General features: G+C 34.3%; 1 protein-coding gene across 2 annotated transcripts; it reads left to right on the top strand.

The window, feature by feature from the left end:
• Positions 1-52,379: 52,379 nt before the first annotated feature.
• On the top strand, positions 52,380-107,036 carry LOC149085157 (coiled-coil domain-containing protein 186-like). Of its 2 annotated transcripts, XM_089233002.1 has the most exons (17): positions 52,394-53,650; positions 60,162-60,333; positions 73,262-73,474; positions 77,886-78,005; positions 78,183-78,386; positions 80,073-80,159; positions 82,680-82,822; positions 84,325-84,505; positions 87,833-87,907; positions 89,062-89,146; positions 92,146-92,225; positions 93,834-94,055; positions 95,191-95,363; positions 96,770-96,839; positions 103,718-103,741; positions 105,076-105,225; positions 106,802-107,036. In XM_089233002.1, exons 1-17 carry the CDS (start codon positions 52,857-52,859, stop codon positions 106,895-106,897), a joined length of 2,889 nt encoding a protein of 962 aa, XP_089089128.1. In that variant the 5' UTR covers positions 52,394-52,856; the 3' UTR covers positions 106,898-107,036. The 2 variants fall into 2 exon arrangements, with proteins under 2 accessions (XP_089089129.1, XP_089089128.1); XM_089233003.1 differs by lacking the exon at positions 103,718-103,741 and having other exon boundaries at positions 52,380-53,650.
• The last annotated feature ends 2,883 nt before the right edge of the window (positions 107,037-109,919 follow it).

Here is a 109,919-nt window from a genome sequence, read left to right on the forward strand (position 1 = left end):
AAGGAAAGAAAATCAAAGAAAAGCAAAAGTCTGGCTTCTTGTAGAATTTTATAAACTAAATTTAGACTCATACAAAAATTAAGATTTTTTTTCCTTCAACTTCGAATTAGCCAAAAAAATTCTAAAAAAAAAAGTTCGAATTAAACAAGAAATTTTAACATTAAATTAAATAGAAAAATCAAGGGGGTTCGTAAAAGTTCGAATTATCCAAAATTCGAATTAACAAAGAGTTCTACGCTCTTCTAAAGTCATTCTTCCGCGTTTCTGATGATTAGTTTATCATGGACTGGTGCATGCCGCCGTAAGACCATAAATACAGAGGGATATTGACTTGGTTTAGGTAGAACTCCTTAATACACGTATATGAAGTAGTATATGAAGGCGTCTTAGGTTTAGGGAGTGCAGAGAAGATACACGCGTGCTCTTGTTGGTACAGGAGGCTTGAGCTATGAAGAAAGACGATTTCTCGAATATGATTGCATTGGAAGAATACATGCGTCGGGGGATATGATCGAAGTGTTTGAAATTTTCAACTGGACCGATAGGATGTCCCATGAGATATTGATACACCGTCAATCAACTGCTTCTACAAGGGGCACAATTATCGTTTAATAAGAGACAACTCCATGTTTTGAAGTCGCAGGGAGTTTTTCTCTAACAGGGTTGTGAATAGATGGAATAGCTTACCTCAGGGAATTGTGAATTCTAGCACAATTGACACGTTTAAAAAGAAGTACGATAAACATATTTAGATAAATCTAGAAGCTATACATACTTAGAATAAGACAATCATAACCTTTTTTTATGGGCATCTTTCTTCAGTCATCTCATCGGACAATTTACCCGTTGTGGCCTTTGTGTTCGCATTTGTATTTGTACTGTATATTATTACCAAAAACTTTCAGTATAAATCTTTTTAAAAAACACTCCAATGCGTGTTCGGGATCAGATTTACTAAAATGTATCTCTCAATGTGTGTGTATATAGAGCAGAAATGGCGCAGTCAGAAACAGAGGCATCGGAAGTGTTTTAGACCTGTGGATGCTCGCCTTCAGCTTCAACCCTTCATCTACCACATTATGAAAAATGAAATTGTTATCATGTAAATTTTTTGTAGGTCATTTTAGTTCTAATTAAAGTTTTTAAAAACCAAAAATTTTTGTGGTACACCACTAATTAATCAACCTGTTATTTTAAAGTACCACTAGCACTATACGATGCAATAAAAATAGAAAATACAAATTCAAGTAATGCAGTAAACATTTTTACAGGAGTGAAACATCTAGCTGATCTTTATTAATTAACATATTAAAAAAAATTAATCCCACACTTGCGTGCTGTCATCTGGTATAATCGTGAAGCAGTTATAAAGCCTTCGTTCTTCAAAATATCAACACCCAACAACGTATGTAAGGGATGTTACGGGTGAAAAAGAAAGTTGTACTTCAAAGTACACCGTCTATAGTCAAAAGGTTAGGTAGGAAATTTTGATTTCCGAATTAATACTAGGGATGATTTGTTGGCACCGATGTCGATGCCATTGGTCAGATGAGTAATTAACGAAAAAATCGGAGATGCACCGCGCGTGGTTCTGAAATCAGCTGCAAACATTAATAAAGATATTTTGATAATGACAACGTGAAGATTGAACCTTCTCCCAATCATGGCACCGTCGCAAGAAAAGTGCCATTAAAACATACGTGGACCAAATTTTCCCACCCATTAAAAATGTTTGGCTAAAAAAAACTATTCTGAACTGAACTCTCCTGAAAGTGTCCAAAAAATTCTCCGGGAAAGACAGTACTTTCAATACAACTAATCTCTTAAAATACAAAAAAAACGTAATAAATTGCCCCGTGGAGATAGAAACATGATCGAGAGGTGGTCTCCGGTATAATTAGTTTATTAGTTTGCATGATATAGCATGAGCACGATATAATAAACCTGATTAATGCTAATGGTTTTCTTATTGGAAAAAAATCGCGTCCATACGTCTCAGTAATAGGCATGCGTAATGTAAGTTACATTTTCTCTCGTTCTATATAGAAAATACAATTATTTTCTTATTTTCTGAACTTGAAGGTAAATATTTGATCATTACCTTTGTTTCTTCAGTATGTCAACAATAAAAAAAAAATTAAAAGTGAATCTCTTCGTTAAAAACGAAACGTCTTGCCAATGCTCGTTGTAATGAATTCAAAGTGAACGAAAGTTTTATCGACTGAAAAGTAAACAAGAGTAACACTCAACTCATATTAGACAATTCGTCATGTCATGCATCTAAAAGTGCAATTCCAATACCAGAATCTTTAAATGAGTTTCGTCAAAAGTGCGTGTAGTGTGAGAATACTAAGACTCACTTCCTTCCTTTCTTCGAAGTGCGAAATAAGCTTCCGCAAAAGCTTCTTTTCCCCAGCTTATTCACCAAGAATACCAGAAAAATCGTTGAACAACCCCCTTTCAAACAGAAACCCTCAGCTGTTTGCTTGTTTTTACTATCTTACTTGTTTTTATTTTTATGAAAGCCTAAGACACATTGAAGCAACTTGCTGGGCAATGCATGTCAGTACTCAGACTACATTGAATCGGCCCCTTTTCGCTTTAGATTCTTTTTGTGCGCTTCCGCCGATGCTTTATCTTCGGAGAACACAGAAACAGGAATCCAATGATAAATACGTCTGTCAGCTGAAAATCGCAGCCTCCAATTCGAGTTATCGAAAGTTCAAGTAGTTTACGTACCCGAGCTGATTTTTAAATACAACGAGAAAGACTATTCCATTTTTTTTTCTTTCATATAGCGTGTTTGTTCCACTCGTTCCTTACTGTAATACAGCGTTTCTCAACCTATGGTTCGATGGCATAAGTGGTCCACGGGCAGATTTGATAATTTAATTTGAACTGGATGAAAAATTAATTGAATTGTTGTAATTGATGTTATTGTTATTATCCATACTGGTTCAAATAAAAATTATACTTTTATACTTAGGTTCACCATACTTCATCAAGGAAAATTGCGATCCTAAATACGGGAATTAAATTGAAAAAAAATATAATTCAATTCGAAATAAATTTGCTAACTACCGCAAAAATGGCTGAAGGGAGGGGGGAATAGAGAGCTGCTACAAATCGCACTGAACAAAAATGTGATGAAAAAACATTCAAATCACCCGATGAGCACATTTCATTGAGGAAAAATACGGGAAACTGGGATCTTAAGAAATACGGGACGTCGCCAGTTGTCATCAAAAACGTTGCCATAAGTCGGCAAAATTCACCATTGTAGTTGAGGATTTTGCCTCAATGAAAAACTCAGGAAAAAATTTCAACTCGACGAATATGTAAGATGAATATTTGTATTTATAACCATAATCATCATTATAAGTTATGAAAACTCTTTTTTTTTTATTTACGATTTTAGTAAATATCACCGATTCAAATGAGCATTTGAATTTGTAATCGATAGTGCTGGACAAATGTATAAAACAATTCAGAAAAAATTAAAAATAGAGGAATGTCCCGTAATACGGGACCTGTAATACTGGTCCGTTGAATTCCAACAGACATTTCACTGGTCCTTGAGTTCAGAAAGGTCGGGAAACGCCTACTGTAATAAAATACAAAATCATGAACGCGTTTTACTACCTGGCTGCGTTTGATGTAATTTTACGTCGTCCCTCTGCTGAGTTTATAGACGAGTTGTGTTGATAAGGTAATCTTACGCAACTTTTTATGTAAAAGAAATTATATATACCTCAGTATTTTTATTTGACAGAAAACAAATTTTCGAGAAAAAATTGAATAAAAACACTTATCTTGAGGTATAGATGGATAACTGTGTGTATACGATGCGGAGATGACATCTAACATCTGTCGCTCTCTACATTTATCTTAACTCTCACCTTATCTCGTTTAAGGTTTGTTCTGTTTCTTAAATTGGATCAATGATTTCATTTTGGTGATCTTCTGCTGTAGAAATACGTTTCACCGATTGAGAGAAAAAAAAATAAAACAACTAAGGGATTAAATTTTCTTCTATTTTCTGTTTTACTGTGTTAGACTGAAGTCTAGTTCTGACTTTTTAATCCTTTATCTACCACATTTTGAAAAAAATTAAATAATTATCCTGTAAAATTTGTAGGTCATTTTAGTTCTAATTAAAAGCTAAAAGTTAAAAAAAAATTGAAAAATTATGTAGTTCACAATAATTCACCTGGTAGTTGAAAGTTTCTTCAGCATTATACGCTTACAATAAAAACAACAACAATAACAAATAACAATTCAAATATGTTGAATAATATTAGTCATTATTCATTAGTCATGAATATTTATTTATTTTACCACAAAGAGAAGAAAACCGTAATTGTCTTTATACATTTATTAGGGAACGGAACATTTTTTAAAAGCAGTGTTTGACTTTATAACATTTTTATATAGAGGCATTATACAGGGCGAAAAATCTAACTGAATTTTGTTAATTAACATATTTAAAAACACCAGTTGTCCCACACTTGTGCTGTCATCTGGTTAATCACAAAATAGTTATACTTTAAAATACCAACACCCAACCAAGAACGTATGTAAGGGATGTTACGGAGGGTTAAAATGAAAGTGGTACTTTATATCATTGGCCATTTTGTCTGTTGTGTCCTTCGTATTTGTATTTAGTAGTATCATCAGTAGTAAAGGTTAAACTTTTCGACATGGAAGCTTGCTGAAAAATCACCGTGGAATCAAAAAAATTCAGTACTGATTTTTAAGGAACGAGTGTTCTGGTCCCACAATTCAGAATAGTAACTCTGCTACTCTTATCTCTGAATTTCAAATTCAATTCGTCACATTAACAAAACGTATGTTATACAAAACAAAGAAAGTCCATTTAAGGGATCTTTGCTGATCCATACTGATGGACATAATCATTGTTAGAGTTAAATTTCAAAACACGAATACAATAAAAGAAAAAGTGTATAAAACATAGTAATGATGAGAGAGACAAACTAATAATGATAATTAAAAAAAATAACTAACGAGCAAAAAAAAAACCGCACGATAAATAAATCATCAATAAATATGACAGATACATAATACTAGCATAATCACAGATACATAATACAAGCATAATCACAGATACATAATACAAGCATAATCACAGATACATAATACAAGCATAATCACAGATACATAATACAAGCATAATCACAGATACATAATACAAGCATAATCACAGATACATAATACAAGCATAATCACAGATACATAATACAAGCATAATCACAGATACATAATACAAGCATAATCACAGATACATAATACAAGCATAATCACAGATACATAATACAAGCATAATCACAGATACATAATACAAGCATAATCACAGATACAAAATACTGATTTATTCAGAAATTAACTGATATAATGAATATGTACATGTAAAAAATATTAAATTGATTTAATCGAGATTAATGTACCTTTACATATTCAAATAAATGAAATATATAATAAATAAAATAAATAGTTAGATTATACAAATATAAGTAATGGTAGCAAAGAAATGTGAGATTATTTAGAAATTTTTGAATGATCGGGTAGTATTTTTTTTTTTTGTAAGCTCAATTCAGATGGGAAGAAAAATTATTGAAAATAGCTTTCAATGTCATTTATGGAGAGCAAATATTGTTTGAGATGTTTTTTAAATAATGAAGTGCAGTCAAGAACGTCCGATGTCAAATTGTTGTAAAATTTTGGAATGAGAAACGTGAAAAGATTTCTCTTTACTGTTTTATGAATAAGTGGTATAAATAATGTATTTCTGAATCTGCTCGATATTCTTAAAGTATTGAAAGGTAGGTCGAGTTGTGATTTTCATTTAGAAGGATTATGGATATCTGTGAAAATATAGATAACGAAACATTTAATACTTATTATGAGTGGAGTTTTAAAATATTATCTTTCTTAAATTTTTCTTTCGGTTATTTTGGAACAGTTTCAACAATCTTCATCCATTAAATTATTCATATGTGATACTCATCATGGGAACCTACTAATGAGAGACACCTCTATTTAACGCATATAGGTCCGCGGGTGTTTCTTATTATCACGGTTTATTTACTTTACTTAATCTGCAGATTATGATCCCTGATGATGATGATGATGATGATGATGGTCAGCCAGTTGTTAAAACCTTCGTACTTAATGTTTGTAATGATACATTTACTTTACTTAATAATTTTCAGATAATGTGATTGTAGTGATTAGGACTGTATGTGGCATTGCACATGTTAGTATGCAGTTAGTATACTATACGGCAGGTTCATAGAACTATTTATTACATGCAGTTATTTATTCAAAGAGAAAGGAGAAAAAATATTGAAAATAACATCTGCCAAAAGCAAATGAAACGAAGAAATAATCGACCGAGGTGATAATTGAATGTCATAAAGGGATTATTGATCTGAAAATGTAGGGCTGAGTTACACGTTATTTATTTGACTAAAATTCATTACAAATTCGACAGATTTTTCCTTTATTTGCGAATGATAATTTAATTAATAATACAGTAGTCTGTTTTTCATTCGAACTCACATACAGGAATTCATCAAACTCATTCATTTATTACCATAAACAGCTCAATGTAGTATTAGAGGAAAATTACGATTTCATAATGATGTAACTTATTCAATTTTTATCCCATCGAGATGGTTTTAGGTAGAATATTTCAACTCTCCTGCTTTTAATAGTATTTGATTATCAAAGTTTAACTTTTTAGTAATTTTGAAGTCTTTCCTAACGTGGTTTTAAAATGAAACCAAAATATATTTTTTTCATAGACTTCGGAAATTTTATAGTTATTGAGAAAACCTTTTTCAAATTTATTCTGAAAGTTATCCCTGAAATTCGTTCGATGCTGTTAGCCTATAAGCAAACAAAGATATTTCTCTTGTTATTCAATAACAAACTTGCGAAATACTGAATTGGCATTCAAAGCATAAGCGCAAGCGAGCAAGCACTAAATGCAAATAATCTCGTAGGGACACGTACATTTACGAGTTCAGTTTTATCAGCAACATAGGGAAAGCGTGGATTGTAGTAAATATAAAATCTTGCTCGGCGTTTGTTATCTCATACAATGAGACTCGTTTAAAATGGCAACTATGTCGCCAAAAAAGACTATAAAAAAAAAAGATGAACGACTATGAAAACAAACGTGTTTTTTTCGAAAGAATAACCATGTAATTCTAACTCTTACAAAATTACCAGGCACATAAAAAATCGCATGAAACTGGGACATCAAACCAAAATCATAAATATAAATAATATATCTAGTCCCTAATAATATCTATTTCTAATAATAAAAATATACGTAACAAAAAAATATGAATGGAAATAAAGCGGTGATAAAGAGATATAGAGAGTTAATCTCTTATCTCATTTTTTCTAGATCATTCTCTAGATCTACGCACATCTATAAAGACAATTGAGGCATTACAACTAGTATACTCTCGTACACAAAAAATCGGGATAAAATATCAACTATATTTTATGAAATATCTTTTCTTCGCAACAAATATACAGGATGCATAGGAAAGTCCCTTTATCCTGGAATAACTCGCGAACCGTTGATTCTAGAAGCAATCTTTCAACTAGAAAAAGCATCCAAATAACATATAGACCTCAGATACGTCATTCATATTGCAAGGGGTTGTATATTTATTAAAATGAAAAAGTTGACTTTTAATTTGTTCACCATGTTCTAAAAACCTAATTAGAGAAAGTTGTTGCCCTGTCTCTCATGAAAACAACAAAAAAATTCCATGTTTTTAAGTGCATTATTCTCTGATACATTTGAATTCGAAAATCGCTGAAAATAAGAGAAAGAAAGCATATGAAGCGTAGAATGAGCTTGAGCTTAGTTTACGTTGGTTTTTTTTCCGAATTCAAATATATAAGCCAATATTGCACTTAACACATGAAATGTTTTTGTTGTACTCAGGAGAGACAGGTCAACAACTTTCTAATTGGGTTTTTTAAAATAGGGTGATCAAATAAAAAAAATTAGTTTCTTTATTTTGAAAACTACAACCTCTTGCAATAGGAATGGCGTATCTGAAGTTTACATGTCATTTGGATACTTTTTCCAATTGGATATATGCTTCTAAGATCAACGGTTCACGAGTTATTCCAGGATAAAGGGTTATGCACCCTATATCAATGCATCCTATGCACCCTATATCGATATTATGCAAAAAAGATGGCATATTCATTTCTAGAGTCAAATATATCTGAGATACTTCTTCAAAAAGAAAATAAAAATGGGAGAAAAAACTAGAGAAAATTGTCATAAGAACAACGACAATGATGATTTCTCCGATTTTTTTTACGTGTAGTACAAACGGATCAACATAATCTTCAAGCTATCTACTAGTGTAACGCTTTCCTTCAGCGAGTCTTAACGATGTCATAATACGTGACTGGAAGAGGATAAAACCGTTAATTCAAAAGGAAAAGAGAAATGCGCCTCAAACTTGTGAAGACAGGAAAAGGATTCAGCGAAAAAGAACTACCCTTTAGCACGTAACCCATGGCTTTACTCATATTTCCTCTATCTCCGCTCAAAATTTGTTCTATGGCGAGCTTAGTTCTTCAATTTGTAGCGAAAAAAGAGAACATTTTTCTTTTCTTATAAATACAACTTTCTATTAGTCAGAAGGGGGTTTACAATAATTCTTTTATGAGACTGTTTTAGTGATACTATTATTTCCGGCAATGATAAAACTTTTGAAGTAGATTTTTTTTTCCGGCTTGAAACGTTCCATTTGTCTCAGTTGATGTTCAAACTTTTCTTATTGTCAGACACGATTCTTTTTTCTTCACGGTTTTTTTTTTTTATTCTCTTCGAGAATGTCGAAATTGTAACACGGAATAGAGAACTTTGTGACATGCCTAGAAGACATGGAGAAGCATATGTTTCAAATATAATAACTCCTAAAGCAATGTTTCACATTTTCTAAAAAAAAAAAAAATCAATGTGATATCTTAGAGACAATTATTTCTCCCTATAGATGTTAAGATTTGATCCAACCAATTAATTTCCGCTTTATGACCGTAGGATCGAAGTGTCTAATCTCTTAATGGCTGATATTTCTGACAGAGTGGCAATGCTGTGGATCCATTTCGCATAGCGTAAGCCGTATTGCCTTAGATATTACAGTTCGTGCCGTTCGTGAGCGTGTTATCTTTCAAGCTAGAAACCGCTTCTTGCCGGAGTGGATAGTTTATGTGTGATTAATTAAGTCGACGATTTCGTAAATCACGGTCATCCTTCAGATTCATCAGTTGTATCTTAACGAGCTGACAGAATGAAGTTGTCTTTTATCATAGGGCTTATTGGCATCAAATACAGCGTATTCAATTTCTGAATAACGAAGTTTCGTTAAGGCCTGCCTTCAAGTCATGAATTTCGTCGAAATTTTCGAATTTTATTTATATTTGTTCATTTGAAAGTGCAGTTATTTTAGAATCTAAAACGGTTTTAGTTTTATCTCTACGATAAATAGAAGTGAAGTTATTGCCAATTAAATAAAATGAATAATGATCTTAATCTAATGATGAAATATTTTTATGCGTTAATTTTACATATAAAATTGACAATATGAGTTTTTTTTGCCAAAATATTCATGAACTAACATTTTTTTAAAGTTTTATACCATATACAAACCAAAACCACATGCGTTTTATCCAAAATGACTTTTTAAAAAAGTACCCCGAAAGCAGGTGGTCGCCTTAAATTATATTACATCAAATGACATTATTAAATTTCTTTAGAAAATATTCGTTTTTGCGAAAAACGGACCATTGAATTTTCAATTATTGTAGTGATTTTTTTAAAGGGATGCACTTGACTTCTACTTTTTCAGCATCACAATAACCAAATTCTCTAAACTTCAATTCCCATAAAAAAATACCATAGTTCAAAACTAAAGTTTACCAAAATATAGGTTTATTAACCTACTCTTCGGCATTACCGAAATATCTCGGCTCCTTAAAAGCATGTTGTCCAAACGGCAATGAAAACCCAAAAGTTTTGTTTTTTTCCCGTTTCTCCATCAAATATGTTTTCCATCCTCCCTCAGATCAGCAGCCAGCTCTTGTTCACATTTTGATAACAGAAGGAAAGAAATAGTGTTTGAAATATTCCGTTTTTGCCTTTCCTTTGGGTTAGTACAGGAAATGAGCATAGCCAGCACCTCCTAGAGATAGAAGGCCTCCACAAGCTGCTCGTGATGTCAGCAAGTAGCCCATTTTCCCTCAGAATATTCAGGGAGAAAAATTCCGCTGCTCTCCTGCCAGTATCATCGTTGTGCGGAAAAGAAATGATCGGGCTCAGAATTGGCGATTTCTATGCCCCACATCCAATGCTGTATTTGTGAGCCAACCAGGAAGATTCTACGCAAAATAAGAAACCAAATAGGATGCTGTGTTTCAAAATGTGACAAACTTGCTAGGTAGTCTTAATGACGTTACAGATGAACTTGGCAACCCGTGGGGCACAGTACAATAATAGAAAAAAAGTTAGATTATATTTCTTTCTGGGGTTTATTGTTCTCGGAGTTGGAAGTTGGGGGCACTGTCAACAGCAAAAAATCGGAATAAAGTATCTTTTCTTTCACAAAAGATGTGGCATTTCACAGAGGGACATAATGATTTCCACCGTGCCACTTATAACGCGGATCAGTCAAATTTATAAAAACTTGGAAACAATTAAGCTCAATAAAGGTGTGCCGCGTCAAATAAACGATACATAAATAATAACCATTTTTAAGTTTTAAGATATCGATTTCAACATATTTTGAGTTCAAATATGAATGTAGTGATACCTCGACTTACGAATGAATTTTTCGGCTAATGAAGATTTCTTTAACCGTTTTTCTGCCTTGGCTAACGAATACGGATTCGGTTAACGATCATTTTAGTTAATATGGATGCATGCGTTGACGTAAATCAGCCATGTCGTGAGATAAATTTTCGTGCCAATCAGAGTCACTCCAGCTGAATATAAATTTATTTCCCCCTCGGAATCTCTTTCCAAATACACCTCTTTTTCTCTTTCAGAAAGTATTTCATATGAAATGAATGATTAAATTTGAGAATGATTAAAATTGAAGAGAAAATGCATTCAAAAAAGAAAAAAACCTTATACGTGAATGGTATAAGTGCATACAGTAAGACTCTTGATACCACTTCACCACACACACACCAACTTCGTCCACATCGCTGTATACTGCAATTTACAGCCGTTAACGAGTTGGGTTGGAAATGAAGGTGCCATCTATCGGTGGTCGCCTCAAGCTCGTTAGGAAAAATATCTTGTTATCGATATTCTTCTCGCGATTTGAATGTAAGACCTGTCGGCAATCTTCACGGTGGTAGACGCCACGCCACTCAGGCGCGACTGTGGATGCCAAACTGAACGGTATAAACATTCTGGAAATTTTATTTTTCCATCTGCATGTCCGTGAAAGAAAAATGAACTTATTTAGATATATCTACACACCACCACACACACATACACACCTCACACATTTTTTTTTGCCACAATGGCTCACGAACCTGACTGCATAGCGTACATAATGTAAAATAAAAAGATGTGTGTTCAGTTTTTCATCTTCTTTCTTTCCAGTTCTTCATTCAATTACGAAGTAGTTTCTCTCAGCCTCTTTGGTCAGCATCTGTGTTTTTTATAGTGCTTCTTAGTGTTTTATGAAACTTATTTTCAAATTTTGAGCAGTTTCTGGACCGCATTAAACGATTTTCTATAGAAACCTATGGGAAATCACGTTTCGGCTAACGAATGTGATTCCAGAACGAATTTTTTTTGTTTGTTAGCTGAGGTATCACTGTATAATGCTAGAAAGATTGATGACCGCTCACGCCCAGAGCTGTTGTGCAAGACAAGTGACTTTCTTCACCTCTTAGGAAGCTGGGGATGCTAGAAGGAGGTGAATTGTACAATTTTTTCGGAAGCATAAACAAATGGAATGACCTGTTACGGAAAATAAAAGAACTCAATAAGGTGTCAAGACGATCTCAACCCCACGTATATCCTGTATTTGTGGTCCATAATCGTTACATCTTGAGTATAGTCACTTAGTTGGGTGTCATCCAAAGTGTTTTGATGAACTACAGCCGTGTTTATGAGTTAATACCAAATGTTTCTGTTGACTCAGAGCCAGCTGTATTTCATCGTTGGTGTACAATGGATACTTCTATTTTTGACAGGTTTCCGTGAAATAGTTAGTTCCACAAGTCAGCATATCCACTTGACTTCTCTATTCAAGTGGATTTTTGTTTGAAAGCCCGTCAAAAGGATTTACTTGCATATAAATATTTTTACACATGTAACACAAATCATTTACTTCGAACCCGTTTTTTTTCTACTCTTTACAGTTAAGTCTATATAAAATGCGAGATTTCTTCGGTGATTCAAATAATGTATGTTGACTGCCTGCCTCTTTGATATGTTCTCGCTCCAATATTGCAGCCATAAAAAAAATTCTCAATATTATTTTTCTTCTAATTGTGGATTATATTATCTTTCTTGATATTCTTTTGTGGCCTCCTCTAAACAGTTAATACAAGGTGAGTATTAACCCAAAAGAAATACGCACTTAAAAGAAAAATCACAAATATATGAAGTGAATATATATTTTATATTGGAAATCCATATTTTTTATGGGCATCTTCTTTCAGCCACCTCGTAGGGCATTTTTCCTGTTGTGGCCTTCGCATTTCTATTTGTATATAAATTTCACATGAGTCTGTCACATATATCTTTACATTTTTTGGAAAAAAAATATAAATAGTAAAAACCCTTATTCACACACCCGTGAGACATCAATGCAATAATCCAGTTTTCACCAGGTACATTGGAGAGTCTCCTCATCAACATTCGCCAAAGCTGCTGTGGTCCTATGCTTCAGGGTGGGCACAAAAGAAATGAATATACGAAGTGACATTTCAATGAGCTGGGGTAAATCGAGAAGCTATCCATTCTTAGAATAAGACAACCATAAGTATTCTTTATGGGCATTGTATAATATTTTATCATGTGTATATATTGTTTGTAATTTGTGTTAATTGCATTTTTAATTGGGTTGCTGTATTTTTGAAACATATGACAACCATATTTTTATGGGCATCTTTTTATCAGCCACCTCGTTGGGCATTTTGCCTGTTGTGGCGTTGTATTTGTATTTGTATTTGTATTTGAAGATAGTGCCAACTTCATTTTCTTTAAAGATAGTGCTCGTTGTTAGTGACATACAGAAGCTTGGGAGTATGTGGATTAAAATCGCCAAGTTAGCCACCAAATAGTCTTTACCCCTGTGACTTTCTCTACAAAGATAAAGCGTGGACTCTGTGATATGGAGTGACGAGTATTGATAAAAATATACTACAATTTTCTTGGCGAAAAGTGGAGGATTATCGCATTGATATCTGACGTGTGACTAAAAATACATTCGCAAATTAATGTAAGTATTTGTCATATATCAATAGTATTATCCGAACAATTTTGAGAGTGATTTCACTCCTCTCTAAAATTTTTGAGGTAAAAAAGGAGTGCTTTTATCACTGAAATTTGAAAAAGTATTTTCACTCCTCAACAAAATTCGGAGGAGTATATAAGCAGTATGCTCATGCATAGAAATCCCAATCCATTCAGCTCAAAAATATATTGCAATATTCGCTGAGATATTTGGATGAATTCAAAATCACTGCGAATGAGAAAAATAAACAGCATATATTAAGGGATAACCTTGATAGAAAAGAGTGAAAACTCAATAGATTCTTCAAAGGTGCAGTCGACTAAAACTTTTCTGAATTCTGAGATGCCCCCTTAACTTTCGATAATCAATATCTCGACAATGGAATTGCTTTGGTGAGTTCAATAGAGATAGGGCAACAACTTTACAATTGGAAGTTAGAGAGCAGGGAGAATCGTATGGAAAATAAAATCACGGATCTCGCAGGGCTGGACAAATCTATTGACCGACGTGCCTGGGCATGCAAAAGTTTTGACTGGGCGTGTTTCAACCACATGTCATTTGCTTCGGGCATGTATTATTTTAAGTTAGGCATGTCATTTTTTTTTACATTTGCCCTAGCCCTGGTATCTCGGTACATAAATTGCCCCTAGTAAAAAAAATGACATACTTTATTTGAAATGAGAAAGTTATTTGAATACTTTTCCTCTGAATGAAAGCATGCTTCTATAACCAACGTTTCACTGGTTATCTGAGCTTAAACGCATTTCCGTTTTCACCATGTGTATAAAGGGTGATTCCATAACTTCCCCGTCTTCATTTTACTGGTGAACCGTTGATCCTAGAGGCTTCAAATTAGAAAAGGAATACAAATAACGCGTAGACCTCAGATACGTCATTCATGTTTCAAGGGGAAATGAAACTTTATAGTTTTTAACATGAGGAAATATAACTTCACATACGGGACACCCTGTCTTAAAAAACTCAATTAGAAAGTTGTTGCTCTGTCTTCCCTGAAGTGAACAAAACAATTCCTCGTTTCTTAGTGCAATATTCGTTGAGATATTTGGATTCAAAGATCAGAAAAAATGCGAGAATAGCATAAACTAACGGACAATGCTTCTTCCTTCATTTATGCTGTTCTTTCAAAAGTTTTCTCCAATGTTTAAAATATTATATCTTAACGAATATTGCACTTGGAAACGTATAATGTTTTTTGTTGGCATCAGAAGCGACAGGACAACAACTTTCTAATTGGATTTTTTTTTTATAAAAAGTTAACTTTTTTACTTTAATAATCATACAACCCCCTTGCAACATAAACGACGTATCTGAGGTATACTTTATTTTGATACTTTTTCTAATTGAAAGTATGCCTCTCTAGGATCAACGATTCGGCAGTAAAAGGCAGCAAGGGGAATTATGGAATCACCCTGTATACAGCGAATGGCAATTATCGATGTGAATTACTTCAATTCAAATTTCTAGATGAAATGAGACACACACACAGAAATGAAAAAAAACTTTCATACCTAACATGCCACCCAATAAGCGCATAACACCAAACATATTACGTAAAATGGAACTCTCATTACTTGTTAGCACCATTAGGTAAAGAGAAGGCCAAGAATGTCCATAAAGCTAATGCCTGGTATTTGCAAGACTATCCTTTCTTACACGTTCCTAAATCACGACTCTAAATGTCTTACAAAGAGTGCACCTTAATCTAATGTCAAAACAGCTGAAACAAGGACGAAAACGAAACCTTGAGTACAGATATTTAATGAAAGGTTTGCAGTGTGCTATACTCGTCGACAGTTTAAGTAAAGCGATTGTTCTATATGTTCCATTTACCGCTTGAGAGCTGACCGTTATATCCATTTCCATTCATCCTGTCATCTTTGGAGGTGAGGAGGGATTCATTGTGATCTCGTCCGTGATAAATAATAATGGTCAACGCCTCCAGAGACCTATCTTGTCAGACGCGGAGCAACAGTAACAAACTGAAAGCATCACGGAAATCGCGAAGCGAGCATGTATTTTCCCCGAAAGGATATACTTTACCTCATTTGCTGTCTTGTTCTATTTTAGAGTACTCTCCCATAATGTATAGTAAGCATTTAATATAGAATAAATGTGATAATCAGAGATCTTCCAATTCGTCTAGTTTAATACAAAAATATACCGTAAAGTGGGGTGGCTTGGGTACAGATTTTGGACATTTTTTGTATCATCTTCCTTATCGATTAACATTTTTTACTGAAAGGTGCACCACTAAAGACAGAGGAGAAGGGAGTTAAGTTGTTCTTCATGTTTTTATGCAAGAGTAATTGTTTTTTACAACTTATTATAATGGAAAAATGAATTTAAAGTTCTACCCAAGTCACCTCCTCAGGTGGGATAACTTATGTGTACTCTGGAGGCGTACTCTATTACCTTGATGTTTTGTCTTTCGAAGCGTGTTATCATCTGATCCTGCTGTATAAAATTAAGAACAAATACAAAGAACTATAATATATAGTCATTCGGGAAATATAGAATACCACTTGAATTTTTTCGATTATTCCAATTTGAAATATGGTAGAAACCTGAGGAAAAAAACTATTTTTCTAACATTTATTTTCTTGTCTTTGCATTGACAAGTGTGCATCGTATATAAAAAGTAAATATTATAACTAAGAGAAAAGCATTTATAAAAAATCGTTTTCGTCAGGTAATATGGAATAACCGGATAATAAAGAATAGTTGGTTCAAAACGAAGAAAACTAATTCGAACTGGTCAAAAACAAGATTTGATGAGTCTATGATAATGAAAAATTAAAATTGCATCGTTTGCTTTTATAGTTGATGATGTGGTGGTGTCACATCAGTGTCACATCATGGAGTCACAAAAGCACATTCATCTTTTATCTTACTAAAAACTTTCCATTTTTTTTGAAGAGATATTATACCCCAACTCAGATAATGCTTATAGTATTCCATATTATCTGACACGCCATCAGTGAAAAATAGCATTCCATCTAACGGAAGAGAATCGCTAACTAAAAATTAGAACAGCACAATAAAAAGCAACACTTGCACTTGTGGTGTACAGGGTGGGCAAAAAGTCCGTAGAAACAAAAAATTCATAAAAACCGGAAAAATATCCGAAATAAAACACGGTTTCCAGAGACAGCAACGCTAGGTAACGGGAATTTTTTTTAACGCAGGAAAAAAAATAACTAAAAAAGCCGATAGGTGCCACTGGTAGAGCGACTTTAGTGGAAATATGCAAATGAGACGGTTATAAGAACTTGTGCTCCTAATCCACAACTACTTCACCGTTGTGAACCGTGTATGTGGACCTGTTGCACTCTGCCATTGCTGGTTTGTGACTCGCCTGCAATGTGGTACCCTGTGTGGTGGTGGAACTTATACTGCTGTAATAAATGGTTTGGAGGCATTCTGTTCATTATTTGTGTATCTTTTCTTTGACTTGTATTAGTCAGTGCCACCTATCGGCTGTTTTTGAGGTTTTTTCCTCTTTTAAAAAAATTCCCGTGACCTATCAATGCTAACCCTGCAAACCGTTTTTTATTTCGGTTACTTTTCCGGTTTTTATGATTTTTTAAAGTTTCTACGGACTTTTTGCCCACCCTGTACATTGTGGTTAGTGTCAAATTTTTATCTCATTTCCAATACTTAATAAACACTCTTAAAAATTAATTTGTCCTAGTAAATTTCTATAGCAGCCGCGATGATGGTGGCAACTAAGCGACATTGATGGCGGGCATTTTGTAGTTAAGGGGCCATACCTGAAGGCAGAAAAAAAATCTGGTATTCACAATATTACCAGAATGTACGGGGTGTTTCAAAAAGAATCACCCGATTTTAAACGTGTATATTACGAAAATTATTAATTATTATATTACATACCTAATTAAAGTTTTTACAAACCAAATTAAAGGTGCTCAATATGTCCACCTTGCGATGCACGGCATATGTCTATACGGTAGTCAAATTCGTCCCAAACTTTTGTGAGCATGTTTGCATCCACTGCGAGTGGATTTTTGTGGACTACATGCAAAACTCTGTTGGATGCACTCCACATTTTTGTACGAGAGTACGGCCATGACATTTCCCTTTACACAGACAACCCGTGTCTCGGAATTGTTTATACCATAGCGTAATGCTCTGAGTGGTAGAAAGTTCAATACCAGGATATTGTCGACAAAAAGCGCGATGAACAGTTATTACGGACTCGCGATACCCCCTTACAATAAGCTAAATGTTTCAATATGCGATATTTTGGCAAATATTCCACTTAGAAACACGAAACTGTATTTGTTTACTCACGAAGGAACGGATAAGAAAATGAAATCTGTATTTTAATACATATATAACTCAGTTTAAAAGTTAAAGATCATCAAAATGTATGCCCTGTGCAAGCTAACATGTATTTTACAATGCAAAAAATTTACGAAATGGTTCCCCGCTTAATACGTTTCATCTCATGGTACCGATGACAATACCTCAAACAGGATAAACTATATTTTCGATTCTCATTACAAAAACAAATGAATTTGAAATTCATAAAAACTAAAATACACCCAACAACCATTTAGAAGAAATCTATTACAAATCTACTTCAAATAATTAAGATTGAATAATCACTATTCATTTAAAAAAGAATCTTCCCCTAATCTAACAAACTTTCATACAAATAAATAAAGTGAAATAGTGAATCAGTTTGTTAGCATTACCACGTATCTGTTTTTACCCTCAAAAGCACCCAAACTGTTTAAAATAATATAAGAAAAAAAATAAATATTCAACGACCAGCATCATATGTATTATTAAATGTAGAAAACTTGAAGATAAATATGTCGTAAAAACCAACTTTGCGTGAAAAGGCCATTTTCTCTACACCAGTTTCGTTTTCTTTTTTAAAGAAAGAGAAACTAGAAACTCTTGAAATACAAAAAACTATAATAAAATCACAAAAAAAACCCATAAAGTTATAAATCGATATTTTCATTCCATGAGGAATCTTTTTATTAAAATATTTATTTTTATTTATTATTATTTTTAAAAAATTTTCTCCCTATTGTTTTCGTATCGAAATATTCTTAGGAATAAAAATTATCTATATATTTTTCTCAAGTAATTCAAAAAAGAAATCGATTCTAACAAATGAGAGGATAAGTAAAATTATCGTTTCATCCTGTTGCAAAACAAGATAAAATTCATAATTTTCGAACAAATAAAAAACCCATACTAAGGATTAATATTTCTTTTTCTTGTTATTACTTGTTCCATACTAGTTGAAAATAAATAAATGTATGTATATGTATACTTTTACACATCTATTTTGTTGCTCAAAAACTGAAGTATCGTATTTCGTTTTTAATATTGTTTCTTTCTTGTTTAGTTGTCCAACATTCTTTTCACTTTCCATTCCACTTGAATCATTTTTTCCCTCTTTCAATTTTTAGAACATGCTTTTTGAAAACAATAAAAATAAACGCATGCTTGGAAATGTATACTATTAAAAGAAATATTATTTCAATATACGTGTTGCATTAGAAATCGGTATTTTATTTTGAAATTTTTATAACAGTTTTCTTTTTATAGCCAATATAAACGCGATGGTCTTTCTTTTCTTTATCTGATCTGAATACCGTCGTTATGTAAAATAATACTTGACGTTTCTTCAACTCTGATATTGTAATTGGCATTGTGTCCAAAAAAAAAATGTTGATTTCTGCCGTTGAAATCGGAAAACCTCAAACAATGGGAAAAAATGTATTTTGTGTGGCTTCACACCGCCTAATTAAATTTTTACCAAAGGATTTATATATGTTTGTATGGTTATAATGATTTTCTTTCCATATTGTTGAAATAATTAACTTGTTGTGTATGTATTTCTCTCTGCATATAATATATTTAAACTGGTAGTTACATACAAACTCGGTTATAATGTCTTTGCTTATCATTTTCTTTTCTTTCAAACCGATCACTACTCTGATCTATCGCCATAGGCAATTTACTACACTTGAGTTGTGCCCGAAGTTGGAGTCCTTAACAGTCTGTGTGTGTATATCTAGTGTTTAGAACAATTTAAAACTCAAAAGAGTGGCCAACTGAGCAGTTTTACAACAATAAGAGGACAGCCAAACAATATTTTGCTGGAACAGATAGAATTCTAGTGTCCCGTAAAAACGGGACATATGGTCTGCTTCTTAAAATTCGTATATTGGCACACGCATTGAGACTATTCTTGATTGTGTCACGGCTTGGAAAAGCTTTTCCCTCCCTGCAATATAAGGATCGTATGGGAGCAATCGGATTTTCGGTGAACGAAAAAATTAAGTCCGAACAGCGTAACATGTTCAGATTTGCTGGTAAATGCTGTTTTTTCCGAACTTTCCCCCGTTTTTTGGAATTCAAATATGTTTGTAAATATTTCAATTAGAAACGGGGGAATGTTTTTTGGCATCAGGAGAGGCTTTCAACTTTCTAATTGGGTTTGAGCAGGGCCGTCTTAAGAGCATCATGGGCCCCCGGGCCAAATGATTTTTCTGAGGCCCTACCAGGCAAATTTTCGAAAATCTCAACTAGATCTGATTTTTGTGAGGCACCTTTTCTCTTGAGGTCCCCGGGCCGTGCTGGGTGGGCCCATGCCTTAAGACGGCACTGGGTTTGAGCACAGGTTGTCCGAATGAAAAAGTTAATGTTCTTATTTTAATAACTAACTATCCCCTCGCAACATGAATGACGTATCTGAGTTCAACACGTTATTTGGATACTTTTTCTAATTGGAAGTATGCCTCTAGGATCAACGGCTCGCCATTAAAATGCCGCGCGTACTTGCTGTTACTCTTATGCACTCTTTTGTATAATATTTAATCAAATGTCATCGGACCGACTTCGAACTTGGATATTGTGCCCCATCTCCACGCATTATTCTGAAATTTTCATCAATCCTGTAATTTTTGGCATTTCATATATTTTTTCTATTATACAGAGAGATCTCGATATAACGATACTCTGCGAATCAAGAAAAAATATCGTTATGGAGACGTAATCGTTACATCGAGAGGTAGCATTATCATCAGACGTCACCAAATTTATGCTCTTGTTGGTGTCTCTTTTGAATTGGTGCGTTGTTTGTACCCCGATAAAACGCATTTGTAAGTATTTGTTCGTAACAAAAAATTCCAATTTTTTGATTAATTGATGAACAGTTTTCTCAGTTCGCTGTTTCACCCAGTAAAGTAGTTTCGCACTGGTGAAGAAATTAAAAACATATTGAGAGGGATTTTTATAGTGAACTATGAAAATATTGTTGTAGCGGTTTTGAAATATCCTCAAAAATATCGTTATAGAGAAATTTGTCGTAGTAAAGGATATCATTGTATCGAGAGAAGTTAGCATTACACTATGGACAATTCCAAACAAGATTTGAAAAAATATCGTTCTAGAGTGGTTTATATATCGAGTACCATTGTATATAGTGAGGTTTTACTGTATTCTCTCTCTGTATTTTTCCATGTGTGTGTGTGTGTGTGTGTGCAAGTTTTCCCACAACTTTTGACCGTTATTCCTTCTTTAGTCCGGAATTTTCAAAAAGCAATTTGAGAATTTTATCAACGATCACGACAACTGGATTTACTAATTAACATCTCTGGTGTGAAATTAATTTTTGATAATAAATCTTTGCTCAGATGGCAAAATGTTATGTCACTTTTTCCAAAAAATTGAGTTGCTCACATTCCGGATTTTCAAATTTCAAATTTTGGAAGGTAGCAAAATATAATCTTTCTCTTTTAGTTTATGAGGAAACAGCGGAGGCAAATTGTAATAAGTCAAAAAGCCACAATATCGCATGTTGGGAAATTATTATTTACAAATTCACAATCGTGAAATTCACAATCTGAGCATAGAAATAGAGTATTCTCCGCTCCTTTCCCCGACTTACGGAAAATCCTGGATACACCCATCACAATTGATATATTTGACTAAATACTCACTTCCTTATAATTTCGTTCCGGGATGGGTATTCTTTGACTTGTATCAAGAACTATACTTCTGTGGCTTGAGTACGAGTCTTGTTATCTTAAGAGTCCACATTAACTTACGTGCATAAAAGAAAGAACGTTGTTTATATACATTGTAACCAGACATTCTTTTCTTGTTGCGTTTATCGAAGTTTTGCGGATCGCATTAAATATAGTTCTAAATTAACAAAATTTATTCATAGTAATATTATCTTTATAATGGCCTATGTATAAAAGTGAAAATAACCACCAATCATCTCGGTGAATTTGATAAATTTTGTTCATATATACCACGAATTAATCATATTATGCAAAATAGTCAGCTTGTTTAGATAAATATGATGAATCGAACTAAATAAATCACATTTACCAAACATTATGTATAACCGTCAGTCTAGGATGGCGAACTTTATAAATATGGAATTTTTTCGAGTATGTGCTTTACGTACGTAAAGAAAGCTAACATTATACAAGACTAATGATGATTTTCACGTTATTATCGTATTCATGTAATTATATTAAATTGAATCAATTTTTGTGTTAAAACAGTTTTGGTGCATGAATTTCAAAACTTGTGAATGAGATTAAATGAAAATAATTGTAATCAGAAAATAATGTATAATTTATCATAATATTTATAATGTCCCTCTTTGTGCATGCCCCTCGATCTGCAAAAATGACATCAGAAGTGGGGACTTTTACTTGTTGGACCTGTTTCTAAGTTTCGCTTTCCTGAAATTCTGAATGGATTTCGCCTATAGGGTTCTATCTTCAATATTGTTTGTATTGATGGGTATATAGTATCAACCCTTCAATTTTTTCTAAACAGTTGTTCATGTAAATTTTCTATCTCAATGTACTAGAGTACTTATACATCACCCTAGATTTAACATACGGTTTTATAATTCCCGCTTTTTGGCCCATTCACTTCCATATATTTTTACATCTGTTATTACATACTTCGCTTTAAAACATACACTGTAGATATAACATACCAAAACACTCTCTTAACGGAGAAATAATTCGGATGCAACATACTGCAGACAAACATCTGGAAAAATGGAGCCGAAAACTGACTTATTTGTGCAACGTGTATTTTTTTTTTTTCACAGAAGCCGGGGAAATTTTCATAAAAACGAAAGATTTATTGTCGAAATAATTACATTATTGGTAAATAATTACATTATCATTGTAATGGTCTGCAGATAAAAAGTGGCACCTGTTAATAACGATTCTAACATTAAAATTATGTTATTTTGAAAAAATGTCTTTCTATGTATATTTCTGTGAAAACAGCATGGAAATCAATCAGCTTTTCGAATTATTGAACGTTTACTTTTTCTGTTACTTTTGAATCACTTGGTAGACGGCAGTGATAAAAGATTGTTGTGGTCGGTGAAAGCAGAAATCCGCACTGTTTTAAGAGCATTAAATTGAAAGACTTAAAAAGCATGTTGATTAACGACAAGTAAAATCCGGGAACTTTAGCTGCTTTGACAACTTTGCACGAAATCACAACTTTGCTGATGAACCACATCAGCATGTATAAACTTAAATAATACCAGTGAAGTCAATTAAATTAAGAAAAAATGTAAGCATAATTTTATCCTGTATGTACTTACCTCCAATAAATTTTTAAAATTTCTCAGGAGATATCAACCAAAAATAATATTCATTCCGTATTAAATTTAATTATGTGCTGCGCAAGCTAATTTGGTCCGGAAAATTCTTAACAGTGCACTTTATGCATATATATAACCGCTATACCTGCGAATTTCAAGATCTCGGTTATAACATACGCTTCTCGAATAACCTAAGGAGTATGCTATAAGTGAACTCGACTGTATTTCACTACATTTAACAGACATTCCACATTGCCAAATTTTCGATCCCATAGGTATCCACTATTGAAAGGTTCTAAAAAAAGTTTGAAATGGGCAAAACCCCAAACGTTGTTTTAGTAATTTACATATTGTGATGTAAACAATGGAGATTTGAAAAAGACAATCAAATAAATACTGAAAAATAAAAAATAGAAGTTGTCGTCTTTCTTTCATATACGATAAGACTGTTGAAATTGGAATTTTAAAAAAAGGAAAAGCAAAGCTTTTAATGACTTCCGCAACATCCACGCACACTTTCTAGAATGGCTTCATAGAATCATCAAAGATGCGAGAAAACAGGACAGAGATTCGAGAAACCATCCGTATACGTTAAGGATTGCTTTTAAAAGTAAGTATCATTAGTTAATATATATCTTTGTTGCCCTTGTTCTTTTTTTAAGATTATCATTCATCTGTCTTATTTTTGTTCTTGAATAATAAGGACACTTTTGTGTGTGATTGGTCTATGCTTTAAAAAAACTTCAATGCGTACGTAAGATTTGTGACTTACATTCATACGCGAATAGGATAACGGTTTCTGAAAATGCGCAGCTTTGCATATCTGCAAAGGGTCCTTTAAACGTCCATTACTGCAGCCAGTTCGAAGATAAAAATTCAGGATCACCTTTTCACATAAGGTGAGGTTATATTCTTTCCATTTTATATTTTGAATTTGCTTTTAGATGGCCCCAATCACCACACATAACTCTGTTTCTTGCAGCGCATGTGTGGTTGTGATTTCGCGAATTTGTTAAAATGTTTTGTGTTTTTTGCATTTCTTTTCTTTTTTTTACTTTGAAGTTCGTGATCTCAATTTTCGTCTTGCTATAGTATGAATCACAAAGCAGCTATAAATTTGGAAAGTAATATTACTCCAATACATTAATTTCGTGTGCGAGAGCACGGTATCCGGTAAAGTACCAAAGGATGTTTAGAGGTGTCGCGAGTTCGATACCCGGTTCGTCCTTGTCAGAAACTTTCCTGACACGGTGGTACAACAGAAACGGCAACATGACCACAGAAAAAATTGCTACCGCAGGGAGTCCCACACCGAGGGTTTAGGGCACCACCCTCTCGGTGAGTATAAAAAAGGCTGCCGTTGGAAATGGGCAATAAATTGTAGGTCCCGGTCTAATTGGCTCTCGTATGCAGAAAATGACCATGAAAATGATGAAATTTTATGTGTGATTTTTTGAGGCTTTGCATGTTTTTAATAAGGCCTTGTAAATAAGCAGTACAATTTGAAATAGATGTTTTTTAATGATTTTTCCGTCTTTCAATACGTGTCCTTAACTATGAAAAAAATTATCAAATCGAATAAGAAGTTGAGCATTTAAAAGTTAAAATACTTACATACATTTGAAGCGTAAAATGTAGTGTTAATCAGATTTAAAATGTAGTTAATACTACATTATTTTATTTGAATGGATAAATAGATGCACAGTTTTGTAACGCATGAAAAAACAAGATTCTTATAAATCCTCTTCGAAATATTTATATCATTACATAAATGAAAATCTCACGGAACCGATAAAGAAATCAACACTATCCACAAACCCTTTATTAGCTCTTGAACTTTGTTGGAATTTTGTGTTTACAATCGAGTGAGAGAGAGAGAGAGAGAAATGTCTTAACACACACACACATAAAGAAATTCCGGATTCTTCTTATCAGCATTTCCTTCTAGGCGCTAGTGTTGCTCACGTCTCATTTATTTTTATTACAATGAATCTTCTTTCCGGAAAGGAACGAGGAACTGTTGATATTTTCCCATTCTCTCCCATTTGGCCGTTTTCCAAATTTCAGCTAAAAATTTAAGTCTAACTTGGGAATCCGCTGTCAAACGGAATTGGTTGGGTTCATCTTCCAGATATTGACTCACTTAAATTCAGTCTGTCCGTTCCGTAACATGAAAGATAATGGCATAACGTTTACATAATTTTCAAATCGTAATTTATAGATTATGTAAACGTTGTATGACAAATATTCCTTGGCAGAAAGTTCGAGTAACGCGTTCAATGACTTCCAAATTATATAGCTATGTTTCTATTTGTATTCAGAATTGAGTAGCCTAATATTTTGTAAGGATATTTTCATTTTTATGTATTCAAATTTATACCTAAAACGAAAGATTTTTCGTACACCGATAATTTTCACTAGGGGGCCGTTCAAGTACTACGTCAGCAGAATTTTAGCCATATTTGACCCCCTCAGCAAAAGTCAGCAAAACTCTGCCCCCCCCCTTGTCAACCAAAATTTCGTCAGCTCTATCCCCTACCTCCTAACGCACATTGGGATCAGAGACGTACGCAAATGACGCAGTAGGGGGTAGGCACAAGCCCCCCAGACGATCAAAAATGTATTTTATATTAATATTTCATGTTAATATGAAATGATATGCATGTATACATTTGATCATTTTTGTCGCACCACGGTCATTTTCTGCACACGAGGGCTAATTAGACCGGGACCTACAATTTATTGCTGATTCCGAACGGCAGGCTTGTTTTTTATACTCGTCGAGAGGTTGGTGCGCTAACCCCTCGATGGGGGACTCCCTGCGGTAGCAATTTTTTGCTGCGGTCAAGTCGCCGTTTTTTTGTTGTACCCCTGTGTCAGGAAAGTTTTCTGACAAGGACGAACCGGGTATCGAACTCGCGACACCTCTAAACATCCTTTGGTACTTTAGGCGAGTATCTTATCGACCGGGCTACCGCGCCCTACATGTATACATGTATATATTATACTAGCTGTTACCCACGGCTTCGCTCGCGTGGATATGACAATCTGAAAATTCTTCCTTATATAAGACCAATTTACGAGTTTAATTTTGAGAAATTATCTTAACTTTCTCTCAAGCAATCCCTTCTTACTGAGCCTCTACATTATAAAATAAAACAACTGACAAAATTCCATACGTATTGCTTTAGAGTTTCTCCGCATAAACTTTGAATTCCTCCCATGATCCCTTTAGGGGGTGAACGTTGAGAAATCCCTTCTTAGTGAGGGATTATAGAATAAAACTACTGACCACATTTCATATTTACAGCTTCATCGGTTTTGGCTCAGCGATGTTGCCTGATGTAACCTTTGAGCCCCTTATGACCCCTTTAGGGGTTGAATTTTTTAAAAATTCGTAAAGCATAAAGCATACCAAAAAATTCAGTTTCATTTATCCCAGCATTTCTTTGTAAACCATATTCGTGGTAATGCCTTTCGGGGCCAAGATGACCAGGCTACTGGCAGAGCTCACTCGGGAACATGCGACACAAAACTGTCCATGAGAGAAAATCTTCTCTCAAGTGGACGCCGGCCATTTTCAGAGATTACCCTTGAGATTTATTAATAGTCATAGCAAAGCACACCTTGAGAGAAAACTGTATTCTCTTGAATTCGAATGGATACTCCGTTGGGATTAATGATGTTCTTGGAATAAAAATTATCTCTCCCGAGCATGCCCAGTGATCACTGTTGCTTCTACGATGTTTTTATGCAGAGCTTTTACTTTTTTTATATATTTTTATAAATTTTACAGATTCCTTTTAATTTCCTGGAGCGGCAGGGGGAGCCCCAAGGGCTCCGTGGAGCACCGGTTGAGAACCGCTGCTCTAAACTATTGTTATGCTGACCGATAATAACAGTGGAATGAAAAAGATAAATTCTTAACTCCCTTCGGGGAAAAAATAAATGAATAAGTAATGTTGAGGAAATTTTCTTGGAAAATTACACATTCACTTTTTATACATCCAAACAACAGTTAGCGTTATAAAGAATTGACGCTAAAACGGGTTTTTTTACATCATCATCCCTATATGGAAGATTTGTTCGCTGAAAATTTGCGTCGATAAGCGGGGTTGGTGGTACAACGAGAGCGCTATAACGGGGTTTGACTGTACTTATACCAGTTACTTAAAACACATAACAGTTTCTTTAATGATTTGGGTTGAACCACTCTTATATCAACTAAGGATAACAAAAATAATAATAATAGTAAATGAACTAAAGTATGATATAACTCAATATTAATGCATATTTATTCCCTGAATATCATCTTTACCACAGCTATTTTTTTTTCTCCTCAAATTCTCGGATTTTTTTTCTTTTTGTTTCTATGTATAATATTTGAGCTCGTTTAATATCATTAAGGATCGTTTATCCGCTAATGATAGCAGATAATAATAATATGGATAATTTTCCTGAGCGAGATCTAGTTTGTCCTATTTCTACATTTTTCTTTTTCATATATTTCTCTTTTTATTTCCTCTATTCAATCAATGGTGAAAAGATTGGTTCCTTACGCTCTAATTTAGGCTCCAATAAATGAACGCGGATTTTAAAGGTTAATTTTATTTCTTGGCTAATATAATGCTGCAAACAAAAATTCTCTTGGCAGAGTTAATGCAAAAATTTAATAATAGTTTTTGATTAGTTAGACGTAGCCAAGTTTTTCCATGCAATAAAAATAATTGTACGCAAACATAATTTTGTCGTCATAGAATTTTATTCTTTTACGCAAATGATCGTGCAATAACACAGGACCTTTCTTTTAAAGCTAAGATACGCGTAATTGATACAAAAATTTCTCATATTGAAATATGTTAATAAGTTTTACCTATTGTATAAAATATTAGTTTCCAAAATATTGTGTGGGCAAGATTAATTAGTGGTAGCACGAAATATTTTGGGGATAACATTACACTGCCATGTTCAAAAAGTTCCGAGACTCATTTTATCACGGAAGAATGAATTCTGTTTATTAGGTGTTTCTTTCGAAGTAATTACCCAGTGCACACACAATTATGCATTTTTGCCATTGTTCATATGAATACAAAAATGCAAATACGAATTGAAAGCTTTTTTTTGCCACATCCTCCAGTGCCTTCGTCGCAGCTCGCTGCACTTCTTCGGAATCTGAAAATCGTTGCTCCTTACGCAATTCCTTTATCCGAGGAAGAAGGGAAAAGTCACATGGGGCAAGATCAGTGGAATAAGCTGTTTGTGGAAGAGTCAGAATGTGATGTTTTGACAGGTAATTTGACATCAGGTGGGACCTGTGGAATCTTTGAACGTCTGAATGATTCGGTAAGACGCAAACGACCAAATTTTTGAAAGACCAAGTCGCGGGTGCTCCATCACGACAATGCTCCTTCTCACAGGTCCCTCCATGTCCCCAACAAGAGTGGGGGTTGGGCTCTAGACCTGGGGCCTGGGGGGGGGGGGAATTATCGTCATTTTTTTGTCTTTCTATAAATTCACTATAAAAGGGTCCTTGAAAAGTCTTTCTTGGGGGCATGTCAAAGATCCTAGTCTAGGGGCCCTGTGCCCGAGTGGCGCAATGGTAAGATGCTCGTTTTCCACTATGAAGGCTACCGTGAAGGTTCACAATTCAAATCCAGGCATAGAACAGTAGAAACAAGTTCTTTACCTATCGAGTCTGGGGCGACCCCCAATAGATGGCGCCTTCATTTCCCCCCTAACTCCACTGGTTAGAAATTGCCGTATGGCAATATATGACCGGAGTTGGTGTGCAGTAAAGTAGCCTAGGGGCCCTGCTCCAGGATGTAGGGATCATGGGTTCCTCCTGGTGTCAGATTAGTTAGATTAGATGTTTTGACAGATAATACAGATAATATTATATAATACGTATTATCTGTCAAAAAAATCATATTCGGTTGCAACGACAAAACTTCTCGGAATATTCGAAATCGTTATAACTGAGTCCGACGGTGTTTCACCTATCGTTTACTAAACATATGGTACTTACAAGCTCGTTAGCTCGTCGCTGCATTTCTTCGGAACCTGAGAATTCCGCCCTTAAGTGAATTCTTTATCCGAGGAAAAAGTCACATGGGGCAAGATCAGGGGAATAAGATGATTGTAGAAGTATCAAAATGTGATTTTTTTTTGACCGATAATATTATATAATACGTATTATCTGTCAAAAAAATCACATTCTGATCATCTAATACATTCTAAATCTAATCACATTCAATCATCTTATTCCCCTGATCTTGCCCCATGTGACTTTTTCCTCGGATAAAGAATTCACTTAAGGAGCGGAATTCTCAGGTTCCGAAAAAATGCAGCGACTTCATCACTAGATTCTCGTAAGCATTTTCTCAAAAACGCAGTGAGTGGTCCACGGAAGATGCAATGGCCTCGCTGCAAAAAGAACGAACAGTGGGCCCTTTCCTACAAAGAAAACTTAGGTGACCTTGCAGAGTTTCCTACAATGAACTCAAAGTCAGGCCAAACTGGAAGAGACGCACTCAGCTTTTCCAAACTGAAAGTCAATGAAGTACAACAAAAGATCACATACACGAAGTTCCAAAACCTGCAGGACCTTCTTCTGTGCCACCAGTACACCATGCCATGACTTCTACAATTCTCAAAGACAAACATGTACTCATGAGCATGTGTCAGAACAAAATACTGAGGATGACGTAGAACTGGATGAACATGAACATGTATATGAATCGGTTTCTGATCAGGAAAGACTCTGAAAGATCTGAAAGACTCTTGCTGTCACATTTCCAATCTGTGTGAAGACGGACTTTTTCATAAAATTGTTATTTAGATTGTATTATGTAATTTACACATTACATTTTTATTATTTACTTTGCACTCTTATTTAATCTGCAAAATAGTTTGGAGGTGTAAGTGCAACATTTCATTATCAAATAGTTATTTTTATTATTATAAAATTTGAAAAATTCTTTAAATCTGCTGTAAACTACTTCACACCAAAACTGAATGTGTAAGCACAAAACCGATATTGCAGAGTTTGCATGTACAATTTTCTCTGTTATCACTCAACTTCAAACAAATTTTTCTCAGAAATAGTTATATGTCATTTACATCACTTGTGCTTTAGACCTCTCAATCATTACCAATCTTGTAATGTTAGCTTTCTTCACATTTATCAACATTTTTAAACATAATCAACATCACTAGATATGGTCTATCATCCTAGATTGAAGTTTGAGTGAAATGTCTGGTATATTTAAGTAATTCATTGGCAATTCATCTTTTTTTTAATACGAGCTGAGAATTATACATAATCACAGGTAAGTGTGATAAATTCGCAAAATTTATCAAACTTACAAAAAAGGTCGATGATTATGCATAAAAACTGTCAATTATGCATAATCACTGGATTTACCAGTTACCGAATCATATACAGAATGGACGCTATTGACTTGTGTGTTTTATTCGCAAGGAATAACGTGTGTAAAAATACGCGTGATTCCTTGTGAAAAACTTTTTTGGAAAGAGTTTTCTGTTTTTTACGATCGGACGGATATTTCGAGAGTTATAACGTTTTGAAGTTTTGTGACGTGTCAGTTTTGTAGCAGTCAGTTACGTGCCAAACACCTAACGCAAGTAAATTGGTTCCCCAGCTGCGGGTTTCTGCTTCTCGAAAATGAACTGAAATATTTAATCCATAAGAAGCAAAGTTCGGTCTTCTTTTTTCACGATTCGCGCTTCTTTCTATTGGTGTAGACTGTAAATGTAATAACCTTGTTTTTGCACGTTACCTTCTCCCACTGTATTCTAAAACTTATCACCCGATTAGTAAAGTGTTAGCCAAATGAGATCTATTTGAAAAATTGTTTAACCAAATAAACTTTTTTTTTTTGCCAGAATATGGTAATTTACTCTCCTTCAATATTAAGTGAAATTTTTTGAGGGAAAGTGCATGGTGTTTACTGCGTGATCGTTTTTTTTTACCCTGTCATTTTAATTACACCACGTGTTGATCAATAAAACAGGGCAATATCGAGCAATATAATTTTCGAGTTATTTTAAAATTATATCGAAACTGTTAAGCATAATAAACTTAAATGAAGAATGTTAAAGATGGTAACTTGACGAATATGACAGGTGGAAACAGTAAAATAATAACAATGATTCAATGAAAAACTTTCAATTACTTTATCAATTGATGTATTCAAAATAATTAGTGCTTTTCTGATTTTTCCTATTGATTATTCATCCAGTTACATTTTCATATCGAATTCTATATGTTACAATGAAGATTTTTCATTTCTTTGTGACTGCAATTGGTTTTTATCGCCCTGAAATTTTGTTTTTTATGAATCCGTGATGTCTTGACAAATTTACTTTCTCTTTTCACAAAAAAACATGGCGACTTCGAAATTTATTTTAGTTTGCATTTTTGCGTTTGTCGTTTTTTCAAAAGAATTCAGGGGCGTATATATAAGTATTTATAAGGAGGCGGTTGCCCGTGTTCCTTTTAGCAAAGACGGATTTCAGGCTCTCGCTGTCCTTGACACTACTAATTTTGCCGCCCCTTTAAGATGCTCTTACATTTCGTTTCTTAATTTTCATTTCCGAACCCCTCACCTTAGCTCTTAATTTTCAAAATGAAAGCCATCTATCTCTTTATTGTTTGTTCTTTTCCGACACAACCCTGCCTCTTTTAAGGTAACGAAAGTAAGTTGCTTTGCATCAGTCCGGGGTTGTGAGCGGTTCTATCTAGCTATCTATTGTTTGTTCTTCTAAATAAGGTGGTTTAATGTTATTTCATACACACACATGAAATGGCGTAAAAATTTTAAACTGTATTTGTCAGACTTCATGACAATTTGTAGCTGTGAGGTTTCATTCAACAAGCTTATTGTGATAATCAAGTTAATTGTGTTGCAGAAATATAACCAAAAGCCGTGATGCAATTTGTGAATCTACGTAAACTTTTAATTGGAAGTGGAAAAAAATCTCAAAATTGTTAGATATACTCTATTCATTTAAACAAGATAAATAAAATGAGCACAGACGGTGGGCAACTTTAAATCAAAAGAAAAATATTTTTGTTTTTGCCCATAACAACCGCGTAAAAATTTGAAAAGTGCAAGGGAAAAAGCTGGTTTGCAAATCTTTAGCTTTACTGATTTCTGTTAATGGTTAATCGCATTTTTATTCGCTTCAAAAATAATGAGTTATACAAAGATTATAGAAGTTATATAGAAGTGAAATGACTCAGTACCTAAAAATCTATAAGAATCAACAGTTATTATATTTATTACAGTTGTGCTATTAGCCATGCAAAAAAGTTAACCGTAACAATCATGACATGTCAAGAGAACTCTGAGTTTCAGACTTTATTCTTCATGAATTTTGTCCATCGCAACATTGCTTTCAGATAGCTCAATATATTAATAGATAATGTTCAAAACTATTTGTTGTTAACTATTTGTATCAACCAGCTGATGGTCACTTAATATGTGCCTTTTCTTTTTATCCTATGTTCGACAATACTTTGTAGACCAGTGTTCTTCAACATTTTTACACCTGCGGACCAGTAAAAATAGTTGAACAGTTTCACGGACCACGGGGGGAGATGGAATAAATAATTCACAAACCTACTGACGGCTAAGACAAATAAAGACCAATACAAAGGCTATTTCATTCATCAAAATCTAAAATTATTTAGTGGCTACGTGAATTTAGTGAAATGTTTTGTGGACCGGTGGTTGAAGACCACTGCTATAGACTTCTTCATGAAACAAATATTTCACCCATATAATATATATATAAATAAATAAATATATATATATATACGTATATATAATCATGCATATAAATCTCACCTCAAGTTAAGAGTAAAATGTCATCTCAATCAAGGAGTATGAGTTCAAATATCAATTTACTCAAAACAACGTAAAATAAAAATTTGCAAATGAACAGATAGCTTATTGCAATCGCAAATAATTGAATCAACCTCGAAGACCAAGTAGATTTAATACATCTCTTCCACTAACTTCTCCTTGAAATCAGTTTGACAGAATCAATGAATACCATGATAAATAAATACCAATCTAATACCATGTAATCAACAACTTTAACGTCTAAATTCTGAGAGTGCCATCATAATTTTAAAATTTATATATTTTTTCAAACTTCAAGGTAATGTGATAAAACACTACTATAGCTACATTCTTATAATCACAATTGATTCTGAGTTGAAGAAGGTAATCGATTCTACTGCTCTTTCATTAATGTTTTAGGTTTCGATTCCTCTTTTGGTAAATAGAGAGAAATAAAATAACTATTAAAAGCATGACTAAAAATTTTTTTGATTGTGTTTTTAATAGTAAAGAAATGCAAATTCTTCAAAGAAAAGATGAGTTTCTAGTGTTTTTGGAAAGTGAAGAAGCAAAATTTTGTCTAGCTCTCAGTGTCCGATTGCGATGGTTGCGCCATCTATTTCTCGTAGCTTCAGAAACTTTTTCTTCATTTTATATTTTCCACACGAAACTGGTAGATGCATATTTATTATTCGTCAGTTTATGTATGTTAACTTTTTTTTAATATAACAAAGCACAAACATAATAAACGTAAAAAACACACACTTTGTGACCTCAAGGAACTTGAGGGTCCTTCGAGTGGATATAGCGTTAGAATTTTTGGTGAATATGTTTCAAACAACAACTTATATAAAGACTAGATACGTCATATTGTATATTTGTTCATGTATTTACGATTTCAGTATATTTCGTATAGTTAAATTACTCATTGTCAATATCATATAGTTACATAATTTAATTACCTATTGTGAATATCAGTACAATACAATATAAGCATTACATATATATTTAGAAACAACACCCATATATATATATATATACGTATCCCCTATATAATTCACATATATATACATTCATTGAACTCTATACAATTTTTCTTTTTTTTGTACTTTTTTATATCTAATTACGATGCATTTTTGTCATAATCGTTTTGAAATCAATATTTTTAACAAATTCAAAAGCTAAATGATTGTTATTTTTATTATTAAATTTATTTTCAGCGTAGAATAAGTTTATTACCTTAGGGGCAATGTAGAAGAAGCTCTTTTTATATACAAATACAAAGTCACAACAGGCAAAATGCCCAACGAGGTGGCTGAGAAAAAGATGCCCATAACAAAAATATGGATGTTATTTATTTCACAAATACAGCAACCCAATTAAAAACACAATCACAAAAATTATAAACAATATATACACATGATAAAAATATTATACAATGCCCATAAAGAATATTATGGTTGTCTTATTCTAAGTATGGATAGCTTCTCGATTTACCCCAACATGCTTATCGTATTTCTTTTTAAACGTTTCAATTGTGTTACAATTTACTACCACTAGTACCGATACTTTATACAGTGTTTAATTATGTTTTAGCAACTTAGTATACTTGATTGTATCTAGTTGTGGTTCTATTATGACTTTTTGTTAAATATTTTTCATTTATCCAAAAAATAGAAACTTTGTCTGGTTTTAATTCACAGAAAATATTTAACACGTTTTTAAAAAAAAAACACCAATATGAATTTTTTTATTTTTACTAGTAACGCGTTTTCATTGCAAAGTCGAAACGCGTAACCATTAAAAAGAAAAAAATCATTTGTCTTAAAACGTGTTAAACATTTTCTCTGTATTTTAAATTTATTTGTGAAAATTTATAATTTGGTATAAGTAGTTTTGTCTTTGGAGATATAGTACGGCATTATATTTTGGTATTATCTATTATAATTTGAAATCTTATTCTGTTATAAATGCTATCTAATTTTCGGATATTGCCGTAATATACTCCTCCCCTGACACTAATTTTGTAATTAATAATTGAATAATTAATGCATAAAATAAATCTTTCAAAATTTTTTCATTAATCAAGTTTTTCATTTTATAAATAATTACTGCATATTTTTTCTGACTTTTTTTATTAAAATATCAAGTAACACCTTCGGTATAATTTATATAAAAAATTCAAAAACATTCGTATTTGCTTTCAGCTTAAGTTTTCTGTATGTTTTTCATTTGTTTTTCGTAGTTGAAATTTCAGTATTTTTTTACATTTGTTTTAAAAAAAATCCTATTTTGGTAGCTACTTCTACTCAAACCTAGAATTAATTCGCAATTCATTGAAAAGCTATGTTCAAAAGAATACGGGACGTTCAAATCATGAAAATAACAAGTAACGATTTGTTTTTTTTTACATAAAAAGTTATGAAATTCGCGCAAAGTATTTTTAAACAAACCGCATATTATACAAAATCCATTGGTTACTTATTTTTCTATTCCGATTTTTATGATGAAGAAATCTTGAAATAATATCTTCATTCCTGGTTTTCGCCGAGTTTGTTTTTCGTCACAAACTGATATTCAAAATGTTCCTTGCGAACTAAATTTCATTCACACACAATTTACTCAAAATTTCATACAAAAATAAAAATAATTTAATAAATAAATTCATACAAAATAAAAAAATATAAATGAATTTCATCGAAATGGGGAACGCAGGGGTTAAATATAATTCATTTCACATTTGCGATTATTTTTCCATACATAGCAAAAACATTTCCATAATAAAATAATAATTCCATTTTGGTGTATTTGATTCAATATACTAAAATGCATCTATTGTGTGTTTATGCTATTTGAAAACACATTAGCTGAAAACATTAAAGAAATATAACCTTCATTTTTTGAACGTCCCTTGTCCCGTTAAACGATAAAAAAAAGCTGAGTGGTTAGTGCACCAATCGCTAGCTGAATCTCAACCTGCGTCCGAGTCCCAGTGAGAGATATGAGACGTAGCCAACCCGAATTAGCTTTTAACTGTAAGTCTTGGTTTAATTAAGACTCGTGTGATTAAAAAGCAACAATAGCATGCTGAAATGATTAACTATGATTTATTGAATAGTAGAATTTTCATACATACGCAACCATGTAAAATTTCTCTTTCATTTTTATTGCATCTTTTTCAAGATCAGATATACCCTTTAAGATGCTCAAAAATTTAGACAAATCTGCTAAAATGAATTCTGACTTTATGTTTGAAACATTTTGCTTATTCACAATTTTTCCAACATTTTAACAAGTAACACCCTTTCTTGATGCACACAAGATTCTTTTTTGATAAATTCCCACTTATATCTTCCTATACAGAGTAATGGAACTTTCTGAAGTTGACAGCACTGATAAAAAAAACAGAATGGCTGCTGTTGATAGCTATGACTCCGGGCTTAACGTTGACACAGAAATTTTTTGTCAAGAGAAAAGTATGTTGTTGTTTTTTTCGTCTATCTTTTAAGGGAAAAACAACAAGAAGCAAAAAACGAAGTTGGATCGCTATGTACGTTGTATCAGTAAGAGCAACTATACATGTATAAGGCATCAAGTACTATTCCCATATCTAAAGGTTTTATTTCTACAGCGAGTCTGAATTACGTTCTTTAGTCTGAATGGTCATTTCACAAGACTCCGGAAGGTAAAAAAAAAGAGGACATTCCACTGCGATATGTGTTGACCAGTATTAAGGATGAAAAATAAGCTCTACACATTTGAGAAGAAAATATTGCAGCGATGAGAATCAGAACTCTTCTGAACTCTGATGGTAAAAACAAGATTTACACAGATCTCTTTCAGACGCTGGAATGAAAAAAGAGAGAACTGAAATACGGAAAAATATATATACTTTTAATATACAGGGTGATTCCATAATTCCCATTGGCGAATTTTACCGGCAAACCACTGATTCTAGAGTCATACTAACAATTAGAAAAGTATCCAAATAGCGTGTAGAATTCAGGTAAGAGATCATTCAAGTATTACGTCAGCATCGATGGGGGCGGGGGTGGTTGTTTCGGGTGACTTTACTGACTTTTGATGACGAGGGGAGGGGATTTTGAATGATGCTTACGTCATCAACCACCCTTTATAAAAATATGAAATATTCTCAATGGCATCTTACTCGTTGTGCCAAAAACGAAAAAACCTTTCGCTAGTGTTTGTGGGCACCTGAACTAATATTTTCCCTATTGATAAGTCCTGTACAGAGCCATTTTAGTGATTTCTAAATGCTCCACGGATCCTTCAAGTGATCTGGAAATGTGCCGCGGGCCGCTTAAGTGCTCTGGAACTTTGCCACGCTTCACTCAAGTGATCCGTAATTATTCCGCGGATCACTCAAGTAATCTGAGAATGTACCGCGGGTAACTTGAGTGATGTAGAACTTCACTGGGGACCGCTCAAGTGCTCTAAAACTGTGCCACATGTCATTCATGGATGTCTAAATGTGCCACGGACCGCTTAAGTATTCTGGAACTGTGTCGCAGGTCACTTAAACGATATGTGAATGTGCCACGGGCTTACTTGAGTGATCTGAAAAAGCGCCATGTGCAATTTAAATGCTCTAGAAATTGCGCCACTGGTCACTTAAGCGATCTGTCAATGTGCTGCTTAGTTCATTTTTACAAAATTACGTTTGAGGTGGCGGGCCACATCGGATAACCCAGAAGGGCCACATCTTGTCCGCGTTTCATGGGTTTAGTATATATGGCTTAGAGCAGGAGTTCTCAAACCTTTTTCCACCCGCAATGCCTCTTTCCCTAATCAACGCTTATTCGCGCCTCCGCAGAGCAGTTTAACAAAGAAACTCTTCGAAAAGTCAGTGTCCTTAGCCCTCAAATAACATTGAAATTAACAGAAATTGATTCAAATAGGATATAAAGGTATTTTATTTTTCCAAAATTTTACTATTATTATTTTTTTAAATATTTTTTCCATGAAAAAAATAAATTTTTGTTCATGTATAGTTTTCTGTTATGCATAAAAAAGAACTTTAAAAGAATCTAAGTAAGAAAGAAACCAAAAAAATAGTTTATGGCCATAATTTTTAAAAACCTAGTATAACTTTTACACAGTTCCCAAATGATCATTCTCTTGTGATTCAGAATTTAAAAAAAAATCGCTTAGATGAAATTTAAAATTTTCTCTCGAGAATAGCACCCAGAATAATTTATTCCTATTTTTAATATTCTGAATACAATAAGTGTGTTTGTACTCTGTTGGGCTTTAAGTAATACCCGCAATTTCTTATCTATTCAACCACTGTTGGTTTTGAGTAATTTTTGTGAAAATTGTGTATCAAAATCAAAATAAAACCGAAAAAATACCATAATTAAAATCCATGCAGTTTCAAAAACGAAATGTTTTATTTATTGACTTTTCAGATATTTTAAATTTACCTATCCTTCAGAAAAATACATTATCCCCATTATTTACTGTTAGCTACTTCAAAATTCTATCTTCATTCGTATTCTGTCGACACATCGTTCTGCAACTCAGAAATCTCAATGTGACATTTTTTTTTTGTTTCTCCAACTCAAAAGTAACGGTTTCGCGTCGAAATTCTCTCGTCACATTTTCGAGACGTCTCCTCAAATTGTTTTTAACAATTTGCTTCGGGTTGTTTTGCCGTCTCGAGATTCTATAGCTATATGCTAAGGCTCTGTGTGATTTCAAATCGTGGCGATTCTTGGTCCATCCGTGGAAATGATGCAACTGAGAACACACGCATACACTTTTCTATTTGTCACAAATGACTTTCTAAAATGATGGAATGTTTTAGATTTAAAGAAATAATTCCTCATATATTTCTAGATGTTACTCGCGGCTTCGCTCGCGTGGATTTGGTAATCTGAAAATTACTTTGTGTAGATTCCCCCCATAAAATATTTGTCCGCCATTTCATGACACTCTTGAATTTTCAGAAATCTCATCTTAGTGGGTATTTTAGTGGATGAATATGAAAGAATTCATCACTTTTAACGATGATTACGCATAGTTCGCAAATGAGTTTGGCATATTTGATAAATATTACTCAATATATATATCACATATGCCAAACTCATTTGCGAAACCGTTAAACATTAATACAGCTATGCATAATCACCGTTAAACATTAATACAGCTATACATAACACCGTTAAACATTAATACAGCTATGCATAACACCGTTAAACATTTATACAGCTATGCATAAACGGCGTAGGACGCCCTAGGTCGCCCAGCAGTAGAGAGGATCGCGTCGTCTGTATGCAAGCTCGAGCAGCACTATGACTAGAACCCCTTTATATATGAAGGCGTCTTAACTATGACTGCACTGACCACCCAATCGCAAATACCGTCTTTGTCCGGGTACCTGGTCTCTCACTAGACAAGTGATTCTCAACCGTTGGAAGAACGCAGCCCGGTTTCATTTACTTTTTTTTAAGTAGAAGGCCTGGTCAAACATACGACTAACGAGAAATGACTGAGGAAAAAAAACGGCCAATCACTCGCGGCCCGGTATGAATGATATCAGGGTCCGGTACCGGGCCACGACCCGATGGTTGAGAAACACTGCACTAGACCATTTCTAGACAGCTGAAGGAAGTTTGTTTATACAGCACACATAAAATTTGTGCCATTGACAGCCTAACATCTCTACCCTCGTTTTCAGTGATGTCTGCATGACAATGCGGAATGCGAGAAATTATTTCGCCGAGTCTTGCCCTCAGGGCTATTGCAACGGCTTACAGAAGGCTTGGCAAACTGAAGAAAACATTGAGAGAAAATCTGAATGGCCAAATTCGAGTCCGGGATAAATCCGCTTAAAAGTTAAGTTAAATTTTTACGTTAAAGAAAGTATCAGCTGGTTTAATGCGATGAAATTTAGAATAAATGAACTCAACGCGAAATTAAGTAAATTTAGTTTCGCGGACGAGATGAAAATGCCATCACAACTTCGATTGTTAGTCGTGTTAATGAAGAAATATATCGCTTGCGAAGAAAGCCTGCATGACAATGCGCGCCCACATACGGCACCTATGTTTGCGTGAAGTTGAAACCTTTCTTCGGCTGGCTTACCCACTAGACCAGTGGTTCTTAACCGGGGGTGTGGGAAAGCATTTTTGGGGTGCAAGGTGAAAAAATAATTACGACATGCTGACTAATTATTCAGAAAAATTGAAATGGTGAAAAAAATTAAAATTTTCAGTTCTTCAAAAATATGAATCATACAAATATTTCTACACCTCATCTCTTGTCTTTCGCTTGCAGAAATATGTCACGCAAAATTCGCGTTGTAAAAGTTTCTTTTTCGATTAGCGATCGCACTTGTTTTCCATTTCGGTTGAGAAAAAATATCATTATTTATCTTAACTATTTCGTGGTTTGTTTTCGCACGAACATTTTGGATATTGCACCCATTTTGTGAGCATGTAAAAATTATAATACGGGTGAATTCCCACATATTTTTCATAAAGATCCCATCAGGTCTGTACATATTTCTCATTAATGTTTCTTTTTGTCTCGAAGAGTGCTTTGGCATCATGATTTTTTTCTTCGCTTGTTTTCATTTGTTCCTCATATTAATTTCCTTCTGTTTATACTTATTTCTGTATATTGCATTTTTGTTCAAATCGTCGATTTTTTGGGTTTTTCTTTTTTTTGTGGGGGGGGGGGAGGAAGGGGTAGACGTGGCTTGTATTCTTTGTATCGAATTATCAATTTGTATGTTCATTTGACGATTTAAGTCTTAACATGTAAATTTGAACTATTATTATTATTATTATTATTTTGCTTTTCTTTTATATTTTCATTACTTTCTTATTGTATATTTGTTATTTTTATGTCCGTGGTGGTTTTTCACCTCTGTAATTGGGCTCAGCCTGTTCAGATGTGCAAATAAATAAATAAATAAACATTGGTACTTCGAATTATTAGCATGTTGTGCTCAGATTTTTGATACTGTCGTGAACATGATTCACCAAAAAAGTAAAAAAATTCAGGCAAGTGTCAAAGAAACATTAATTTATAGTTGTTGTTGCTGAAAAACCTCGTAAAGTGAAGAACTATTGAATGAATCTTTTTTTTCCCAAATTTCAAAAAATGTTAAAAAGTAGTAATTTTCTAGTTTCGTTTTTGAATTAATTTTCAAGAAAAATAAATATATATAAAGCTAAAGTTAATTACTACCCATATCCGAAAAATGACATTAAATAATAAGTAAAATAATTAATGGATAATTAATGTAATTAATGGATAATTAATGTAATTAATGTAATTAATTACAGAAAAACTTGATTTTCTAACAGATAAAAAACGCATTATCCCAAGGGGTGAGGGAAGGTGAGTCTCATTGCACTGGGTGCGGGAAGGAAAAAAGGTCACGACGAATAGGACCACCGGAACCATACTTTATCTATCGCAAAATGCACATATCAAAAGGACCGCGGAAACCATATTCTATCTAATACAAGATTTATATAACAGAACAATGTCGGGAACCATACTGTATCGTGACAAACATCGCAGAAGGACCACAAGAACCATACTCTCTCGCTAGATATACATAACAAAAAACCAAGGGAACCAAAATCTATCGTTCGCGTTCGCAAGATGTAAATATAGCAGAAGGGGGCATGAAGACAGTAATCTATCGGCCGCTGTGGTGGTCGAGTGGTGATAGTGACGGACTCGCATCGCGGGGACTCAAATTCGAGCGTCGCCGCAGTGGTGGTCGGCTGAAGTTGGTTTTCTGTGGTTCCCAACTTCGAGGCACAAATGCAAGTCGATCTCCCTGTTAAAAAATCTCGCCACAGAGACCAACAAGTCTACAAATAGTACAAATATTCAATCATTACGCTTAGCTCACTTCACTTCCGAAACATAGATATGGCAGCAGGCTATGACACAAGATATGCACTCAGACTGTTAGGTACACACTCTTACACTTCTGGCACAACTCACTGGGTAGTAAATTGCCCATAGTGATAGACCTGAGTTGTGCTCGGTTTGAAAGAAAGCAAGTAATCTATCGCGAGACAGTGCGTTTTAATGCATGGGCCCCCGGGCACGTCCGGGGGCCTCAAGAGAAGGGCCTCAGAAAAATAAGAAGTGGTTGAATTTTTCGAGAATTTGCCAGGTAGGGCCTCAGAAAAATCACTTGGCCCGGGGGCCCATGATGATCTTAAGACGGCCCTGCCGCGAGATGTACATTGTAGAAAGACCACGAGAACCAAATCTATGTACATCAAGATGTGCGTAGCAGAAGGTAAACACAACTACACTCTATCTATCACGAGATGTACATAGTAGGACCACAATAACCATACTTGATATCTATCACGAGATGTATATAGCAGAACCACGAGAAGGGCGTGGTAGCCCAGGGCGATGAGATACTCGCCTAAAGTATCAAACGATGTTTAGAGATGTCACGAGTTCCATACCCGATTCGTCCTTGTCAGATATTTTCCTGACATTGGCTGTCCACAGTTACGGTGACAACATGACCACAGAAAAAGATTGCTACAGCAGGGAGTCCCACACCAGGACGTTAGCACACAGATTTCTTCAGTAAGTATAAAAAAAAGGGCAAAATGTCGAACGCTGCCGTTCGAATCAGCAACAAGTTGTGTCCCGGTCTAATTAGCCCTCTTGTGCAGAAGGTAACCGTGGTGCCACAAAAATAATCAAATAATCGAAAAAGGGAACCATATTCTATCTATCACGAGATGTACATAGCAGAGGGATCACGATAACCCTATTCTATCTATAGCGAAATGTACATTTTATCAGAAGAAACACAGCAACAATATTCTATCACGACATTTTTACGCGATTAATTAGTATGCAAAATGAGCGCGTCATGAAAAACCTCGTAAAGTGAGATCACGTAAAGCGGAGGATACCCATAACACAAAAACGGGACATGGGAACAAAATTTCACATAAGTGAAGGACCGGAATCCGTATCAAAATTATGATCGATCTGAAGTGCTTCTCGGTAACTAAAAAGAGGGGTGGTGGTGGAGGAGAGACGTAGAATCCGAATAGATGATGATACTAACTTCGAAAGTAGTTATGGGACGGAGTGTCAATAAAGAGGAGTGTAAGAGAGCTCATGAAATAGTGCAAAACGACTCGAAGTTGTTGATGCCAGACTCGCGCTAACAAAGTGTGTACTAAACTACAAGCCCATCACTTCTAAGCGTTGGATAGTGTCTACCACCTCCGCAGACTCGAACAAAAGTAGTTGCCGCCCAGGAGCTCATACGAACTTAAGTGACTGTGACTTCAAAGCGCAGTGAAAGTGCAAAATAAGAATGAAAGCGGCTGTCCAAGATCTTCAAACCAGAACGAAAGCGCAAACAACAATGTAAGTGGCTGTCCAAGCCCTTCAATCTAGAAAACAATAGTGCAACCAAGATTGTTCCCCTCTTGCTGCAACTCATTGGTTACCGTGGGGCTCTGTTACTTGGCATTTGAACGAAACTTCCATGAATTATTTTTTCCCCATGTAAATATTAATCAACTTATGCTGTTTCTGAGAGCCGCTAAAACCTTTCAGAGTGACCCTCTCACATGTACGAGGTGTTTTACTTTCAGGCCCACTTGACAGTTGAAGTAAACATTTTATCATTTTTGTCGCACCACGGTCATTTTCTGCACACGAGAGATAATTAGACCGCGACCTACAATTTATTACCGATTCCAAACGGCAGCCTTTTTTATACTCACCGAGAGGTTGTCGCGCTAACCCCTCGGTGTGTAACACCCTGCGGTAGCAATTTTTTTCTGTGGTCATGTTGCCGTTTCTGTTGTACCCACCCCTGTGTCAGGAAAGTTTCTGATTAGGAAGAACCGGGTATCGAACTCGCGAAACCTCTAAACACATCCTTTGGTACTTTAGGTGAGTATCCTATCGACATGGGAGGATATTCCTACCATTGAAGTTACATATAGCAAATCGCCAGCTAATTCGAGTTTTCTATTCGCCAGCTAATCGCCAGCTAATAATAGTTTCATCCTTAATGATATTTGAGAGAAATACAAAAATTAAATTATTCGTATACGTATAAATTGCAATACAAATTAGTAAAAATCTGCCCTTTTTTTCAACCAAAATTACTGTCGAAACGTCAGCAGTTGGAACTTACATTTTTTATAACAAGTACCGAGTGGTAAATCTTAAGTTTTTTATATACGTAACTGGTCATTTTAGCACATCAAAAGCAGTAAAAATCGAAAATTTTTATCATCGGTATCTGAATAAAATTTTCTTCTCTCAAATGTTTCGTTATAAATTTATTTCTCAATATTGCAAATTTAATTGTTTTGCATTTTTTGATTGGAAACCGTGTAAAAACTTTTTCACTTTCCGACGCTTTTCGAACACCTTGTATATGTGATAAATCGGTTATTATGCATAATGCGTATTTATATCGGTTAGTATGTACGTTCGCCTACCAAAACGGTCGGTGATTATGCGTAATAACGGCGATTATACATAATCACTAGATTCATCACATTTACCGTAACATATCCGCGGCACCAACGTATAAGTGTTGTCTAAATTAATTCTCCGTGATAAAGTTTTATTGTGAAAAGTGATCCGCGAAGTAAAAAGTTTGGGAACCACTGATTTAATTTAACAATATGTCGTGACATGGCCCGCGACAACTTCTGGTTTCGTGTCTCTATTCTCAGGTATTTTTCTGTATTTTTGCCCGTCTCGTCATTTTGCACAAAAAATATAATTTTTTCAATGAAGCTCACTTCAATCATTTTTATCATTATTTTTTAATTGTGATTAGTGAAAATTCTTCTAATTTTAGAATGATAAATATAAATATTTCAACTCCCAAATTCATCTTGTTCAACAATTTTTTATGGAGTGTAGTTTAATTCAATATGTAGAGTTTAATTTTTTATTTCCTGCTACTGGGCAATTTTCTAGGTGGCATCTGGTAATTTAACCTATTTCCATACAGGCGTTTGACAACAAGGTTGAACGATATATAGCTTAAGTACCAGCGATACACCTCAGAGTTGGGGAAAGATAATTTTAATCGTTAATTTCAATGAAAAATAAAAAGTCAATTGGGCGTCGTTGAAAATACGTGAAATAAAGGGCATTTTTGCATAAAAGTCAGAATGGTCCAAATGAACCCCACTGGTGCCACAGTGGTGGTTTGTTGAAGTTGGTTTTCTGTGGTTCCCATTTTCGAGACACGAATGCGAGAGAGAGCCGATCTTTCCATTAAAAATCTCGCCCCAGTGAGCAAAAAGCCTACAACGGTACACATATTCAGTCATTATACTTCATTCATAGTTCGAAATTTCAATGACAGATGGTAGCACCAAAAAAAAGCATTACGCAGAAACGAACTTCACGTTAGGTTCACAACGCATACACGCACAGCTTCCAGCTGGCAAAGGTCTTCTTCCACCACCTGCTCATATAGCAGGTGGTGGAAGAAGACCTTTGTCATTACTCTATTACTCTTCAGACAGAGCGGCTGGCCATGATCTGGTTAGAAGGAGGAGGAGAGATGGCGAAAATTACGTTAAAATACGGGAATGTCAAAGGAAATACGGTACTTAACCCTTCGACAGTTACGCATATTCAGATAAATCCTTCGAAAATGGGCAGAGCCCATAGACTTAAGATATAAATAGACCGCGCACGCTATTCATAAAACTTGTCGAACGTGAAGAAAAGATGAGCAGTATTGTCGGGGAAAGAACAGGTTCTGCGCTATTACATTTGGCGCGTTTTCGCAGAAGCTAGGATGTTGCTGTAACGAAATTTGACTCAATTCTATCAAGTTCGTAGAAAATCGTATATGTTGTAAAGCCTAATTCATTTATATTTTTAAATATTCTCTTCATTCACTTTGTCGCTTTTAATTTCGAAAATTTATTTATACTAGGGGTAATTAAAACAAAAATATATCTTTCCAGAACATTACAATTACTCTATATACTCATAATTAATGTATAATTAATTATAATGCATCATATTATGTTATGTAATGTAACACATTCACACCCATACCATATTCAGTCATGAAATAATATTCAAACAATAAGAAAAAGTTTCATTTCTAACATTCCTGAAAAACCTTTTATAACCTCATCACACAAAACTGTAAACACTTACATAATATTTCAGGATTAAAATATATTTTACTCAAGCAAATTACAGAATCTCATCATCAATTTCTCTAAATTATAAGAATTAAAATTCCATGTAGAGTATATATGTAATAATTTAAAGTGTGTGTGTGTGTGTGTGTGTGTGTGTGTGTGTGTGTGTGTGTGTGTATATATATATATATATATATATATATATATATATATATATATATATATATATATATATATAATATTTTAGGATATAATATTTATATAATATAATATATATATGTGACATATGTAATCTCTTCGCTCCAAAAGTATGCATATGTTAATCTTAATTTAAGGTATTAAATCGTTTTTAGAATGGTTCTTTTTCAAGATAACATCTGAGGTACACAATATATGACTTCAGGTCTTAGTACAGATATTGACTCAAAAAATCAATTGAATAATTAATTTTCTTGTTTGAAGAGGCAATTTCACATACAACAAACATAAATTAATGAATAAAAAAATTTCTTTTCTGTAATAGTTTTATCTCAGGTGTGAAGAGGGGTAAAAATACTATTATTTTTAGAGGTTGTTATGCACTTTTATGCAAAACTGCAATTGTCTAGAGGGGGGGGGGGGGGAGTTTTCCTCACATTCTATTTAAATAGAATATTTTTCATAAATTTCTCCTTCTGAAAAGCATATCTTCTTCCAAGTTGAGCAAAACTCGAATGAACTCACTAGCTCGCCAAATCTCGCCAAATCTTGCGGAGACGTATATTTCAGTTAAAACTTCATAAAACTCACAATTTCAATCATTTATTGCCAAAAATTCTATTAAAACATTTAATAATGATTCATGACATTTGAATTTTACCAAAACTTGGAACTTTAATTGAATTAAATCCAAAATGGAGTCGTTAAAAACTGAGATTACGTCAGAAATCCATTGAATCATCAATTTAATATTCCAATTTTTAATTTATAAGAAGAGGAATAAGCAAAAAAGTATTCCCTTATGAAAGGATACTGGTCCCCCTTTCCTAAACCGCTCAGAACATCCGAAAGCTGCGCAAGTGTTGGCCATTCTAATCAAAAATAAGACAGCGCGTGTAGATCGTCATACGAGTAGCCATAAGGAAAGCATTGCCAGCGAGATTCCCTGACCAGCCTTTCGACCGGAGTCACGTGACTCCGGATCTTTGCTTCACATTGTAACCCCTCGCGCGCACTCTATAGTATTATTACTCTGTGGCAGAGCCTGTTCAGGAAAGACGATGCTTTCCCCCATTCTCACCAGTAGGTAGCCGGATTTTCGGTAATTGGGGATCCTCCCATCGCAACAATACCTCAACAACATGAATAGACCTATTGTAGGTTAGCCACAATGGCCTCACTGAGTGTTTAAATGTTTATGAAACCTAGGAAATAAATTTTTCCCCGATTTCTTGGAGAAAAATGAGAAATTTTCATTTTCACCAATTTCTTTCTATTTTTTGGATTCATGCAAATAGATCATTACTTTAATTGAAAGATAATCATAAATAATTACTATTACATGAAAATCTCGAGCGTCAACGTTTTTTCATTTACAACAGAGTATTCGATTGAAAATAATGAAAACTTCGAGAATTCCAATAAATTCTATACATTTTCACTTCTGAAAAACGCTCAATGTTTACTAATTTATTTTTTTTAATCAAGTAATGGTAAAAAAAATTAATAAAGAAATCAAAGAACGTAAGTGGAAACTTACGAAGAATTTTAATCATTTTTTTTAAAATTCTTCGACGAAAATTATGTGCGTCTTACTTGAGGCTTCGACGACAATATTTTTCCACGAAAACTTTTCTTTTTTCCTTTCTAGATGTGGCTTATACATCCTTACCGGAATTTACGGGGATTGAATCGAAAGTTTCGTGAATACTCAATATAAAATCAATTTCTATTGTGTGACACACATCGTGGACATTCAATGTTTACTGGATAAATGTCAGTCTATTAATTTATCTGTTGGTATTCAGTATGCGATGATACGAATATTCATATATGTACGCTATATTTAAACTTCCGTAAAATGTTTTGAAAAAAAAATATTAATAATTAACAGTTGATTAGTTACCATACAAATGAAATAATTTTTTCGTGGATAATTTTGTCTTCGACAAAGTTTCGTGAAATGTTTGTCTTATGCTGCCCCAATTATTTTCAATATACAAGTTAGTTTTCATCAACTCTTTATACTAGGTGTCCTGTAAGCAGGACCGGAACTAGACGGGTGGGGGAGTGAACTGCCTGGGCGGCAAAATTTAGGGGGAGGTAGTTTTAGGTGGTAACAAGAGCACCTTTAAAAAAAGTATATCGAATTTTAAAGTTGTGGCGGTGGCAAAATAATGTTGGCTGCGGGCGGCAAAAATTCTAGTTACGGTCCTGTCTGTTAGTACTAGCTCTGCCCTTATCTCGTCAACCGTCCGTCGTAGAGGTATGATTTCAATTTAAAAAACGCTCAGCAGGCGTTCAAAAATTCCCCTGTACCAGTTTTGAGAGTGGAAAATACAGTGTGTAGCAAAATAAAAGAAATTAAATTTTTATACCGTCCTCCGTGCTTTCAATTAGAAAGTTGTTGTCCTGTCTGTCCCGATGCCCAACAAAAAAATTCCATGGTTTCTAAATGCTATATTCACAGAGGTATTCGAATTCGAAAAACGGAGGAGATTTCGGAAAAGAACAGCGTTAAATGCGGGAAAACAGTTTTACACGCTTTTAACTCTGTTCTTCCCCAAATTGCCTCCACTTTTCGAATTTGAATATCTCTGTGAATATAGCACTTGGAAACTTGGAATTTTTTTGTGGATTGTTCGTGTCGCACCAACACGCTTTGATTTTGGTGCCACATTATTTTGTTGAATATATTCTGCAGCAAAGTCATTGATCTACGTTACTATGTTTCCAATAACTGGTTCATAAAAAAAAAAAAGGTTTAACTAGTTGAATGAATTTGAAACGTTGTATAGTGGGACCTATATGCCTGGGTTCCCACTAAAATGGCGTACTCGAGGTGGTGGTGGAATTTTCAATACAACACGACTGCACTAGTCTCTTACACTCTGGAGTTCATCCTAAGATTCGGATGAAACTGATGAAAACGAGCAATCGTTCTCCGAACTTGATATTAACATCTCTCATCGAATTCATCTTCACTCAATAGAGCCAGTATTATTGTACTTATGGGGGGGGGGGTTTGCTTTTACTCGCCTGTCAAATAGTATGAATGTTATACAGAATCATCAAAAACCATTGTGAAACACACATGGCTCAAAAAGTAGAAAAGAAGAGCGAGGAGAAAGGAAATAGGTGGGAAAGTAGGAATGTGTGAGATCACGAGACAAGCATTGTTTGAAACAACCAAATGCTTATTTGTGTTTACCTCTGGTGTTGGCTATAACAAGCCACGATGATAAGAGGCTTATACTAATGGGCGGATACAGATAACTTCACGGGTACCAAATGAGAAATTCTTGTCTTTTTCTTGAAATTCTTCCTCTTCCTAGAATTTAGTTCTGCCTTGTTCAGTTATGATCAGCTCTGGTCAATACAACCAATTTATTTTGAATGAACTGCTTGCTTTCTTCCATGGGCGTCCGCAAAACCTACCTTTGGGGAGGGGGTAAAAAGAGACACTGGTGGGATTGAAAAGAAGGAGTGTTCACAGAGTCTCTTCCAAAAAAATTGAGTTAACTCCCTAATCCAGACTGATCCGTGGTTCCGTCACATTTGTCAAGCTGTTTTTTCTTTCAAACTTAGGCCGTAAGAGTTGAAGAAAAAAAACCAAGTTTTTCTTCGTTTTATTTGAATGCATTAACACCTTATATAGTTCTCTTTGTATAACCTTATAATCTTCGGACATCAGTATAAATACCTTTCCAGCTCAATCGAATTTCCTATTCAGTTGTGACATTATCAGGTTAAAAGAAATTGTAAATAAGATGACAAAAGCTAATGCTATACAATTGATCCTAGCTAATAAGACAGTTAAAAAATTTTCGCCCATGGCACAGGATAAATACGACAGATCACCAATGATCTTTACTGAATAGAAACAGGACGTGAAAGTTTTTGCTTTGTGGGAGCTTTCTTTACTTTTTAGCACGCAGACATATAGTATAAAAACAGTGAGAGAATAAAATAATGCGAGGAAAGAACGAACACAAGTCTTTTACTTTTCATTGAGTGTAGCACTCACTACGAGGAAAAAACAGATCTCTGATAATACAGATTCAAGAATTGATCGGATAATCTGGTATTCAATGCTCTGCCCAAAGTATATGCACCTGTTTCTTGGGCATTGTAAAATATATTGAGCATGAGATTTTTTCTTTGGTGACAATGAAATCCGAAATTTTGACACACCACACGCTTTCCACCTTATTCTTCTTTCTACCATCGCCCAACTTCTATTCGGTGATCAACTTCACAAACGGTCTTTTTTTTCGGAATACCGAACGGCCGTTTCATAAAAGTTTCATCGTACTTTCAAAATGTTATTATTTTGAGAGCGACAGAATTTTCCAATGAACTGCATCGTATATCACAACCCATGTAAGTGGGCATTCTGTGATCCACGCAGTTTCGCTACAAGAGCGCTTTTCTGAACACAATATTGACATTTATCAATCACAGAAATAACAGACAAGACTACGCCAAAGAGATGAATGTGATCATGGGCGTAGGCAGGATTTTCTCAGAGGGAGAGAGGTGCGTTTCACAATTTAATATTTCCTTGGGGGGGGGGGGGGGTTACGTTTTTTCCTGCAAAATAACACTATTATACTGGCTCATCGGGGTGGTTAGACCTTCCCTTTTGCGTTAACTCAGGAATGTGATAAGTTAGGATTGGAAGATTGTGCAGGCTTGGGAAAGTGTCACTTCAAAAACTTCACAGAACTGACTGCAATGTACGACCTAAAGTTCCAGAAGTTTAAAATAATTATGGTAATATTCAAGTTCGATGCTCGCAAAGAACGTGAAAGATGTGTAATGGATACTAAAATTTCTATGTTTTTGGAATACATCAGCAGTGTAATAAACTCGATTTATAGACTGTGAGTTTATTGAGGAAATGATATGCATAGATAATAACGAGAGATTGTAGTTGAAAAAATAAAGAAATGATGAAATTGCGAAATTCCTTACATTTACTCATACAATATTGTTTGTCGAGACCGATACAAAAGAATGTGTTTGATTGTGACAGACTGTGATCAATGATAGTTGAGGGGAGAGAGTTTTTCCATTCGACTATAGATAGTCAGAAGATGAAGAAATAGGATTTAATTTTTGGGGACGGTTTATATTATGTTAGAGATATAGGATGGATGGCTTAGTTACAGTATCATAGTTGACCACGGATAATTTTATATAGCATAGTTTAGCGGAAAATAAGTCAGTTTATGATGAGAGGGTGAAGGAGTGGGGGGGGTCCTTTCTTTACTACGAAAAAAAATTCAGCTCAAGAGGTGTTAGTTTAACGTTCATAGTTATTTTGAAACATAAATTCTGTATCATATCCATTTCTAAACTAATCATCACCCGAAAGTTTCAAAAATAAAAAAAAAATCAAATATAGAAGAAATAACTGAGTGAAAGGGAAAAAAAGCGATACTCTATTTTTGGACTGAAAAAAAAAATACTTCAGACCACAGAAACATCTTCAAGAATTCTCTTTCCCTACAACCCTTTGCACCTCAAGATAGCAATTACAATGCAAGGGATAATAGCATTGTTACCGTGTGCTTTCTGTATTGTGTAGCTGTATAGAGCGTCCTACAATGTCATGATCTCTTCTGAATACTGGAGGAGGAGCTCGTCAACTGCAGGGGCGACAGATTTACACAAAGAAAGTAGGGGAAGGCAACTGATCAGGTCGGCCGGATATATACGGCGCTGCCCAGATTCGCCACAACATTTTTGAGCGGATATATACGGCGCTGCCCATCGAAGGGTTAAGGTCAGTGACATCGACTTTAACTCTCGTTATCTCTGTGACAATGAAACAGTTGGTCATTTTATCTGTCAGTCAATTACCGACATGGAAATGAGCTGTCTATAAAGTCCGTGTAGTTCTAGGGAGTGTTAGTCATCTTGTCTTGTTGGGAATGGCATCAGCAGATTGAAATACAAACAGCTGTGTTTGTGTTTTCGCTACTGTAGTGATTGAAATTGTTTACGTGTGGTTATAAATATGTAGGCAAGGAATACGAGAATCATCTCCTCAGAGTTATGTAGAATCTAAACCATTTGGCCAATGAAACATTTGACCTTTCCAACTGTTTAAAAGATCCATTTCCATTGATTAGCTCTAACTCTATCATATTTATTTGCAAAATTTTTTTCCATAGTCATCTCCTATATCCGCAACTATTACTGACCTCTAGGAGATTTAATATAAATCATTAATGAGCCAAACATGTGAGCACTTAATTGTTTGCCAACATATTACTATAAAAACGTTCTTTTTAAGAAAAAAAAAGTAATTCTCTAAAATCAAACTAATGAATATGGTGTTGATGTCAGTAGATAGTACTTACGTCAGTTTCTTTTCTCTCTAAATAATAATTGTTGATATTTTAAAATGGAAAACGGAGTAGACCAAGAGGATAATGAGGACCGGAATAACCAGATCAATACTAAGTTTTCTGATACAGATAAAAACATACTACTTATTTCCGACAGTGAAATAAAATCTGGAGTCACTGTAGAGGAAGTGAATAGTTCTTGTGAAGATCAAAATCAAAATGAACTTTTTAAAACAAATTCTGATGTGAAAGAGGATCATGAACAACAGCCAGACCATAATTCTATGGAGAGCAATGTAAATCTGTTTGATACAGAGCATCACGAACCATTGCATATTGATAATACAACTACAAAATGTTGTACACAAACACCTGTGACATCTTTTGAGCAAAAATCATGCAATTCAGAGTTTCCAGTAATTTGTGTATCAGAGAACCCTGAAAACTCATATTCTAGTGAGGGATTGGTCTCGCCTAAACATTCTGTAGAAACTGCCACTATATCATCAGACTGTTGTGCATCTTGTGAAAAAGAACCATGTAGGCCGAAAGATTTGTCCACACACATTGAAAAAAACTCTGGAAAGAAAACCAATTGTGAAAAAATCAAATCTGCTTCATTAGTTGTACAAGAACAAGATTGTGTGTCTAGTAATGAGTTTAGTGCAAGCAAAAAATTATCGCAAAATATAGTTGGCATATCTTCCTTGTATGATGATGACAGTGACAGTTCATATGAGTTTGATTCGGAAGTAGAATGTGATAACTCTGAAAATGGTGATGCATCATCTTCTATACAGAATTTGATGTCTATGAGAGGAAACAATTTTAAAAACTTAAGAACCAGCAGGTAGATTTGATTTCACTTGTCTTATTTTTTGTTTAATACCTTATATACTTATTTTTGTTGAAACAGCAGTGACAAAGTAATGAAGACAATAAAATTAGTAGAACTCTAGTTTATTCATCAAATAATAATAGACGGTGGTTTTTAAAAACACATCAAAATTAACTATATAATCATAGGAAAGCATGGCCAGAAGTGTGACTGATTCTGATATTTAATATGTTATAACCATGGCCCATATGTTGATGACATTTGCATTTTTCAATACGTTTTCACTTTCAAGGAATTTTTTCAGGTTTTAAGACATTTTTTTGGCATTTTTAGGATATTTTTTTCAATGAAAAATGCGCTGAAAATTTTTTTAACAAAAAAAAAAATATTACTTTCATCTCTTAACTTGTATCTTCCTTTATAGATGCCAAACTAAGTTTAGAATAAATTCCAGGTAAATTTAGTATACAGTATAGGCCTAGTAAATATTCCAAGACCTGGCCACTCCCTTAATCAAACAATAAATAAAACTGAGAATTCAAGAAATTATGATCCTATGCAAGATGTTGAGAGAAAGGAATTATCATTATATAAAAGAGAACTGGTATAATACTTACATGTAATACAGAGCGAATTCTAAAACCTGCAAATTCACGTTTAATGATTTTCATCTGTAAGAATGCTGCATATACAGTAAAATTTTGTAAGCTTTATGTTGCCTTGGGAATACTGAAGAACTGATGATGAGCATAAGATCAATATATATATATATATTCAGCATTCTGGTTTCCACCATTCAGTTCTTGTAGAAAAGTATGGAGCTTATTGATGCTATTGATAAAGTCAGTGTGCTAAAAGTGGGGTAGGCCAATTCGCTATCATGAAATTTGAAAAAATGAAGGGGCCAAAACATTAAATGCAATAAATTGCAAGCAAGTCCACAACTAATAGAGGGTGGGGAGGGAGTCTAGTGTCCCACACACCTGATCACAAAGGGCGCTGAGTTTATTGTTTTTCTATTCAAAATTACGGGGGGGGGGGCGCCAAAATAGACTCTGACCCTGGTAAATTTTTGTTGTTTATAGATTCAGTTTATTCTTTATCTCCAACTACTAGCCTATTTAAAATGCCGTTGTGGTGGTCGAGTGGTCATCGTAAGGACCCGGGTTCAAACCCCACCGTCGCCACAGTGGTGGTTAGCTGAAGTTGGTTTTCTGTGGTTCCCATTTTTGAAGCACAAATGTGAGCCGATCTCCTTGTTAAAAAGTCTCACTGCAGGTAGCATCAGGCCTACAACAGTATACTATTTAATCATTACACTTCATGCATAGGTTAGAAAAATTTATGGCAGATTGCAGCACTGCTCATAACAAACATTACACAGGAGCAAACTTCACGGAAGGTTCACTACACATTCACATATTCCAACATGTACCAATTCGTTAGAAGTTCCGCAGAGGAATATGGACGAGGTTCATGTCTGGTTTAGTAGTAGTAGCCTATTTAAATTCAATTTTATTCAAGTTGAAAGTAAATCTTCACTCTAATATAATTAACTGATATACATTTAAATATCCATATTTCATTTTTTCAGTCATTAATTGAACTGAGTTATTAAAGCAGTATCATGTTACTACTTTTTAAGAATTAATGGGAAAAATTAGACTGGCTGTAACGAATAGCGGCCAGGCTGGTTTAAACCGGTTTCTATCATGGCTAAAACTGATACCTGCTTTCATGTGATGTACATGATCATGCTCTTTTTTGTATAAATGTGGTTCAGTTTAGCTTTATCACTTCAGTTTATTCTTTATCCCCCCCAAAGGTTTACATGAATTTTTGAACTCCCTTGTATGGTTCATTCCCCAAAAAAGTGCACAGACTGTTTCCAAGACTTTGTAATTCTTTTTACAAAATTTCAGAGCACTCTGGTAGTAATTTTAATTTTTTTCTAGTACTTCATTTAATTCTTGGTCATATGAAATTTCTTAATTTGTTTCAGATGGTATCTAATTTTTTTCAAAAATCATTTTTTGTAGCAAAACCTCAAAATTTGGCTGTCCCAGCTTCAAAAAAGTGTTAAACAAAGAGGCTTGGTACAAATCTCTCTCTGGAATTTTTTTCAAAAAACTTGGAATCACATTTTATATATGTGCCATAGATGAATAAAACTGACAATAAAATTTTGAAAAAAAAATTTTTTTTTTTCTTATGAAAAACTATTTTTTTTTTGTTTTTGTCCCGAAATTTTTCCCATTTCAAAATGTCCACTCTGTTACGGTCATTTGGGAAATATATTCTTATACCAGATTAAATCTGATAACACTTTTGAGCTCATTGAAAGGTTTACTGTTAATGCTCGATCAACATTTTTGTATTTGACTTTTGCAAAATGACTTAATATTCATGTTATGTCGTTAGTACCAGATTTTTTTTTTCCATCTATATCAACATCAAGTGATAGTGCATCCACAAATATAAAAAAGTTTTAATCAATCATTCAAATTTATAATGAAAAAATAATAATTTAGGCTAATTTGTCTACTCTGTTACGTCTTCCAAAAACTCAAGCAAAAGAACAAAAACTATGATTTAAAGTAAATTTTTCTTAATTAAAAAGTTTTGAAGGTTTAAATTGAATTTAATAAGTTATCTCTTCAATTTAAACCCTTTACTACATTCTCCATCATGTTATTTTTTCATTAAATACAAAAGTAAAGTAGTACAGATTGTTAAAATCACTGCCAGGCACAGATCCAGGGAGATGAGTCATAAGGGGCATTTTAGTATGAGTAAAGGTCGTTATATGAAAATACATTCTGTATTTTATGGGACAGAACCATTATCTTCCTATATTATTTTTGTTTACAGGCTCTACTCCTGTCTCCCCATATCATTCCGGATCACTAATGTGAGAGGCATAAATGCAAGTCCAGTGGTCACTTTGACCAGATTTTAATAATTTTACCAGACCAAAATTAAAACTATGAGGTTGTTGGTGTGTTTTTAGAATTTGATCATGGGGTGGACATATTTCAAAGGTTATAAGAGGAGTTTCTGGGTCACCTATCACATTTTGTATATTATTTTTTTAGAAAATAAAAGTGTGTTTGCATGGCCTATTTAGAATATTTGAGATATCTTTCTGTCACCTAAACATTTCTGTGCACTCTGTTACAATGATCTCCACTCTGTTACGATGGTGTCCACTCCATTACGGGAAGCATTTTTGCAGTTCACAGGCAAAAAAGTTTAAGAACACTTCAAACTAAGATATTAAATTATTAATAATCAAACCATATTGTCTGTCAGAAATAAAAAGTTTTGATTTTAAGTAGCTAAATATATGTAAAAAATAAACGTTTTCATGTGCTATTTGAAAAAAATGAAAAACCATCAATGTACCAGAAAAAAAAAGTAAAAAAAAATTTTAAACTTTTTTTAAGGGGTGTGGGGTGCAAGAGCAAGAGGGGACACCCATGACCACTCTCTCCCTCTAGTGGGCGGAGCTCAAAGAGAGCGGAAGATGGGAGCTTTCTGTGCAGGGCATCCCATCCCGCTCCATGGGCCAGGGCTGGCCCCTGTCACCAGAGGCAAACTATAAAAGGGACATGCAGTCCCTCAGTCGCCAACAGCGAACTATAAAGAGGGCTACTGTGAGCCCCTGGGTCAGCTAAGTTGGTCCATCTTCAACAACAAGATTATGAATGCAGAATATTCACTAGTCTGACTTTTGAAGACAAAAATATTTTTATTAACTTATGATTATATTCATTTAGAAATGTCCTCTCCACTTGTCAATACAAGATTCAGTGAAAGACTGGTAGATACTGTCCCCGTGGGGGCAGTGATGAATTTTTCTTCCTTGTAATCTTCCTCTCAACACATATATATGCTCCAAGGGAAATATTCTATCTACTTCCATAGCTTAGGTGGTAGAGCACTTGTCCGGCAAGCGAGAGACCGGGGTTCGAGTCCCTGTGGGGGCAGTGATGAATTTTCTTCCTTGTAATCTTCATCTTCACAAATAACCAGTCTTTCAATGAATCTTGTATTAACTTATGTGATTATGTTACTCAAAATAAATTTTCTAAAGCCTGATACACTTAAAATTTTTTACTGTTATTCAAAATTAATGTAGGCCTATTTGTTTGTTAAAATTTTTATAAAAGGCATTTTAAAAAGAATCATCCAATTTTAAAAAACATAACTATTCAATTTTAAATCAGTTTTAATCCGTTTTGATTGAATAATGTATAGGTAGAAAGAGGGAAATCTTGAGTGCTAACGCTCTTCCTTCAGCCGCCACTTCAGTGTTTGTCAAGATGGCGACTGCACAACAGAAATCGTTTTGTGTTCTAAGCTTTGTGAAGTGTGAGTGTGCAACTGTTCATCATGCTTTTCGTCGACAATACCCTGGTGTTGAACTTCCTACCGCTCAAAGCATTAGGCGATGGTATAAACAATTACAAGACATGGGTTGTCTGTGTAAAGGGAAATCCCCTGGCCGTTCCTGCATGTCAGACAAAAGTGTAGAGCGCATCCAACAGAGTTTCGCACATAGTTCACAAAAATGTACTCGCAGTGGATGCAAACATGCTCGCAAAAGTTTGGGACAAATTTGACTACTTTATAGACATATGGAGTGCATTCAAAGGTGGACATATTGAGCACCTTTAATTTGGTTTGTAAAAAACTTTATGATTAGCCATGTAATATAAAATTAATCTTAAGTGTCTATGTTCAATATTTTTTGTAATATACGCATTTCAAATCGGGTGATTCTTTTTGAAATTCCCTGTATATTATTATATAACAATTTTGGCATGGTGTAAAATTACAATTCTAATTTTGATTGCTCAAGTTTTGCAATCGACTACATAAAAGATATGTTGTATATCAGAGATTGACAAATCGGAAAAATATTTAGGTGCCATCCAAATTTCTTGGGAGCCAAGCATGCTCAAAAACCAAAAAACATGCTCCTAAATAAAAAAAAATTTGACTCTTTCAGAACTTTAAAACTTTTTCCCATGTTAAATGATGTAATGTAATGAAATCAGAAAATTTTGTGTCGTCCTTAGACCAGGGCTTAATAAATCTCAAGTGCCAGGTCGCTATGGTGACTAGGAAATCTGTACTGACCACTAAAATTTTCTATGTGTTATTATTAGAGTCCAAGGATAACTCAAATTTATTGGAATTTATGTCAGCATGTATAACAATGTAAAAAAAAAAGGTTTCAATATATCGTGAAAAAGCAAGAAAAGGGGTTTTGGATGTTTTTTTGTTAGGACAAAATGCCTGGCTTCTAAAAAATTTAACTGGTACCTAAATTTTTTTTCTGATTTGTCAAGCTCTACCTGTTACTCCAATTTAGCAATCACATATATAGAAAATTTTAGGTTTAAATACCAATTTTCAGTCGCCATGGTCCCTGGGATTTGTCAAGTGCTGTTGTATGTGTTACTGCCAAAGCCGGGCCCCTATCCGAAATTCAAGCTTTCACTGGCCCTATTTATCTATCCTTATATATCCCTGTATATCTATCCCTATGATTCAGAGTCATCGCCATGATGGCCTATTTTTTGGTGATAATTATGATGATTTATATAATTAGCCATAGCTAACCATAATGATCATAAAAATCTGAATATTGATATCTTAGTGATCTCTATGTAGGGATCAACCAAAGCCTAAGCTGAAGATCGGAATTCAGACATTGGCAGGACACAAAAAAAAGCACTATAATCTCGAACTCGCCCCTGCCTATACCAGTGCATATATCTGCTCAAAGTCAATTTCATGTAGGCATTAAGTCATTTTTATACTTTAAGCTGGAGTTCACAATGATTTCACCAAACTCAAATCAAACACAATGATGCTTTTAGCTGCTTCAACACTACCTACTTTACAGCACACCAACTTCAGTCTTATATCGCCATATGGCAATTTCCAACCAATGGAGGTGGGTGGGAAATGAAGGCTCCATCCATCTGTGGTCACCTCAGGCTCGGTAGGTAAATAACTTGCTTCTGACGTTCATTGACCAGATTCAAACCCTTAGCCCTTGATGGTAACCTTCATAGTGCAAGACGAGCATCTTACCACTGCACCACTCGGTTCTCTTCAACACTTCCTGGTACTACTTTACTTTAATTCAATTAGTAGTGGTTTGTCAGAATTTCAGAGAGCTGCAATTGTCATAGGTGCGTTATTGTTGATCAAAATTTTCTATGTCACATCTTTTTTATGATCTAGTTTTTACCATGGTGCATAGCAGTGGTTCTCAAAGTGTGTATCACAGCTCCTGGGGGCATCGCCAACCTATGTCAGGGGTGTTGCGGTGAGCTATAGATATCAATGTGTGCCTGTTCAGTGGTTTAAAATGGTTGTTTTTTAGTATTACAGTAAGCCACAGATAAATGTTGACTGACACAAGGGAGCCCCAGGGGGCATACATTTTAGAACTACTGGTATGTAAGATTTATTATGAAAATGAAAACTTAAATATGTTTTGCAGGTCCAAAGCAGCTGTTGAATACTATGAAGTTCAGTTACAATTTCTTGAAAACTGTAATAAAAAATTATTAAAAGAATTGGAAGAGCTAAAGCAAGGCTTATTATCTCAGGAAACTATGCATAGAAAAAATGAGAGCCAGCTTCAGGCAGAGTATGAAACTAAATTGGAAAAGGTATCTATTTCTATATGAAAAATAACTTTTTTATTTCATATTAAATTTATTAAAGAATTTGAATACTTATGTTTGAAATATGTGTCACAAAAACAAAATTATCACAGCACGACACAACACTATTCTGACAACTACATCTATAGAATCTGATAGTCAAATCCAAAGTCAAATGTTCTGTAGAAAAAACTGGTATACACCCAAATTTGTTAATTGTGTCCCTTGGGAGTAAAATAGTAACTCTGAAAATGGTAGAAATAAAACTGGCTATGCATTTAAATTGTATTTTACAGAAATTCTTCAGGTGAAGAACAAATTCAACAAAGAAGCTTTGAACAAATTAATTGAATTATGATTAATGATTTAATGGATCTGCAGGTGCAAGAGAAAAGGACTGTGATTGGTAAGTTCTACCACAATAATTTGTGGTAATGTCACATGGTACTTTCATCTCAAACATTCTTCATACAGTAAACGTCGCTTATTATAATTACAGATAATGTTATCATTTGGATATTGCTATCTCTAGGGCTAATAAGTTATTTTTATGGCCTAAAAATCCTAACCCTAGTTATCACTTTTGCTAAGTACGGAATGTCATAACATCATGACATGAGAATGAGAAAAAAATAATTTATAGTTATCAGGACTTTAGTTTATGTTATCAATTTATTTTTGCTGAAAGATTTTTCTTTTTACATATTTTCATGCTAATGTTGAATCAGATAAATTTTTCTTTATAAGTTATCCTTATCAACCTTCAAGACTGTAGGAGGTCAGAAGGCTCTCTTATTGACAAAAATTTCCATATGGTTCGCAATGTCCTAATTGGGCTGTAATTGCCGCTATGATCTATGTATGTGTGGTGCTTTTTTTGCAATTTTTTTTACTATAGTGAAGCCATGTGTATAAAGCAAAAAAAAAGTCATTTTCTTCAGTTCATGTTCAGTTTCCTTCAACAGACCACATTCACAGTTCCTCTCCCAGAAGATTTTCACAAGGGAATTCTATGGAATGTACTGTACCATTATCTAAGTTTCATGATTTGTAATACACATTAGACAGTTGCATTCTAACAACTAACAATTTCTAAAAGGGGATGTAGCTTAAATGGAGACAAAAATCCTCTTTTACAGCAATTGACAAAAAATTACACAATTTAACATTCTGAAACCTGTTATGTTGGAAATAAAAACAAAGTTGTCCCTTTTCCATATGTTCCGTTGGATCATGTTCTCCATATGTTCCATAGGGTAATCATACTTATAACAAGAATTTTTTTCAGATATAGTTATCAATCAAATTCAAATTTATTTCATTTACACATGTTGCACAGGTAAATGATAAAGGTAAATAATAACATCAAATGCTCTAGAGAGGTCAAAGAAGATGCCAATACATATTCTGTTTTTGTCTAGATTAGACTAAGAAATTTAAAGCATGAAGGATTGCAGTTTCTGCGAAACATTTTTTTCGGATACCATACTGAGATGAGAGCAGATTTAAATAGTCAAGATAAGAGCAGAACTGTCAGTTATTGTTATCAGAAACCCAGAGTCCTGATGTGATCGCATTAAGTGCTGTTCACTGTATTACCTTTGATTTCATCTTTAATTAACATACATGAAAATCTAAAGATATTAACACCCTTGAATGCATTGTAAGCTATACATACAAGTTTCTAGACTTGCATATAAGTCAGTAATTACTTGATCCTAGCATTTCCAGTTTCGGGTCTGTATGTGTCTGTGGGTGCCACCAACATTTTAAAACTATCTTCTAATATACTTCAACATCTTATTATTTGGTACCTCAAATGAAAAATGTCCTTGTGATGGATTGCCTCTATTTATCAGCAGCTTCATAAGAAAACACACACTCACTGAACTCTGAACATGAACCTATTCATTCTCTGAATGCAAGAAGAGTACCTAATGTGCAATTTTTTTTCCTATTCCAACTGGAGGACTTTTCATGGAGAGGGCACAAAGAAAGTACATGAGCCCCCCCCACAAAAGTGAGACTGATGATATTGAAACAAATTTGACGAAAGTTGCATTACAAACACTAACCATGCTTTTATGACTGCTGCAACAAAAACAAATTTCTATGGCCTATGGTCTCATACATGTAGGATTTCCAAATTCCCAACATTTTGAAGCCATTGGGAACAGGAAATTGTATTTCCTAATAATTTTTTTTTTTGGAGGGAAATCACTTATTTACAGTGGAACCCTGTTTATACTACTCATTTATTCGCCTTCTCACCTTCGTAGAGGAAGGCCACACGATATTTTGCTCCGGCCGATGTGCAAACTATCACAACGCTAGCAGGGCATATCTGCTTCACTCCTTCACTTCCGTGTAAAAAATTTCCCTTTTTATGTCAACCAACTTTTCTCATTGCGGCGAAGTGTCGTTGCCGGCGCCATCTTGATTTCCATTGCCACCATGCATCACTAGAATAAACAATTAACCATGCGGTAATTAGGTAAATAACGACTGTTGGATTGCCGATTCAAGTGTTTGCCATCCGTGCCCAGCTGTCTTGAAGCAAGCAGGCCGAGGTAGTAGTGTCCAGACAACCAAAGTGAGCAAGACCAGTGCGATGCCAGGGGATCTCGAAAACAGCATCACAGGGCCAGAACTACAAGATTCCAGAAAATTTGAGCGAACAATTATTCTGTGTTAGTCCTTTTTAGTTAATCAATGTAGGAGTACTTCGGGTCCCGGAATATATTCAGGTTAGTGATATATATATATATATATATATATATTTAAAAAAAAATTATATATATATCGTTTAGGCAAAACTTTTTCTTAATGTTTTGCACATGCCATTTCAATAGGGGTCATTGTTTGATCAGATTTTATTTATTTTTAATCTTCGTGCCATGTATATTTTCTAAATCTCAAAATGAGTTCAAATAGAATGCCAGATCTCATGTCCCACCTCTTTCCTACACAATTAATTAATAAATCTAGCATTAAGCAAATCCAACTTAATTGCGACCACATGAAAGCAGCCATGAATAAACTTTCAATAATCTCAAATAAATACCCAATTGACATATTCCTCATCCAGGAGCCTTACATCTACAATAAAAGAATACCCAAAATCATGGTCGGTCTGGTTCGCAAAAGAAAATAAAGCTGTGATAATCTGTCCTAACCAAAACATAAAACCAATTTTAATAGAGACCCTTAATCACACCGTCGCCGTTAAACTTTCTTTCAACAACGAGCCTCTTACTCTGATTTCAGCCAACACACCTCCCCGTGGTGACCTGAAAGAAACACTCGCTAAAATTGCAATTATCCTCGATGCAATCAAACCGGAACAAGCACTGATTGAGTCTGATCTAAACATGCAAATTCCGTTGTAGAACTATCCGAGGCTTAATGGTAGAGGCAAGGAGATAGAGCAATTCATTGGCGAACATGATATTTTTCTCCATCACTCAAACTCAGACCCACCGTCATATGTTCATGGCGACAAAAAAGGCTGGCCAGACCTAACTCTCTCAATAAACACAGAAATAGTGCAAGTCTAAAAATAGAAATATAACAACAGGCTTCTCAGCCAGCCTTCATAAATACATTCTGATAGAACTTAACATCTCTGCCAACGCTATCTCACTCACAAGATTCAAAAGTAAATTTGGTCTCTCTAAACTTAACAAGCATCTCAGGGACATCCCCAAATTAATAACTTTAATTAATAATTGCCATACCTCGGAGGATCTCAATGCCCAAACGGAACCGCTGGAAAACTTAATTTTCCAGGCTTGTCATAAATGTCTCAAAAAGAAAACATCCACACTTAATATCAAAACCTCCTGGTTGACCCCCAAGTAAATGCAGCGCAATCTCAAAGCTCTACAGCTTAGAATACAAAAAGCCCCCCCCAGATAAAAAAACCCAGGCTTTTTATAATATTTAAACGTGAAAGAGCAAAATTTTATAAACTAATTCCTAAATCAAAAAGAAAAACCTTCAGAGACTTCTGTAATAAAGCTTCTAATCCTTATGGTAAACAATATAAAACAGTTAAATCCAAAAGCACCATCCCCTCCCAGCTTTTCAAACTTCTTGGACAAGATGCACAAGGAACCCAAAGAGATTTTGCTAATATAAATTTTGGAAAAACTCTTCCTCACACCACCTAACAAGTCCTCCACACAGAGCATGAACACTACGACATCCTCAAACTATAATGACTCTCCATTCAGTTCAGCCGAATTGGATAGGATTATGAAACTGATCCCCCAAACAAAGCCCCTGGTCCTGATAGTATTGACGGCCTAATAATCAAGCATGTACACAAACAATACCCAACTCTTTTCCTCACGCTGTTCAACAAATGCCTCAAACTAAAAGCATTCCCCACTATCTTTAAGATAGGGCAAGTAATACTCTTTTAAAAACCAGATGTAATCTACTCGTATCGTCCAATAACCCTTTTGCCTGTAGGAGGTAAATGTCTAGAAAAACTTTTGACTCAGACTCAACTTTCACTTGGAATCTCAAAACTAACTCTAACCTTCAATTCGGCTTTAGGTCAGGTAATTCTATAGACAATGCCCTCAACCTAATACTCACTATAATTAACGAATTCAAGAGCAAAGAACTGGATGTCGCCTTTATAAGTATCGATATTAAAGGAGCTTTTAACAACCTGACCTATTCCTCAATAAACCAAGAACTGTCCAAAGCTCCCCTCTCTAACAACATTAAATCAATGTTTTCAGACCTAACAAATAGACACGTCTTAATCACAACATCGAAAGGCCAGGCGGTTAGAAAACAGGATATTGGTTGTCCAATGGGTTTGTGTAGCGGGCTGGCCTTGTGGAATCTTGTGGCCAATCAAGCCCTAAAAATCCCCCTTCTGGAAGATGCCTATATCCAGGCCTTTGCTGATGACTTTGCTTTTGTGATAGGGTCAGTTAATGTATCACAGCTAGCGACAAAGGCAAGTAAAATTCTTAATGAGTTTTCGAATTGGCTTAATGCACATAACCTCAAAATATCAACAGAAAAAACACAAATTCTCTGTTTCACAAAAAATAAATATCCCCTAGAATCAAAATTAATGGTAAAAATAGTAAATGTGTAAACAATCTGAAATATTTAGGCATAACCATCCAAAAAGACCTCGGCTGGGAATCACACATCAATGAATGCGAACTAAAAGCGACTCGCTTCCATTTTAAACTAACTAAAATAGCAGGAAAATCCTGGGGCATCTCACAAAGCATTAGGAACACCATCTACAACATGGTAGTCAAGAGATTCTTAGCCTATGGCGCCTCAGCTTGGTATAAGCATCCAACCAAAAAAACACAACAGGCCCTAGATAGCGCACAGAGGAAATTTCTTTTGACAATAACCGGGGCCTATGACCTATGACACAACATAGGTGGACACGCTTGGACTCCAGGTGATCACAGGCAACTGCCCACTATACCTGAAGCTCCAAATGGAAGCAGTCTATACAAATGCAGTTAGGTTTAGGAAAAACATTCAACCAGAACTTCTAGATTTTGACCCCAATAACTTTGAAGCACGGGAGCATAGCTGGCACCACAACCCTTCCTGCTCAACAATCCCCAATCGAATTTCGATTGACGGCCATGATATAAAACTAGCAAACACCCACATATACACAGATGGCTCCAAAACCGATGAAGGCGTCGGGGCAGCCTATTGTGTATACACAAACAATACAGAAAAGCAAACGTGGCAAGCAGCGCTAGATAAAAACAATAGTAACTTTCAAACAGAATTGTTAGCAATAGAAGCAGCTGCACGCTACGCAATGGGAACAGAAGAACGAGTTTTAATAATAACTGATAGCCGCTCCTCCCTTCAAGCACTTCTAGATCCAACAGATAGAAACGCAATAGTACGTCTATTGAGGCAGTGTCTATTAAATAACCCAAAAATTTTCCTAGGTTGGACCAAGGCCCGTGTAGGTAATCTTGAAAACAAGAGCTCTCTAGACAAAGCTGCAGTCAACTGCGACAATAAACTTGATAACCCTTTCCCACTAACGCTCCTGAAGCAACAACTTAAACAAGCAACCCTCCAGAAATGGCAGCAAATTTGGGACCAAGGAACAACAGCTAGGAAAGTGCATGAAATTGTCCATCGAGTCACATACAACACACTAAACTGGAATAGGTAGGTGACTATCTTCATAACAGGACACTGCCCATTCCCTATATATCTGCACGAACGGAAATGCCGCCAAACAGACAAATGTGCCTGCGGTATGGTGGGTAGTCCAGTTCATTATGCCACAGAGTGCAAATTTACAAAACATCTACACATGTACAAATATTCTGAAAACAATGGTTCACTCAAATAATCAAAAACAAAAACACAGCAGCAAGGATTACAAGCCTTGTCAGATATATACGCGCCAACGAAAAACAAAAAATCTGTCCACCAGATTTATAAAAGAATGTTTTAAATGTCACCAAAATAAGGGGGGAAACAGAAATGGATAAAAACAACAACAAAAATCATATCCACATGACTGCCACTACTAATACATAACCATGACATGTACAAGATATACCATGTACTAACGGGACCCGAAAAAGAGTTTTTATGACATTCCTGTTACAATGATGTAAATGTGATAACCACAAGTGTCCTTCATTCCGCTATTCTAGTGAGGGTGCTAGGCGGGAGGACATGAATGGCTTCATAATAACCCCATTACATGTAGTTTATATTTTATATATTTTCATTTTTTTAAATATAAATATAACCAGCCAGAGCGAGTCAACCAAAACACCAAGACGGAAGCTGCTTAGCTAGGGCTCTCTCCAAAAATTCCCCATTAAACCAAGCCCACATTGCTCACCAAAATAGGGTTAGGACCTGGCAGTTATATATATGTATAGAAATGCGTGTATATGTGTATTTCTCTTTCTTTTATTCAAGTTATTCATACATTCCATGTCCACAACACACGTGCGTACTCATATTGTTGTATTCATGTTGCTCACCGAATAAGGTGCTAAGCGAGATGGCACGGGTGATCCCTAATTGTATATATTCCCCCACACAATATTTCTATTTTGTATTTTTTCTCATCAAATCCACCAGAGGGAATTAACTCAACCCAATAAAACTGAAGCTGGCTTCTAGTCCACAAGTTATCAAACCCATTTGCTAGTAAGGTGTTGAACGAGATGACTCACTCCAATGGATATTTTTTTTATTTCACAATAACATTCTCATTTTTTTTTTTTTTTTTTGTATCCTGTGTATATAATATGGCAAGTGTAAGATAACAGATGAGATAGTATGGGGGAGCCCCTCAATTGCTTTTAAAACATACCTCCATCCTAATATGTGTACATTCATCTGACTTAACGAAACCCTGAAACTTTTCTCAACTCCCTACCCCATCTCGTCTGTAATCACCACAAAATTTGTTAATCGTGACAGTACCCAATTGTCCGTGGAAAATATGTTGTAAAAATTTTAAATGTTTTTTTTTTCTTTTTTGACACAAAATAAAGTGTTCCAGACTGCCACGAAGCTGGGCTGGAAGAGATCTCGGCAACGGGATAAGTCCAGTGGCAAAGTTCTGGCGTTCATTCATTCATGTTTATACGACTAATTTATAATAATTTATCATTTATATGACATTTATGTTTGGCCCCAATTTTTCTCTGTACTTTTTATTATTAAAATATTTCATTTATGCATCACAGTTTCATGACATTTTCACTCCAACTTCGATCCCAAATTTTGGCCGAAGAGTCATTTCACTCAATAGATGTACATGGGAATTTTTTGAAATGTCACTTAACATATTGTATATATAAAACACTACAATTAGATAAATACGTTTAATACATCTTACATTTTGGTTTATAACTAACAATAAATGGCAAAATATGATATTAAAGTTATTAGCGATACAGTCAATAGATATCTAGACATCGTGCTTCAAATTCAAGTAAAATATCAGAAATAACATTCTTCATAAAATGCCTTCAACATTTTCATTCACAGATTACTTGATGTAAAAACGCAATGCAAGTGGACGTAACTTTAATTCTAAGCGTCATATAAACAAAACAAGGAGGCGTGGTTCAGAATCACAAAAAATATGGCTTTCATTTTAAAAAACAATATTTTCTTCCAAAATCAGGTTTTAAATGTAGTCGGATACTTTGATTGATATAAATACCTTCTATTGATTTAAAATGTTTTTTCAAGTTTAGTAATATAGAATTTTTTTGGGAGATTTTTTTCCTAATTTTCCTAGTTATCAAATGGCATTTTACCATTTTTTTAATTTTTCTTATTTTGAATATTCCAAATCTCTGCTGGAGATAAAGGGCACTATGTCCATTTTTGCCAATATTGGGATAACACTATTAATTTGCAGTACTTTCGTCACACTACACTAAATAGGGACACTAAATCCTTTTCAAAACAAATAATATATATTAAAACAAACAAGCTCCATATAAAGACATAATTTACTAAAAGAAAGTATAGAGTTAAAAAAAGAAATTTTTAACTCTCCTGTGAAATTTCCCTTTTGTGACATGGTGCCTCTGGCAAACAGCAATTCAGACTGAGCAAAGAAAAAAAGATAAATATGTCTTACCTTTTTTTTCTGTCTCTCACACACACTCACCATGTATTAACCCTTGAACTATTAGGCCCAACCTCAAAGGCGTTCACTTGTTTTTCTATGCAATCACAAATCATTGGCTTACCTCCTTAAAAAGTGTAGTTCTCTCCAAAATATCCCCTTAAGAAAGACAACGCCCTCCCCTCTTCTCTTTGCAAACATGTGATAGTTGTAGTACAACCGTGAACAAATTATTCTCCCACTTTTATAATAGTATTTTCCGCATTTAAAAAGTGGACAAGGGCTACCCTTCTTTAAAAAAAAAGGAAATGAAAGATACCCGAATCACTCTTTCTTCCCTAAAGTGGGGTTGTTTGGGACCTTTGTACAGCTGTGCAGTTACATCCTGTGCTGATCTTTATTTGTCTTGACAATTGCTTAAAAAACAGGGTGTTGTTATATCAGGGCTATATAATGTATATCCCCTGGAAATCCTTTTTTCTTCGCATTTTCGGCCTCTCTACTTACAATTGTAAAATAGCCTGTCATTGTGATGCGGACGGGAAAGTAAAATTAATCAAAGAAATCACAAAAGGTGAGGTGCTTTCTAAGAGAGTATCTACCAAACTCTTTCTACTTAAGGCGCAGTGCTTCATTTCAGATCTTATCTCATGCTCATCTGTGGTGTTTTTTTAGTTTTCGTTTCAGTTTCTTTGTTCAGATGAACAACTAATGTGATTGGTTAATAATGTGCTTTTGCACTTATCATATATTAAGTAACCAAAGAATGAAAGGGTAAAGGTGTTTTGGATTCCAACTGGTAAAATCCAGATTGTGACGATAGCAGTGATTCATAAGATGAAAACTTCTCCGTCTTTTTCTGATGCCAGAGATGTTTTGAAAAACAAGACATGTTATGGTGTGACAACTTTTATGTCATGATTATGCTTTCACATACTGGTGTCAATGTTGTTGATGGATCCCAGCAAGATATATCTAATATAAATGAAATGAAATGTGTGCCGCGATTCTCAGCGTGAGAAAGAATATAGGAAGATGTTAACAAACATGTTAATTTTAAATTAATACTTTTAAACTGAAGCAAAGGCATAGCGGGAGGGGGGACTTCGGGGTCTGGTACCCCCCCCCCCTCCTGAAATGTGAGAAAATGACTGAAAAAAGGGAAAAAGATGGCCAAATCTATTGTTCTATCACTTTGGTCCCCCCGAATTGAAAGTGGTCCGCTCAAAAGACATTTCTGGCTATGCCCCTGAAGGGAGGGATCATGACACTACTGATGGCACTTTTACTTTAAAGTAACTTATCACTTTCTTTTTAATCCCTGTAATATTTCTGAAATATGCTGTTGGGTGATGCTATTTTGAAATATAAAGGCTATATTACTCAGTGTTGTTTGGTTTAAACCTAGAGGTTTTGTTTAAAAAATCACATAAAAGTGGTATTTAAAAATATATTTCTCTTGAAAAATATCATATTGATTCATTATCAGCCAAAATTTTTCATTCTTACCACGTTTCTATCCTTGAGTTATATTCTGATGGTATATCTTTAAATGGTATTAGATGGTTATATATGTGGGTTTTTTTTTTTTTTTTAAATAGCATTTCCACCACATTTTTCTCATAAAAAAGTAGCCTGAATATATATATATATATTTTCATATAAAGTAATTTAGTTACTTAAAATTTTTTAATAGTACCAAATTTTCTCATTCTTAAGACATTTTCTAGCCTTGGGTTACCTTCTGATGCTCCATCTTTAGCAAATTCATGAAGGCGGATTGCATCACACATCTAATTATAGTGGTCTCGCAGGTTTTCTTTTTAGTTCACAAAGGAGCAGCAACAGTCAAAGGCAGATTTAATGGCTGGCTCACCGGGCCCCCTACTTCTAAAGGGCCCTGAAAAACACAAACTTTCCTTTTTTTCTAATTTAAGGGGCCCAATATTTTATTTTGCGCCCAGACCCTCGACCAACTTTAATCCGCTACTTCTTTACCTCACACCAACTCCGGTTATATATCGCCATACAGCAATTTCCAACCAGAGGAGTTGGGTGGGAAATGAAGGCTCCATCCATCGGTGGTCGCCCCAGGCTCGGTAGGTAAAGAACTTGCTTCTAACGTTCTATGCCTGGATTCGAACCCATGGACCTTAATGGTAAACTTCATAGTGGAAGACGAGCATCTTACCACGGCACCACTTTTAATCCGCTACTGGCAACAGTAGTGACTTCACCATCATGCTAGGGGCAGATGGTCTTATAATCCAATAGAGACACCAGCTGCCCCTAAAAGACCAGTGTACCAGTAGTTGCATTAGCTCACAGACATTTTCTTTCCATAAGAAGCAGCGCAACTCATACTAGATATCATCACCAGGATTCAATAGTTTTTTATACTTTTACCATTACCCCCAGTTAATCAAGGTTCTGCTTATACAGTAGTAAGTGATTTATATAAAATAATCAGCTATATACAGGGTGATTATAGTTAAAGTTCTTATTCCAAAACACCATACAATAAGAACCACTGGTCAGAATGACAGTTTGCATGAATACTCCTGAAGTAATAAAATTTTCTTTGACAAAAGAAAAAAAATTAAAAATGCATGAGTAGATCAGGCTTTGTACTTGGTTAGCAGTATAATCTATTTTGTGCAACCACATCATTTTGGCACTTCAACAGCATCAGTGTGTATGGATTACACAACTTTTATCAAGATGCACATTGCAAGACCAGCAAAACAGCTGTTGAAGAATCATTTTGACAATAACAGACAGATTATACCTGGCTACCATGTTTACCTGACCTTAACCTGAAAGACACTGTTTTAGTGTTTCAAGGCTATGAAAAAATTAATTATATACTCAAACCTCTATAATCCGAACACCCATAATCTAGACCATAGGTTCCCAACCTTTTTTGTCCCATCGCCCCCTTCTTGAGAAATTTTTTTCTGTGTTACTGTATAAGGAAACTGTGCGGTAACCCTTTTGCCCCACCCCTGTAAATACACCTCACACATGTTGTAGGCCACTCTCTTCATTACTCACTGTCTTGGTTCCTCGTTTTCTAGGTTACCCTGTTAGTCAGCCACATGCTTTCACAATTTTATGGTCGCTCACTAACCTGGTCCCTTAATCTCTAGGTCAACTGAAATGCTCCTACGCAACTAGGCTGATTCAAACTGGGTCACTGCCACTGGATCCCGAGCCGAATTTGGGGGCCCACAAAAGTTTATATTTGTTTTGCATAATAATAACCCTTTCAAGAGGCACCTCAGGGAAAAGTTGCCGTGGGGCCACAAGAGGGCACACTACAGCCCTGTAATCAAACACTCTCTAGGTCACTGTTTCTCAACCACTAGGCTGCAGGGCAGTACCAGGCCCTGATATCAGTCAAACCGGGCTGTGAGGGATTCACTGTTTTGTTTTACTTCATTTGTTGCTCATTAGTTGTGTGTATGACCAGGCCTTCTACTTAACAAAAAGAAATCAACTAAGCCACAGGCTTTCGAAGGTTTAGGACATTGTTCTAGATCACTCTTTTGGTTGGTCACTGACAGGTGGCCAACTTACTCTCTTGGTCACTCTTTTGATCCCTCATATGCTTGCATACTCCTTTGTTCACTCACATGCTTGCAAACTCTGTAGGTCACTCGTTTGGTCACTCACTAACTTAGTGTCTCCCTCTCTGGGCATAGGCAGACTTATGGTTTTACCGCTTGTGTGGGCTATAACACATTTTACCATGCTTCTCCTATTCTACTAATTTTCTTTATTGCTCATTCCTTAAATTTCCCACCCCCTTGAACTTGCCACCTTGGGCTATAGCCCACAAGATTTTCAGTCTTTGATAGATTTGACTAATACAGTAAAATATTGGCTAATACAGTAAAACCCCTCTTAACAGATTAACAGACACCTCTCAGATGTGGTCACCCCTCTTTTAAGGCCAAATAATAATGTTCCCTAGTATAATAGAAGTATGCATTTCAAACCCCTGATGCAGAGGTTACCCCTCTTTTACGGATGAATTTTTAGAGAGATTTTACTGTACAAGGAACTGCTGGATATTTTTCCCTTTCTGTTCTACAATGTAAAATTTGTTCTATTTGATATTCAACTCAATGGATTTTCAAATTGTTATTGTTAAAAATCAACTTCAAAATGTGACTGATATTGGATATCAGTATGACATTTTTTTGTTTTTTTTCCAGAAGTTTAAAAATATATTTGCTTGTGAGTAAATTTTCAGTTCACAGTAATTGTTTTAAAATTCTATCTCTGTTTTTTTAGCTCTCTAAATTCTGTGAAACATCAAAAAAAGAAAAAGAAGCAATGGTAGTAAAATATGCTAGCAGTGAAAAAGAAGTCATTTGTTTGAAAAAGTCATGTAGTGAATTTGAAAGAAAACTCAGAGACTGCAATAAGGATAAAGAAAGTTTATCAAACAAATTTAAAAATCTTCAAACTGAACGCAGTAGATTGTGTGCCAACATCGAGCAGAAGGTATGTAACAAATAATTATTCTCATGAACCAAATAATGCACTACCTGGCAAAAAAAATCACAATGTAAATTTTAACATGCAAATATAGCAAACAAGAATTTTGGGCTAAACATTTTGTAAATTATCATTTGCAATGTCCCTGCATAACGACCCAGGATTCTGATCTGGTGAACTTGGTGCAATTGATACACAATGAGAGAGAGAGACAAATGATTCAAGAGAGTTTTTAGATTTTAACAGAAGTAAATTTATTAACATTTTTAACAATTTGGGGCCATTCAAGTATTACGTAAGCAGATTTTTAGCCATTTTTGACCCCCTCCCTGTCAGTAAAAGTCAGCAAACCTCTGACTCCCTCCCCCTTGTCAGCAAAATTTTGTCAGCACTGCTTCCCTCATCCCCTACCACATATTTGATTCAGAGGCAAAGCGGAGGGATAAGACGATGAAACATTTATTTTGATGCAAAAAAAAAAATTATCTGGAAAAATTAAAATATCGAGACATGATATAACTTCTGTCTGTCTACAGTAGATGACATCGTGATTGATTTTATGCTATGAAAATGGAAAAGTTCAGTGCAATTGCTTAATAGAAACTATAATAGCTCACCCTCTCCACAAAACGAGTTGTTCTTGCATGGTACAATCAGCAAAAACTTCATGAGGAGATTTTTGTGAGTAGTGTGAAGTTAAACCTAGTGGCCTTTCTATTTGGCTTCCGATCTGATGATGGAATTATTGCAGATGGGTCTTGACTAGCCAATGATTAAAATTTTTCCAGAGCATAAGGTGCATTTCACCAACACGCGTGGTCAAGTTTTTCAGGGAAATAATAAGTGCACCAGACTCTCTTTCTGCTGTGTTTTTTTTTTTTTATATTTCTTTTGTCTCACCTACCTCAAACCATCCTTTCCTATACAAGAGAAAATTATTTTTTTGCAGGAGTAGTAGTTTCCTTTCTTGTCACGTAAATCATCGCAACTTATCTCGTGGACATCATATGGGAGCATAGGTGGTTACAGGTGGAGGGGGGCGATCCCCTCGGTGACAGAATATGCATTATGTTCATAGGCGGGAGTGCGGTAGTAGATACTGCCCCCCCTCGATCACTATGCCCACACTTTGTTACCCCCCCCCCCACTCCTCCCGTTCAAAGAACACTCATTTGCTTTTGCACAGAACTCCAGCAAATCACTCAAGGCATGAGACGCACTGAGTGGACAAAAAAAAAGTTCAGCCGATTACCCCCCCTTAAAAGTAAGAAAGGATGGAGGGGGCAGTGGTCAAGAATGTATTTATAAGAAAAAATGTAACTTCAGTTACCCTCAACTTAGCCAGAGGTTTTTCTCGTTAACTCATTTTAGCATTCCTAGTAGAGAGAGTTTTCATAAAGGGCGTTTGATGACGTAAACATTATGAAAAACCCCCTCCCCCCTTGTCATCAAAAGTCAGCAAATCCGAAACCCCCCTTGTTGCTGACGTAATACTTGAATGGCCCCTTATGCAGGTTACGGTTAAAATTAACATAAAAGTATTTCTCAAATTCATACCAATCCCCATGCAAATCCATTGAAATATCACAGTACAGTCCGGCAACTGAAGTTTGATTACCTCTCTCGAATTACATGAGTCGTGATGTCATTGACCTTGACGGGAGTGAGCAAAGGTCAAGACCCAAGGCTCCACATGGCAAGAAGTAGTGGTGAGAACTGCTGACCCAATAGCTAGAGCCGAGGTGAGTGACAATCAAACGGCCGGAATCTGAAGCAACGATCAACGCCAAGCCACACGATGGATGACAGGAACCAGGACACCAGTAGTGATAACAGATGACTAGAGAGGAGGCATGATGAGATCTGGAACCAGCCGGCGGCGTGCCTAGCACCAGTAAAATGATTATACACTGTTGTAAGAAATTAAGAGAATTTGCAGACTTGGTCGATTATCTGTAGAACTACTGTACCAATTTTAATGAAATTTGATGTGTACATACATTGATACAATACAAAACAAATAAGCATTCAATAATTGTAATACACATGCATGATCCTGCGTAACACTCGTTGGAGCCGAAAGATATGAAACAGCGGTTGCAGAATAAACAAAAAAATGGGTTAATTGGGGGTATGGTCCCCTCTTACAGATATACAGGTCTCGCAGCGTGATTTCATACTTGAAATAAGGCAGTTTATCATTTCCTGTGGCAATTGGTCCCGCTCGTTCAGCAACGCTGTTTTCATTCCCTGGATGGTTCCTGGAGGGGGGTTGCGAGTTGCAATTGCCCTCTCCAGAGCGTCCCAGACATGCTCTAAAGGGTTAAGGTCTGGAGATCTGGCTGACCAATCCATCCGACGAATATCCTCACTCTCTAGAAAATCGTCGAGCAGAAGATCTCTATAAGGCCTTGCGTTATCATCCATTAAAATGAACTCAGGGCCAACTGCACCCCTGAAAACGCGAACATAGGGCTCCAAGACCTCATCCCTATACCTCACACCAGTCACGGTGTCTCTTTCAAAGACATGGAGAGGTGTGCGGCCATCCAACATGATGCCTGCCCAGACCATTAAACCTCCTCTGCCATAATGGTCAATTTCGCGGACATTGGAGGGTAGGTAGCGGGTCCCTGGTTCTCTCCATATGAACGTATGGCGACAATCAGTGCTTAGGCTGAACCGGGACTCATTAGTGAAGAGAATGGTCGCCCATTGATCCATACTCCAATCTCTATGCTCTCTGCACCATGATAAACGGATTCTCCTGTCCGTAGAAGTGAGCGGGACGCAAACAGCAGGTCTCCTTGCAAACAACCCTCTCTCATGAAATCTTTTGGAAACAGTCACCCTTGATACACGGGTTCCTGTGGCTGCATACAAGTCTAGAGAGAGCTGAGAAGCTGTAGCACTCCTGTTACGCCTTGCTATAATCGAAAAATGGCGATCTTCTCTGGCCGTCATGGCTCTTGGACGACCTTGCCCAGGCTTTCTCTCGATGGATCCAGTATCCTGGAACTGTTTCCATAAGTTACACACGACGCTGGGCGTTAAATTGAACTCTCTACAAATCTGGATTGAGATTGGCCTGCTTCTAGCCTCCCCACAATTCGCCACCTCATTCCATCATCTAAACGTTGGTGGTTACTCATTTTTACTGTTACAATTTGAAATTAACCGATTGGTGCAAAATAACACAAAGAAATTCGCAGAGATGTGCTAGCGAACGAAATGCGTCTTAACTTACGCACGCTTATAAAGCCTGTTTCTCTACTGGCTCCGCCTACACACACGTGTACGCTTACGTATTTGACGTACAAGATTTGCATTTTTGTCTAGAAGCAGTGGTTTTGCATTCAGTTCAGTTCTTTTCATGAAATTCGATAAAATATGCAAATTCTCTTAATTTATTTCACCAGTGTATCATACTGCAAGCGGAACAATAGATGATTCACCAAGAAGTGATCACCTTCACCTCAAGTGAAGTAGTTATGAGTACGGAATTGAAAGCGGGATTGAATGCTCGGGACTCCAAGTGTTTATACCTAAAAAAGAAGTGCGTCACGATCCAACTCCTGGGACCGACCATCTCAAAAAAATATACATCAGAGCACGACCAATAGAAAAATATATCCAATTTGCATAATAAAATTACAACTGATTTTTATAGGAACTTTTACTGAAATTGGCAACAGCAATTATTCAAAATGGCGACATGATCAGGATCGCACATTTTTCTAGATTATGAACAATGAAAATATTACAAATTAATTTAATCAACTGTGCACTCGACTATAAAAGGTAAGACAGCTTGTATATAAAAATGACTAGAATAGGACTGTTTTCCGCCGGGGGTCTATGGGTAATGTTACACATTATCTTGTCTGCAATGTAACCTCCAAATAGTGATGATTTGGTGCAGCTGTTAAATTTATAACAATCATGACTGTCATGATTGGACTATAACAATCATGACTGTCATGATTGTTATTGGGGTCAATAAGGCATGGAATAAAATAGGAAAGAAAAAAAACTGGCAAATAATTTTCTTTTTAAAATTTAATTTTCAGCAGTTGGATATAATGCATGGTCAGAAATACAGGGCGTTATGGGGGAGGGGCAATACCAAAGATGTGCGCGGTTGGCCTGATATTTTTGTGTATAAATGTATGGACATCATCATCATGCCCCTCTCAGACTTTCGAGTCTAACTGTGCTTATAGCTCAACGTCTTGCCAGGAGACATGGAACATAGCATAGGGACCATCACAAGATTAAGAGCAAGTTGCATAGCTGATATTTGATGGATTTTTAAATTAAATAACTTAAATTGGTGTTCTTTATAGTACTTTCTGGATTTGAAAATAAGTTTTTCCAAACATTGCATAATGTTTTAATAATACAGATTTATGTTTAGGTCAGTGAAATTAATGCTCTTCAGAGGGATTATGAAAAGTTGAAAGAAGAAGTCAGCTGCAAGGACATTAAAATCAAATGGGTGCAGAATAAATTGAAGACTGAAATGGATTCACATAAGGTAAATATTTAAAAAAAATTTGCTCAATGAGGTTTTTGAATACACGTCATAATCATCATCAGCATTACTTTGAGGGACATGCAAAGGATGATCCCCATAGAAATCAATATTAAAATTGCTGAAAAAATAAATAAATCGGAATTCACAATTTTATGTAACTTTTCCTGTATGTTTCAGGAAACGCATGCAAAGCTAGAACATGCCATGCACAGGCTTCAAGAGATGAGAGAAGAAGCAGAGCAAGTTCGCCGAGATTGTCAAGAGATGATTAGACGCTATCAAGAAGCAGAAGAAATCAAATCTGTTGAGTTAGATCATCAGCTTAGACAAAAACTCTCAGAACTAGAAGTTCAGCGTCAAGAACGCTGTGATCAAGAAGAAGTATTAATATTTTTCTATGTTTCAAAAACATATACCAAGACCAAATTCCAATAGTATTTGAATTTGTTGTTGGTTCATGAAATTTTTTTTCTAATAGTAAGTTTTGTTTTTATAAAATATAGTTTTTCTAACTATATTAATTTATAAGTGATTGTATGTCAGGAAGTCATTTTTTTTCTGAACTTACATAATACAAAATGTCTTAGGCTGGTATTACACTATATAACTTTGATAAAAATTCTTTTATAAAACTTGAAAAATGTAACCAATAAACACATCTGTTACATTAGAGCGAACTTAACTGATCTGCCTATTGGTTGCATTTTTCAAGTTTTATAAACGAACTTTTATAGTGTAATCCCGGCCTTATACAAAAATGATATTATATCTATCCAACTTTATAGTTTATTTATAGTTTCAGATTTTTTCATTTTTTCTCTCCATGTTTCATATTCCCTGTGGTTTTTGATGAGATATAGCCTATAAAACACTGAATCGTTTGCGACTTTTATTCATTCAATATAGATTAACTTCCTTTTCAAACTGAATGTTAGTCCTATCATATTTGTAAAATCTATCTTATGAAATTGGGTATTCATTTGATGTGTTCATCGTGGGTTTTGTCTATTTCAAATCTATTAAGTTCTTTTAAATGAATTCCCATGTTTTTCTAGTCTATTTCTAACAGTTCTATCACATGTGATTTTCCTACATGATTTTCTCTATTCTATGTTCATTCATAGCAGATTTTCTCATTCATTTTCAAATTTTGATGACCTGAGAGTCCTGATTGATAGACGTGGATCTTGGGTTAACTAAACCTTAGCAGTCTTTTTCGTTGATAACTGTAGGATTAAGAATTTCTGTAACAGATCAACTTAAGACTTCAATGCATAGGCAATGCAAAAGTGCACAAAACCATAATAATTTATGAAACATGGACATGATCAACAAAATCTGCTTTTATAAGAATATCTTTTTCATGTGTAAGTTACTACCCACAAACATTTTCTGTTCCTCGTTTGTTTTGCATATTAGGTACTTTTATCCAAACAAACTCATTATTGAATATTTTTTCCAATGCAGCACTTTAGTTTCCATCTTTATCTAACCCTTAAACTGCTCAAATTGCTTTTAGATGATAGCCTCAGTGGCAGCCTGCTGAACCATCTTATAATGATTTGAATTAGTGACTTTCTTGAGATAAAATTCCCAAAAGGATTTGTAGATGGCGCATGAATATGTGCTCTAGTTTTTTCCGTCCAATATTTCCTTATTCTCTAACAAATTTGTTTGTAATTCATTTCCCTTTTTTTTTCGATTTTATTGGATCTATGCAATGTCTGAATTTGAGTGCTATCTATCTTTCATTAGAGAAAAATAAATAAATGTTAAACTGTTGCTGAAAAAAAAAGTGCAACTCAAGTAGGGAGAAGGCGTAAGTAGTAGCTGTTTGACCATCATTACGTAATTCTCGAAAATGTTCGCCACCCGTTCGAACGAAACGTCGAAAGATGAAAACATCACAGCCAAAAAACCCGAAAAATATAAAATTTAATTTTTTAAAAATATTTGGTTGTCTTTAAACTGTACTCAGCTTCCTGTGTAGTTTATTTTTTGTTTGTAAATATCAATCATTTAGTATTAATTCTTAATTTTTTATTATTCTTGCAAATATGAATTCAGGTTTATCAGTTGCTCAGACAAGAATTGGAAGCATTGAAAAAAAAGCAGCGAATAACTATAGAAGAAAACAATAGTCTCACACTAAAGGTGAAATGTGTTCTTTATACTATAGTTATGAAAATACATGCAAATAAATTTTGTGCTTGTAGATCTCGAAAATTTTTTTTTATGAATGTACATGTACCTAGATTTTTTAATGTAAGATATGTGCTTCAAGGCATTGTTTAGTTACATATTTTTAATCATTTGCTAGATTATCACCAGAAATTTAAAAAAAAATTAAGAAAAATTCTAGCCATAGATAGAAGATATATTTCTTCCATTTATAGCCTTTTTTTTATCCTCTGAAAACAAATTGTTCACAGTGTTCTGAAACATTGTTAAGGTAATATTTTAGATTTTAATACATTCATTTTTTTTAATTGAAGTTTTTCTAAATTTTTTTCCATTTGCAGCCCACCTTTTCATATTGACTTCAATTGATCTCTTTACCCTATGTCTTACATTTGTGAAACCAAATTTTCTTCAGTACCTGCATTGAAGACAAATATAGGTCTCACCTAAATGTACAATGAGAATAAACAGTATTAGTTTGAAATTCAACACTTATAAAAAGCACCACTTTGTGAGTCAAGCTTGAAGAGGACACAAATTAGTTATTTAGTTTCAAATGAATGATATATTTCATATTGCTTATATGCAGGGTTGGGTTTTTGACATGACAAATGTCAAAAACAGGTTTAAACTGTCGAAAACCGTCAAAAACCTAAATGAATGCTTTTTTGCTTTTTGATAATGTTCTGAACACAATAGGTATATAACATAATGAAAAACTTACTTTTTTGTATATTTTATTTTTAAACATTAATTTATTACAATAATTAAAACAAAATATTAATTATAATTTGCAATTTTGAATTTTTCAACATAAGAGTCTCAAACATATAAAATATAGTTTGTGGTTCATTTTATCTAAGCTACTGATTACCTGTGTTCAATTTGCTAAGTGGAATAGAGCTGCTTATTCAAAAGATGTATGATAGGGCATCACAGAGTTAAGTTTTAAACTTCAGAAACTATAAATCAGTATTAAAACAGTAAAATACTTATTGTCAAGGTTGTCAAATAGTTTTTTAACCTATTAGATATGCTAAATAAAAAAAACACTTACTTTTATGTAGATTAAAGGGTTTTATATTTGGAATTATAATTACTGAGAATCTATTTTGATATTTTAAATTTTCTGATCTGCTCAAAATTTTATTCCATGTAAAAATTCTCACACAGAATCTGTTAATACACTAATTAAACTCATTTATTTTCATCTAAAAATTTCTTAGAGCTCAAGATGTTCACAGAGTTTTAAAGAGTATTTTCCACCAAAGCAGAGCCGACAGGACTTGATGCCCAAAGCATTTGCTTTGCACATTTAAAATTAAATACAGCTTCAATTGGAAAACCATTGCATTATAAATGCTAATAAATATACCATATCATAGTGCAGAAGTAAGAATAACTAAGTTTGACTAAGGATAAGTTACAGGAGTTTCTTAAGCTTCATGTACAAGCTGGCATTGCCAAATTAAATGACATTTTAGTTCTACAATTTAGTATTTTGATCGCTAGATATGTTTCAAGGTGGAGAATGCACAATAAGAGTATAACTAACACTAAGAATATAATGCACAATAAGAGTATAACTAACACTAAGAATATAATGCACAATAAGAGTATCTCAGTGATTATCTAGATAATTTAATAATAACAGAAATCAACATTACATATATGATGTAATAAACTTTTTTAAACACTTATCCGTTGTAAAAAGAGTACAGCAGATGTATAAGCAGTTGAAAAAATTTTAGAAGGGCAAGAATCATCTTGAATCAGAGAATGTCAAATCATTCCATAGTTTTCCCTTCAGTGTTTACGCTATGCTTTATTCAAATTGTATATTTTATAAAAAAAAAAAACATATATATTTTGTCTAAAATAATTCTGTAGAGAGTAGAAAATTATTTTAGAATCATTAAATATATTTATTCTTTCTATAACATAGTCAGTTTAAACATTACATACAATTAAAGTGTGCATTACCAATGGGAATTTTTATATTGAAAAGCAATATTTGAGGTTTTTTCACAGTTATTGACAAAGGTTTTTGACGAAGAGTTTTGACATGACAGTTTAAACCGTCAAAAACTGCCATGTGTCAAAAACCTGCCAATCCTGCTTATATGTATATAGTTAATTATGTGTAAAGGAAATGTTTCTGTATCATTAGAATGCATTTTCTCTTATTTTGGTTTTAATAATTAGTCTTTTGACTTTCTTTCATGTCTTTGTGCCTTTCCCCCTTTTTATAATGTCACATCCATTAATGACTCACACCCATGAGAGATCTCTGTTTTATTTGATTTGCATCTGTTGGGAAAAAATGTGTTTTTAATTTTACTGATTTTGGTGGCAAAGTTTTGTGCGTGTGTGTGCATGCACACTGAATGAATATCCAAAGAGATTTCTGTTATAATACCTGGTCAGGTATTCTGTATAATGTTTTTTTAAGAATAAAAAAAATAGTGTCTAGAGCATCTGTTTGTTCTTTAGATACATAGTTTGGAAAAAGAGAGATTGGAATATGAACAAACACTTAGTAAACTGAAAGATAATCAGAACTCGCTGAAGCAGGAAGTTGTGGACCTCACTGCTCATTTGGCAGAGATGGAAAATTTGAAAATGCAGCTGGAAAGGTTATTCATTAAAATATACATATATATATTTTTTTTTACCAGATGATACAAATATGTCATTTATGAAAATTTCTCCAAAGAAAGCTAAGTTCAGGATTTTGATCTCAACTATTACAAAAAGCTTGTCGAACGATGGGTTAATTTCCGACGTGTGTACCAGAATATAACATCTGTGTGTGCAACCCCAGTGAGGCCTACTCTCATTTTAAAGTTTTTTTTCAAAGTTATCAACATTATAGCACTTTTTTTTTCAAAAATATTTTTATTCAAAGACAATCCAAGCAGTTTGAACATGAAAATTCATTATTAAATTCATACCAGCTTGGTTTAACAAATAGAAAGGGTGAATTATAAAGCTTTCTTTTTAGCAAGCAAGGCATTTGTGAAGACAAAACAATAACTGCAGAGTTGCAAGAACTGTAGAACAGTGTTTCTTAACCTATAATCTTCAATGATGGCATAGGTGATCAGCAGGCCGACTTGATAATTTAATTCTAACTGAATGAAACATTATTCAACCATTGTAATTGATATTCGTAATTATTGTGGACTCAAAAAGATATTACACCTTTATACTTAGTTTTACCATACATCATTGAAGAAAATCTGATCCTAAATACAGAATATCATTAAATTTTACCAAAAAATGTATTGCCTTAAATGCAATTCACTAATTACTTCTGCTAAAATTGCTGAAAGGTAATGAAAGACTGCAACAAATCACAGTAAAAAAAACTATTTCATGAAAAAAATATTGAAATGATCAAATTACCATATTTTATTGAGAAAAATTATGGTAAATTGGGATCATAAATAGAGTGAAATAGATGACATTGCCAATTGTGATCAAAAATGTTGTCAAAAGTGGGCACTATTGCCACTTGCTATTAAAATTGCTGAAAAAGTGCAGGAAAAACATTGAATCTGACAAATATCTGTGATGAATATTTATATTTTCTACCATAGTAATTATAATATAATTTATATATTATGAAAACGCTTTGTACTCACAAATTTAGTAGGCATCAAAAATTCAAATAAACTAGATAAATGGGACAAATGTATAAAAATTCAGAACAAACAAAATAACAGGAATGCCCTGTAATATGGGGCACAAGTAGTCGGTTAATTTGTTTCAGATCTCTCATTTGTTCAGAAACGCTGCTGTAGAACATTGCTAGTTGCTCACAAACATGCTGTTACAATACACATCTATAAAACATAACTAGATCACAACATCATTCAAATATTTTCTGTTACATAGATATAAAAATTGAATTTGAGCCTGTGAGGATTGCATGCTCCTGAGAGTTAATAGGCATCTGAAACATTTTAGCTACCATTTTATTTATTGAACTAAGATCAGCTAATGTTTATATTTGATCATGCTATTTTTTTAAATTTTTGTAACAAACTACTCTTTCTTGATTATCATCATTACCTCTTTTTATGATTGTCATTTTATCTGCATATTTTTTTATACAAATAAACTTGAAATATAGAGAAAAAGAAAAATATTCTGCCAGTGTACGTGAAGTAGAAAGACTTCGTCAAACAAATGCTGAACTTCAGTGTGATATGGACGCATGCCACTTAAAGGAAGGAGAACTTTTGGAATTTACTGAAAAACTTACAGCTAAAACTGTTCATTTACAGTCTGAGCATAGTCTCATAGAATCCAAGGTATATATTTATGCAGTGGGGACCTGCTTATAACGAAGTCTGGAAAAAAAGCAAAAATATTTGTTACATGTGAAATTCATTATATCTGTACAAAGGTTTTTTTTAACAGCTGGCTGACGTGAAGGTGAATTTAGGAAAGAGAAAATTCAACTGCCGTTGCAGGGAATAGGACCCATGTCCTCTCACTTGCCGGTTGAGCTCCCTAGACCACTAGACTACAAAGGCAACAAAGTTCAGTTGCCCTTCAAAATGGCCCAAGCATCCATGTACAGTCCCGGTCAAGTTACTGATTTATTTTTATTGTCTAAAAATAATTATATATAATTATTATTTATAAATTTACTCTTTTTTATTTTCCTCGAGTGCTGCAGAGACCCTGGGAAGTGCACACAGAGCACTGGTTGAGAACCACTGGTCTAGGGTGTTCACCCGGCAAATAAGAGGAGTGAGTTCAATTTTTCCCACAAAGCAGTTGAATTTTCTCTCTTTCCTAAATTCATCTTTGCATCAGCCAGCTGTTAAAACACCTTTGTATGGATAGCAAAGAGTGACATCATACTCAGATTCGTTATATCTGTACTGGCGGGATAAGCAATAAGAAATTCACAGGAAATTAAAAGCTTTGTTATTTATGTAAAATTTTGTGATATCAGTGTTCGTTATAAGCGAGTCTGACTGTATATATTTATTATACATGTATTTTTAACTGAACGTATGTTTTTTAAAAAATTTTAATGACTCTCAAGGATAGTCTCTTATGTGATTCAATCCATCATTAGAAATAGAACCTCTTTTTTTACTCTTATTTATCAAGAACTCTTTGTTAATCAATGCCAGTTTTCCCAATAATATTTTTTCTTTGATAGTAGAGAAATTATCCCTAAGTTTACATGACCAAATTTTCAGAACAAAAATCATTTAGAACATCAGCATTTTTCTAAAAATTCAAGAAAATAACTAAACTCCAAAGTGAAGACTGAGTTATGACCATATGGTATGTTTCAAATAGTTAAAGGGACATGATCATGTTTATTCAATTCTGTAATCTTTTTCCACTTATTATTTCTTCTCTTTTGCTCACTCTTCATAATTCGAGGAATTTTCAGTAGAGAATTTTTTTCTTCTATTTTGAATTCTATTATCTTCATTTTTCATGATTAAAAAATTCCATTAAATTTGGAGTTGTACATAAACTTAACTCCATATTGGTTTGAGAATTTTTCATGTATACTGAGAGTTTATTCTTCACGTTTTCTTTTTTAAATACATTTAAGGCTTCTAAATGCCATGTATTTCAATTTTCAAAAGTAAACAAAAGTTTTAATGGTATAAAAATAGCTTGATGAATCTCAAAACCTTTTATGCTATTGAAATTACTGTTTATGGATAAATATTTATCATTTCTGCACCAAAAACATAATGTAAATAAATCAAATAATCTTAGTACTGGAAGAGTAGTGAAAGTTCAGTTTTATATTAGGGAAATCTGTAGAAGACTGAGTTAAGCAAATTTTTTCAAATATCATAAAAAAATGCACACAGTTGGTGCTGCTCCAAGTCTCATATTTTGATTTTTGAAATCTGTCAACCCTGAACATGTTGCTTGAATTTCATTTGCTGACTTACTTTTATTAGTTTAATTTTTTCCATATATTTAGTCTATACTGCATTGTGAGATATTCTGGCTTTTAATAAAATCATAATTTTTAATGAATTTGAGTTTTTTTTTACTTGTGTGTACTTAAAATATCCAAATGTTTTCCTCCTGTACAGTATATATATTTGAATATGAATGAATGTACTATATATTATATTTTATAACTTTCTGGGTTGTTATGTCACTTCCTTTCACTCCCATTGGGACTATATTTCCCATACAGGTTCTAAATTGATAGTGAATGGGTTAAATCATTTTTATCACAGACATTTTATCCACTCTGTGGCTGACAACCTCAATACAGATTATGACAGGCAAGTAGACAATGTGACTCCATTTTAAAAGACAGTTGATAGCAGGTGCCTCAGCTAGAGATGCGAAGAATTTATGTTGTTAGTGTATGTGTGTGATGCGGGACATATTTGTGTATTACATTTTATAGTGTTTCTTGACTGGTTGATAAGGGGTTTGGAGGCTTTTAATTCACAGAGATCTGGATTCAAAGGGGTTATTTTGCTATTATTCTTCTGTAAAACTGTGTTATGCCTTATTTAAATGTAGTCTCTCTTCCTTTCTTTTGAAACTTTACTTTATATTCATACATCCCTATTTGCTTCACAGTTCAGACAAAAGTAGTAATGTTGATAGGGTAGAGAGTATGCCAGTGTCTTTATTACACCCTATCCCCAATCAGAACTGCAAAGCAATAGAGATATATAAACGCAAAAAATTTTTTAACGGGAAGGAAAAAGGACTAATTAAGTATGACATATCACCCAGTTTTACAGAACACCAAGATCAAGTCAATAGTGCAACCTCCTGAATTCAGATCCCTCATGTAAATTAGAAGCCTCCAAGCATAACCTAACTAATCAGGAGCTGCCGTGTAATGCTAACACAGAAGTCTTATTTGTCCCACTTAACAATATAACCAATCAACCAACAATATAAGTTCACAATATGCACCAACAATATAAGTTCACAATATGCACCAACAATATAAGTTCACAATATGCACCAACAATATAAGTTCACAATATGCACCAACAATATAAGTTCACAATATGCACCAACAATATAAGTTCACAATATGCACCAACAATATAAGTTCACAATATGCACCAACAATATAAGTTCACAATATGCACCAACAATATAAATTCTTCTACAGCTCCAACTGACACGCCATTCAGGGCTGCAATCAGGCAGAAGAAAAGAGGCATGAATGATGTTCCAGATGCTAAACTAGAGGGATGTCAAAATATGTGTTTGCCCTTGCTCACCAATTGTTATTTAGTTGCAGCCCTTGTGCCAGTAATCCACAGTCTTCCAAGGAAGTCACATTGTCTCGTCATCTGCACTGAGGATGTCCACCAAACCAAATCACTGAACCCAATCTTAGCCTCCTGCTGGAGAACAAGGTAATCATAGGCGGAGATAGATCAGTATGAATCTGGGGGGTCATGTCCCCCTCGTATCTCCGTCCATGAAGGTACTGCTGTTAAATGGAAAGGGATGGAGGATGTCCACCACAGTATTTGAAAAAACATCTATTATCAAAATGACAAGACCACAGCAGAATATCCTGGGAAGTTATAACAATTCAATAAGCAATAGCCATGAAAGTCTACCCTCTCTCATCTCAATATACTTTGAATGTGTGTTCTTAGGCTCAAGCATTAGAAGAAGAGGTGTCACAACTGAATAAACAACAAACTGAAATGAAGCAAAAAATTTTTAATTTGGTAAATATCTGTGACTATATGTGTTCTACTTCTTCAACAGCTTAACAATTAAAAAGTTTGTAGCAAGAATGGTTTAACTCTATTTTTCTTCCATTGGGACAAGAAGGAGTTTGCTCCTTTGTTTGCCACTTTCTTGCCCCAATGCTACGATTATTCTAGCTCTGTCTATTCAGAAACACAGGAACTAACTGCTGGAGTTACCTTCGCCTGGTACCAAACTAAAAAAAAAAAATTTTAACAAGAAAGTGAACCACAGCAGCCAAATGTGCTAAAAATGATGATGACTCCTTCTTGCTGTAAGCCTTTCAATTTGTGTTGATTATACTTTGTGTCCCTCATAATTTGCATTTGTGCTCTTTTGTGTAATAATCACCTTATATTTCTGTATAAATTTTAAAATTTTATCACATTCCTCTTTCACACATATTTTTCACACATTTTTCTTTCAATTTCTAAATTTAAAAAATACACATTTGCTGGATGAAAAATGATCCTTTTACAGTAATTGAACTGACATACAGTTAACAAGCATGAAACATGTTTTGCAACTTTCATTTTATTTTGCTCCCCATGCATGCTCTCTTCACAGTATATCTTTGTAACTTCTCAACAGCATAAAGCACTTGTCATATGTTTAAAATATTTTTTTTAACCAAAGAATTGAATCAAGTTATTCAATTAGTTTTACATCAGTCAATTTATTTTTGTACATAGTACAAGACAACTTGCTTCTGCAAAGATAAATTCAGGAAAAAAAAATTCAACTGCCTCTGTGGGATCCCCCTCGTAGGCAAGTGCACTAGACCGCTATGCTACAGAAGCAATAAATATTTTTCTTTCCTTAGAGCACTTATATGATGAACAAGACTGTACATGATCAATGATGTCACTCTCCACTATTAATACAAGAGTTTAGAAAACTGACTTATGCAAAGATAAATTCAGGAAAGAAAATTCAACTGCCTCAGTGGGGAATCGAACCCCTATGATGTAAGGAAAGAAAAATGTTCATTGCTTCTGCACCATAATGTCCTATCGTATACTACCCAGATTGTGAGGCGACAGTGGCTTGATTTCCTGCAAAGAAAGTTGAAATGGAATATTCTATATAATTTTTTAGCAACACTTTTTCTCAGAATTTCATTTTTTTGTAGACTACTATGCTGGAAGAGGAAAAAAAACAAAGAACAGAAGAAACCCAATTGCTTGCTAGGAAATTAGCTGAAAAAACAAAAGCTGGTATGACTTACATTTATTCATTTTATCTACTATAATGTTAAATGATTAACTTTTTAATGTTATGCTGAAGTATATTTGAGTGCTACTGTGTGTTTGGATGAAATGGAAATGGATATACACTCATTGCTAGAAAATGGTAATTCTAGTTTCACCAGCATTCTGGATTGCAGCTAATACAGTCCATCTCAAGAGTTTAGATAATACACTTTTCTTATAGCAACAAGAAAAATATGACAAGTAAAATTAGAATCTTTTACCTGAAGCATTTCTACATGTGTAGAAAACAAAAATTCCTATGAAAGAACATTTAGAATATCGAAAATACAAAAAAAAATGGCTGTCTCAAAAGTTTTGAGAAAATTCCAATTTACAAAAATTACAGAGTTTTAATGACTAATTGATTTTTCATTTTTTTCTAATTACCTGAAGCACATAATCTGCCATGGATCTTATATTAAATTCTCTAGGGTTTCAATATCAAAACTGTACCATGCTTCCTTCAAAGAGCTCTTCAAGTCATCAACATTCAAATACTGTATTTAGTTTGCAAACACATTTATCGTAAGTATGCCCCATGCATTCCTAATAAGATTCAAGTCACAACTCATCAATTGCCAGTCTAAAACCAATACATTTTCATGATTAAAGTACTTTTTGTGGCAGCAGATCTTTGAATAGTTATGTTATAATGTTGAAATGTCAAGTTTGGTCCTCCTAAATCTTCTCCAATCAGTAGCAAGTTGTTCTCAAGGATCTCCTTTAAGCATCAGAGTTTTGACAACCAATTTCAAAAGTTAAAGAAGCTTGACTATTAGAAGCAAATGCCGCCCTTACCATTATTAACACTCCACCTTACTGTCTTCTGGAAACATCTGTCTAGAACATATGAGTTCCATTTTTTTCCAAAACTAAATATGATTCCAAGCTATTTGTCCCCATAAAACATGATGTCATGCCCATTCCAGTCTCTTCTCCACCTCTCTTTGGTGCTTCCTAGTGACAGGCGATTTCCAAAATGCTCTTTTATGAATCAAATACAAGCTTTTCTGATCTGTCTATGAACTGTATCTGTTGAAATTTTCACTCCAGGATCTTTCAATAGTTTTATTTTCGCGTAAACTTTTACTGCGTTGCCTATCACAACCAAGTTTTGGCTTTTTGGGGACATATTGGGTCAATACACGTCAGACACTTCATTTTGATCTGCTCAAAGCAATAGCCTTTTGCAGCCTTTCTCTTTGCTTTCAAATGAATTCAGAATATGTGACAACTTTGTGGCAATTTTTTTGTAATGAAAATCATTCCGATAGCTTTCCACTTTTATACTGTCACGTCTATGATATGCCATATAGATGCCATCTTTCAAATTTGCATAAAATCAGAAATTTTTCTAAACTTTTGAGACAGCTATTTTTCGAAATTTTTAGTTTAAAAAAATTCAAAACTTATTTTTCTCGACAATGACCGATGTTTAAAATAGGTTTTTGCATTCTGATCACAAGCAAAAAAATTAAATCAAAATTTGAAACTATCCATGGCATAGTTAAAAATCTATATTGTCTAAATTTTTGAGACGGACTGTATTTATGTTGACTGAACAGAATAAAAACAAAACAAGACCAGGCTTTGCTACCATGGTGATGTAAGGTTATTGCCCCAAGTGGTGTGGAAAATCATACTATTCTTTTTTACCAAACTAATATCCTCTCATCACACCCATATGAATATAGAGGCCATTGAGATCCATAAACACCAAAACAAAACTTCATGTTAACTAGACCTGATTCCTGGTGGTTAGAAATACCTACATGACAACCCAGCTCTCTATTGAATTAGACCAACCACTTTTTTTGGACAGCCAAGGAGATCAAAGCAACTTAGTACCCAACACCACTGAAGATGTGCCCTACCCCTGCAAAAGTATATAGAAATCCAAATAATTTTAACAAATCCAATAATTTTAAAAAAAAGGTCTCAGATTGAACATGGCATGGCATCTTGCATTGCATAAGCTGAAAGAGTAAAAACAGTTTTTCTGAACAAAAGAAGGAAAAATTCTTAATTTGAGTCATTAATTACACTAACAAAGACAGAAAAAAGGCAATGCATTGCAGGCAAACAATAAATTCAAGAATACTGACATATGTTTTGTTGCTCATTGGTACCATTTTCTATAGAAAAAGAAGAAAGGTTCTGTATCTAATGAAAAAAAGGTCAGAATAAATGTTTGTCTGACCAAAAATTCTCCAATAATGAAACAAGAAAATTATAAAAACATGCTCTGAACTCTCACTAATCCAGCACATATCAGATCAAGGTGTGCTGAATTATTTGAAATTAAAATTCTGCACACAGATATGCAGTGATGTGTGTGCTTTTCTCTTCTATGCTCAGAGAAAACTTGCCTAAAAATGCTGGATTCGCGCATGGCTGGATTATTTAGGGTCTACTGTATTTTCAGCTATAACAGATTTTGATTAAATTTTTATTCCCTAAATTTTGATTAAATTTTTATTCCCTAAATTTTGATTAAATTTTTATTCCCTAAATTTTGATTAAATTTTTATTCCCTAAATTTTAATTTTTTTATTATTAATTTTAATTTCTATTTGTTCAGATATGATAATGTCAATGGAAATTGTATAGCCTTGCAATCAAATTATTTATTTATTTATTGTGAATGGCAGGGGTGGCGCTTACATCACAAAGAGGGGGAAAAGAACAGAAAAAAAATTCATTTCTTTTCAGCTAAATAACTCCCTCTTCAATTTGTATAATAGAGTTTGCCTATAATGAATATTTTCTTGGCTCCCTTAAACTTCATTTGACTATATCAAAGTAGGTCTGATGATAGTAAAATATGAATGGAGTGTTAAATATAAAATAGTGAAAAACTTATACGGGTTTATAAATGTAATTTTGTGTTTATAAATGTAATTTTGTGTTTATAAATGTAATTTTGTGTTTGTAAAGAAATGTGGCATTTGTATATTTATCAGGTGAGCAATTAGCAGTGAAGCTAGAAGAAGCTGAAAATGAAAACAGTGTTCTAAAAAGGAGGCACATAGCCAGCATAAAGGTTCGATTTCGTTTTTGTTTTTCTTTCCTTGTTCATCTTTCAAGTAGTCTTGCATGACATTATTTTTGAATTTTTTTTCAAGATATTTGATCATAGTTTCCAGTAAATAAGTTTAATAATAATAAGCCACGCTGGGAAAAATGACAGAAAGAGAAAAAATCATTGTGGAAACAGCACAGCTTATTTACATGCTGCAGTTTTGTAGAAGCTGCATATAGTTTTTATTCGAAAACTAGAAACATACATTAACATCAAAAATAAAATTGAATGTTATTTATTTAGTTTTCCATTCAAGTTCTCAAAGTCAGAACATCAGTAAAAAAAAGTTTTTAAATAGACTGCATTTTTTAATTAGCCCCAAGGGCTAAAAATTCACCATGAAAGCTAAAAAAACTATATAAGCTCTATACGTTATTATGGGAAATTAGATCAATTTTTTATTTTTCAAATCACACATTTCCTATGTGTAAATTTTTTTCCCTGATTCAAGGAAATACCTGGAAAAAGTATTCAATACAACTGAAAAAAAGATGAGATGAAAAAGCTTTAACTTAATTTTTTGATGCAGAAAAAAATGTGCTAATCGAGATTGCACGGGTGATCCTAATTATATATATTCCCCCATACAATGTTTATATTTTGTATATTTTTATCAAATCCACCGGAGCGAGTGAACTCAACGCAATAAAACTGATGCTGGCTTCTAGTCCACAAGTTATCAAACGCATTTGCTGGCCAATAAGGTGTTAAGTGAGTGACTCGCCCTGATGGATATTTTATATTTCACAATAAGATTCTCTCTTTTTTCCCTTTTTTTGTATCCTGTGTATATAATATGGCAAGTGTAAGATAACAGATTAGATGGCATGAGCCCCCCTTCTAATTGCTTTTAAAATGTACCTCCATCCTAATATGTGTACATTCATCCATCTTAACAAAACACCGAAACTTTTCTCAACTCCCTACCCCATCTCATCTGTAATCGCCACAAAATTTGTTAATCGTTACAGTACCCAATTGTCTGGGGAAAATATGTTGTAAAAATTTTGTATATGTTCTTTTTTCTTTCTTTCTTCTTTGACACAAAATAAAGTGTTCCAGACTCTGCCACGAGGCTGGAAGAGATGTCTGCAACGGGATAAGTCCAGTGGCAAAGTTCTGGGGTTCATTCATTCATTCATGATGCTGAAAAAAATATGACTCATATGACCCAGAGATTCAGCTTTTATTGAATCTTTGAAATTTGCAGTACCCAAGAAATGAGATGATTTTTTACATTTAGTTACAAGATGGCAAAATTTGTGAAAAAATAATTTTATTTAAAATCTTGTAATTTCTTTTTTAAATTAGTTGCTAGCACCTACAATTTTTTACAAAGAGAAAAATACATAAAACTTGAAAATTTTATTTAGATGAATGTGGTTGACCAGGGGATTTTTTTTATATATTTTTCTTGACGTGAATATATTCTTGTAAATTTTTCAAAGAAAATGTTTAAAGTAATCACTATATCTTAAAATGTTTGAAAATTGGTGATTGACAATCATTTCTATATTTTTGGAATATGCTGCATACAATTGAAAAATGATCGTCTCTATTGTACTTCAGGAGCTATCCAGAGAACTTCAGCAGTGTCGTAAACGGGTTGAACTCTGCGAATGTGTTGGTTGTCCTCCATCTGTTGTAGAAAAATCAGGTCTAGGTTCACGTGCAAGCTCTTCTGCTTCATTGGACAACATGAACAACACATGTATAAATCCTGCTATTAGTGCAGTTACTTCTGCACCTCAGGTTTCACCTCCTGTATCATTCTGTGGAGGAAAAATTGTGGTATTTATGTCACATATCTTACTTAGTTTAGAATATTCTGCCAAATTGTTCTATACTTTTTGCTTTTAAATACAGTAAATCCTCCCAGCAACGACTACTAATGGGACTGTGAAAATGTGGCCATTATTGGGAATAACTGTTTTTATTCTGAAGAAAAAAAAACTAAAATTTACTATCTATATAACATGTGAAATTATAATTCATTCTGTAACTGATTATGATAACTATACAATGATTATATTAGAATATAGGATTATATTGATAATATAATAACAACTTATTATTCGATCTATACGGTGCTGTTTTGACATCCTAAAAGATATTAAGGCTATTTAGGCTTGCAATGCTGAGATAGAACACAAAAGAAACGACTTGGCAAAAAAAACTGATATAGACCTAGACAGTGTACCAGCAACCCAAATAATTCTTTGTTTCCACCCACGATCAACTTGACTATACATGCTCGACCCATGGCACATGGGCCAAATGCTTCCCTCGGAGTCATCTGATGTAGCCCAGTATCTGAAATCCAATTTTGTAAGAATGAACTGAGCGGCACATTCTCAGATCATTCCAGTGACTCGCAGAACATTTTACATGCCACTTAAGTAACCCAAGGTGCATTTAAAGATCCCTTAAGTGCCCTACGGTACATTGAGAGATCACTTGAGTTGCCCGCAGCACAACTATAGACCACTTCAATGGCCCTTTTTCTCTCTCCACTTTCTCCAATAAATCCATCTAGCATTTGTATCAGGGAAAAGAGAAAGCATACACAATATTTTCCCCCATAGAGTTAGGATGAGAAAAAAATCCCTTGAAAATCAGCTTGAAAATTATTTTTCTTATAATGATATGCATATTTTTTTCCAGACTCCATGTCCAAAATGGCCGTTGTTCAGAAATGATCATTGTGTGGATGTTATTTGTAATATTAACTCTATGGGATGCATTCGGTTCCAACAATATGTGGCCATTAGAGAATGTTTTACTGTATTATAGCAAATTTTAATATATAATGTATATAAAATATCCTTCTCTGAAGGATTGCTTTATGTTGAAAAATTTTATGATTTAGAAAGAGTTTTTTCATCTTTTTTGGTACACCATATATTTCAATTCTTTTATTCTTAAGACTCCTGCTCAAAACTCACTCCCCGTCGCAACTATACCTACTGAAGTAAACAAACAAATGTTAGTAGAAAGAATAGTTAAGCTGCAGAAAATGCTGGCAAAAAGAAATGACAAAATTGAATTTCTAGAAGATCATATTGGTCAGCTGGTAAAAGAAATGAAAAAGAAATCCAAGTAAGCATCTAGTTTTTTTTTTTAAATGTGACATTGCTCCTGCGGAAGTTTCATAGAATTATTAAAAATTTGTTTGCATCAAAATAATATGGAATGGAGGAAAGCCAAGTACAGTGGTATGTCGAACTTGAGTGCCTCCTATTGCAAGCAATCCTGGTGGTCGTCCACTGGAAGCTACTGCAAGTGAACAAGTTGCTTGTATGCACCAGACCACTACGGTGGTCTGACACATACATGCAAATTGTTTTTGTTCATAATAGCTTCCAGTGGACGACCAGCCACCAAGTTACAAGAGAAGAATATTTGCTGAGAATGCACAAAACGCAAGCAAATATTCAACTGATAAGCAGAAAAGGTGCAAGAAGAAAAGTTGTAAAAACTCAATCAACGTGTAAAAATTCTGGCAATTTTGAAAAGTTGGAACATGACAACATTTTCAGGTGTATTTTTTCTTAGTAAACAAATCACTTTTACTCTTAATATAATATGCTATATTGTACCATATTAATTGGTAATTTTAATATTTTTAATATGAGCTATACCTGGAACAAGTTAATCAACTTTCCATTATTTTATATGAACAAATTCATTTATTATATACGATTTTTTTTATCAGAGCAACTTTCAGAAGCAAATAAATCTGATATGTTCAAGTACCACTGTGCATATAATTTTCCCATCTTTTCCTGAAAATCCAAATTACTCACGTTTAAAATAAAAATGATATATTTCAGTTGATCGAATAAGTGAATGCTTCTTCATGTGAAAAAATTATCCTTTAAAAAAAAGGGTCATGACTTTGATTTTTCTTAATAATTGCAAATGGCATCGCAATCACAGTTGTTACTTATTAATCCTTTTGTTGGAAAACCAGTATTATAAGTTAAACTTCTGTGGAGAGTTGCTTATACAGTCCATCTCAAAAGTTTAGATAATGCACTTTTCTTAAATTAACAAGAAAAAAATTGGCACCTTTTAATGGATAATACCTGAAGTATTTCCACATTTATAGAAAAAAACCTTTCTATGAAAGAACATTTAGGAAATCAAAAATACAAAACATGACTGTCTCAAAAATTTAGAGAAAATTCAAATTTACAAAAATTACAGAGTTTTAATTAGCTAATTGACTTTCCATTTTTTTTCTAACAACCTGAAGCACACAATCCTCCATGGATCTTATTAGCCTCATAACCATCAAGCAAGGGTTCCGTGTGAGCTTTCACGTTGGAAAACCCTGGTTTGGAGAAATCATCCTCAGATGACCGGTTAAAGCTTGATATTGGGAATAAAAACATAAATCAATATCTTTAAGTAGTGAAAATTGTTTAAAAAATTTAATTGTCTTCTCATGTCTTTATTTAATTCATAAAATAGTTTAAAAGTGTAGGAATTATCTTTTGTAGGATTATACAAAATTATGTAGTGAAGATAGAAGCTGGAGCTCTCACTTCAAGTTCTTCTGATCAGAATAAAGTAACCTTATTCACCATTTTCAATTAATAATTTTTTTTATCCTTTTTGTATTTTTTAAATCTACACTGCTGGCCACCCAAATTGCAACACCAAGAAAGACAAGAGATATCGCAACAATATTTATTTTGTAGATAACATGTTGACCAAGCATCAAATGATTAAATTTATAGACTTCTGTGAAGTGTGGTTCCTGCCAAAATCAGTAGCCAGAGTAGCCGCCATTGTTGGAGATCACCGCTGCCACACGCCTCGGCATTGATTCAAAGAGACTTTGGATGTGTTCTTGGGGTACAGCAGACCAAGCAGCTTCCACGCGTTGCCAAAGTTGATCTGGTGTGGCAGCTGGGGATGTAATCTGGGTCAATCGTTGAGCAACCATGGACCACATGTTTTCTATCGGCGAAAGATCCGGAGAGCGAGCTGGCCAGGGAAGCAATTCAATCTGGTGATTGACGAAGAACCTTTGGACAATGCGTGCCACGTGTGGTCGCGCATTATCCTGTTGAAATATGGCTGTGGGCAAGCCCTGAAGGTAAGGAAGGACAACTGGCTCCAACACCTCGGAGATTTAGCGCTAGCTTTTTAAAGTACCGGCAATGCGTACTAGAGTAGTGCGAGAGTGATATCCAATACCGCCCCATACCATAATACCCGGTGCAGGACCAGTGTGGCGGTGCATAACGCAGCTGTTCAGCATCCTCTCTCCACGGTGTCTCCAGACTCGAATCCGACCATCGTGGTGTTGCAGACAGAAGCGTGACTCGTCAGTAAAGACAATTTCATTCCATTGTGCCGTCCACATCCTTCTTTCATCGCACCATTGGCGGCGGAGACGTCTGTGGTTCTGCGTCAAGGGTAGACGAAGCAATGGACGTCTTGTGGACAGACCACTCTGCTGTAAACGGCGTCGAATGGTACGCGCAGACACTGGATGATGCGGTACAGACTGAATGTGCTGTGCTATGGTTCGTGATGTGGCTGAGCGATCCGTCACTGCCATACGCACAATACGCCTGTCATCACGTGAAGTGGTGCACTGAGGTGGATGCGATCGAACACGTCGGTCCGTCGTACCCTCCTGCATCCAACGATCACATATCCGCATTACAGTTGTTTGGTTTCGTCCAACACGACTACCGATTTCCCTGAAAGATAATCCACAATCTCGGTAGGCCACTATCCTTCCTCTGTCGAACTCGGATACTTGATCAAAAGATGATCGCTGTTTTCTACGAGGCATAATTGATCGTTTTTTTTGAAAAAACCACAAGAAAAACACAATTGCCGTACTTCAAATAGTCGAAATCTCCAAGCCTTAAATAGCGCTTTGAAGTGGCGCCACAGGCGCGCGTGATGTGCGTCTGCGCTGAAATTCTAATCATTTGCATATCTCACCTCCGCTAATGCATGTTGTAAATTTCATATTATTTGCATGCTTCCTTCAGGGTGTTGCATTTACGGTAGCCAGCAGTGTATTTTTTAGCCTCTCTTGAATGATGTGGAAAAAATGATGTTCACTTAATTTCTGTGCTAATTTAGGAATTTCAGAAAAATGCAATGTTATGTCTTTCAAAAGCCTGTTTGGAAAGGCAGAATATATATATTTATTTATTTTATACCAGGCAAAAAACACAGTTAAAAGGAGTGAATGTATGTGAAGTCAATTTCTAACAGTTCTGTTGGAATAATTTGCCAGCTTTAGATATGATGATTCAGATATCTAAATGAATATTGCTGTGTCCAAATTTTGAGTTAATGAATCTGAAGTGTGAGTGAATCTAAAATTTGCAGTGGTTATCTTGTGGAAAAAAAAGAAAAAAAAACCCAAAATCTCCTCTGGCAGCCAGATGATTTGCCAATAAACTTCCACTTGAAAAATCTACATGACAATTTCAGCCAGCACTTGCATGAATTTTGTAGTAATTTAAAATTAGCTCTAACCTCATTGTGCATGTGTGTTTTTAAAACAGTGTTATTAAAGCGTATAAAATCACCATGGTGTGAGAAAAATTAAATTGTGTGGGAAAAAATGCCACCTGACATTTAACTGGTTAGGAAGCTAGCCTCTCACTGTGCAGGTCTGGGTTTGATTCCCAGTTTGGACATGGATGTGTACTAATGCTAACAAAGTCCCTGGACAGATCATACAAATCTCTTGGGAATACTTTAGGATGATGTTATTATAAAAAAAAAAGCCCTAAAGAAATCAGTGATACAATGGATGCACATTGCATATTTATTAATCTCTTAGCTGTTCTAATTTCTCTGAAACACTGCAGTTTATTTTTAGCTATGCAGAAAATTTGCTAGACATGGAATTTACAGTCACACCAATGTGATGTTGGAGAGTGAACATGCCTAGTTAGATTTTTCTTTTCCATAAGTGGATTCCATACTGGTTTCTGAGATGCTATATCTTATGCTTATGTACACCATATAATGAAAGATGTACATACAGGGTGCATAGCTCACGCACATACCACATTTTACTGGCGAACTTTTGGTCTTAACCCTTTGAGGGGCACTATATAAAAAAGATTTTTTTTGGCCGAACTAACTTTATATACTTGATACATAGGACTCATATAAATATGTTTTGCAACTATTATTTTATTTTCATCAAAATCCAGCGAACAACAGGTGGTCGCAAAGTGGGACACCGCACACCTAGAACACTGAAAGCTTCCCTAGGGTGTAATGCAGGAAAAGCAACATTTTGTTTGAAAAATTCCCTTTCTACCGATTTTGTAGGCCAAAATGATCAACATAAGCATATTGATAGGTGGTAAATCTTTTTCAATGAGATAGCAGTGTAAATTTTCCTTCTTGAGTGGCATATAAATTTTCTCGAAATGCCAAATTTTCCATCAGTGGCACTGAAAAAAACAATAAGAACATCAAGATTGGCGATGTATCCGGCATTCGTAGAATTTACTAAGATGGTCCCACTTCTTCCTTGAAATCTGGATTTTAGTTTTTTTCTCCTGAACCATATGAAATTGTCGGGAGGATCCAGGCATTGAGTAGTGTATACATCAGCATCATTTTCGTGATAATCCATGCAGTAAGCTTGGTTTTATTTTCTTTATCTGGTGTATCATCAGATGCATTAGACTCCAGATCAGAGAGAAGCTCTGAAATTAGTATAATATTGCTTCAACTGTACTTAGGAATTTTATAGGCATTTCACCACCAATAAAAGTAATAAATGCCCAATAATCGGTTGAGGAGGGGGGGGGGGGACTCAAGGCGAAATAAATTCCAGAAAATAAAATCAAAGCAGTAGAGGGAGCATAGAAAGTAGTCGTCAAAAGAAAAAGCTGTTCTAAAACCACTAGAATGAAAGAATGGTTATGTGTGGGACAAAAAAATAACACATGTTGTGTCTTCCATTCTAACCCCCGAAATTTCTACCACAAATACACATCTGAGATGTTTCAACACCATTGCTGCTGTCACCCATTTTCTAGTAAACAAGACAAAGGGGAGAAAATGAAGAAAAACCAGTGTCGCTTCGTCTCAAGAGAGGTGGTTTCACACTGACGTCACTTGGTGTATCTCCTTGCTCTAGGTGTGCGGTGTCCTCAGTATGGAACCACCTTTTTAAAACTTTCATAATTTGATTTTAAACTATTCTTAAGTTTATTGAATTGCTTGATTTCAACAAATAGGGCAAAATCTATAAAAAACCATTATCAATTTTTGAAAAAAAGTTTTTTTTTATTAGGAAATAAATTTTAAAACAAGTACTATAAAAATAGAGAAAATGGCGGATTTTTTTTACCACTTGCAAAACAAAACCAGTATGATGCTGCCATCTCTGACAGAAAATCTAAATCTTAAGCTATTTAATAAGATTTAAATGATTACTGTGCGAAAATTAGTTATTTTTTGATGGAATTTTGAAAAGGTGGTTTCGCTATGGGGACACCGCGCCGGAAAGGGTTAAAGGCATAGTTGCAACTAGAAAAAGTATCCAAATAATGTGTAGAACTCAGATAAGTCATTCATGTTGCAAGGGGGTTGTATAGTTATTTCAATAAAAAAATCAACTTTCATATGAACAACCCTGTGCTCAAAAACCTAATTATAAAGTTGTTTCACGCTGTCTCTCCTGGATGTCAACAAAAAAATCAATATTTCTTAGTTTGATATTTGCTGATATATTTGAATTAAAAATTAGAAGTTGGGAAGAACAGCATAAACTAATGACAGCACTTCTTTCCCTCGTTTATGCTGTTCTTTCCTAACCTTTCTCCCATTTTTTAATTTAAATATTTAAGTGAATATTGCTCTTAGAAACGTGGAAATTTTCGTTATTGTTGTTGGTCTCATGAAAGACAGAACAACAACTTTCTCATTGGATTTTGAGGACAGGGTGTCCATATGAAAAGTTAATTTTTAGATTTTAATAAATATAAAACCTCTTGCACCATGAATGATGTTTCTGAATTCTACATATTATTTAAATACTTTTCTCATTGAAGTATGCTTCTAGGATCAACAGTTCATCAGTAGAATGTGGTGTGTGCTGTTTGTTAGCTATGCTCCCTGTATACAGTAGATATATGGGGGACGTCTATGAGTGAATATTTGTCACAGTTATATAGTTTTCTGGTGAAGAAAGGAGTCACATATATTAAAGTGTCATGTTTTTCTAATTATGGTCAAAGACAAGAATAACTTGCTCTCAGTAGCGATCTGTATTTAAGGCCTAGTGTTGTTATTTACTTAACAAAGATGAATATTGAAGAGAGTGGATTTATTATCATCATAAATAGTTTCAATAAGAGCTGTAAGATTCTTTCACTATGCAGGGATTAGATGCAGTATGCCCACCCCTGCCAGACACAGGGCCTCTTTCACGATATGAATAGTTTTCTCTAATTCTTTATATAGTAGAACTTCCTGTAATAATTATTCCGTATTTACTGACACTTTTGCGAGTCCTGTGGAATAATGTTTCAATGCACAGTATTTAACTCAGTATTGGCTGACAAAATTTTCAGTTCCAGGGGAGAGGGGATGTTATTAAGAGATATAATTTTGTTATATAAGCTTTTATTGATTTTGTAATAATTATCATAGATGAAGAGCATCCATATTGTTTTATTGTTACAAAATATTTTTTTCCCATTTCTATTTTATAAATAAGGAGCCACCTCAAAGCTAGGGACCAGCTTAGCTGTAGCACATCGCTAAGGCCAGCTTTGAAACCCAGAATGAAATACTACATAGAACTTAATTGATTTGAACTTTTCAAATTCTTTATTTTTTTGCAGTCCCCTTCAACTTTGAATCAAACAAGTTGGACTGAATGGGGCTGGAAAGTGGGGAAAGTCAAATAACTTTTAGGCATCATGTCAAAAATGAGTTGCAATCATTACTTTGGTGCTGCTATTCTTACATAAAAATAACAGGCTAATATTTTATTCATGTAGGACCATCAGAAAATCATTTGTAAAAATAATGTATTATCATAATGTGTTTATGTTCTTTCTCCGCGAATTTATTTTAATATATAACCCCTTGGACAGATGTAACCAAAGAAATGAAAAATAAATTTTGAGAGGGAGAACCTCACACAAACAGTTCATATGGTTGCTTTGTAATCTTTAACTCATACACTCAAAATAATAATTTCATCAAAGGGAATGGTGTTTTGTATTTCTTCCATACAACTTCCGACGTAATATGTCAAAAACTTTGGAAAGGTTAACTTTTTATCTATTGATGGTGAAAACAATTTTGTTTTTAATTGGGGGGTTAAAGGAGTGGTGTAAATCAATTTTTAACCATTCTTACTTAAGTATAGACATGCAATCTACAAGTGTTAAACTGTTGAAAGAACAAACTAACTAAGTCTCAGCTTTAATAGTTCACCAGGCATTAACCCCTCTCAATTAGAACTAAAATTACCTACCAAATTCAAATAAGTTATCTATTATCATTATGCATGGTGATTCAAAATTCATCACTCAAATTTGGTGGGGAGGTCTGGAAGAGCATGAGAACACAGTTTCACATGGAAGTGTATAGTCACAATTATACACATGATGTATTAGACTATGCTGTGTGTCCACAACTTTTGTTCACTAAGTCAATTTTTTCAATTTTATCTCAATTTTTTTTATTTGGGTGCCACAAAAAACTTTGTGTGCTGTGTGAGACTCCTGTTGACAATGATATGGACCTTGCAGCACAACTAATAGTTGTCCCCAGCAATGCCTGTGATATACCAGATATTTTCCAGAATGTTCGACTGTCAATGCAATGGAACTGTCAGTCCTATATTCTATTCTCCAGCGTAGTCCAACCCTCCCGGGTAAACGGCTTACATCCCACCAGGGACAGAGCCTGGACTACGACTGGCCTTTAAGTCCTATATTCTAGCATGGTTGCAACTTTGAGTACCTGCTGTAACTCTGTAATAATGATGAATAAATACATTTTATTTGACTTAACACTTGCATGTATTGTATCCTTCATTTTCCCTTCTGGGCATATTTCCCCTCTACATGACATTTGTCACCATACTTTCATATGTGAAATCATGTTATGCTATGTTTTACCTCTCAACCAAATTTGAATGATGAATTTTTAATCGCCCTGTGTATATTTTTATTAATTACACAATTTTATTTTCACAATGGGGTAGATAGATAAAGTGTTAATCAGCTTTTCTTCCTTGTTAAAACCTTATTTTTGTTGACTAGCTTCATTTGAAAGTATTAAACATCTTGGTCTAATTTATAAGCCTTACATGTTTATGGGAATTTTTTTTTTCATTTTTCTCTTTGTATGTATACATTTTATACAAGCTTCTGTATATGTTTGTGGCATTTGCTTTACATATTTGTTTTCAATATTATCATTAGCTAACAAAGGGAAAGAAAGTAAAGGTAATTTATTTATTTTTTAATTATCTATTTTTTTATAATTTCTTTTTTTCTTCTAATATTTAGTAAAGCACATGTTTGTTTAATTAAATATATGCTTTGTTGCAAAAATATTACAAATACAGTGAAACTTATGTATAATGATACTGTCCAAGACCGTAACGAGGGGGGGGGGGGAACTTGGGGGTCTTGTTCCCCCCCCCCCCAAAATGTGAGAAAATGACTCAAAAAGGGGAAAAAGATGGCCAAATCTATTGTTCTATCATTTTGGTTCCCCCTGAATGAAATTTCTGGCTACGGGTCTGATACTGTCTATAATGATATAAACCTGCCCATAACAATATTTTCTTTATTCCTGGTGGAATTTCTATTCAATAAAAAATAGTGCAAATGCTCAATCTACAATAATAACCACTCTATAACAGCATTTTTATTGTCCGTACAATACCATTATAAACAGGTTTCGCTTTGTTACCTAAAATAAAAGATGTAAGCATCTTATATATGGAATAAAAACCACTGAAATATCACTGGTGAATGTATCTGTGCTTTCAATACTCATGAGACATTACCATTTTGGGGGGTCCCAAAGCAATATTTGTCCCCGTTCTAGTAAATTTATAGCGTGAAAAAAATAATATTCATCCCAGAATTCGGGCAGGGGAATCAATCAAAATGTATTTAATTGAAGGGTTCAGATGAATAAGTTGTATGCCGTTTTTATCTCCTATGTTTTTTTCAAACTTTACAGGAGACATGATTAAAGTTATTCTGGATTAGAAAAAGGAAAAAAATTTTCATCTTGAGAGTAACACAAACTGAGATGCAATAGCAAATCAGACCATTGTTCAAATTATAGAACTCATGATTGCAGCTGCTCAAAATGGCATTGCAATGAATTATGTGGGTTTCTGCAGGAACTAGCTTAAGAAACCTGTAACAGAAGTTATATGGAACATTATTCAGTCAAAGCACTGATTTTACAAAAATGTGACATACACCGTTATTCTTCCAACCCTTCAATTAGTGAAAGATAGATCGCTTTTTCCTCTGCCCAAGATATCAAGGAAAGACTTGTTCCTTGATAGCAGATTTGTTGGAAACAGCTTCCTGCAATTAGTGTCAAGCACAGATTGTTGCTATAAAAGAAAAAATTATTTTGCAGGTCGTCTCAAGAAAGAAAAATATTTTTATTTTGCTGCAGTATATCATTCTTATAACCAGCTTTATAATTTTTAAGTTTATTTTCATTGAATCACAAATTTAATTATACTAAGTTTAAGATAATGTAGAAATTGTTATTAATCTATTTTTAAACTTTTCATTTTTTTTTCAAGATGGATCTTGCCAAGAAAGGAGGTATTATGGCATCTGTTTATCGCTCACAACTAAGTGACTCTCATATGACCCTTGATCTTTCACTGGAAATAAACAATAAGCTCCAAGCTGTTCTTGAAGATACTTTATTGAAAAATATAACCCTTAAGGTATTTGTTTCTTTTTTATTTTTCTATTTTTCTGTATCAACCTGACATTCTTATATAAAACCAAATCTCTTGAATTATGATCATCTTTATGAATGCTGAATGATAAGTGAAAAGCAAAATATACAGGGTGGTTCAGAAAAAATGGCATAAACTTTAAAAGATGGTAGTGCACAATAATACTGTACAAACAATTGTCATCAAAGAATGTATGGTCTAACATGAAACGCAAATGCGCCAGCATGTGTTTCGAAACAGCCACTCTGCAAACATTAAAATGGCATTCCTGTTAAAAATTATTGGGAGAAAAGAACACCATACATGCAAATGTAACCTGGGGAAGAAGAAGAAACCATAAGCAAATCTGCATTACAATGAATAAAAGGCACGAACGCCAGCCCTGTGAAGTTATTCCAGTGTGCAACCATTCTAACAGTTGTAACATACAGGATAATGGCGCACTTTAGTAATACTGAGAAAAGCAGACATGCATTTCATTAACAGAGCTTGAAACAGAAGTACCACAGAAGCAGCATGAATGTACGGTGAGTGTTTTCCCCACAGGCAGTTGCCCAATCCGAAAACATTTGCGTGGTTGCATTGACAGCTGTGCAAAACAGGATCCTTTTTTGCTTCTCAGTTTGATGCATGTCATACAAGGAGGACTGCCAGAAAGGATGCATGGGGTTTCTTCTTCCCCAGGTTACATTTGCATGGTGTGTCACTATCTTCAACATAATTCTCAACATATCGTGCGGTACTGGAGTACTTGGGAGGGCAAGATTATAGTGTTTTTTGCAGTTGAAAACAAAAACCTTTTGGTAAGAAAATAAAGATAAATCCCTCCCTTTCCTGAGAAAATCCTGCATACGTTAATTCTACTTACCTATGAGTGCCTTAACATACCGTTTGGGAATCAGTTCAATACAAAAAACTTTAACAAGCTTACATGTGTGTATATGTTAAAGTATTATGCAAGAAACTTGAAAGCATATATTACTCTAATTTATGTGGGGCTGAGCTGATAAAGTCTGATATAACAACAATCCTGCTACAACGAGTAATTTTCAAGTGATTGTCAAATAGCTAATGTTAAAGATACAAAAAATATTTAGTTATAACGATTTCAAAATTAGAAAGAATTCGCTGTAATGTTAAAAAATTCTCAAAAATCATTTTTTCACTTCTTTCTTTAAAAATTGATTATGATTACTTTTATCATAGCAGATGCTTCTGATAGCAGTTACTCCAAGATACTTATAGCAAAGAATTGACAAACAAGCCTGCCATTCGGAATCGGCAATAAATTGTAGGTCCCAGTCTAATTAGCCCTCGTGTGCAGAAAATGACCGTGGTGCGACAAAGAATGGACATAAAAATTTTAATAATTTCTTTTGAACTTTAAACTTTTAAAAACAAGTATTCTTTTGACTCTGGATATATCAGTTCTGTTATTCAAGCTTTTTCTTATAAATGTTAGATATGCAGTAATACTATACTGTATTTAATGTCTTCCTTTATATTTTTTTCAACAATGCTTATGAAAATTCACATGACACTTCCTGTACTTTTTTATTAGGAAAACATAAATACTTTGGGTGAAGAAATTGCTCGGCTGACCTCTGAAAAACGTGAACTAAACAGACAACTATCAAAAACGAAAAATCTAAAATAAAGCTCTTCAACTTCTTTTACTACTACAATGAATATATATATATTCCATATATTTTTTTAATGCCTGTATATTTGACCATGTTATCATTTGTATGTATTTGCCATTGCACATGAAAATAAAATCTATTGCTACCAGTATATTTATGGAATTTGTGAATATATATTTGTTTAAAAACTACACTGTGTTTTTTCCCTTCTTTTTGTGAATGTATAATATATTGATTTTAACTAAGTTATTATGATTATTTAGAAGAATGAGATAGCTAACTTTATGCAATTTATGCTTTAAATCAGTATTGATTAAAGCCAAAATTTGTGTGTTTAAAGAAGTGTAAGTCTTCAGGTGTAAATTGATAAAATTTGGAATATTTGTAGTTTAATCAAGAAATTTTTTTTCCTTGCTTCTTTGTTACGTTTATCAGTAAATAGAGATTGGATTTGAATGGAAAATTAAAAACAGATTCTTGTTGAAAATTTATGCTGTAAATTAAGAATGATTATTTTTGTTGTGCCAAAACTTTTCTCAAGTTTTATATATTAATATGTTAACTACTAGGGTCCCAGAAGGAAATCCAGTAGTAAAGGTAATATTTTTGGGAATATATTTAAAAATGTAATTTTTTTTTTGATGCATAAATATTTTTTTTTGCCCTGATTTCATTTCTCTGTTCTGTTTAATTGTCATAGTGATATTTATGTTCATTTTTCTGATTAAAAGCTAAAACGTATATGTGAGTACGTATACTGGTTTTTTTTTAATTTTTTGAGTCTGAAAAACTCTTTTACTGCTCCCATTATCAATTGGGGGGGGGGGGGTTACTTTAGATGCTTAAAGTTCTAACAAATGACATACAGTTGAACAACAAACATATAACAAACTCTGATCTAACAAATTTCTTGATTTAACAAATTTTTTTAAGTCTCTGTACATACATTTGTGTTAATCTCAACCCTGATACAACAATTTTCCTTGATTTAATGAATAAAAATATTGGTTCTATGTCTGATTCATTAAATCAGGTTTGATATAAAATTTCAAAATAGGTCGTGTAAAAGATATGTTTCTAATCCAATTTGCATTTTATTGATTTTCTAGCTAGCAGGTTTTTAAATCTGGTTTGCTAGCTGGTTGAACCTGCAGTAACCCTTTATTCCTTGTGCAGATGCCATCTATCTTTCCTAAGAGGAATTAGAGATGTTTTGGAACAACAAAAAGCAAAATTTTATATGTATGTATGGGGGAGGTAGATCTCTGACTTCATGGGCAGTTGAAAGGTTTTTAAAAATCCACATTTTGTACTTGTGTTAAGTTTTAGAGTATAGTATTATATAGATTCAAAATTAACTGACATGGAAAGGGTCCAAAGGCGACGTCTTCAAAAAGTTTTGAAAAAACTACCAGTGATTCTACTCATCTAAATATGAACAAAAAAAATCTGGCAGAATTATTATGGGTCACTCAAAAAAATGTAAATATTAATATTTTGAACATCAATACAGGCAAAGAATGAATTTAAAAATCCAGCTACCCTAGAGTGTTAGTGGCATCATTCAAACAACACATCATCTGGTTCAATGCAAATAAAGAAAAGAAAAAGGGAAATAACTAGTTTGTAGAAGAGAGAAGCTGGAAGGAAGGAAAAGAAAGTGAAAAGTTTTTTATAGATGTCAATAAGTGCAAGAAGCAATGAATAGCCAACTGTTGTCATTTTTAATCATTTTTTGTGCTTTAATAATTTCACTTTGTCACTAATTTTTTGTTTTTATGTGTGTCTGGATAAGATAAATGTACTTAAGTTTTTCATAATTTTTTTTAGGACAACACCTTGGGACCCTTTTCTTATAAGTTGAGAAAGACAATACTTCTAAGATATTGCTGAAGTTTACCATTTTTACTTGTTTTTTTATGAATCAGTATAGTATTTTGTTTCATTATTGCCATTGGTACTTAAATAAAACATAGCACTCTTTCCAACATAAACCAACGATCAAGCAAAATGGCTGTTTTGATACTTTCAGTACTTAAAAATTTTTTTTTTTGTTTTTTTACTACGTGTTAATTACTGTTTTGAATGTGTCTTGTGTCAAATTTATTTTTTGCTGTTTCTTCTCTGAATGTGTACTACTGATTTTTATGAGATGTTAGATACAGTCGACACTTGATTTTACGAACCTCCAATTTATGAACATTTTTACAAATTGGTCCTTTGTCCCCAATAGCATGCCATAGAGCTAATGTTAAAATATGCTCTATTTTGGAAATTCTCGTTTCTATGAAAACTATTTTATGAACTTGTTTTTCTTTCCTTTTCTTCCTGTTATTTTATTCTTCCAGCTGCATGAGCTCATTGTAACCAAAAGTGTGCTTCAAATTCAGACGTTCTATGTGTCTCAAGAGAAAATAAAAGAAGCAGAAGGAGAGATAGAGAGTTCATTAATTTGTCATCACCAACATGCAGGTGTTCTGCAAACACATGCCATGAAGAAGGATTCGACTGTTGCCATAGGTGACTGAAGTGAAGATGTGTTGACAATGTAATTCACTCTATGTGCATTATGATTAGATAAACTGGTGGTTTGAGAAATGGTATAGTATATTAGCTTATTGATGAGGCATTTAGAGTTGTTCAAACTCTTGGACTAAAGGCTGATAGTCTACTTTTCTCCTCATAATGTCAATGAAATGGAAAAGATTATGCTTGACACACATACAGTAGATGAAAAAAAAAATTGAAAGAAATCAATGTGCAAACTCTTACAAAGACAGAAGTTGTAAAAGTACCAGATTCCAAAAATGACATTAAGTACTCGAATCAAAGATCAGCAGAAGATCATTGCAACAACAATAGGTTCCAGCTGCATTTTACCTTCCCTAAAATATTTCAGAAAAGCAAGGTTCGCATGTAATATGTTATCCTACCTCAATTCCATGAAATTTTATGTTTACCAAAATGTTGTGATGAAGCAAACAAAAATTTATGATTTTTTTGAAAAATAAAAATGAGTGACTAAATCATTTTTTA

Source organism: Pholcus phalangioides, unplaced genomic scaffold (assembly GCF_987345545.1).
Source record: "Pholcus phalangioides strain wild (caught in Gottingen) unplaced genomic scaffold, Ppha-v1.0 ptg000007l_1, whole genome shotgun sequence".
In the NCBI taxonomy this organism is placed as follows: domain Eukaryota; kingdom Metazoa; phylum Arthropoda; class Arachnida; order Araneae; family Pholcidae; genus Pholcus; species Pholcus phalangioides.

Coding starts and splice junctions, on each gene's coding strand:
- LOC149085157 (XM_089233002.1), top strand. CDS start 52,857: ATGGAAAACGGAGTAGACCAAGAGGATAATGAGGACCGGAATAACCAG. Junction 82,823..84,324: donor TTGAAAATGCAGCTGGAAAG/GTTATTCATTAA, acceptor CTTGAAATATAG/AGAAAAAGAAAAATATTCTG. Junction 89,147..92,145: donor AGCTGAAAAAACAAAAGCTG/GTATGACTTACA, acceptor TATATTTATCAG/GTGAGCAATTAGCAGTGAAG.